This window comes from Camelus bactrianus, chromosome 7, assembly GCF_048773025.1.
Source record: "Camelus bactrianus isolate YW-2024 breed Bactrian camel chromosome 7, ASM4877302v1, whole genome shotgun sequence".
In the NCBI taxonomy this organism is placed as follows: Eukaryota; Metazoa; Chordata; class Mammalia; order Artiodactyla; family Camelidae; genus Camelus; species Camelus bactrianus.
Genome location: NC_133545.1, coordinates 90,481,766 through 90,625,944, shown reverse-complemented (window position 1 = coordinate 90,625,944; position 144,179 = coordinate 90,481,766). Strand labels below are relative to the sequence as shown.

Sequence of the window (144,179 nt, the reverse complement as noted above, 5' to 3'; positions counted from 1 at the left end):
TTTGGGGCAACGGGTGTGATCCCCGTAGGGGTCCTGCAGAGGCCTTGGGTGGAGGGCTGGACCAGGGAGGTAAAATATGAGCTGCGGGCCTTGAAGGGTTAGAGAAGTGTGCAGAGGCAGAACTGCTGCCTCCTTCAGGATGCCCCCATCGTTAAAACTATTTCTCTCCATCTCTGCTACTCTCCTCCAACCTCCAGATCCCTGCCTTCTCTCTGCTCCTCCTGTCCATGTCTCTCCCCCCACTTTTCCCCTTCTCCCCTCCTCCTCCCATCTTCTCCGTCCCTCGCTTCCCCACCTTCTCTCGCAGAACCCAGAGAGGATCGCTGGCCCTCCTGCGCATGCGCAGTTGGTGCCAGCTGGAACGAGGGTTGGAAGCTCCAGCTCAGAGCATGGGATCGGCCCCAAATTCTGCTCAGCTCTTTCGCCTGGTAGGACTTTTTCTCCTGCCCCGGCGCCACGGCCACAGCTGTCCAGGGCCAGGTGTGCACCTGCCGCCTCTCGCCCCAGCCGGGCTCCCCTGAGTCCGCGGCTGTAATCCCTTTCCCCTCTCCCGCCCGCGAGTCCTCTCCTCCCGGGCTGCCTCTCCTCGGCCGCCGGCCCGTCCCCGCCCCTGGGCGGGCTGTGTCCCGGGCGGGCGGGGTCTGCGGACACGGATGGGGGCGGGCGGCTGGGGCTGTGGCTGGCCTCCGAGCGGGGCTACTGCCCGCGTTCCCCCCGGCTTTCCCTGCCCCGCGACCCCGGGGCTGCCCTCGTCTCCCTTCCCCTCTCCCTGGGGGCCAGCTCAGTGTTGTGGGCGCTACTCCCCGGGCTGAGAGCCTCCGGCTGTGAACCCCAGCTTCTGCTGGTGGAGTCGGGAAAAGGGAGCGTCAGTCCTGAGGGAGTTTCCGTCTCCTCCCTCAGTGTTTCTGCCCCAGGTAAGTACCTTGAACACTTTCACGTGTTATGATGGCGGTGCTTGATGATGTCACTGTTTTTATAGTGATAGGGATTACAGTGTTGAAAGCAAGGCTTGGTTCAATTAAAAATGAGCTGAAGGCATGAGGCTGCGACATCCTCCATCTTTCCCTCTCCCAGGGTGAAACGTGTGACCATCGATCTTAAAAAGATAGTTACAGTCCCTAACTAGCCCAGCCCAGCTAGGGTGTGTTAACAGGAACAGCACCACCAGAGGCGTTGGAGGCTCAGGGACATTGCAGTCCTAAAGAGCTCCTGGCAAAATTTGGTTTGTTTTGGTTTTTTGGTTCTTCTTAAATTGTGGGGCAGACTAGTTGTATAGAGGGAATAATAATTGTCAAGAAATATTTATTCATTTAACGTCTTTATTGTGATATTGTTCACACACCATGAAGTCCACCCACTTAAATGCTACAATTCAGCAGCTTTAGCATATTCACAGTGGTGCAACCATTAATATTCCAGAACGTTTTCATCACTTCAGAAAGACCAGTGGAAATGATTGACCTATCCACCCCTTCCCAGTGCTGGTTCTAAAGAAGATTCTTGGTTGTTCCTGACCATAAATTATCTTGTTACCCATAAAAACTCTGGTAGGAAATCTAAACAGTATTGTATTGAATCAGTCTATCAAAGCAAGAAGAATTAATGTCTTTATGGCATAAATTTCTTCTACCCATGAATATATCTCGGACCCTATATTTTCATATTTCCAGAGCCTGGCCCATGGGAAGTCCTCATTAATTGTTGGGTTTGTGAATGATGAGATTCTATACATCGTTAGTTGCAAACTGAAGCCTTTCACAGAAGAGAAAATAAACTCAATGAAGCCAAGTGACTCTCTGATGGTCAGAAAGAGTGACAGCCAGTGCTGGAGTGATCCAGTGGACTTGGTGTTTGTAACCAGAATTCTCCAGCACATACAGCTAAGGGGATCAGAGTATTCTTTTATTTTTTCTAAATGGCGTTGCTTTTATTTTTACTTATTTTTTAAAATTATTTTTTATTGAAGTGTAGTCAATTTAGAATGTTAGTTTCAGATGTACAGCAGAGATTCAGTTATAAACATATGCATATGTATCTATATATCTTTTAGTTTGTTTTTAGTACAACTCATTACAAGAAATTGAATATAGTTCCCTGTGCTATATAGTAGGTCCTTGTCATTTATTTTATATTTATTAACGTGTATCTGTTAATCCCCCTTTTCCTGCCTGCTAACCACAGTTTGCTTTCTATGTCCATGAGTCTATTTCTAGCAGCACCGTTTTTGCTAGTAATATATGCTGGTTGGCTGCTTTCAGTTTCAGTAATTCCACCTTATCTGTGGGCATTTTCCTTCTGGTGGGCCTGTGTGTGGTTTGCTCACGTGATATAAGAGTTGTGTATTTGGGAGAACCCCAGGCCTCGTGTAGTGCTTGGTACAGAGTGCCCACTGAGCTGATGCTTGAACTGGGAAAAAAAACAAAGTAAATGTTGGAATTTCCACTATGGTTGAGACTTCCAGGTTTCTATAACCTGTTTATCCCACATTAATGTTGGCTGCACACATACTGGGTAATTTGGTGGAACTTCATGGTATGATGGTGTAGAGACGGGGCCTTGTATGCTTCTTCTCTTTCCGTTTTCTAAGACTCATTCTCCTGGGCCTTCCAGATCCTCCCCCAGAAGTGCCCAAGGCTGGCTTGGTGCTGCGCTGAGGCAATATTTGTTAATAAGGCCTTTTCCTCATCTCTTCTGGGCCTCCGTTTCCTTCTCTGCACAATGAAGACTTAGACTAGAAAAGTGCTTTTCAGTTTCTTTTAAGCCATGTTTCCTTTGAGAAACAGAAAATACAAATCTCTCCTCCCATTCAACATATAGATTTTGACACATCCAAAATGTGACATAGCTCTTTGTGGAAAATTGAAGTGATTGTGATTCCAGGTGGCACACAAAAGAGTCTTCAGAGATTTATTGCAGGGAGAGGGCAGGAAAGGGGCAGTATATCCCACTTTCTAGTGTGAGCACTGGAACAGGGGCTTGGGTTTAAATACGGTGTCCGACGTGGCCTCTCTCTCATCTTTTTTTTTTTTTTTTGCCTCTCTCTAATCTTGCACAATGTGATAAACCTCTCTCCCTCAGTTTCTTAATGCGTCAAGTTGGGGTGATAATAATTTAAGTGTTTTGTGAAACATTATACACATAAGAAATTTGTTTCTCAGTAGAAACAAATTCTGCGAGGTAATAAGGGATTTCTTTAAAAAAAAAAAAAATCTTGTCCACAGCACTCTGTCTTGTGTCTATTCTGAAGTTCCTTGAGGGTGAATGTTGGGTCTAAACTCCATCGTGGGACAGGTGGCCCATGGGTCTGTGTGCCGCAGATTGCCCCCTCCTCCTCAGTCCTCTTCCTTTCAGTCCAGGATGAAGTTCCCTAGTAGATTTACACAGAGATCTTGTGGAAATGGCTTTTCATTTTATTGTTTCACGAAGAAGGGCTGCCATCATGATCTCTGTAGTCAGGTTTTGGTGGCCTGAAGGCTATGCAATTACGTTTTTCTATTTAATATAAAGAAAAAAATTACAAGTACAAAATTAGTCCTACGGTGGTGGCAGGGGTTCTTGAAAGTGGGGACCATTAGCTTTGTTAGTTTCAGGTGCAGGGGCCTCTGGCCATGAGGACACATCATCGTGCTCCGAAGTTGGAGGGACCAGTGGGCTCAGTGGGAATGTTTACTGAGTGTATCTCATGGGCTGGGCATTGACCTATTTGTACTGTGTGTTCCTTATTTGAGAGAGTGAGCACGTTTAACCTCAATAGCCTCTTTAATAAATTAGACTTTTTAATTTTGAGATAATGTAGATTCTCATGTAGTTGTAAGAGATAATATGGAGAGGGCCTACGGACTTTTTGCCCAAATTTCTTTAAAGGTTCCATCTTGCAAAGTTGGGATACAATTCAGTAATGACTCTCTAACCCTTTGAGGTTTGTGTTATTGCCCTCATTTCTATTCATGATTAAACTGGGGTTAAGAGGAGAACACAGGCCTGCCCAGGTCACCCATGGTTAGTGTAGTGTCGGGTGAAACGTGGGCTTGGAATTTCCAGGCAGTACCAACATGATGCTCTGTGGCAGGGAGCAGCATTCACTTTGCTTGTTTATTCATTCATTCAACAAGCATATATTGAGTAAACTCTGTGGGTCAGATGTTATCATAGGTTTATCTGATTCTTCAGCACTATGGAGAATCCGGTAATGTTTCCTTCTTTTTTTAATCTGAGAAAATTAGCTCTGAGAGGTTATAAACCCCCCAAAGGAAATATAGCTGATAAATGAGGGATAGTAAATTTGTACATTTCCTTCTTTTTATGCAGGTGGTAACCTAGGCATTTTACATTTGTAAAGTTCCATAATCCAGATATATTCTTGTAAGGCAAGGATTTTTTTTTAATTGAAGTATACTCATGTTTACAACGTTGTGTCAATTGCAAGGTGTTTATTTTTTCTTGAATTTGGAATTCAAAAAATATTTTTTGAGGGGGGTAAATAGGTTAATTTATTTGTTTCATTTTTTTTAAAATGAGGTACTGAGGATTCAACCCAGGACCTCATACATGCTAAGCATGTGTTCTACCACTGAACTGTACTCTCCTCCCCAAAGCAAGTTTTCTTATCAAGTATTCTGCAGCTTAGGAGTTCAAATAAATTGGAGTTGAAATCCAGGTCTTTTGATCCTACTGTGTTTCTTTGCATTATATCCTGCTGAGGGGTGTGGAAGCAGTTCCTTTATTCATTCCTTTATTCAGCAGTTTTGAGCATTGACTTTGCATCAGGGCCTGGCTAGGTGCTTGGAAACAGAAAACAAGAAATGACCCTTTTCTGCAGAGGGCGGAAGCCTAGACCAAAGCTGCGTAATGTGATCCGAGCTGCGGTAGCCATGTGCAGACGCTGAGGACAAACTGTACCCACGGCTTTGCTTGGGCTTCCCCTGCCTTCTGACTGGTACACACCAGGTCACCGCAACCCAGTGAGGCCCGCAGCCCGCAGCACATTATGTACCTCGGTCTCCTCTTCCCTCTCGTCAGGGCCTGCAACATGAACATCCCTGACTACGTGCAGTGTGCTTAGGACCACCAGACTCTCCCCGTGGTGGTCCAACCCGTGGGGATCATCTCAGAGGAGAATTTCTTTTGCATCTATAAGCGAATCTCCTTGGTGAGGCAGATCATCCCTTGCGGCTCGCAGTGGGCACTCTGTATCCACTAGAGTCACCACTATGCGCCCGAGAATGGGTGGAGCGACTTCCAGACCCACCGCAAGGTCGTGGGCCTTGTCATCATTACCGACTGCCTCTTGGCCAAGACCTTAGAGAAGCTCCACGTGCAGAGGAGCTGTATGGCACCACGCTCTATGACTCTCGGCTCTTTGTCTTTGTGCTGCATGGGGAGGTGGCCGAGCAGCCGCGCACCGACGTGGCCTTCAATTTACGAGGACTGCAGGGTGGTGGAGAAGAGGATCGAGGACTTCACTGAGTCTCTCTTCATCATGCTCAAGTCCAAGTGGCTGGACTGTGCATCCGACAAGACTGGGGATAAGATCCTACTTCTCTACATCCTGTTTGAGAAGGAGGACTTTGTGGGATTGGACACAGAGAGCAGGAAATTCTACCTGGATGCCCGGACACCCTGGCTGTGTGAAGGGTTGCTTCCCTACATCCAGAAAGGGATCAGCAAGGAGGAGGGCTGTCTTGTAGCCAAGGCGTGAGGGAGGTGAAACCCGCCGGTTTTCAGACGTTTAAAAGTGAATCCGCATTTGTTTCAGAGAGATTCTTTTAGGGTTATTATGGACACTTACTCCCGCTTTTCAGCCAATTCCCCTGGTGTGACCCCTGCAGTTGCTGTCCAATAGAGTAGCCAAAGCCACTGATGCTAGGAGAGCTGGGGAGGAGGCTGCTCTGAGCTGAGATGTGCTGTAGGTCAAATGCACATCAGACGCTGAGACTTGTCTAGTAAAAAGAATGTAAACTATGTTGTTTCTTTCTTTATTGATTACATGTCAAAATGATAGTATTTTACATACTGTAGAATAAGTAAGATATGTTCTTAAAATCAGTTTCTAGGGTTTTTTTTGGGGGGGTTACATTTTTAAATGTGGCAACTGGGAAACTTTCTTTACATGGCTGTCATTTCATTCCTGTTGGACAGCATGTCCTGGGACATTCTCATTCCTTTGCTTATAGATGTCATGCTGAATCGTGACACGCAGAATGAGGTGCTGGTTGAGCTGGGAGTGGAGCCAGTATCTCCTGCCTCCCAGGTCCAGCACCTGCACGGCTCAGGCCCTCTCTCCCTGCCTGACAACCACCATGCCAATTTAGGACAACAGAAACACTGCCAGGGGCTTCCAAATGAGCTCCTTACGCAGGGAAAGGCATGTCACGGAGCATGGGGCACAGCAGGGAAAGATTCGTCCTCACTTTGTCCCTGTGATTAGGTCAACGGACCCACTTTGCCTTGGAAGTGCAGACGAGCTCTTCTGGGCTGCCTACCCCCCCACATTCTGCTCTGTTTCCCTGTGTATCTATCGAGATGTCCCTTGGGCAGAAGAAGGTGAGATGCCTTTGCCGAGAGGTGGTCCCCCTTTGCTGGGGAGAGTGTGGGAATCTGTGCCCCCCCGACCTACGGCCTCGGGCCTTGAGTCTGGAGAGGGCTCATGGCGGTCCCACAGGTGACGGTCGGAGGGCCTGGCACGTGCTGCCAGGCCTGAAGTGGAGGAGGTTTTCTGCGATTCTCTGTGAGTCTAAAATCAGATTCTACTTTCTGGTTGTTGGTAAGTTAGAGGAGAAGATGCCAGAGAATTGATAAAAAGAAAGTCCAGACCAGTCCTGTGAGTGATAGGCACAGGGGACCCGAGTCCCACCTGCTTGTGGTGCCTGGCGGGCTCTGGATGAATTTTCACTTCCTCCCCGGACATACCTCTATATCTTAAGGAAGGGGCGAGGCATGTCGTGGCCATGACCAGGACTTGTCCTCACAGGGCCCCGTGATCTACACTGCTTTCTCCCCTTCTGCTTCTTGTAGATGAGCTGGCAGATGTATTGGCCTGGGGAAAGCTGAGGACACAGATGCCAGCACCGTGCCACTCCCAGGCTGGCTCCATTCCCGTCACCTGTCACCTCCTGCTGAGTCCCCAGGAGTCAGTCAATGTCGGTACATCGGTGCAACGTAAGCAGGGACCAACATCTCCCCCTGGACAAAATGGTGAGTGAGCAGTGGAAGCCTGGAGCCCTGCCCCAGCCCCCGGACCAGTGCCTCTTCTTTTGTCACAGGAGGCACTGGTGACATGTTTGCTCAGCAACTGCTTGGCTCTGAGTCTGCAGACCCACCAGAGAATGCCAGCTTGTTTTTGCCTTTTGAAGTCTGTCCTTGGTATTTGGCGGAGTAGCTGGTTGTGTGCTTAGCCCATAGTGGTTGACACTGTCACCATTGTTTACCCAGAACCTTGTGTAAAAGGCATGGCTCCCGGCATCAAAATACAGCAGCGCATTAATCCTCCCTCCTGGTGGGTCTGTCTGTTTTGGTACCGTAAGGGCTCAGCCAGCATCTGAACGTCAGTGAGATAACGCGGCCTGTGAGCTCGGGTCAAGTAAGTTCTCCTCCAGTCACTTTTACTCCATTGTTGCTTTTACTATTACACAGTCATTACTTTTTTAAACAATGCTTTGGTGCAGGAACAGAGCCTAATTCTCTCCTGTTACTCTTGGTGGGAGTGAGTAAAATTGTCCAGCTTGAAATGCGACCACATTTTGTAGCTCAAAAGTTGTTTACACGCATCTAGGTGAAGTTTAGGTTTGGGGCGCTGACCACGTTGGGGTCCCCCGGCAGCGCCGCTCGCTTCAGGCCCCTGCCTTCCCTGGAACAATAGGTGAGGGTGGGTCTCACCGTCCCCTCGTCCCTGTCCTCACCAAACTCACGTAAATTCTTGTAATTGCTCTCAGTTATTTTTGTTCTCATGTGTTTCTAATTTTCACTGTTCCTCTTTTCCTTTTTCTATTTCCCTTTCTATCTTGTACCGCCCTGTGAGCATGTTGTTGCGTCTGAAAAGTGGACTGTGCACACCCTGCATTGGAAATAGCGAGATTGTCCTCCGTGCTGTCCCCATAGCATTAAAAATCAAAAACTTAATAGTTGCCTTGATCCATATATTATCCTAGTCATTTTTTTATTTTCTAGATTTTTGGAATTTTTGCTTTGTTAGCACATCACCCACTGGTGTTTGATACCTGTTAAAATCCTTGCTTTGAGGAACCAGTTTGGTCCTCCTTATGTTTGGTGACAAATGCGCCCTTATTAAATTTGTTTGATTGTTTTGAAGAAGTGAGATGTGAATTGATTTAGGCGGCTGCTGAGGGATTTTTTTCAAGGAGTATTTAAACTTGGAATGTCAAAATCTGCAGCATCTTCCTTGATTCTGGCTTTTAGACAAACGTGCTTGGCACGCGGCTCAGGGCTGTCGCTGTGTGACGTGCGTGACGGAGCTTCCTGGCCGGCGGTCACTGGTGAGAAAGTGGCAGTCTCGGGGGTGAGCAGCTGCAGGGGATGCTGTTGGAAGAAGCAGTCACCGGTTTTTTGTTTTTTGTTTTTTCATTCACCTTCCCGGTGCCATTTACTTAACTTTGCCTTCATAGAGAGGCAGGAGCGGGTCTAAACTCCATGCCACTCTTATTTTCCCTTTACGAGGCTGGTTTTTCTGAGTATCAGAACAACATGGCCTTCTCCTAAGTAGCTGGCTCACTTGGATCTGGTGGACACAGGGACCGCTAAAGGGGACTGTAGCTTCCTCTCTGCTCCAGCCAGTGGGCATTCAGAGCCGGGTCTGTGGTTTGCTCCAGCAGCCATGCAGTCCTCCCTGCACCAGCCTTTACTATTAACCCATGATGGCAGTAAATAGCTGACTCCGTGTCTGTTGCAGCTGACGTCCACCACTGACGGCCGTGTCGTTAGTTTGCGGTAGTGAGTCTCCAACACCCTATTCAGCTGTGAAGTGACCTTGCAATCTCACCCACACCCTGGTTCATCTCACCCGGGGGAAGGGTTTGGCCACCACCGTCATGCTGGCCATGAGACTTTGTTTCTCCTTTCATGCCCTGGTCCAATTGTGGACACTTCATCCTTCACTGACTTGGTCTCGCTTGAGACAGGCCAGACGTTCTGAAAGAGCCCATCACATTCTGGGGGGGAACAGATCACAAGAATCGCAAGTAGGAGTCTAGGTTCTCTGGGTTGGCAAATGCAGGCTGGGATCTGTGAAGGCTGGGCTGTGCCCTGAACACAGGCCTTTCCCGTGGCTCCCGAGAGCCCAGGGTTCGGAGTGAGAACAGCCTTGCCTGGGTTCCCCCATCCTCATCTGCTCACTGGCAGGTGTGTCTGCTAACTAGGAACTCCCCCAAACTTCGGGACCTTCAAAGTTCAGACCACAAGAGAACCTTGAGTCCCTTCTCCTGGGCCTCCTTTGTGAGAATCCAGTGCCTTCTGAGGTGACCAGAGGCAGGAGATGCCTCCCCCTCCAGGGAGCTCTCTTCGGAGGACTGTGATGCACTGCACCTTGCTGTCAGCTTGTGGGGTTCCATCCGTGGTCCTTGCAGAACCAGACTTGAGACTGGCTAAGCAATAGAAATGACAAGACTGATTCCAGGGCAGGGCCGGGGGGAGGAACAGGGGAAATTGAATGTGACCTCAAACACCTAGGTGGGTTCTGGGTCTGTTACTAAAATCTGGAGCCTGGGAGGTACCTGCCAGGAATCGAACTCTAGAGTAAATGGTGGACATGAGGCATTTTTAAGATTCCATTTGTCATCCAAGTTAGGACTTCAAAGAGGCACTCGGTTCTATGGCCCCGGGGCTCAAGTGAAGGAGCCGGACTAGAGATACACGTTGGGAGTCGTCATTCTTAGCTGGTGTTCACAGCCGTGCAGGTGGATGAGCTCATCTCGAGAGGTGCAGACTGAGGCTGAGGCGGGTCAGGGCTGTGCCTGTGTTGGAGGAAAGCCCAGACCATGCAGCTTTGGCGTGTCACTCAGTGGCATTTGGGATTTTCAGAGCAATGGCATTTATCCTTAAGGGTCTTGGGGGTGGGCAGGGCCACCCAGGAAGAAATCTGAATGGAGGGTTGTGGCCACGCGTGCGCGTCTGGGGATGATGCAGAGGCTGCATGTTCCAGGAGGGGAACCTCCTCGGAAGATGGAGTCGGAGTGAGGAGTGTTGAGAAGGTAGTCACACTCACCTGTGAGGGAGGGACAGAAGCCTAGGGAGTCTCCACCTAGCGGACTCTCTTTCCCACGAACAAAATGCCAGCAGTCAGAAGATTTGAGGTGAGAAGGAGCCAAAGTGGAGAATGGTGGTTGGACAGTTCTGGAATAGTCTCCCTGCAAAATAGAGTTTAAAAAACCCAGACTCTTAAGAACATTGATAGTGACGTTGGAGGAGATAGTTCTTTTTCTGGCCTCCTAAGGGTAAGACATGTATCCGGGGATACACAGAAGAATCGGGCATTCTGGTCCGGGGCTTGACCCTTACCAGTGGGAACAGGGCAAGTTTAAAGGGGGAGAAGGGCAGCAGAGGGAAACTAGCCAGGTCTCGTGTCAGGTAGCAGTCGGCCTCACTACTTGCGTGTTGCATTCACATCCGTGCCTCCCAGGTGGGCGGTGGCAGCCCACTTTTGCAGATTGGGAAGCCTTCTCAGAGGGGTTAAGGAATTGGTCCATTTCGCGGCTAGTAAATGCTGTAGCAGGATTCAAGCAGGGCCTTGTCAGACTTCAAGGGCATGTTCTCTCTACTAATTCCGGTACCTCCCTGTTGTACCTGGATTGGTGAATTGGGTCAGTATTGGAGCCTTTCACAAAAAGTACGATTTAAGTGCCTCAGGACTCTTTCCCAAAGCTCAGTGTTCTTTAATGGTTCAGAAGCACCGCAGTGCTTTTCGCCCCACAGAGGTAAGGTCTTACTCTTTTGACGATGACGTGGTTGCAAATGACGTACAGGTGCAAAACCAGACTTAGCAGCTTCTGAAGGGAAACTCTCCAGTTCTTCCTTGATAGGCTTTCTTCCACGGGATGTAACCTGCTGCAGCGTAGGTCTGAGCTTTCTGTATGGAGTGAGGGTTTGATATCCAAAGTTAGCAAATAAGGGTCAGATGGAGAAAATCGACGTTAACAATTTATTTTGGGGTTTCATTAGACAAGATGCACTATCGCTTAATGGCCCATATAACGTATGTAATTGAGTACAGAACATTGCATTCCTTACTTTCTAATGAGAGCTGTCTTGCATCATAAGGTTCTCTGCTTTGGAACTTCAGCTCAGCCAGTAGGGCACCTGTCAGTGTGTTGGTGTGATTGCATTTACACAGTGCATGTAATCTGGGCTTCCTCTGCCCCAAACACTCCAGTGCAGAATCATAGGCTGTAGCCATCACTTAGTTATACAAATACTTCTACAACTATATGATACAAAAAAAAAAAAAAAAACAAAGAGAGAGAGAGAGAGAGATTGCCTTTATCAAAGTTCCTTTGATTTTAACTGCAAACTGTTGTTGAGCAGCTCTGGTTTCCTTTGGATATGAATATGTACATTTCTTTGCATGTAACTTGGATTTTAGACTAGAACACCAACCTCTTGCTTTCCATGAGCCACAAAACTCATAGCCAAATGACATACGTATTAAACATTTTATTCTTTTCTTCTGAGACAGAATCCTTGAATCTGGGACTTGGGCTGTGATTTTGCTTTTTGCTCTTCCCACCCCTCTTATCGTCTCACTCCTTTTACCCACGTGGCCTCCAAGAGGTCATGGTCTCAGAGGAGCAGGTGGACAAACACCAGTTGGTCGCCAAGCAGTCCTGCTGTAGAGGGAGCCCAGCCAAGAGCTAAAGGACATCATCAGAGAGGGCTTCCTTGAAGAAATGTGCTCTACATTCAGTTATGAGGACAGAGTAAGAGTCAGCCAGGAGAAGGAATCAAGAGGGTGACTCAGGTTGCAGGAGCAGCCCGGGTAGAGGCCTGGAGGCTTGTGGGGTGGGGACTCGGGGAGAGTCCACTGTGTGGTCCAGGGTGGAGGGTGCCCCTGCTTGGGAGGACACTGGAGTGGGCCTAGGGATGGAGGGCTTTGGAGGAGCTTGGTTTTTTACTAGAACTGACACAGAAGAGGCAGTGAAGGGTGTCAGCAGAAAGTGACCCTCAGGAGAGGTACTCCTGGTTTTGCTTCTGATGTTCTACAGAAAGAAGTGGTCGGGGTGGGCGAGAGCAGCTCTGCCCGTCCCTTTGAGACCCACCCATTCATTCATTTATTCATAACACATGCAATTCTGAGTGTCCAGGGGAGAGAGGGTGGACTCACAGTAGTTAGCAAAATGTATTGCTTCTTGAGAGTTTAGCATTGTCAGAAGTTGTCTTAGCGTAGAATGTTCTAGGAACACAGCAGGGGCACCTAACCCAAAGTGTAGAGGTTCGAGGGAAGGAAGTCTCCCTTGACAAACAGTCAAAATGGGCTTGGAGGCAAGTGGGAAGTAGCAGCAGGTCAGGGGGCGCCTGAGGTCACTGGGGACCTGGGTACTGAGGTGAGGCTGGGCGAGCAGCGTCGGGGGTGGGGCTAGAACTCTACCAGGGAGCCTCTGAAGGGTTTGAAGTGGGGGTGATGTAATCAAATTTGTGCTTTGGGAAGGCTGTCCTGGCTCCGTGTGTGTGTGTGTGTGTGTGTGTGTGTGTGTGTGTGTTTGTGTGTGTGTGTGTGAAGCAGGGAAGAGGGGGAGAGTGCCACCAACTGGGAGGGTCATTAGAAGACCATTGACAGGCTGGGGGGCCACCAGTGGGAGAGGGGCGTCGGGGCTGCTTGGGGACGGCAGGGGCAGTGTGAATGCCGGATTTCCTCATGGGGAGAGCTTATTAACGGGGACCCCCTAGCGGCACCTTGTGGCTGGAAGAAAACAGATGCAACCAGGTGGACTTTTCTCTTCTTCCCTGCATTGTGTGATGATCTTAGCTCAGCCAACATTTGGAAGAGAAGAGCTAAGTTTCAGGGTAGCACAGGACATTGTTGAGCTCGTTCGAGTGAGATCTGATAGGATTTAGTCTTGTGTTGAGATCTGCATGTTCACTTAGCTAGAAACGTCCCGTCTTTTGGATTTCTGTAGGGGTATTTATTCTTGATAAAGATTGCTTTCTTGGTGAGAGGAAATTTAATACAGCTGCTGTGTTTCTCAAAAAAAATCTTATCTTTTAAGAAATTTAATATTCAAAAGAATAGCAAAATTTAAAAATGATAAAGTAAGGCTTTGGTGTAGTTTCTTTGGTTTCTGAGTTAATGTAGAGTTAGAGCCTTTGCATTACTTAAATAGCACATTCTTGTCAGTATTTAAAGAGCTGTTAGTGAACGCCCCAGGACCCACTTCTCAAAGCATCATTAAATCTTGCTCTGAAATAGTGAAGTCATAAAGGTCTTGTTGGCAGAAGCCAAATAGTTGGTTTATAATTTGCAGCATAGCACCCTTTATAAAATAATAATAGGTTCAAAATTAAGAAAGTGGAAAATAATTGATTTTTTTAAAGCTGAAACATAATCTTTCTTGTGTTAATGTTGCAACTGGAAATTTCGAAAAGAAAAATCCTACTGTAATATCATCTACGTGGAATACATATATGTCTATCACGTTTGCAATGTAACTGCGCAGTGGTTTTTGAAGTCAGGACCATTCCAGCTGAGTTACTGGCAGTGATGGTTGCTGGTTTTGAATGGAAGACCCTAAATTTGCCTTCTTAGCTTTATTCTTTTCTTTTCTGTTCTCTCTCTCTCTTTTTTTTTTTTTTTTTTGTAGTGAGAGGGCTCAGTAGTGCTTTGCCAGCATGATTTTGGGGCAATTTGGGGGCAGATATCGTGCACAAGCAGTGAGATATTTCCATGCATTTTACTTTCCGGACATCACCATGGAACATGTGGGGGTTTGTGCCTGCAGGCCGGGATGCTGCAGGACTCCCTGGTCCATCACCTTTATGTCTTGGAGCTGCTCCAGTCAGTGAATGACTTTCTGTGGCTTGGAGGTAAGGTGATCTGATGCAGATGATCAGATGTGTAACTAAGTACTGTTACTTGAAATAGAAAACCTATCAAAAATGGCTCTAAAATACAGGATGAGGGAGGAGAATTGGCTGAGCTGCTTGCATGGGGAATATTCTCAGGTTACTCCCTCATTGTGTCTCCTGTCACTCCCCCCCCCAGCCCTGCACGGCAGTCATCGTGAAGCAAGCATGCACTTTCTCAGAAACGCGCTGAATTTCTTTGTGCCTCTGTTTGTTGGCTTTTTTTTTTTTTTTGAAAGCACATCTTGCCCTTTGCTTAAATGCCATCCCTGCCTAGTCACCTCTTACACTCATTCGTCTGGAGCTCGTCCATACATAGCTGCTGAATGGATGAACAGAATGTAGTATCTCCATGTTGTGGAACATTATTCAGACGTAAAAGTGAATAAAAAAGAAAAAATAAATATAGGGGAATATGAAAAAGGCCACCTGCTCTGGGAAGTCCACACTGACTGCTCAACCCGCACTTTTCCCTTTGAAACCCAATCACTTATGCTCCTCTCTACTCTTTTTGATAGTACTTACCACCTTCTAATAAACTTTAACACTTTCAAAAAAAAAAAAAAGAGAGATGCTGATACCACTTCAACCTGGACGAGCCTTGATAACAGCACGTTAAGTGAAAGGAACCAGACACAAACGGCCACATATTGTTGAATTCAGTGATCTGAAATGCCCAGAATAGGCACATGCAGAGGCAGAGGGCAGGTGATGGTTGCAAGGGGTTGGGTGGAGGGGGGTTGGGGAGTGATTGCTAGTGGCAGGGGTGTTCTTCTAGGATGATGAAGTGTTCTGGAAATAGATGGTGGTGAGGGCTGCACAACCGTGAGTGTGCAGAAGACTGCTGAGCGCTGTCTCTGGGAGTGCCTGTGGTTGGGGGCTGCTTTATTTTGTTCTCATCCGTGAAGAGTCATCTTGTGCTGAGGCCATTCTACTCCTATGAGTGGTGAGGGTCAGAGACTTTGCAGAGTCATGTGTTATTTTCCCACATGCTGAGTGTAGGCAAAAAAGGTTTAAGCCTAAGAAAGTGCTCCATCTGCAGAAACGTCTTTTAGTTTTGCATGGTGTAAAATTCTTGAGAGCTTTTTAATCGTTGAGGACAGCCTGTGGGTGGGAAACAGCCCGTGAATCCTGGGTGAGTCCCGGAAGAGCTGCGCTTCCCTCCCTGACACGGGTGGGGATTTCAACCCCGTTCAGGCAGTGAAGGGCCCAGACCCGAGAGCGGAGTTGACAGTCGTGAATATTTACATGTATCCGCTGCTTCATCTTGGATATTAATTTCAAGCTGAGTCAGTATGTGGCGGCAGCCTCATCCTACGTCAGGAATCTATAGTATCTGCTCTTTGAGGTGAAGACCTGACAGACTTGATTATTTAACAGTCTCCCTTGAATTGATATGTCAGATTCCTTTGTCAATAATAGAACAGCAGAATTATAGACGTCCTTTATTGCCGATGTGACCTGGAGCAGGTTTAGTCTCTGTGCCTCAGTGGCCTTATCTTCGGTTGGGGAAGATGATAACAGTGCTTCCCTCAGAGGGTCTGGTGAGGGGGGAGTGAGAAGCACAAAGGGAGGACTTACACGTGATGCTCATGAATGACCGAATTTAGTGCTCCCAGCCTGGTGAGGCCTCAGGGGCAGAGATGGCAGAACAGACCATTCGTAGCCGGAGCTCGATCCGTGTTGGCAGCTGTTATGATCAGGATCACCCCTGTGGGTTATCAGGCAGTTTTAAGACTTGGTAATATGAATTCATGAATAATGTTAAAAGATTAGACAACTCAGATCCGGTTTACATAGTTCTCAAGATTTCCTGTGAGAAATGGATATTTTTTTCCCCATCTTAAATCTGAGTTGATTCTCTAAAAAAATTCTGCATTCCTCCACCTTTTTGAGTTAATTCTCCATTTCTTAAAAAAAAAGTTTTTAAATGGAGTTACTGGTGTCTGAACTGAGGGCCGCATGCATGCTGAGCACATACTCTCTCAAGTGAGGTATAATCTCCCCCCTGATTTTTTTTAAACTTTACTTTCTTTGTATGCAGAGGTTAGTGACCTCTAATTCTTTTTCTGGAGACTTGTCCATGAACCTGTAAATCTATAATTAGTGGACAAAATTTGATTTATTAAAAAAATCAATGGAACATTCTGCAATCCATTCAAAAGGAAATGCTCATTGACATAAAATGTTTCTCCTTTATGGTGATTTCTAATTTTTGGTCTGCCTTAACTTATTAAAAGTAATCCTCATCATCATTATGACCAAGCTTGCTCTGAATGGACACTTACCTAAGGCTAAAATGCTTTCCTCATGTTTTAATTCACAGCAGGTGTTTAAGGGTAGGTATCAGTGTCTCCATTTCTGCAGCTGAGGGGTTGAGAGACGGGGCAGCTTGTCCCAAATCTCACGCAGCTGGCGTTGGCAGGCTCAGGGCTGGAACCCAGGCTGCACAGGATGCATTCTCAATGGCTCCTCTGATCAGCCACAAGTTGAGTGGTTTCCCGAACTCCTGTGAGTCCATAAATGACCGATTTTAGCGATCTCAGCTTCATGAAGCCTTCAAAGGAGAGACACCAGTGAGAATGTTAGACAGAGTGGCATAAATTAAAATTGTACATTTTCACAAATGTTGCTTTCTCAGGCAATGAGTTAAAAACTTAATATTTTTTTTATTTTAGTGCTCTGTAAACACTAAAATCAAAACATTAAAAATGATTATACTGCAAAATTGGAGTGGACTTTGAAAGTCCAACCATTTCTAATGATGTTGCTTGTTTTTCTCTAGTGGTGCTTATTGACAGAAAAATTTACAAAGACTGAATTGTTTCTATGTAGTCTTAGTATGGAGGAAAGTTTTGTCAGTGAATATTGTAAGTAAAATCTTTAATCTTTTCTTTCCTGATGATGAATATGTAAGTTGTTTTCATGGCTTAAGTACATTTCCTCATTTGTGAAATTTGAGTGATGCCCTTTACCTTGTTTGACTGTGAGATGTGGACGCCTTGTATATGAAGCACCCAAGAGCTGCTTAGTAAAAATATGCTGTCACAAGGACAGATAGTTTAGAAGGATCAACTCTGAATACTAAAGAGGGTGGCTTGTTTCTGATGCATATTCAATATGCATATTTATGAATATATGAATATGGCTTAAAGTAACAAGGATTCAGGGTTTTGTGTGTGTGTGTGCAGTATGAAGTTTTAATGAAATCTTTATCATTCTAGTGAGACAGGGACTAGTTAAATCACCTTAAGCAGACGGCCTTGAATATTATTTACACAGAATGTGTGTTGTTACAACTCAGAATTCATGTTGCCGTGTAACCATCCACTCAGACATTTAAATTCGTAGGAATCTGACCAGAATCATTAAGTTTAGAAAAATCTACATTGATCATTTTCAGGGAATAAGCTTCTCTCTTTTGTGATTAAAGAAAATTTTGATTTATTTTTCTGCACTCTTAATAGGTTTTAAAATATCAAAACATTGATTTGACATGTCACTTTTATTAATAGAATAAATCTCATGCTGTTTTAATGTGCAAATAAATGTTTTTGAATTTCAATACACTTGTATGCTTTCCTGGCTCTTTGAGAAGTATTTTGCAAGATACCTAGATTAATTACTGTTGGAAAAATACAGACGTGACTTTTATGAATATAGGCCTAGTACAGATCTGATGGCTTTTGCTACAGTGCAAGACATGAGGCCTGGGAGAGCTTTGCTGCTGATTGCCAGGAGGACAGATCCCAGATCTCAGTCTCCCCTCCTGTAAAATGAAGTGGCTGGACTGGATTCTTTCCTCTACTAAGAAGTTTCCATGAGCCTGTGTCTTTTGTTTATATTCAGGAGTATTAGCAATGTCAGATTAAATACTGAATACACCTCCCTTCCCCGAAGCAAAGTGCAGTATGTGCTACATAAGATATAATTATCTGATTCTTCTTTCTGATCCAACAGGCAATTTTTGTGTTGCATCTTTCCCAGCAACCTGGAAGGTGTATTTAGCCATAGGTGGTGCTGTTGCACCTTCTAACAGTCTTAATATTCCTTTTGCAAAAGAAGGTTTAACAAATGTTATTTTGTTTTGATTCCGTTGCTTAGTGCTTCAGAATAGCACAATGTCCATTATGTGTGTCTACCTGGAAAAATTATTCTGCTTATGTCTTAGACTTATTCTGTCATCTCGCTGTGAACATTTCAGACTTGCTGTGCAAACAATGGCAAAATCGGTCTTTTCTTCCAGTGTTAGCAACCAGTGAGCCGGAATTTTATAAAGCAGCTAAGAGCGGCCTCTGGAGCACCTTAAAGCTGGAAAGTGTACTGAGTTCCCTGAGTATTGACCCAGCAGCTGTGTATCATTTGTTGGGAGGTGATTTTGTACATATAAGAAGGGGTGTAGTTTTTTGTCTTGGGTTTGCGTGCACGTGCTGCCACTGAGCCACGTGAGCCTGAGTTAGTTTGCTCTGAGTTTTTCCCTCGTCTGTGAGATGGGGACGCTCGTATCTGCTTTGCAGAATTGTGAGAATTAGAAATTATGTAAAGTGTTTAGCACAGTGGGAATGTCAAAGGGCTTATAAAGTTTAGCTCCTGTTTTGTATGAAGCCATCATTTTACAGTCTTTGGCAGTTACTAAGAAACAGGAAAATAAGAAAAGCTGGTTTTATGCTGAAAGATATTTGAGGAGGTTCCATAGTTCCTATACCCATAATTTAGCATCAGCAGGGTCAGGACAGTTACACAGTCGCCCTGAACCAATGTTAAGCCACAGAATTTTTTGTTACTTCATATATATTGGGGCTTAATGGGACCCAATACATATACACATGTTTTCTCCAGCAGCCAACTGAGAGATGACACAGAAGAACAGGCAGGCGATAAATGGCTCCTGTATTACTGATGAAGCCACGTTCTCCATGAACTTCAGGGCTGTGGGAAAATGCGTGTCATGATACTGTGCCCCAGAACTAGAGACTCATGCAGTCCCAGTTAGCTCTGGGCCACAGTGAGCCTTCCCTTAAGAGGATCTGCCCCATCATGCACAGGGCTGCCTGCCATGGAGCTGAGCATCCCGGGTGCTTCCCAATGGTGGCCAACACTGGAGGGAAAGGAAAGGTTTCATATGCCCTGCTTGTAGATCCGGACTCACACCTCAATCTGTTAGTGTGAGGAGGGCTAGCCGTTGTCTAGGGGTCAGGGGTGTGAAGGGAAAAACACTCTCCATGGACCAGATTGTGGAGGAGGCATCCCTTCCCTCAGTTTAAACAGGTGGTGGGATGCAACAGAAGGGTGCTCCCCAAGAGTTTATAAGAGGGGAAATAAGGATTTCCTTTGGGACTCAGACTAGCCATGAAACACAGAAGATGATTAGAAGGGAGATTTGTAAATCACTTTCTTATTAAATTCACATTTGTTGAGCACCAAAAATGTGCTACATTCTTTTCTGAGCGTTTTACAGAAATGAATCCTTCAATCTTCACAACAAGTGAGTAAGGAAGTTTTGATAGTTATCCCAGGTTTACAATGTGGAAATTGAGGCACGGAGAGAGTAAGTAAGTTGGCCAAAGTCACAGAGCTAGTAAGTGACAGAGCTGGTATTTAAACCCTGGCTGTCTGGTTTCCAGGCTCCCAGGGATGGGCTTTGGGTGTTTAGAGGTATCTGCATCCCTGGATCTCTGTACCTCTGTGCATCACTTAGCCCAGAAAGGACAGGGAAAGGAGAGTTACACAGGTGCTCATAGTCGTGTCTCAGCCACAGTCCACGGACAGTGCACTGTGATTGGCGTTAAATGTCTTCTGGGCAGCAGATCTTTTCGTATAACAGAAATTTAGTCCATTCAGTTAATCCAGAAACCCTTCCTGCTCTGCTTCTGTCCACTCTTGTCATGTGACTGCCTGCCTGTGATTGGGCTGTTGAGGAGAATCTGTACTCATGGTTGAACTCTGATATTTCAGTCTGGTTTGTAGTTTCACATCTCCTGTTACATTAATAAATTAAATTTCTGGTTTTCTTGCATCAGTCTCTCATGAGTTTGGTTAATGTGAAACCAGTCCATGGGAGCCCAGGGGTGCTGACGGTATAATTTCTGAGCACGTTGTGGCACTTCTACCTGTGCGGACCTGCGTGGAAGATTTCTGCACAGCAATGACCCAGGCACTCATCTATAAACGCTGGGCGTGCTTGCTGTTAGATAGTACATTATTCCCAAAACAGGGACCTGGCTGATCTGGTGGTCTGCTTTGTAATGAAGATATCTAAAGAATTTATCTTGTTCCCCTCTCCCCATGTCTCCCCTAAAGGTAAACTAAGCCTTTTTACTCATTGCGGATTCTACAATCTCTGCCTCATCCCATCTTTCACGAAGTTCCTCCTTACTAACACACAACTGTTTAAGACTATTTCCTTTGATTATACACAATAAATATGGGAGCATTTGAGAGGTTCTTGGAGTTGGCTCCCTAATCCCTCTCGCTTTCTTTCCTTTTTCCACAGTCTTGAGTAATTCATTCCATGTTGGTAAGACTTCTGCCAGCCAGAACCCACAGTTCCAGGTGAGAAGGATGCAGACTTTATCTCTCCTACCCGAGGGAGAGAGAGAAGAGAATTGAGGTCTGCTCCCCCGTGGTCCCTTTCTGCCCCAGGGCCACTCATGTTCACCTGCAGACTTCTGGCCTCTGCTCACAAGGCCTCTGTCCCAGGACTGACTGCAGCCTTTTCTTCCCTTGTCTATATTTCCTGTGCCTTTCAGAAGTTGGTCTCTTCTCTGCAATTCAACCCTGGCAGATGTGATGGTGGTCAGCGAGCTGGTGGGCAGTCATTTGGTGACTCCCAGGAGCCATGATGATTCTCCTGAGTCTCTCATTCGGGGTTACAAAACTGTCGAGCACCGGAGGAAGCCCATTCACGTGAGCTCAACACAACATCACATCACTTTCATTTTGTTTTTGAATTTTCAGTGGAGAAAGTATTAGTAGGAAACTGTTCCAGATTTTCGGCCGCCTGCTTTCCTCACCATTATTTCCTTGTTGGCTCTGGCGCTTGTTTAAAGAACCAGGTTTCTTCTCTGGTCATTTTTAGCAGCTGGGCTTGCCGAATCCTTGATCTGCATTTGAAGCAGAATGCTTCTTCGTGATGTCAAACTGATTTTCCTTGTCATGTCTTAATAATTTGTGTACACTCATCAATTGTTTCAAGTGAAATGCTCTTTTCCAATTTCGGTTAACTCACATTTGCTGAACTCCTGCTTTCATGCTGAGGGCAGTTTCTTCTTCCTGTAATAAAATTTAGCAATTTGCATTTACTATGGGAAGGTAACTGGCTGGAGGTGCTTTTTTTCTTACCAGTTTTAATAACAATTCACCCATTAAAATGTACGGCGGTTTTTACTCTATGCCCAGAATTGTTCATCCCAGTCAATCTTAGAAAATTTTCATCCCCCCAACAGGAAGCCCCTTACGCATATGCAGACATTCCCATCTTCCCCATCCTCCCACAGCCTCAGAAAGCCACTTTTCTCTCTCTGTGGATTTGCCTGTGCTGGAAATTTCATGTAAATCGAGTTACTTCATGTAAGTGGAAGCATCTATTGTGACTGACTTCTTTCACACTGAGTAACGTTTTCAATATTTGTCCAAGTTGTGGCCTGGGTCAGTACTCTATGCCTTGCTATTGCTGAATAATATTCCATTGTATGGCTGGGCCCCTCTGTTTACCCATTCATCACGTGATAGACATTTGTGTTGTTTCTGCTTTTTGGCTGTGATGAGTAATGGCGCCGTGAATATTCCTGTAGGAGTTTTTATATGAACATTTGTTTTCAGTTCTCTTACGTGTGTGCTCAGGAAGCAAAATTGCCTGGTCATTCAGAAACCAAATGTTCAACTCTCTAAGGACCTGCCAGGCGTTTTTCCAAAGTGGCCAGGCTGTGTTACATCCTCACCAGCAACGGCTGCGACCTCTGCATCTTCTGTGTCCTCATTAGTGCTTGTTACTATTTTTTTGATTATAACCTATTGTAGTGAGTGTGAAGCGGTTTCTCCTAGTGGTTTTGACTTGATTTCCCTTACAGCTAATGATATTGAACATCGTTTCTTTGTGCTTGTTGGCCATTTGTATATTTTCCTTGAAAAATACTTTTCAGATACTCTATTCATTTTTTAATTGAGTTGCCTTTTTATTGTTGAGTTGTAGGAGGTCCTTTTTTTTTTTTTTATAGATACAAATTCCTTATCAGATAAATGATTTGAAAAAATTTTCTCCTGTGTGTTGTTTTTTCACTTTCTGTATGGTGTCATTTGAAGCAAAGTTTTTAATTTTGATGAACTCCAATTTATCTCTGTTTTCTTTTTTCCTTGTGCTTTTGTGGTAATATTTAATATCTGAGGTATTTTATTTAACCTTTTATATATAAAATAACTTAATTATTAGGACCGTTCTAGGAGACGGGTGCTGTTTTTGTCCCCAGTCTATGGATAGGAGACTGAGATTCAGAAAATTTCACTGACTTATCAGTGTCAAAGCTACACAGTGCTGTTGGAATTCAGACCCTCATGTTTGTCCCAAGTATCTGTGATCCTCACCACCATGCTCCACTCCTTCCTGGAACCGTTAATGAAAAAGTCTTTACTTTTTTGATTTCTTGTTAGTTTTTTTTTTCTCATTGGGGCTTCATCTCCTCATTTCCTTAAAGAGATCAGTGTAGGTTTATTTTAGGTCTCTTGTAGGCAGAAGCATTGCTATCAGTTAACTTCTTTATTACTCACTCCCCAGTGATGGCTTTTGCTAATTGACCTAATCAAGTCATGCTTAAGTCTTTCCTTCTCATGACACTAACAACAGAGTCATGACTTACTGAATGCTCAAAGCAGAAAGTACTTGATTGATTTTATTTTGCTAACCAATCAAACCAATCAAATAAATACCCGGTGTTGAAACATACGGTAAGCCCTCCAGAATAGGGTCACTGTCTTCCTTGTGTTTCATTTGTTTGGTCACAGTGTCTGGATAGTGCCTTGCTGTCCAGCAGTTTTGTTAGGATACGGTGCTTGTGAATCATTCTAAGGACAGAATTTTGACAACAGACTGTTGTTCATTTCACGGGGGAAAAGTTAATATAGAAATACTGCTCAGATCTATTTTAAAATTAATTTTGGAAATTTGAGAAGAGTTCAAGAAACCATACAAAGATCTTTTTCACTAATTTTAGATCTATCTTAGACAAATTATGGTTACTTAGCAGAGTAACTTATCAAGTAGATTTGACAAGAGGAGTGTATAATTGATTATTTGTTTTAGTTGAAATATTCTACCTGGGATAAAATATTCAGTGCCCATAAATGAACAAATATGTTTGTATTTCTATGCAACATGGGAGTAGACTTCATATGTTTCTATATAATATATATGACTGTGTGTTTTATTCTGTCTGTCAGTGTTTTTATAGTTTTTCAGCAATGTTGTAACTTTGGAATTCTTCTAAGAAAATCACCTCAGATTCTAGTGCAGTTTGTACTGTGTATGCTGTCTTATGCATGGGATTCCACTGTCCCCTTAGTGAGGAATTTCCTCTTCTCTTGTGTTAGTATCAGAGTTAAAGGAACTGTGATTTCTAGGCCTTTGCTTTCCATGTGTTTGCACTTGGGTGTCAATCACAATTTTCCCTTTCTTGAGTTTTCATTGTTCAATTAGAATTTTTGAAAATAATTTGTTGCATCGGTCTCCCTAGTAACTTGATGTGTTTGTGCTTTTCAGTTTTCAATTAATGAAAAATGTAAATACACTCTTGTTTTTAAGTAGTCCTTTTTCACTAGATATTTGTTTACCTCTTTATAGTTAAAATATTTTTTTCCCAATGAGTGAATCGCTGTGTATATTTTAAAAGAAACTTTACTTTTTATTCTTTTTATTGTAACAGTTATATTCATTGTAGAGAATTTAGAAAATAAGGATAAACACAGTAATAACTTCACAATGGCCTCTAATCTCACCTGGAGATACAGTTGTAAGGATTGAAATTGAGAATTACAAGTCCTCTTAAATTGTTCTTCTTTTTCAAGTACGATTTGGTTACTGAGACCCTTGAATTCCCATATGAATTGTAGCAGCAGCTAGTCAGTTTCTGCAGAGAAGCCCGCTGGGATTGTGATCGAGACCACGTTGAATATACAGATCGCTTTGAGGAGCACTGCCATTCCAAGAGCTCTGTCTTCTGATCCAGGAATATGCGTGGTGTGTCTGTCCAGTTATTTAGGTCTTCTTTAATTTTTTTTTCAACAATGCTTTGAGTTTACAGAGTTTTATTTTACTTTTTGTTTTTTGCCTTTATACTGAGGACAAGTGTGCAAGGTACCAGAATCAGAAGTGTATTTGAGCCCCGCCACTTGCTGCCACAATGGTCACTGCGCACTTGCTTCACCCGCTCTACAATCTTGCACAGAATAGGACCTCAGTAACTCTCTCTCTCTCTTGAATGATTGTATGATTGTTGGATGATGCTTGAGAGTCCTTGTGATGATTTTATTTCCCCAGCCTTTCCCCACGTCTTTACTATGCCCTTTCTCTTCCTTTCCTCCAGCCTGGGTTTCAGTCTACCTGTGGCATTGATTTTTCTTGTCTGTAGACACTACCTTTCACTGGTTCACGATCATTTTACATGTGGGCTGTGGAAAATTGCTAGATGTCCAGAAAGAGCCAATCGATTGCATGCTAGTATTTTTAGAGTGTGTTGCTGTTTTATCGATTGAAATTAAATCAGGCTGACCCCCTGAGCCCTCCCGTGAGCTGTTTTCGCCTTCCTACAGGTGATTCTGCTCTGGTTGCTGAATGTGCCCTTTCCCCAGACTTGGTTTTGGAGTTAAGTCACCATCAGTGGAGCCCTCTCTTTAAAAGATGAAGAGAACATTTGCTCCTTCTCCCTGGTTGGGGACTTGGATGAGATGAGGTACCAGATAAAGAATGGAGCCCCACCTCATTCTAACACCCTCTCGTTCCATTCCTTTCTCCAGGGAAAAAGAGTACAATTCAACACTATAAACATTGATTGTGAGCTAATGAGATAGACAGGACAACCGATCATTTATTAAATATCCTTTCATGCCAGAAACAAATGTATTATACACACAAAAAGCACACAAAGCACGGTAGTAACGTGATTACACACGTGGGTCCGAGTTCGAGTCCTGCTCTGGAGTGACCAGTCCTGAGAGATGGAGAAATGTTAGGTCAGATTAGCTTCTCCCGGACTTGTTTGCTGTCCTGCAAAGACGGGCTTGCTAGGCGTCCCTCCCCCTTAGAGGTGCTGTGGGGTGTAAATGGCGCGTGGGCAGCCCGAGCACAGCTGCTCATTCCTCGTAAGGGCAGGATAGCATAGCTTTTGTGATTACGGCTTTAAGACCGTCCCGTGTAGACTCTTAGTGCTCCGAAGGGATGCCTTGTGGTTTGGAGATGGGATTCTCACTTCTGTAAATACCCAAGGATTGTGTTATTGGGCCGTGCTGATTTGAATCTATTCTTTAGAAAGTACATATTGTAGATATATTTTTCAAGCATGCATGCTTTTTTCTTTTATTATTTATAGTTCTACCCTCTCTCTTGGTGTGACTTTTCATGGAATCCAGGAAACAGTCCTAAGCCACCTGCCTCTTCACACTTCTCCGTGGTGGTTTTCTTCCCTGACTAGAAGAGGGTTCTGCATAGGAAATTTTCTTTGTTCCCCTTTTCTTGGAGTCACTCTGTCTGTCTGCCCATTTCTCACCTGTCCATCTGTCCATTTATCTACCCACTGAATCTTCTGACATGTTCCAAAAAGCATTTCAGGCAGCTTACAGAAGAACAGATACCAAATAAACAGGTGAGAAAATGGGGCCAAGTTCAGACAGTGAGGCTAGGAGGCAAGCCTGTGTGAGGGTTGCAGGCATGAGAGACACGCGTCTGCCTTGTGACTTATAAGATCGACAGCAACAGTGTGCCTGAGGCTCCCAGCAGACACAGGGAAACAGGGTTTGTGGGAGATGCTCACTGGCTGCAAAATAAATAAGTGGCTTAGGAGATGCCCAGCCTTTCCAGCTACTAAGGCTTAGGAGAATATTTTGAGTTTCTTCCAAAATCAGAATATTGCATCTTTTCTTTTTTCAGAGATCTATGTATAGTTTGTTACATTCTATACCTGGAAATTTCTCCAAAACTGCTTCCCACATGATTCCCATGGCTCGGGAATGGGGTGGTTCTGCTCATTGACGGGGGTTGGCCAGAAACAGAAAATGACAGCCTCAAAGGAACCTGGGATTTGTCAGTTATGTTTTGTCAGTACTGTAGAGTTCAAACTCTTTCACAGTATCTCTCCATCTGAGGCGGCAGCGTGCTCTCTTACCAGCATCAGGAGCTCAGGACCACAGGATGGTGCGGGCTGAATGCACTGCCGTCAAGACAGCTGTGCTAGTCACTGCATGTGTGGTTCTTTTACATACGGCATTTCATGTTCTTTACTAGAATGTTTCAACAAGGAGTTAATTAACTGAGTCAATTCACATTTAATAAATATGATGCTTTGTTGAAAAGACAGTTATAGGCAGAATATAAGCTGTGAAGACTTTAAAAACGGTTTCATTACTGAAATTTCTGTAGGGAAGATACACAGTTTATCTTATTTATTCCTCTCTTTTAAAGTAACAAAGAAACAAGACAGAAAAGGCAGAGGATGGTTTCTGTTCTTCCTCTCCACTTGCAGGTGCCCTCACCTCCAGTAGCATCCATCCAGACACCAGCACTGACACTGGCCGTGCTCAGAACTGCCTCAGACCTGAAGACACAACTGACAAATAGAAGGGGGCGACGCCCTGTTACAGCAGGTGCTCTCACTTTGTGGGTCCTTATGTAACTGCACCATGTTAATCAGGATCGCCCGTTCTACATTGTGTAGCGCTGCTGCGGTGTCTCCTAGTTACTTGTTTCTGTAAGTATTCATGTATTATTCCCCAATGCGTGGTACTACACGCCTAAAAATGATTTTTTCAGATGAAAAATAATTTGCATTTAATATAATAAGTCTGAAAAAAGGGGCAAAAGAGTCTATCCTGGTCCCACTACTCAGAGATAATAATTAACAATTTAACATTTATTTTCTGTTCTTTTCGTCAGTGTGTATCAGCTCTGTCATAAAAACCAGTGAGCACTCTGTCCCTGTTTACTGTGCGGAAATCTCCATTTTCCATTCGGCTTATTACATGTTTTTCTACAATATTCTATCTCCCCTGGCATGATTTTTAATGACCAGTGTAGCATTCTGTCTTAAGGAATGCATCGTCCATTTTACTTCGGACTTAAATAAACATTTAATTTCCAAGTATACTTAACTGAAATACTGAAAAGAGAACTGTGGTGGTACAGGAAGGCCCCTAACTCACTTCCCATTATTTCCTGAGAGTAAAAGCTGTGGAAAATTTGGTATATATATTTCATGACCTTTATGCCTATGAGATACATATATATACACATATGAGAAATCAATGTATAGGTGTGTGTATATATGCTTTATTTAAAAATGAGACCATACTATATGTTTTTCTGCAGCTCGCTTTATTCACTCAGGGGTATATCATAGACGTCCTCCCACTCCAGACTCACCCGGTCCTTTCAGATAGATTGGAGGGGTCTCCTGATGTGCGGGTGTCGTCTCTTGTCCACGGACACATTTGGTGGGAGAGTGCTGTGGACAAGGCCCTGGACCACGGTGAAACGCCGGCTCCCTCAGCGCCCGCAGCTCGCCTTGATTTACCGTAACATTGTCTTAATGGTGGACAGTTAAGTTTTCTCCACTTTCCACTGTCAGAAAGAATGTTTGACTTGCATCCTTCTTGTACAGACATTCCTGTGATCTTGTATGTATATTCCTTTAGTTAAGGCTTCTGGAAATTTAGTCCCTGGATGTGACACTTACATTCATCACAGACTCCTTTCAAGTGACTCTAGAAATTCCTTCTCCATTGGGGAATGAAAAAATGCACAATTACTTATGTAACCAATTCTCTATCGCTGGATATTATTTCACTTCAGTTTTTCTTCCCACCTTTGTAAACAGTGCTGTGTAAATGCCCTGATGGATACATCTGTTTGGACTGATTGTTTTTTTTTCTAAAGGAAACGATTCCTAGAAGTGGAGTTGAGTCAGTGTGTATGTACGTTTTTCAGAGTTTACATATCCATTGATATGTCATCCTCTGAAAAAGTCGCTCATGATTTGTTCTCCAACAGATGGACACTAACTAGAATATCTTAAAAATATTCGCCAATATGATAAGCAAAAGTGCTTTTTCATCGTTTTAGTTTGCATTTGATGACCAGTGAAATTTTGAGCTTTTTTCACTCATTAGCCTTTTGAATTTTTTAAAATGAATGATTCATTTTGTCCTTTGCAAACATTTAAGTGAGGGAGCTTCTTGTTGCTTTGTGACAGCTCTTTGTATGTTATGAAAATTTACTTCGTGACTTCATCAACATGTATCACAGAGCTTTTTCTTGTCATTTCTTTCCTTTCATTTTGTTCAGAAAGTTTTTTATTCTTGTTGTGGCTCAAAGTACTCTTAAGATAGTAAATGTCTTCCTTGTGGGTTTTATCTTTGACATTCTTAGAAATACTTCCTTATAATGGAATAAATCTCTTCTGTAAGTTTTTTTAATCTCTAAGGTGATGATTATAATAGTACTTGTTATAGTGAGGAGAAGTTGAGTTAATAAGAGCAAAGGGTTGTATTTGCTGTTATTAGTACTTTTTAATATTTACATCACTATGTGCAATTTATCTTGTGGTCATTATGACAGGAATAGAATTTATTCTTTCTAGGTGATTCTGATTGTCCCAGGACAATTATTGAATTCATACTTTTCTCTTTGATTTGAAATCCCATCTGTACAAAATAATTACATACACTAGAGTCTCTTTTTGAACTCATGGTTCCTTTCTGTCAATCTCCCTTCCTTACTCCAGCACCATATCTTACATATTGTAAAAATTTATTTAATCACTGGCAATCTGATTTTTTTTTTATTCTTTTCATCCATCCCAAATTTTCTTGTCTACTATTATGACTTTATTATTCCTGAAGGGTTCCAAAATATTTTGTTCAAGTTAAAAAAATCAGATTGGAATTTTCATGGGAGTTTTTAGTAAGTTTTGAATTATTCTTAGGAGAACTTACATCTTTACAAAACTGCTTTCCTCCATGCAATATGTTTATGTCTCTACATTCATACCTCTTACTTTAACACTCAGTATAGTCCTGAAGTTTCTCCATTTAGAACATGGGCATTATTTTTGAATTTATTCCAGTTTATTGTTTATGTTTTTGTTAATTTTGTGAGAATTTTTTGCTATTATATATTTAAATGCTTAAAACTGACATTTAGAAAGGAAGATTCTGTTTGTCAATACTCAATTTGTAACTTGTCATTTAAAATTGTAAGTATTAAGCACTTGTTCCAGAATCCTTTCTTTTCTGTTTTTAAAAATTTGTTTCCAAGATTTTCAAAATGGTCATAGCTAAGTAGTAGTATAGGTGGGGAGACAGATGGAGAGAGGTAGTGTGGCTCATGTACAGACTGTGAGCAGTTTCATGGCTGCCTTTAGGCTGGAGAAGCCGCAGAAGAGCCCAGGTTAGACCGGGGGTGGCTTTGTATGCACTTGAAAGCCAGCTCTCCTGCCTGTATGGTGAAGCCTAGTGGGCGTGGCAGGTAGATGATCAAGGTCTGATGGAGGTCATTGGCTGCACAGAACGCTGTGTCTGTGAGAACTGGCTAACATTACCATGGGAAATGCTTGGCGCCAGGAACACTGCAGGGGAGCTGGGGAGCCTGTGTGTTAAGGATTTTCCAGTCCTGGGAGTGGGAAGAGCAGACTCTGCATTCAGATCTGAGTTTGAATTCATCCTCTTTAGTTTACTGGTCCTCTGAATTTTGTCAAGTTATACATCCTCTTTGAACTCCTGTTTTCTTGTCTCTCAAAACAGGAGAATTACGGCCTGCTGCTAGAGTGTTTGATCAGTGTAAATGATTTGTGTCTATAAGATGCCACGTACAGCCACAATCTCAGTGAGAAATGGGTTGTCGCCTCTTCTTCTGCAACTCAGTGCTCGATAAGACATCGGGGGAAAGCCAGTCCCTAATTTGTTGTGATGCAATGAGGAAAAAAATTAACGTCTTGCCTTTCCCTAGCAGTATTCTTACTTCTTTGTTTCATTTACCTCTTTCCTCCTTTACTCTCCCCTTTCACCTCCTCCACCAAAAGAGACTGAGACTGAGAACACTAGATTCAAATTACTTTAAATGTTGGCTCATCCCCATGAAATTACAGTGACATTAAAAAAAATCTGTACACAACCCAGACGATTATATTTGATTTATACACACACACACACACACACACACACACACACACACACACACACACACACACACAATCAGGATGCCTCCCGTTTGCTGAAGGAGAAGGACCACTTTTTCTGAGTTTTCATTCACTGAGCTTGAGAGGAAAGTCTCTTAAGCAGAAATTCACCTGGCTTCGTGCATGGTTTTTTAAATTGGATTTCTGCTTTGTGTCCATAGAAATATTCTCCTATTAGAAGAGGGGAAGTGGAGACATAGATATTCTGCTGAGATATTGGTGTCATCGTATTTGAGTTGGAAAGGACTTATGACAGCATAGAGTTGTAAGTTTTTATGGGTGAGAATCCATGATAGTATAACTTGGACAAGAACCCGGGTCTTCTGTCTTCGTGTCCACGTGGATGAAGAGGAAACTGGGTTGGGGATGGCAGGGATCCTTCTTGCTTGAGTTCCAGGGTCTTGTTAGTTTTCATTGTTCAGCTGCCTTTAGTTTATGTCCATGTGGCCTCTCATGGGAAGGTCACTATGTCCTGATAGATTGAGTTTCTAATCAGCAAAAAGGTCTGGACCCACTAATGGTTCCCAGAGATTTTCTGCTGACCTGCTGACACTTTATATACATGAGACCTAAGAAATTCCTGGATATAAAATCCTTAATGTTATCGTTTGCCCTCGAGTTCCATAGGAATGGAGTGCTGTCTCAGGCTGTCTAAGGCTAGATCTGAACAAAGATAGGGTGATAGGCTGTGCAGATGGACTCTCCCCAGTCTAATGGGATTTCCACCATAGTGGAATTTTAGAATCAGGCAGATTAGTTCAAATCTTGCCTTTACCATTTATTAGCTTTGTGACCTTGAGGAAGAAACTTTACTTTTTGAGGGACCAATTTTCTTTATCTGTAAATAAGTTCAGTATTTATTTTAGGGTTTTTGTTTTAGAATTGAATGAATCAATTCCCTCATTTATTCCTAAAATACAGATCACATGGTTCTATGCTGGTGCCTTAGTAGTTGATTACTAAGGGACTCAGCAGTGAGAATGTGGGTGAGGACCCCTGGATAATAGAGCTTATATTCCAGGATATGCTTGTAAAAGACTGGATTGCAGTGGATTTTTAGTAAATGTCCACTCCATTCCTAATCCCCATTGATTGTGTATATATCTTTATACTAATATATGAACAATTTTTTATTGCAATTTAAGTCTCTGTAGTATTTAAAGTATGTAGCTATAACAAAAATACGTGAAATAAAATGATCTGACTTTTATTTTCTTTTCAATAAGCAAAACAAAATAAAATAGAAAAGAAAAGAAAAAGTTTTGAAGGAGTAGAAATAATTTTATTTCCGTGGAATCAACTCCCTATGTTAGGTTTTTCGGTTGTGTTCTTAAACAGCATATAAAATTGACAGGTTTTGTGTTCAGTGTTGATAGCTGGGTGAGTATAGTTTCTTTTTGTGGTTGTCTTTGATGAATTATTTGCACTAGATCATAAGTAATGTGCATGTTACATATTGGAAACGAGGAAACAGTGGAGACATACTACCTCCAATGCAGTCATTTTGTTACCGAGTCCAAACTCATTCTGCTCACCAAATGACAGGCCAATAAACCGGGAGATGAGGTGTTGGAGCAAGGAATAGTGACTTTATTTGCAAAGCTGGCAGATCCAGAAGATGGCAGACTGATGTCCTGGAGAATCATCTTCCACAAGTCAGAATTGAGTCTTCTTTTATACTAAAAAGGGGCGGGGTTTTGATTGGTTGTTGGAAACTTCTTGCTGTATGAATTGCTTGTCCTTTGAATCCGCTGTTCTTGCAGCTGTCCATGCGGATCAAATCATGTTGCCCCTGTGAAAACTCCAAAAAAAAAACAAAGGTTATTCTCTATTTTGCAACTTGCCATCTCTACATAAGTGCAGATGAATTAGCATCCTTCAAGATCACGGCCAGGAGAATAGGCTGTCCTGGATATTTCAGTCTAAAGGCAACTTTCTTTTACAAATGGTGCAGAGCTAGCAAGTCTGAGCCTAGAAAACAGGGCACAGGGTTAAAGCCAAAAGAACAGACCTAACATGGGGTCAAAATTGTTCTTTTCTATTACAATTCCCTTTTCTGCTTCATAGATAATTTTAGTAAGAAACATGAGCAATTTTGTATTTTTGCTTCTTAATAACCGATAAGTGGGCCAACTATATTTTTGTGAGCAGAGATGCTGTGCGGGCATAGGGGTCACAGCACACTCTTGTTGGGGGTGGCCGACCCTGAAACATGTCTGATGCCACGTGAGTGTTGGTGAGGGTCCCCCTAGCCAGCGGCACTCTTCAGGAAGTAGCATATGTGCTTTGAATTCTTGAGACCTCATTTTCGGCTGCAGGAAATTTTTTCAGATACTGCGATTGAAAAATCACTCCAGCTGGGGATAATTAGGGAAAAAAGGAAAAGGAAAAGGGTTTGGAGTAGAGTAGAAGAGAAGGACCTAAGATCACGGAGCCTGAGTGCTTGGCAGCGGGGCCTCGGGAGAGAGGGGAGCAGAGGTGGGGAGGGGCCTGACCCCGGAACAAGCTCCTGCATCTGTCCCCGTGCCCAAGCCACGTAGCTTCCAATGGGCCTGGGCCACCTCTCTGGGCTGGATGTCACCCTGTGCAGAACCTTGAAAATCGAATGTAAGGGGTGGGCAGCACTCACCTAGGGGGTCACTGTGGATTTTGGTCAAGTCAACAGTGCCTTTTCTGGTCATGTGCCTTCACTTGTCCTTTATCTCAGGATCTGAGGAGGAGGAGAAAGGAACTCAGGTAGAGATCCAGGAAGATATCCGACTGTGTTAAGAGAGGACAGACACAGTTACAAGGGGACCGAGGACACTTGCAGCAAAGTAAAATGACTTCACAACTATTGCTTCAGAGCTGCAGGTGTGAGAGAGCCTAAGCCTGTTTCAGAGTGCAGGGGACAGGCGGAAAGGAATGGCAAAATTTCCACTGAAAATTGAAATTTTGTTAAATAGCCTGCTACTGTTGCTGGTATCACTTGAATGAATGCAGGCATATTTCTGTGGGCATTTATAGGTTCACTCAACCCCACCAGCCTCTCTTGCCCCCATCGGGGATGGGATTTCTCAAGCACAGTGCACCTCCTGCTTCGGTGGGCCACGCTTCGGGTCCTCGCCTGGGGCCGGGCTGTTGCAAGGCACTGAGTCCCTGAGGCACGGAATGTGATACACGACAGGAACATCTCTGCTATCGACTGAGGGCCTCCTTTTCCCCCTGCAGTGTAAGAATTCCGGTGACTGAGTTAGAAGCATGCTTCCAAGCTGTCCGTGTCCTCGGCATCCAGAAGCGGAGCCTGGAAGCTTCCGAATTTCTCCAGAATGCAGTCTACTTTCACCTTTGGCAGGTGAGTGTATGTCCTTACACAAGTGGAGGAATTACTGCAGTTTTCCTGGAACTTACTCACCACTAGTCCATCTGATTTTTCTGTGCTAGGATTCAGTATGGCCTGCTAAAAAATCTGGAGTCAGATCTTGAAACCCTGATGAAGAGGATTATTTATTTTATTTCACTATATGATAATCTTTTACTTTCAAAATTCAGAATTTTTGGTTCTTTCAGGCATTTTTTGGGGGGTTGGCAAAACAAATTTGCTCTTACCGTCTTTGCGACCTGTTGCTTTGTGCCTCTCACCTGTCTTCTGTCACTTGTAAGGCAGTTCCATTTGTGACCCTGTCCGGGTTGTTCATGTTATACAACATAAAGTCTGTAAAAGTACAGTCCCTTTTACTCCGAAGACATTCCACAAATAACTCCTTAAATCTGGGTGTGGTTTTAAGAAGACAGAATCATTAGAACATGTAATTGCAGGTTGCTAGTGCAAAATCCCCAAATCAATAGTCTAGCTCAACATCTAAAATCTTTCTAATCTACCTTGGATTTGTATGGATAAGTGAAGCAATTTGCTAAGAATTGAACACCAGGGTTAGAATACAGGCTGGTGTAGCTCAGCAGGTACTCCTGAGCCAGCGCTGTGCCAGAGGGCGGGGCCGAGGGAGAGGGCGGGGCTTAGGGAAAGAGGAGGGCCAAGGAGGAGGGGGGTCCTGCCCTCCCTGAGCTGACAGTTTCATGGCAAACACCTTCACCATGTGAAGAACTTGGAGTTTCTTCTAAGAACACTAGGTTTGAAAAGAGTCATAAAAGAACGGGAGTGACAAAATCCAATTTGTCTCAAGTAGGGGAGAGCAGCTGGAAGGCCACGTGGGAGACTCGTGAGTCCAGGTGGGCAGTGTTGGTGGCTTCTACCTGAGCGGTGGTACAGTCAGTGGGACAGTCACCGGGAAAAAACGAACAGATTTTAGGCATGTTTAGATGGTAAAAAGGAAGCGATGAATGATGTCTGTGAAGGTAGGATGGAGTAAGGCCCAGGTTTCTGGGTGGATTAATGAGGTAAATGATGGTCCTGCTGTGCTCTGAGCAGGGAAAGCTGCAGAGGGAACTTTGGGGGAACCCTGATGAGTTCAGCTGTGGATAAAGTGAAAGGCTGTTAAATGTGTGGTCTGGGAGCTCAGGTGAGAGCCAGTAGCGAGTAGGGGGAGGGGAGAGAGACGTTCAAATCATTTTGTCTTGTGAGCATACAAATAATTATGAGTAATGATACACTTACGCCTCTATATTCTGGATTTAACACCCATTAACATTTTGTTATATTGACTGCAGAGGTTCCTAATATTTTTTAATAGAAATAAAATAAATAGAAACAAAATAGTGGAGTTAATAAACATCTTAGAGTTGATGTGTGTCCTTCTATGTATTTTGATACCTCATCTGTTTATAACCATAATCTAAAAAAAGTTAACTAGTTTAGCATAAGTGTTAAACAGAGGGACGTGACACACAGTTTTGGGGCTTGAAGCTGATCTTCTCGGGCAAATTATGTAGCCTCTCTGTACCTTTGTTCCATTTTCTGTGACTGCCCCCGGGCCCCTCATCACAGATGATTTCCTAGACTAGATGATGGGAGGGAGGCTGCTGAAGGGAGTAAGAAGTGGCAACTGCTAGGGACACTTAAGAGAGAGACAAAAAGAGATTGAAGTCAATAAACTCAGTACAAACAAATACTCTCAAAAGAGAAAGAATCCTGCAGTGTTTTGAGCCACTTAGCATAAGGGAAACAAAATCACGTGGACCCAAAACTCTTGAGCATGTGAGTATTGTGGGTGGGAATGTGTCATCAGAAAAGGGTTGAGAAAAGGTCTTTTGGTTTCCCTTGACGTTTCCATTAAGGATGGGGAGCAGAAGTGAAAACCCTCAGCTTCAGTGGAAGCTGCTGTTTTGTGTGAAACTGACCAAACTTTGGAGACCAGTCATCAGCGGTGCTGGCAAATGAAGAGATTTCGGGATTGGGTGGGGCACTTGCTGTGACTTCCAGGTGACCTACTGGCTGGGGGCTGTGAGGCGGGCAATAGGTTTGCAGGGAGACCCGGGCATAATCCCTGGCTCTGAGGCTGCTGCTCTGACTAGCAGACCTGGGCACAGGCAGACCTAATGGGGCAGCTCGGGATGTGGTCTGGGACACCTGCCGTGCTGAGGGGGAGAAGAGCGCTTCCCTGAGGGGGTGTCCCTGCGGAGAGTGGAAACGTCCTCCTGCAGGGGAGGAAGAGCCTCTGAGCAGGGTGCTGGTTGCACAGGCAAGACCACCCTGAGCACTGAGGGTTTGGGGAGCCGGAAGTCACACAGTGGCCCGAGCAGCCTTGTTCCTGAGAAACTAGAGGGAGAAGAGGCTGAAAAGTCAGGCTAGGGTCAGAGACTGTGGTGGGTTATGAGTGACAGTAAAGGACTGGTCAGGCAGGCACGAGAGAACCCTGTGGGTGTCCCAGCTGGAGCGTCACGCCAGAGGGTGGAGCTGAGTTATAGACTTTGCCACTTATTAGCTGTGTGACTTTGAGCAAGTTCACCCCACCTCTCTATATATACATTCATCTGTAAAATGACACAGTGACAAGCTCGTGTCATAAGAAGGCTTAGTTTAGCTCTGATCCTCTGTGTCCAGTCCTGTCAGTGCTGCCCTGCAAGTTTCTGCAGTGGCTGCTCTTACCCTGAGATGGGAGGGCATAGAGGGACTTTGTAGCGCCCGAGGGCAGGAAGGGGTTGCTTTAAAAACAGACACGTAGCCGCCTGCAGCTGCAGGCTTGCAGGCAGTTTGGTTGATGGTCCTGGAGAGGACTTTGGAGGCCTTAGCATCATCATAAGACTTGTTTTCCCTTGGGGGCCGGAATTGCCTATGCAGATTAATGTGGAAAATTTGGGCTTCTGGCAAAGCTGTTTTCAGAGATGGTAATATACATAACATATCGTAGAAAATATAATGCTTTCATTTAATCTGTGGGACTTTGCAGCTGTTGGGAACACCTCTGTTGGCCTGGTCTCCACGGAGGACACTAGGGGTCGGCAGAGCGTGCGGGAGGGCAGGTAGCCTGCAGTGCTGCTGCGGGGTGTTCTCCCGAGTAAAGCACTCTGCTGAGTTGACTCTTCTCTGAGTTTGGTTGCCAGATGAGCAGACAGCAAATTAATGAGTTCTGGTGGGATTGTATAATGACAGAAAGAAAGAGGGACCTGTAGTTTTTCTGGACTAGAACACGCTTTTGGTTCCTGATCCAGTGTGTTCCATTACAGAATTGATGAGTTGTGTCTATTCTGGGACTTGTCGACTGAAAAAAATGTGTAGCCTGAAAGTTTAGAGTTACACTTTATTAGGCGGGAGGACTCGAGGCGGGATGACAGCCTTCAAATCTGTCTGAGGGACTGCTCCCAAGAAGTAGGGGAGGAACTAGGATTATATGGCAGCTTTACAACAAAGACCAGGGAGTTGGAACAATAAAAGATTGCTTGTTATCTAAAGAAATCCAGGCATCTCAAGTTAAAGAATTTAGTGCCTTTGTATGTATCATTTGACCTCACTGGATTCATTCTTTAGACAAGCACCTAGCTATCTAGGGCAATTATCCTGTCTTCTTATTCTCAGTCTGTTCAGAGGGCAGCATTGTGAGTGGCTGTAGAGGCTGGGCTTCAGGTCTGTCCGCACTGGGGGGTGGCGGCAGCCTTGATGACTTGGTTTCAGCATTCTTTGTTTACTGACATGGTTGTAGTATTTTAATTCACATTGTAGTATTTTCATTCACAGACTGATTGTGGATAATCTGGAAAGTTGCAAAGGAAACGAGATGGAATTACTGCAGGTACCTTCTACTTTAATAAGCCGTGTGCAAACATAAACATGGAGGAAGCATACATTTGAATTTGGTGGTGTAGGGAAGGGTTTCTGCACATTACAGGAGAACGCAAGGCAGAATATCTCTTCTTTGTTGGCAGGGATGTGGGTCAACCTGTCATTTCTGTAGCGGTTTCTGAGAGCACTTTATGGTAATTAACAAACATTGACAAACGGTGGCACACTTTGCATTTAAGAGCTGACCTGTACAAACGTGTATTGGACAGGTGGATTTCATAGGCAAGTGGTGAGGTGGATTTGAGAGAGGTGTAGCCCAGGCCTGGGCTCAGATTCAGGTTTAAATCGCCATTTCCTCACCAAAGGACCTTGGACTAGAGTGTAACCTCCATTAAACTGTTGGTGAATCTGTGAAATATGCATTATAATATTCGTTTCTTCCTGGGTTTGTTGTAAGTTTTAAACAGTATTATAACACACATGAAACACTTAACAGGCACTTAGCAGTGTTCACTGTGTCCTACCGCCCCGCTTAGCGTGTGTTACAGCCGTAAAGGTAGCATGTGCCTGTTGAGGACGTACTGGCAGCCCCTTGAATAGGTTGTGAATTTGGTGATTTCCTTTAATCCTTGAAACTCTACGTGCCATGGGCAGTTATTTTCATGAACAGATGAGGAATCTTAGGGTAAAGAAGACGGTGTAATTTGCCCAAAGTCAGACCATAATTTTGGGTGCAGGGGCCTCTGTTCAGCATGGGCCCCTGGGCTTTCTGCCCTCTCCGTTCAGCACCAGAGCCAGACGTGGAGTCGCCTGTCTCCCAGCCCAGAATATCCGGCAGGCAGCAACACAAACCTGGACCTGTTCTGCTTAAGCAAAAACTCCGGAGGGGAGGCAGGTACTAAAGGGATAAATGTAAAAACAGACGACTGCAAACTGTTATCAGCTCAGAGAAGGAAAGGAACACGCCTCGCCGTGCAGAGCTGGGAGCTTTCCCTTCAGGGCTGCTCTGGGGGCGTTCATTTCAGCTAAACAATCTCCGCTCCTGCACCAAGGCATGAAGGCAGGGTGCATGTAACCAGGCTGACTGTGCTTCGTTGATCATATTCATTCCTAATCCAGTGTCAGCTGTCACGGGCACTTACCTAGTAAACAGATGTCGGCCATAATCATCACGCACTTTGCTTGGTAGTTTTATTGGCCCCACTTTTGAGATGAGGTAATTGAAGCTGGGGAGTTTGCTGCATGCCCGTGATTACCTTGGAAATACCCCTACTGGTCTTTCAACATAGACTGGTGTGGCTGTTACATCCCAGCCCTGTGAATGGCATCGTGTAGCTTCTACCAAGTGGCCCAAATGACTGACATTGATTTTCTTAATCCGTAGGAAATGGTATGTGACAATAAGAGAAAAGGTGGTAAGAAATTCTTTGGAAAACTAGAACAAAATCCAATACTTCCCCAGCTGGGGTAGCGTACCCAGTGTCACTCATCCCACTCACAGCCTGGCACCTCCTCCCTCCCGACTCCGTGTTCAGAAGCCACTCTGAGCCTTCGAAGAACATTTTGCCTCGTGACACTTTTGACTAAGACCTATGACCTCTCTGTCCCTGGTTTACTCTCTCTTCAAGGTCATTTAAATTTTATGCAGGCTCCTCAACTCCGATGTAAGAAAAGACTCTTTAAACTTCTTGATGAAGCTCCTTAATGAAGATCTTGTGAAGGAAACCTAGTCAAAACCTGGGAGGTATGCACACAGTGAGTGCATGCAACCTCAGCACTTTGTGAAGTTCAGAATCAGAGGGGTGGGAGACTCAGGAAAGGCTTTTTAAGGTAGAAAGGGGAAAGTGAAAAGATGCAGGCTGTGTGAGACTGAAACATCTCGGTCCCAGCCAGCAAGGCACCTGCGTTCAGGATGGTGTATGGGGAGTACAGAGTTCTCACAAAGAAAGAAGAGGTGGGATGGGAGGGAGAACAGTTAGGTTTTCACTGGGGAAGGAAAAAGTGGGCTGAACATTTCCTGGTTGGACAAGAGGAATGTGACATGATGTTCTTGTATTTTGGAGAGAAGGGTTTTGTGGGGACAGGCCTAGGGAGAACGCTCTGTGGCTGGGGAGTCAGCACAACAGAGAACCACAGAGAACCGGGCCGATGCCAGGGCTGCTTCTGTCCCTTAGCTGGGGCCTAAGAACTCCCTTCACAACCCAGTCCTGTTGATACAAGAAAACAGATGTGGGGCATGAGAAGGGCTGTGTCCCACGCATTAGTTGAGCCCCTGGGATTTGTCCCTCCAGATGTTGTTCTTTGGCTTCGTGTAAGAAATGATTCAAGAGCAAACAACTGTTGAGTAAAGGTAGATTTACTCAGAGAGGTACATTGAAAGGCAAGAGAATCGCCACGAGGTGTGGGGGTTGGTTGCTCAAATTAAAAGTAGGTACACACTCCACAGAGTGTAGGCTTTCTCCGAAGAGGGAGAGAGAGGGTTGACCGCGAGGCGGCGCTGTGTTGCTTGTTTTCTTGGGCTTGGTGGTTTCATATGCTAATAAGTAGAAGGACCAGCCTAAGGGTAAGGGGCTGGGATTCCCAGGGAGTTGGCCATTTCCCACCCTTTGACCTTTTGTGGCTAGCCTTGGGATTGCCATGGTGCCTGGGGGCGTGTTATTCACCATGTTACTATTACAATGGGTGTATAATGAAGCTCAAGCTCTGCTAGAAGTTAAAACTGTTCATCCTGAGCCTCAAGGCCTATTGGAGGTTGAATCCTTCACCATTTTGATGTTAATTGCTGTGGCCTTCCTTGAATGGCTGTGCTCTGCCCCCTTCCATCCTGTCTCACTGTGATGACACAGAGAGAGCAAAGGCAGGGCCCTGCCTGTGCTCCTGCATTTAACAGGGGGAGGGGTGGGGTGGGCTGAGGATGACTCTGAGTGGTGAGAAGTTTGTTTCAGATTTTTGCACGTGGGATATGGGGACCTTCCAGCAGCCACCGCGGATTTATCTCTCGGGCATTATCGCTTGTGTCACTCATCTTTTTCTATTTTTCTTAAAATATTTAATCTAAATTTAATATCAGGTTTTTTTAGGAAAGAAATTTCTCTTTTTATTTTCTTTGGATCTCTTTTGGGGGGGGTAGGTAATTAGGTATATTTATCTGTTAGTGGATGCCCTGGGGCTTGAATCCGGCACCCCGTGCACGCTAAGAACACGCTGAGCTCTCCCGCCCGCCCCATCATCTTTTTCTTTTTGCTTTAATGTTACAGAAACCACAGGCCAGCCAAGAAACAAGCACCACTCGGAGGGTTGGAGTACTCAGATTTATTATGCCGGCGGGCACAGAGGGGCTTCTGCTCCGAAGCTCTGAGCACCTCCAAGATGTGCACATGAGGTTTTATAGGTTTAATTACAAGTATGGGGCTATTAGCTAATAAGGCTTAAACAACAAAAAGCAAGGAATCAGTACACTGGAGCTTATCAATTTGGAACAGATCACGTTACTGACACTTGTTGAGATTGGATTTACGAGTTAGCTTGTTAGCCCAGTAAACTAACACTAAACTTCAGATTTAGCCCGGCAGAACTTAGATCACTAAAGCGACACTTATCACACTTAGATTTATGACTTAGCTCGTTAGCCCAGCTGAGCTTTTCCTTCACATCAGCTGCCAAGAATCTTACAGCTGAATTTCTAGTAGGACTTTAACACTTACCCTGGCTTAATGGCATCCATTTTTATGACTTTACCTCCCCCTGGTTTCATTTAATTATTGAATCTCAATTTTCTCTTCACTCTCACTTTGTCTATTTGTTGTTATGGTTTTTAAGCTGTGTTTAAAAAAATTGTTTAATTTCTCTTTTAGCAGGAGGCTGAAAGTAAATAAATATGTAAACATACATCACACTTTAATGCTTTTATACATTCTAAGCTGTTTAGTATTTACTTAAAAACCAAATTGCCTACTAAAGAGATAACATTTTTAAATTATTTTTTAATTTTTTTATAAAGGTATAGCTGATTTACAATATGATATAAGTTTCTGGTGTACAATAGATGCACAATTTTTAATGTTATGCTCCATTTATAGTTATTGTAAAATATTGGCTATATTCCCTGTGTTGTAAGTTACATCTCTGTAGCGTGTTTATGTTACATGGAGCAGTTTGTATAAGAAAGTTGGTTATCGCAGAGTCTGGGGCATGGCTGTGTCTGACCCAGGGTCACCGTCGCCCTGCCTGTCAGAGCCCAGGCTCTCACACCTCTCTGCAGGGGAGCGAGTGGAGGCAGCCTTCATCAGCGCTGGCACCACCCTCTGAGTGGCAGTGAAAGCAGTGACTGTCGGTGGACGTGCAAAGTGTTGTTCCAGGAGCTTTACTTGCACTTCTGCCTTTAATAATTAAAGCCCTCCTTTAAAGAATCCTTTTATGTTTTTAATGAATAATACATTTTATTTTGATATTGATAGACTTCAAACCTCCGGAAAATTTACAGGAGTAGTACAGTAAACGCTTAGATACAGTTCATCTAAAAGGGCACTATTTGTCCTTTTGTGTCTGGCTTATTTTAGCATAAAGTTTCAAGGTTCATCCATATTGTAGCCTGAATCAGTACTTTATTCTTTTGGTTTGATAATATCCTTTTTCTTTTTTTTCCTTATTGGTCTATTTAAAAGTATTTTGATTGAAGTCTAGTCAGTTTATAATGTTGTGTCAGTTTCTTGGGTACAGCACAACAATTCAGTTAAATAGGAACATACCTGTATTCATTTTCATATTCTTTTTAAACATAAGTTACTATAAGATATTAAATATATTCTCCTGTGCTATACAGAATAAACTTGCTGTTTATTCTATACATAGTCAGTATCTGCAAATCTTGAAATCCCAAATTATTCCTTCCCACACCCTCTCCCCTCTGGTAACCATAGTTTGGTTTCTATGTCTCTGTGTCTGTTTCGGTTCTGTATATAACTTTATCTTTTTGTTTCTTTCTTTTTTGTTTTTTGGTTTTTGGTTTTTTTTAGATTCCACATGTGAGCGATCTCATATGATATTTTTCTTTCTCTTTCTGGCTTACTTCAATTAGAATGACATTCTCCAGGTCCATTCATGTTGCTGCAAATGGCATTATTTTATTATATTTTTATGGGTGAATAGTAGTCTATTTTACAATTATACTAAAACCTCTTTATCCATTCATCTGTCAGTGGACATTTAGGTTGTTTCCATGTCTTGCTATTGTAAATAGTGCTGCTGTGAACATTGGGGTGTAGGTGTCTTTTTGAATTAGGGTTCCTTCTGGATATGTGCCTAGGAGTGGGATTGCTGGGTCATATGGGAGGTCAATTTTTTGTCTTTTGAGGAACCTCTAAACTGTTTTCCACAATGGCACCACCAAACTGCATTCCCACTACAGTGTAGGAGGGTTCCATATTCTCCACAGCCTCTCCAGCATTTATTGTTTGTGAACTTCTGAATGGTGGCTATTCTGACTAGTGAGAGGTGATACTTGATTGCAGTTTTGATTTGCATTTCTCTGATAATTATATTCAGCACTTTTTCATGTGCCTATTGGCCAATTGTATGTCTTCATTGGAGAAATGTTTCTTTAGGACTTCTGCCCATTTTTGAATTGAATTGTTTGTTTTTCTTTCTTATTACGTGTAAACCTGTTTACATATTCTGCGAATTAAGCCCTTGTCAGTCTCATTTATTGCAAATATTTTCTCCCATTCCATAGGTTTTCTTTTTGTTTTGCTTACTGTTTCCTTTGCTGTGAAAAAGCTTGTAAGTTTAATTATTTCCCACTTGTATATTTTTGCTTGTATTTCTATTGCTTGAGTAGACTGCTCTAGGAGAACATTGCTGAGATGTATGCCAGATGTTTTGCCTATGTTTTCTTCTAAGGGTTTTATACTATCTTGTCAACATGTTTAAGTCTTTAAGCCATTTTGAATTTATTTTTGTGTATGCTGTGAGGGAGTAGTCTAACTTCATTGATGTACATGCAGCTGTCCAGTTTTCCCTACACCATTTGCTGAAGAGGCTGTCTTTACTCCATTGTATGTTCTCACCTCCTTTGTCAAAGATTCAATGATCAAATGTTTGTGGGAATATTCTTGGTAATTTTGTTTATCCGTTCATTGATGGATGGATATTGTTTGTAACCTTTGGCTACTCTGAATGATACTGCCTTGAATGTTGATGTGCAAGTTTTTGTGAGAATATATTTTCATTCTGTTGGCTGTACAGTTGGCCCGCCATATCTGTAGTTTCCACTTCATGGATCCAGATGGCTGTAAAGGGACTCGAACTTCCTTGGATTATGTTATCCAGGGTGGGGTTTTCCTGAACCAACCCCCGAGGATACTGAGGGATAAATCTATATGTAGGAGTGGAATTGCTGAACCATATAACGCTAACCTTTTGAGGAAACACCATAATTCTCCAAAGAAGCTACACCATTGTCCCTTTCCACTGGCTGCATATGAGGTTTCTCTGCCTCCTGAACGACACTTATTATTGTCCATGTTTTGATTATAACCATCCTTGTGGGTGTAAAAAGAGATCTCATTTTCATTTTGATTTGGCTAGTGATGATGAGCATCTTTTCATATGATTATTGGCCATTTCTATATCTATTTAAATCCTTGGCAAATTTAAAAATTGGGTCTATTTTCTTGTATTGATCAGTTGTAAGCATTTGTTATATAACCTGGATACAACTCTCTTATTAGATACATGCTTTGCAAAATTTTTCTCCTATTCTGCAGATTGTCCTTTCACTTTAGATTTTTAAACATTAAAAAAAAAATTCTTTATAGGGGAGGTAATTAGATGTATTGATTTATTTTATTTTTTTTGTTAAGCACGCACTCAATCACTTGAGATACCCCCTACCACTGTCATTTCACTTTCTTGATGATGTCCTTTGTAAGAAAAAGGTTTAATTTAGGTGAAGTCCAGTTTATCTGCTTTTTTCTTCTATCACTTGTGCTCTTGGTATTGTATCTAGGAAACCAAAGCCTATCCTAGGACCTCAAAGATTTATACTGTGTCTTCTTTAAAAAAGTTTATACATTTAGTTTTTACGTTTCTGTCTGTGATCCATTTTGAATTAAATTTATTTGTTATATAAAATATGGGGGTCCAGATTCCAGATTCATTCTTTTCCCTGCAGATACCCAGGTGTCACTGCACCATTTGTTGAATAGACTATACTTTCAATGAAGTGTTGTTGGCACCCTTGTGGAAAACTGAATGTAAATGTAAGTTTTTTCCCCCTGGGTTTTTTTAGTCTCTCATAGATTTATTAATCCAAAATATGTCAGTACCATACTGACTTGAGTACTATAGATTTTAGTACCCTTTAAAGTGAGTCCTCCATCTTTGCTCTACTTTTTCAAGATTGTTTTGGCTGTCCTGGTCCCCTTGCACTTCCATATGAATTTTGGGATAAGTTTTTCAATTTTTGCAAAGAAGTCCGCTGGAATTTTGATAGGGATTCCACAGAATTTGTAGATCACTTTGGGGAGTCTTAACATTTTTAACAATATTGTCTACCATTCCATGAACATGAGATGTCTTCCATATATGTAGATCTTGTAAATTTTATTTCAGAGATACTTGAAAATATTCAATGTACAAATCTTGTAAATTTTTGTTAAATGTATCTCTCATTTAATTTTTAATGCTGTTGTAAATGGAAAGGCTGAGCTTCTTAAGGGTGGGACTATATATCAATTTATTTCTAGGATTCCCACACAGCAAATACTCTAGGTTTATATTTGCTACATAAATCTATCCACAACTCTTCTGACCCCCATGTTATAAGAAACCAAGACTCACGTTAAGCTACCTGAACACCTATCTGGAAGTGAGAAATGAGACCCTTGGTTGAGGCTTTGTGCAGTTGATACTGAGAGCTTATTCAGGATGGCTTTATCTTAATTTCTTTTAAACATACCTTTTGGTGTATTTAGTAAGATACATTAAGAACATGGCCTTTTGATGTGCAGAGGCGCTAAGACTATAATTTTCAAATAATTTCGAGTGAGAGTGTTGTTCTTTAAACCTAATTTGCATCAGTCTTTGAAGATTTATGTTTCAGGAGCTTTGACTAAAGAACACCTGTCTTTATTCAATAACGACAACTAAATGCTCAAGCAACATGTAAGAGTTTGAGCAAACTGCCCCCGTCCCGTAGTGCTGGTTGGCTGCAGCTGTAACTGGAGTCAGCACTTACCTCTCCCAGTACACTTGTGCTGATCTGCTCAAAGGGGTTCGTCCAACAGTTTGTCAGTCTGTTGGAGAAAGCCATAAAACATTGATTTAAGGTTGCTGGAATGCAATATATTCTTATTAATATTAAGTAAGCACATACTGAGTGCTTACTGTATGTTGGGAATTGTCCCTCAGCCTCACATGAATATTATTTCTCTTAAAACATCACATATTTCCTTGTTATTCACACTACAGACAAGGAGTCTGAGGATTAGGTCTTCTCTCTTTTGGGGGGAGCTCATTATCACTGATGGGAAGTTGTAAGGAAAAAGATATTGATTCATACTGAGAAAATATTTTTCTGAGAGTCAGCAATGAAGAGGGTGACCACTGAAGAGGGTGATCATTGTTCGATTGAGATGAGCCCCGGGTTGTACAGAGTCAGCATCCCTGTCCTGGACACGGCACGTGTAGGGCTGCGTGGTGTGTGAGGCGGTGAGGCCGCGCAGGGAACGCGGATGCCGGGCCGTTGGGCTGTGCTCAGGCCGGTGGGACTTTCTCCTAAGGGCAGTGGACCGTCATTGACAGATTTTAAGTAGGGGAGTGGGGTGCTCTCGTAGATCACTTTTGTCTTGTAGAATGCTTAGAAACACTTAGAAGTCTCGGCAGGAGGTGATGTGATGAGTCAGAGAAGGGTGGCTGCGAGGTGTAGCAGTATTCAGTTTTCAAGTGGTTTTCAGTCTCAGGTTTGTGGCTCAGTAGCCGTGTCACTTTGGATGATGCACTCAAGGAAGTGAAACAACTTATCTAATCAATTAAAGCAGTGATGTACCGACTTCCCAAGACTGCTGTGGAGATCCAGTGAGATTACGTGTGTGCAGTGTGCAGCGTGGTCCCCAACACAGTGTCAGTGCTGAGTGAGTGCCATTGAGTACCTGGTAGGACAGGTTTGGGTTGTGGGACTCCATGACTGAGGAAATCTGGGCCCTGAACGAGGGGTCCAGTCACATCTGTGAGTGATGGGCCTGAGCTGGGATAGGGAGGGAGACCTTGTCCCCCGACCAGGGGCCCTGGGCAAGACTGCTATTGGAGGAGAACCGTGAAGTCAGCTCTTTGCAGGTGGAGTTTGAGGTGCCCTTGAGACATCTAAGTGCAATGTCACGAGCTCAAAGAGGAGGTCTGGGCCAGGGCTGTGCATTTTCCTATAATCTCAATCCCTGAGGATGCTGAGGTTTGATCACTGAACGTGAAGACATACTTTACAGGACAAGTGAATAGTAGTATCATCTCTGTCATCAAAGCTCACGTCTCTTTATTCATCACTCACTTTGTTAATTGGGTACTTACAGAGCTCACTTTACCACCCTCACTTGGGTTCAGGCTCCACAGTAAAGAGCTGGTGAGCCTCCCTCTTTTCCAGAAGAAGACACATTTAGCTGGTAGCCTTCTGTACCTCACCAGACTTAGAATTTTTGTTTGTTGTATTTATTCTATTTTCTGTTGGCCATCTCCTGACAGGAGAGACGTTTTACCTCATGATCTTGTTTCAATTAGCTCTTACTGAGAATTGCTGATCTGATCCATAGTGTATGTATTATATTAATATTGTACAGTATTTATCATTTTTCTGTCTTTGTCCTTTAATTTTGTATGCCCCTTCAATGTTCTATCCTATTTGGGGCGTTATTTTTTTTAATTAAAAAATGTATGTTAGCAGTTAAGAAAACAAAAACAAAGAAAAATGTACATGATATCTAAATTTAGAAAATATCTAGTGTGTTTTCTGTCTCGGCAATGGAGTGTTCTAGAATCTCGTGAAAACCTTCATTACACAAGTTCCTTGAAATGCTGATTAAGAAATAAAACCTTCCTTCCTCATCTTTCAAGCAATGCAGCTAATTGTCAAGAAAGTGAGGGGAAATCCTCAGAAGCCAAGACAAAGCAGAAAGCAGGGATTCTGCGAGATAAGCGAGCCTTAGAAGCCCTGGGGTGCCTGTTGGCTCCTGTACTGAGTTTCAGTTGCCTTGACAGGAGGGTAGGAGCTGAGCCCGAGTCTTCTCACACTGGGAGTTGGATGACTGATCATATGTACGGCCAAGCCCATTCCGAGAAGCATGGTTTACTAAAGGGTTAACTATGAAAAAAAATTCCTCAAGGTAAGACAGTAAGGAAAGTCAATTTTTTTGGGAGAGGGGAAAAATAACAAATCCAAAGTAAGGATATAGTTTAAAGCTCTTCTGGCATGAGAGTAACCACAAACTCCTGGCAGAGAATCACAGCTACTCCTGGAATGAGAAGCTGTGGTTTGAATGAATCAGTGAGCAGCCATTCCGAAAAAGGCCTCCAGAGTCTTGAGGATCAAGATACTTGACTGCAAACACCTGTCTTCCAAGGTCTCTATCAAATAACCAGAAAGGTTTTAAAGGAAAGAAGCCATAATCATAGTTTTATTTCTTAACATTACTTTATGCTAGGAATTCAGAGGTGACTATGGAGTTGTCTCCTCTTTTATGGACCTTACCTTCTCTTTGGGGAGACAAACTGACATAGTTGGGGAGCTTGGTGGAGGGAGGTGATAGTCTGTTGCAATTAGCCAGGAGAGGAGATTAAGAAAGCAGTGAAGGGTGGGTGAACTTTTTAGCTAAGGACATTCTTGTTCTGCTGGCCCTTAATTGCAGGCTCAATGAGTAGTCACTGGAGGGAATAGATCTTACGGAGGATGGACTTAGCTCAGGCCTCTTTAGAATGGACAAGTGAACCTGGAGAAAGACAGTCAAATCTGTGCAGACATTAAAGTTCACTTGAACGTGCTCCATCCCTGAGCCAAAGATAGGACAAATATGCAGCACTTCTTAAGGACAGAGGAGTGGTTTTTAAGGTTCTCCAGGAATGAAGCCCAGGGAACCGAGATGGCCAGTTGTCAAACTGTGACTTTGCACTTAGGACGGTGTACCCACCAAGGGTATTGGCCTTTTATACATTTCCATTTCTCTTTAATACATGTCAGGTGATGAGGACGTGGGCACAAGTGTTTGACATCTTGTCGAGGCGACTTTGGGTACCTGCCTAGAAACGCGGGCACGGCTACAGCTGCGTCACACATGTTGCCGCCCATCCCACTCCCCGGCTCCGTGATCACGGCAGAGTGGTTCCTTGTTGACCTGTCCATCTCCTCTGTGACATCATAACCCATGAAAAGACCGGAGAGTATTAACTTGGCTTTGTTAAATTCAAAGGAACAGATCTAATATGGAGTCAGATTTGTTCTTTCCTATTTCAGTATTGCCATGGAGAAGACAGTTTGGGCAGCTTTTTATAGGGTCCTCGAGGCTTTCTCTCTCAGCCTCTGGGCACCTTTATTGAAAACCCTTCATAGCTGTCTGGAGTGCTGGAAAACCACTCCGACTGTTTTGCCCTGAAGATGTGTTCAGTTTATAACTCATCTCTACTCCTTGGAAAACAACTCAATAAAAACTCAGTTGGTTTTCCACCAGCCATGGGCAGGGGTGAGGGATACCTTGTTATTATTTCATAAAATAATAATAATAATAAAAATATTAATAATAATAATAATAATAATAATAACAATAAAAAAAGAAGTCTTAAAACAGCACTGGGCACATAGTTGAGAGTCAATAAATGCTTCCTGGCTTAAATCAAAAGTGATGACTCAGTGATTCCATGGCTGCTGTATTTGCTGAGCTAGTTACTCCTTTGCTCCATTACACATTTTTTTAACTGAAAAAGAAATACATGCAAATGGTTAAAAAAAATTCAAACAGCACAAAAATACACAAGTGAAAGAAGTTTTCCCTCATCCTCTGTTCTTCCAGCCCTCCCTGGAGATGCCACTGTTTACTATCCTTTGGATGCTTTTCCAGATATGCTATGCACATTCCCAAATATGTATGTAAATTCCTTTAAAGTTTTAGTTATTTTTAACTTAAAGGGATTTAAATCCTCAAGTGGCTTCTGCCTCGGTAATAGAAAAAAACAAACCTGACTCCATATTAGATCTGTTCCTTTGATTTAACCCTTTGCTCTGTCTCCTAGGCTTCATCTTGCTTGTAAAACAATGTTGCTTAGAGCCTGAAATATACAGGAGAACCTATTCTGAAGGCTCTGATCTTTAAGTATATTTAACACATTTTCATTCATAAAAAGATTAGAAATTGCAGAATAGAAAATAACGTTTGTTTTGTTAGAGGTTTACAGAGATTTGACCCAGGCAGATAGCTGCAAGAACAAATGATTCTAACAAGAAGGAATTCCTACACCAAGAAGATTGCAACAACCAAGCACGTAGGAAAAGAGCCTGAATTCTGACTTGGGGAGATGGTTTTCCAGGACATTAGTTTGCCATCTAGGTCTACAGAAACTTGCTATTCCATACCCCAACACCTGGTCTCCCAACTTATTGGCCTGTCCTGCACTGAAGAGAATGAATTTGGATTTGGTAGCACTCCTATATACCTAGCAAGCTGGGCACTGGAACTGAGTGTTATGGAAACAACAGGCCAGCCAAGGAACAATCACCACTCGGAGTGTTGGCGTACTCAGATTTATTATGCCGGCGGGCTCAGAGGGGCTTCTGCTCCGAATTTCTGAGCACCCACCTCCAAGACATACACATGAAGTTTTAAAGGGTTAATTACAAGTAAGGGTGTATTAGCCAATAAGGCTCAAGCAACAAAAAGCAAGGAATGAGCACACTGGTGCTTGTCAACTTGTAATAGACACTTGTTGAGCTTCGATTTACGGCTTAGCTTGTTAGCCCAGTAAACTGACACTAAACTTCAGATTTACGAGTTAGCCCAGCAGAATTTAGATCAGTAAACTGACACATCACACTTAGATTTGTGACTTAGCTTGTTAGCCCAGCTGGGCTTTTCCTTCACATGAGGACAGCTCTCCCACACCCAGGGAACTACTGTGAGCCCTTGATGGTTCCACTAGGGTGGAGTGTGGTTTACCCAGGACGGATGGGGACTATGCACCAACACTCAGGCAGTCTGCTCTGTCTGGGGCTCTGATCTTGAACCACCCCGCTCCCTGCCAGCCCAACACCTGGGACAGTGGAGCTAAGGCAAAGATCGTGCCTGCCTGTTTCCCAGCGTGTAAAAGGGGAATATGTACTCTTCCCAAGGTAGTTCTGAGCGACAACACCTGCGGGTGCTTGGTTCCCAGACCAACAGAAAACCCTGCTCCGCGTGGGGGCAACAGGTGTGATACCCGTAGGGGTTCTGCAGCAGCATCGGTTGGAGGGCTGGATCAGGGAGGTAAAACTTGAGCTGCGGGCCTTGAAGTGTTACAGAAGGGTACAGAGGCAGGACTGCCGCCTTCTTCAGGGTGCCACCAGAGGTAAAGCTTTTTCTCTCCATCCTCGCTAGGACCTTACCATTTCAGGATCCCTCCATTCTCTCTGCTATTCCTGTCCATCTGTCTCCCTCCACTTTTTCCCTCCTCTCCTCCCCCTCCCATCTTTTCCCTCCCTCACTGCCCCACCTTCTCTCGCAGAACCCAGAGCGGATTGCTGGCCCTCCTGCGCATGGGCGGTCGGTGTCAGCTGGACCGCGGGTTGGAAGCTCCAGCTCCGAGCCGGGGATTAGCCCCAAAGGCTTCTCAGCTCTGTCGACCGGCAGGCCTTTAGCTCCTGCCCGGGGCCGGTGCCTCTGGCCGTGGAAGTGCAATGTGGGGTCTCCCGGGAAAGGGGTCAGGTGGCTGCGGGAGGGCGGTCCGCGTGTCACAGACCACGAGGGCGCGAGTCAGCCTGTGTTCAGCTGAATTGCTCGGGCCAGACCCCTCTGCCCGCGCCACCTGCCCCAGTGCCACAGCTTCCCGGGGCCAGGTGTGCACCTGCCGCCTCTCACCCAGCCGGGCTCCCCTCAGTCCGCTGCTGGCGTCCCCTTCCCCTCTCTCGCCCGCGAGTCCTCTCCTCCCGGGCTTCCTCTCCTCGGCCACCGGCCCGTCCCCACAACTGGGCGGGCTGCGTCCCAGGCGGGCGGGGTCTGCGGACCCGGACGGGGCAGCTGGGGCTGGGGCTGGGGATGGCCTCCGAGCGGGGCTGCAGCCCGCGTTTCCACCCATTTCCCTGCCCCGCGACTCCGGGGCTGCCCTGGTCTTCCTTTCCCGCTCCCTGAGGAACAGCTCAGTGGCGTCTGCACTGCTCCCTGGGCTGAGAGCCTCCCGCTGTAAAGCCCAGCTACTGGTGGAGTCGGGAAAAGGGATCCTCAGTGCCAAGCGAGCTTCTGTCTCCTCCCTCAGTGTTTCTGCCCCAGGTAAGTACCTTGAACACTTTCAGGTGTTATGATGGCGGTGCTTGTTGGTGTCATGTGTTTTTATAGCGAGAGGGATTACAGTGTTGAAAGCAGGGCTTGGTTCAGTTAAAAATGAGCTGAAGGCATAAGGCTGTGTCATCCTCCTTCCTTCCCTCTCCCAGGGTGAAAAGTGTGACCATCGATTTTAAAAAGACAGTTACATTCCCTAACTAGCCCAGCCCAGCTTGGTGTGTTAACAGGAAGAGCACCACCAGAGGCGTTGGAGACCCAGGGACATTGCAGTCCTAAAGAGCTCCTGGCACAGTTTGGTTTGTTTTGGTTTTTTGTTTTTCTTAAATTGTGGGGCAGACTAAGTAGTATAGAGGGAAAAATAATTGTCAAGAAATATTTTTTCATATAACACCTTTATTGTGATATTGTTCACACACCATGAAGTCCACCCATTTAAATGGTACAATTCAGCAGCTTTTAGCATATTTACAGTTGTGCAACAATTATTATTCCAGAACGTTTTCATCACATCAGAAAGACCAGTGGAAATGAATGACCAATCCACCCCTCCCCAGTGGTGGTTCTAAAGAAGTTTCTTGGCTATTCTTGACCATAAATTAACTTGTTACATTCCATGAAAAATCTGGTAGGAATTCTAATCAGAATTGCAATGAATCTGTCTATCAAAATAGGAAGAATTAATGTCTTTATGGCATAAACTTCTTCTACTCATGAATATAACTGGGACCCTATATTTTCATCTCTCCAGAGCCTGGCCCATGGGAAGTCCTCACTAATTGTTGGGCTTGTGAATGATGAGATTCTATACATCATTAGTTGCAACTGTAGCCTTTCACAGAAGAGAAAATTAACCTCAGTGAAGCCAAGTGACTCTCTGATGGTCAGAAAGAGTGACAGCCAGTGCTGGAGTGATCCAGTGGACTTGGTGCTTGCAACTAAAAATATTCAGCAGCTACAGCTAAGGGGATTAGAGTGTTCTTTTATTTTTCCTTAATGGCGTTGCTTTTATTTTTACTTATTTTTTTAAATTAATTTTTTTGAAGTGTAGTCAATTTACAATGTTAGTTTCAGGTGTACAGCAGAGATTCAGATATGAACATATGCATATGTGTATAAATATGTTTTAGATTGTTTTTAGTACAACTCATTACAAGAAATTGAATATAGTTCCCTGTGCTATATAGTAGGTCCTTGTCATTTATTTTATATTTATTAACGTGTATCTGTTAATCCCCCCTTTCCTGCCTGCTAACCACAGTTGGCTTTCTATGTCCATGAGTCCATTTCTAGGAGCACCATATTTCTTAGTAATATATGCTGGTTGGCTGCTTTCAGTTTCAGTAATTCCATCTGTGGGTGCTTTTCTTCTGGTGGCCTTTATGTGGTTTGTACACGTGGTAATAGAGGTCTGTATTTGGGAGAACTCCAGGCCTCGTGTAGTCCCTGGTACAGAGTTCCCACTGAGTTGATGCTTGAACTGGGAAAAAAACATAGTAAATGTTGGAATTTCCAATACTGTTGAGACTTCCAGGTTTCTATAACCTGCTTAGCCCACCTTAATATTGGCTGCACCCTTACTTGGTAATTTGGTGGAATTCCATGGTATGGTGGTGTAGAGACAGGGCCTTTTATGCTTATTCTCTTTCCTTTTTCTAACACTCATTCTCCTGGGTCTCCCAGATCCTCCCCCAGCAGTGCCCAGGGCTGGCTTGGTGCTGCACTGAGGATATATTTATTAATAAGGACCTTTCCTCATCTCTTCTGAGCCTCCATTTTTTTCTCTGCACAATGAGGGCTTAGACTAGATATGTGCTTTTCAGTTTCTTTTAAAGCCATGTTTCCTTTGAGAAACAGAAAATGCAAATCACTCCTCCCATCCCAACCCTTTAGATTTTGATACAGCCTCCAAAGAGTGACATAGCACTTTGTGGAAAATTGATGTGATTCTGATTCCAGGTGGCACAGAAAAAACTCTTCAGAGATTTATTGCAGGGAGAGGGCAGGAAAGGTGCAGTATGTCACACTTTCTAGTGTGAGCACTGGAGCAGTGGCTTGGATTTAAATACGGTGTCTGACGTGGCCTCTCTCTAATCATGTACAATGTGATAAACTTCTCTACCTCAGTTTTTCTTGATGTGTCAAGTTGGCGTGATAATATTTTAGGGCTTTTGTGAAACATTATACACATAATCCATTTGTGTTTCGGTAGAAATAGACCTGCTAGGGATTCAGGGATTTGTTTAAAAAAAAAAAATCTTGTCCATAGCAATCTGTCGGTGTGTATTTTGAATTTCCTGGAGGGTGAGGGTTGAGTCTAAAGTCCATCGTGGGACAGGTGGCCCATAGTTTTCTGTGCGCCTGATTGCCCCCTCCTCCCCAGTCCTCTTCCTCAGTCCAGGATTAAGTTCCCTAGTAGATTTACACAGAGGTCTTGTGGAAATGGATTTTCATTTTATTGTTTCACCAAGAAGGGCTGCCATCATGATCTCTGTGGTCAGGTTTTGAAGGGCTGCCATCATGATGTCTAGTCAGGTGAAGGCTATGCAATTGGGAGTTTCTATTTAATAAAAAGAAAAAAATTACAAATAGAAAATTAGAACAAGGGTGATGACAGGAGCTCTTGGAAGTGGGCACCATTAGTTTTGTTAGCTTCAGGTGCAGTGGCCTCTTGCCACGAGGACCCATCCTCTTGCTCTGAAGTTGGAGGGACCAATGGGTTGAGTGGGAATGTTAACTGAGTGTATCTCATGTGCTGGGCATTGTCCTATTTGTGCTTTGTGTTCCTTATTTGAGACAGTGAGCTCATTTAACCTCAATAGCCTCTTTAAAAAATTAGACTTTTTATTTTGAGATATAATGTAGATTCCCATGTAGTTGCAAGAGATAATATGGAGAGGGCCTATGGACCCTTTGTATAGTTTTCCTTAATGGTTCCAACTTGAAAGTTTGGGGTACAATTCATTAATGACTCACTAACAATTTGAGGTTTGTTTTATTGCCCTAATTTTATTCACGATTAAACTGGGGCTTAGAGAATCACACAGGCCTGACCAGGTCACCCACATGGTTAGTGTAGAGACGGGTGGAACGTGGGCTTGGGATTTCCAGGCAGTACCATTATGATGGTCTGTGGCAGGGAGCAGCATTCACTTTGCTGGTTTATTCATTCATTCAACAAATATTATTGAGTAACCTCTGTGGGTCAGATGCTTTCATAGGGTTATCTGATTCTTCAGCAGTCCTGAGAATCAGGAAATGTTTATATTTTTTAATCTGAGAAAATTAGCTCTAAGAAGTTATAACCCCCCCAAAGGAAATATAGCTCATAAAGGAGCGATACTAAATTTTACAGTCACCCCTTTTTATGCAGGTGGTACCCTAGGCATTTTACATTTGCAAACTTCTGTAATCCAGATATTTTCATGTAAGACAAAGATTTTTTTTTTAATTGAAGTATAGTCAAGTTTACAATGTTGTGTCAATTGCAAGGTTTTTTTTTGAATTTTGAATTAAAAAATATTTTTTCAGGAGGGTAATTAGGTTTATTTATTTGTTTCATTTTTTAAAATGAGGTACTGGTGTTTGAACCCAGGACCTCATACATGCTAAGCACGTGCTCTACCACTGAACTGTACCCTTCTCCCCAAGGCAAGTTTTCTTATCCATTATTCTGAAGCTTAGGAGTTCAAATAAATTGGATAGAAAACCAGATCTTTTGATCCCACTGTAGTCCTTTTCTTTATATTCTGCTGAAGGAGGTTGGGGAAAGCACTTCCTTTGTTCACTTCCTTATTCAGCATTTTTCAGCAGTGACTTTGCATCAGGGCCTTGGTAGGTGCTTGGAAACAGAAAACAAGAAATGACCCTTCTCTGCAGGGCAGGAAGCCTAGACCAAAAGCTGGGTAATGTGATCCGAGCTACGGTAGCCATTTGAAGACTCTGAGGACAAACTGTACCTCCGGATTTACTTGAGCTTCCCTTGCCTTCTGGTTGGTACACACCAGGTCATCGCAACCCAGATGGACCTGCAGCCCACAGTACAGTATGTACCTCGATCTCCTCTCCCCTCTCGTCAGGGCCTGCAGCATGAGCATCCCTGACTACGTGCAGTGTGCTGAGGACCACCAGACTTTCCCCGTGGTGGTCGAACACGTGGGGATCATCTCAGAGGAGAATTTCTTTTGCATCTATAAGTGAATCACCTTGGTGAGTCAGATCAGTCCGTGCAGCTCCCAGTGGGCAAACTGTATCCACTACAGGCACCACTATGCGCCCAAGAATGGGTGGAGCGACTTCCAGACCCACCGCAAGGTCTTGGGCCTTGTCATCATTACTGAATGCCTCTCGGCCAAGGCTTCGAAAAGCTCCACGTGCAGAGGAGCTGTATGGCACCACGCTCTATGACTCTCAGCTCTTTGACTTTCTGCTGCATGGGGAGGTGGCCGAGCAGCCGCGCACCAAAGTGGCCTTCAATTTACGACGACTGCAGGGTGGTGGAGAAGAGGATCGACGACTTCACTGAGTCACTCTTCATCTTGCCCAAGTCCAAGTGGCTGGACGGTGCATCCGACAATTCTGGGGACAAGATCCTCCTTCTCTGCATCCCATTTGAGAAGGAGGACATCATGGGACTGGACACAGAAAGCAGGTAAGTTTACCTGGAGGCCAGTCCACCCTGGCTGTGTGCCGGGTTTCTTCCCTACATCCAGAAAGTGATCAGCAAGGAAGAGGACTCTCTTGTAGCCAAGGGTGGAGGGAGGTGCAGCCCGCCGCTTTACAGACATTTAAAAGTGAATCCGCCTTTGTTTCAGAGAGATCCTTTTAGGGTTATTGTGGACACTTACTGCAGCTTTTCAGCCAGGACCCTGGTGGGACCCCTGGAGTTGCTGACCAATAGAGTAGCCACAGCCACTGATGCTAGGAGAGCTGGGGAGGAGGCTGCTCTGAGCTGAGATTTGCTGTAGGTCAAATGAACATCAGACGCTGAGACTTGTCTAGTAAAAAGAATGTAAACTATCTTATCACTTCCTATATTGATTACATGTCAAAATGATAGTATTTTACATACAGTAGGTTAAGATTTGTTCTTAAAATCATTTTCTAGTATTTGTTTTTTGTTTGTTGGTTTGTTTCTTTGTTTACCGTTTTAAATGTGGCAACTGGGAAACTTTCTTTACATGGCTCTCATTTCATTTATGTTGGGCAGCCTGTCTTTAGATAGTCCCATCCCTTTGCTTGTAGATGAGATGCTGAATCCCGAGAGGCAGAACGAGGCGCTGGTTGAGCTGGGGCTGGAGCCGGTGTCTCCTGCCTCCCAGGCCCAGCACCTGTTCAGCTCAGGCCCTCTCTTCCTGCCCGACAGCCAGCATGCCATGTTAGGACATCAGAATCACTGCCAGGGACCTCCGAATGAACTCCTTATGCAGGGAAAGGCGTATCACGGAGTATGGGAAAGAGCAGGGAAATGTTCATCCTCACTTTGTCCCTGTGATTAAGTCAACGGCCCCACTTTGTCTCGGAATTACAGACGAGCTCTTCTGGGCTGCATAACCCCCCACCATCTGCTCTGTTTCCCCGTGTATCTATAGTGCTGTCCTTCGTGCAGAAGAGGGTGACATGCCTTTGCCGAGAGGTGGTCCCCCTTTGCTGGGGAGAGTGAGGGAAGCTGTGTGCCCACGGCCTACGGCCTCAGGCCTTGAGTCTGGAGAGTACTCATGGCGGTCTGACAGGTGACGGTCGGAGGACCTGGCACGGCTGCCGGGCCCACTGTGGAGGCGGTGCTCTGTGATTCTTGAAATTAACTAAGATCAGATTCTACTTTCTGGTTATTGGTAAGTTGGAGGAGAAGATGCCAGAGAATTGATAAAAAGAATGTCCAGACCAGCCCTGTGAGTGATAGGCACAGGGGACCCGAGTCCCCCACGTGTGTGAGGTGCCTAGCGGGCTCTGGATGAATTTTCTGTTCCTCCCGGACATAACTCTATGGCTTAAGGAAGGGGCAAGTCATGTCATGGCCTGTACTTGTCCTCACAGGGCCCTGTGATCTTCATGCCCGCACTCCCCTTCTGCTCCTTGGAGATGAGGTGTCAGGTTTAGGAGCCTGGGCACTGCTGAGGGCATAGCTGCCAGCACTGTGCTACACCGAGGCTGGCTCCGTTCACCTCACATGTCACCACCTGCTGAGCCCCCAGGCGTCAGTCAAGGTAGGTGCATAGGTGCAACATACGCAGAGACCACGTTCTCCCCCTGGACAGATTGATTGGTGAGCAGTGGAAGCCTAGAGCCCTACCCCAGGCCCAGGCCAGTGCCTCCTCTTTTGTCATAGGAGGCACTGGTGACATTTTTGCTCAGCAACTGCTTGGCTCTGACTCTGCAGAACCACCAGAGAATGCCAACTTGTTTTTGCCTTTTGAAGTCTGCCCTTGGGATTTGGCGGAGTAGCTGGATGTGTGCTTAGCCCATAGTGGTTGACACTGTCACCATTGTTTACCCAGAACCTCGTGTACCAGGCATGGCTCTCGGCATCAAAATACAGCAGCGCATTAATCCTCCCTCCTGGTGGGTCTGTCTGTTTTGCTACCATAAGGGCTCAGCCAGCATCTTAACGTCAGTGAGATAACGTGGCCAGTGAGCTCGGGTCAAGCACATTCTCCTCCAGTCACTTTTACTCAATTTTTTCTTTTACTATTCCACAGTCATTAATTTTTTAAACAATGCTTTGGTACAGGAACACCCTAATTCTCTCCTGCTACTCTTGGTGGAAGTGAGTAAAACTGTCCAGCCTGAAATGCGACCACAATTTGTAGCTGAAAATCTGCCTAGACGCATATAGGTGGAGTTTTGGTTAGGGGTGCTGACCACGTTGGGGTCCCCCGGCAGCACCGCTCCCCTCAGGCCCCTGCCTTCCCTGGAGCAGGAGGTGAGTGTGGGTCTCACCGTCCCAGCATCCCTGGCCTCACACACTCACATAAATTCTTGTACATGCTGTCAAAATCATTTTTGTTCTTGTGTGTTTCTAATTTTCTCTTGTTCCTCTTTTCCTTTTTCTTTATTCTTTTTCTCTTGTACTGCCCAGTGAGCATGTTGTTGCGTCTGAAAATGTGGGCTGTGCACACCCTGCATTGGAAATATCCAGATTGCCCTCCGTACAGTCTCCATCGCTTTAAAGAGCAAAAACTTAACAGTTGCCTTGATCCATGTATTATCCTAGTCATTTTTTATTTTCTAATTTTTTGGAATATTTGCTTTGTTAGCACATCACCCACTGGTGTTTGATACCTGTTAAAATCCTTGCTTTGAGGAACCTGTTTGGTCCTCCTTATATTTGGTGACAAATGCGCCCTTATTAAATTTGTTTGATTGTTTTGAAGAAGTGAGATGCGAATTGATTTAGGCGGCTGCTGAGGGATTCTTTTCATGGAGTATTTAAACTTGTCAAGTCAAAGTCTGCAGCATCTTGCTCGATTCCTGCTTTTACACAAACGTGCTCTTCACGCGGTTCCTGGCTGTCACAGTGTGACGTGCGTGATGGCACTTCCTGGCCAGCGGTCACTGGTGAGAAAGTGACAGGCTCGTGGGTGTGCAGCTGCAGGGGACGCTGTTGGAGGAAGCAGTCACCGTTTACTTATTTAATTTTTTTTTTTTTTGCATTCAACATCCCTGTGCCATTTACTTTACTTTGCCTTCATAAAGGGGCAGAAGTGGGTCTAAAATCCATGCCACTCTTGTGTTCCCTTTACGAGGCTGGTTTTTCTGAGTATCAGGAAAACATGGCCTTCTCCTAAGTAGCTGGCTCACCTGGATCTTTTTGACACAGCGACCGCTAAAGGGGACCGTAGCTTCCTCTCTTCTCCAGCCAGTGGGCATTCAGAGCCGGGTCTGTGCTTTGCCTCAGCAGCCGTGCAGGCCTCCCTGCCCCGGCCTTTACTTTTAACCCATGTTGGCATAAATAGCTGACTCCGTGTCTGTTGCAGCTGATGTCCACCACTGACGGCCGTGTAGTTAGTTTGCGGTAGGGAGTCTGCAACACCCCAGCCAACCTTGAAGGAAGATGTTTTGGCCGACCTAGGACCTTGGATTCTCACCCCCATCATGGTTCATCTCACTCGGTGGAAGGGTTTGGCCACCACCATCATGCTGAACATGAGGCCTTGTTTCTCCTTTCATGCTCTGGTCCAAATGTGGACACTTCATTTATCACTGAATTTGTATCGCTTGAGACAGGCCATAATATCTGAATGAGTCCATCACATTCTGGGTGGGGAACAGAACAGAAGTAAGTGTCACAATTAGATGGAGACTAGGCTGTCCGTGTTGGCTAATGCTGGCTGGGATCTGTGATGGCCGGGCTGTGCCCTGGACACAGGCCTTTCCCGTGGCTCCCGAGAGCCCAGGGGTTGGAGTGAGAACAGCCTTGCCTGGGTTCCTCCATCCTCATCTGCTCACTGGCAAGTGTGTCTGCTAATTAGGAGCTCCCCCAGACCTCGGGCCCTTCAAAGCTCAGACCACGGGAGAACCTTGAGTCCCTTCTCCTGGGCCTCCTTTGTGAGAATCCAGTGCCTTCTGAGGTGACCAGCGGCAGGAGATGCCTCCCCCTCCAGGGAGCACCCTACGGAGGACTGTTAGTCAGTGTACCATGCTGTGAACTTGGGGGGTTACGGCCATGGTCCCTGTAGAACCACATTTGAGATGGGCTTAGCGACGGAAATAATAGGACTGATTCCAGGGCAGGGATTAGGGGAGGGAACATTGGAAATTGAATGTGACCTCAAACACATAGTTGGGTGCTGGGGCTGTTACTAAAATGGGGAGTCTGGGAGGTACCTGCCAGGAATCGAATTCCAGAGTAAATGGTTAACATGAGGCATTTTTAAGATGCCATTTGTCATCCAAGTTAGGACTTCAAAGAGGCACTCGTGTCTATGAGATTGTGGCTCAGGTGAAGGAGCCGGACTATAGATACACGTTGGGAGTCGTCATTCTTAGCTGGTGTTCATAGCCTTGCATGTGAATTAGATCATCTCGAGAGCTGCAGACTGAGGCTGAGGGGGGGCAGGGCGCTGCCTTTGTTGGAGGAAAGCCCAGACCATGCAGCTTTGGTGTGTCAGTCAGCGGCATTTGCGATTTTCAGCCTAATGCCATTTATCTTTAAGGGGCCGGGGGGTGTGCAGGGCCAGCCAGGAAGAAATCTGAAGGGAGGGTCGTGGCCACGTGTGTGTCTTGGGAAGATGCAGAGTCTGCAGGGTCCTGGAGGGTAGACTTCTTAGAAGCTGGAGTTGGAGTGAGGAGTGGGCAGAAGGTAGTCACACTCACCTGTGAGGGAGGGGGGAGTCCTTGGGAGTCCCCACCCTACCGGACTCGCTTTCCCATGAACAGACGGCAATCATACAGAGTATCTGAAGTGAGAAAGGATGGGTGCTGGGAGGGGAGCCAACCTGGAGAATGGTGCTTGGAAAGTTCTGGAATAGTCTCCCTGGAAAATAGAGTTAAAAATACCCAGAATCTTAAGAACGTTGATAGTGACTGGGGAGGAAGCAGTTTTTCTGGCCTCCTAAGGGTAAGTCATGTATCCGGGGATACACAGAAAAATCGGGCATTCTGTTCCGTGGTCTTGATCCTTACCGGGGGAACAGTGCAAGTTTAAAGGGGGAGAAGGGCAGCGGAGGGAAGCTAGTCAGGCCCCGTGTCAGGTACCAGTCGGCAGCCCTACTTGCGTGTTGCGTTCACATCCATGCCTCCCAGGTGGGCGGTGGCAGCCCCCTTTTGCAGATCGGGAAGCCTTCTCAGAGGGTTAAGGAATTGGTCCATTTAGTGGCTAGTAAATGCTGCAGCAGAATTCAAGCAAGGCCTTGTCAGACTTCAAGGGCATGTTTTCTCTATTAAATCCGGTACCTCCCTGTTGAACCTGGAATGGTGAATTGGGTCAGTTTTGGAGCCTTTCAGAAAAAGTACGATTTAAGTGCCTCAGGACTGTTTCACAAAGCTCAGCGTTCTTTGATTTTTCTGAAGCACCTCAGTGCTTTTCGCCCCACAGTTGTTAGGTTTTCTCCATTCTCGATGACGTGGTTGCAAATAACGTACAGGTGCAAAACCAGACTTAGCAGCTTCTGAAGGGAAACTCTCCAGTTCTCCCTTGATCGGCTTTCTTCCACGGGATGTAACTGCTGCAGCGTAGGCCTGAGTTTTACTTATGGAGTGAGGGTTTAATATCCAAAGTTAGCATAAAATGGTCAGATGAAGAAAATCGACGTTGACAATTTATTTTTGGGTTTCATTAGACAAGATATACTATCAATTAATGACCCATATAGCAAATGAAATTGACTACAGAACATTGCATTTCTTACTTTCTATTTAGAGTTCTCTTACAGAATAAGGTTGCCTGCTTTGGAACATCATTTCCACCACCACGGCACCTATCAGTGTGTTGGTGTGATTGCATTTACGCAGTGAATGTAATCTGGTCTTCCTCAGCCCCAAACACTCCAGTGAAGAATCACGGGCTGTAGCCATCTCTTGGTCACGCAAATACTTCTAAAATTATATGATGCCAGAAAAGAAGGAAGAGAGAGAGAGAGATTGCCTTTATCAAAGTTCCTTTCAATTCTAACTGCAAACTGTTTTTGAGCAGCTCTGGTTTCCTTTGGATATGAATATATACATTTCTTTGCATGTAATCTGGGTTTTGGACTAGAACACCAAGTTCTTTCTGTCCACAAGCCACAAAAACAGTAGCCAAATTGCACACGTGTGAAATTGTTTATAATTTTTCCTGAGAAAGTATCTTTGAATTTGGGACTTGGGCTGTGATTTTTGCTTTTTGCTTCCCGCACCCCTCTTGTAATCTCTCTCTCCTTCCCACGTGGCCCCCAAGAGTTCGTGGTCTCAAAGGAGCGGGCAAACACCCAGTTGGTCACCATGTACTGCTGCTATAGATGAAGCCCAACCAAGACCTAAAGGACATTATCAGAGAGGACTTCCTGGAAGAAATGGACTCTATATTCATTTGTGAGGACAGAGTGTCAGCCAGGAGAAGTAGTCAAGAATGTGGCTCAGGTGGCAGGTGCAGCCCGGGCAGATGCCTGGAGGCTTTTGGCGTGGGGAAACGGGGACAGTGCCCTGTGTGGTCCAGGGTGGAAGGTGCCCCTGCTGGTGAGGACACTGGAGAGAGTCCGGGATGGAGGGCTTTGGAAGAGCTTGGGTTTTACTAGAACTGACACAGTAGTCAGTGAAGGGTGTCATCAGAAAGTGACCCTCAGGAAAGGTAATTCTTGTTTTTCTTCTGATATTCTACAGACACAAGGGTCGGGACGGGTGAGAGTAGGTATGTCTGTCCCTTTGAGACCCACCCCGTCATTCATTTATTCATAACACGTGCACTTCTGTGTGTCTAGGGGAGAGAGGGTGGACCCACATTAGTAAGCAAAATGTATTTGCTTCTTGTGAGCTTAGCATTGTCAGAAGTTGACTTAGCCTAGAATGTTCTAGGAATAGAGGAACAAATTGTGGTAGTTGGAAGGAGGGAAGGCTTCCTTGGGAAACAGTCAAAATGAGCCTGGAGACAAGTGGGGAGTAGGAGCAAGTCAGGGGGCCCCTGAGGTCACTGGGGACCTGTGTACTGAGGTGAGGCTGGGCAAGCAGTATCTGGGGTGGGGCTAGAATTCCACCAGGGAGCCTCTGAAGGGTTTGAAGTGGGGGTGATGTAATCAAATTTGTGATTTGGGAAGACTGCTGTGGCTCTGTGTGTGTGTGTGTGTGTAGCAGGGAAGAGGGGAAGGGTGCCACCAACAGGGGGGGTCATTAGAAGAACATTCACAGGCTGGGAGAGAGGCGTCGGGACTGCTTGGGGACGGCAGGGGCAGTGTGGATGCCGGATTTCCTTATGGGGAGGGCTTGTTAGCAGGGCGACCCTAGAGGCGACTTTTGGCTGGAAGTAAACAGATGGAGGCTGCCAGGTGGACTTTCCTCTTCTTTCCTTCCCTGCCTTGTGTGATGATCTTAGCTCAGCCAACTTTTGGAAAAGAAGAGCTAAGTTCCAGGGTAGCCCACGACTTTGTTGAGCTCGTTCGAGTGAGATCTGATAGGATTTAGGTTTGTGTTCTGATCTGCATGTTCACTTAGCTAGAAACATCCCGTCATTTCAATTTCTATAGGGGTTTTTATTCTTGATAAAGATTGCTTTCTTGGTGAGAGGAAATTTAATACAGCTGTTGGCTTTCTCAAAAAAATCATATCTTTTAAGAACTTTAATATTCAAAACAATAGGAATATATTAAAATGTTAAAGTAAGTCTTTGGTGCAGTTTCTTTGCTTTCTGAGCTAGTGTGGAGTTAGAGCCTTTGCATTACTTAAGAGCACATAATTGTCAGTATTTAAAAAGCTGTTAGTGAGCGCCCCAGGCCCCACCTCTCAAAACATCATTAAAGTTTGCTCTGAAATAGTGAGGTCATAAAGGTCTTATTTGCAGAAACCAAACAGTTGGTTTATAATATGCAGCATAGCTCCCTTTATAAAATAATAATAGGTTCAAAATTAAGAAAGTGGAGGATAATTGATTTTTTTAAAGCTGAAACATAAACTTTCTTGTGCTAATGTTGCAACTGGAAATTTTGAAAAGAAAAATCCTACTGTAATATCATCTACGTGGAATACATATATGACTTTCACGTTTGAAAAGTAACTGCGCGGTGGTTTTTGAAGTCAGGAGAATTCCAGCTCAGATACTGGCAGTGATGGTTGCTGGTTTTTAATGGAAGGGCCTAAATTTGCCTTCTTAGCATTTTTTTTTTTTTGGAGTGAAAAGTTTGAGTAGTGCTTTGCCAGCATGATTTTGGGGCAATTTGAGGGCAGATGTCGTGTACCAGCAATGAGATATTTCCATGCATTTTATTTTCCGGACATCACCAGGGCACATGTGGGGTTTGTGCCTGCAGGCTGGAATGCTGCTGGACTCCCTGATCCATCACCGTTATGTCCTGGAGCTGCTCCGGTCAGTGAATGATTTTCTGTGGCTTCTAGGTAATGTGGTCTGAGGCAGATGATCAGATGTGCAGTTAAAGTACTATTACTTGAAATAAGAGTAACCTAGAAACATGGCTCTAACAATACAGGGTGAGGGAGAATTGGCTGAGCTGCTTGCAGTGGGGAGTTTTCTCAGGTGACTCCCTCACCGTGATTCTTGCCAGTATCCGCCCCAGCCCTGCACGGTAGTCCTGCTGAAGCAAGCATGCTCTTTGCTCAGAAACGCACTGAATTTCCTTGTGCCTCTGTTTGTTGGCTTGTTTTTTGAAAGCACGTCTTGCCCTTTGCTTAAATGCCATCCATGATAGTCACTTCTTACACTCATTCTACTGGACTTCGTCCAAAAATAGCTGCTGAATGGAAGAACAGAATGTAGTAACTCCATGTTGTGGAACATTATTCACATGTAAGAGTGAATAAAAAAGAAAAAACAAATAAAGAGGAAAATGAAAAAGGCCACCTGTTCTGGGAACTCCTCCCTGACTGTTCAACCCGCACTTTTCCCTTTGAAACCCAATCACTTATGCTCCACCGTACTCTTTTTGATAGTACTTACTACCTTCTAATAAACTTTAACGGTTTCAAAAAAAAAAAAAAGAGAGAGAGAGATGCTGATACCACTTCAAAATGGACAAGCCTTGAAAACAGCATTTTAAGTGAAAGGAAGCAGACACAAACGGCCACATATTGTTGATTTCAGTGATCTGAAATGCCCAGAAAAGGCACATGCAGAGGCAGAGAGCAGGTGATGGTTGAAAGGGGCTGGGTGGAGGGGGATTAGGGAGTGACTGTTAGTGACAGGAGGTTTCTTCTGGGGTGATGAAGTGTTCAGGAAATAGATGGTGGTGAGGGCTGCACAACTGTGAGTGTGCAGAAGACTGCTGAGCTCTGTCTCTGGGAGTGCCTGTTGTTGGGGCGGCTTTATTTTGTTCTCATCGTGCAATGAGAAGTCTCATCTGCTGCTGTGGCCGTTCTACTCCCGTGAGTGGTGAGGGTCAGAGACTTTGTAGAGTCATGTTTCTTTTTTTTTTTTGCCCCTTGCTGAGTGTAGGCAAAAAAGGTTTAAGCCTGAGAAAGTGCTCCATCTGCAGAAATGTCTTTCAGTTTTGCATGGTGTAAAAATCTTGAGAGCTTTTTAATCGTTGAGGACAGCCTGTGGGGGGAAACAGCCCGTGAATCCTGGGTGAGTCCCGGAAGAGCTGCGAGTCCCTCCCTGACACGGGTGGGGATTTCACCCCCGTTCAGGCAGTGAAGGGCCCAGACCCGTGAGCGGAGTTGACAGTCGTGAATATTTACGTGAATCCGCTGCTTCACCTTGGATATTAATTTCAAGCTGAGTCAGTTTGTGGCGGCAGCCTCATCCTACATCAGGAATTTATAGTATCTGCTCTTTGAGGTGAAGACCTGACAGACTTGACTATTTAACAGTCTCCCTTGAATTGATATCTCAGATTACTTTGTCAAAAGCAAAACAGCAGAAATACAGACGTCCTTTAATGCCAATGTGACCTGGAAAGGGTTTAGTCTCTGTGCCTCAGTGGCCTTATCTGCAGGTGGGGATGATGATAACAGTGCTTCCCTCAGAGGGGCTGGTGAGGGGAGAGTTAGAAGCACACATGGAGGACTTACACGAGATGCTCATGAATGACCGAATTTAGTGCTCTCAGCCTGGTCAGGCCTCAGGAGCAGAGATGTCAGAACACAGCAGTCCTAGCGGAAGCTCGATCCGTGTTGGCAGGTGTTACGATCAGTATCACCTCTGTGGGTTATCAGGTAGTTTTAAGACTTGGTAATATGAATTCATGAATAATGTTAGAAGACTAGACATCTCAGATACTGTTTACATAGTTCTCAAGATTTCCTCTGAGAAATGGATGTTTTCTCCCCATCTTAAATCTGAGATGAGTCTCTAAAATATTCTGTATTCCTCCATCTTTTTGCTTTAATTCTCCATTTCTTAAAAAAGAAAGTTTTTAAATGGAGTTTATGGGGACTGAACTGAGGGCCTCATGCATGCTAAGCACATACTCTCCCAAATGAGGTATAATCTCCCAAATGATTTTTTTTTTATTTACTTTCTTAGTATTCAGAGGTTAGAGGCCTCTAATTCTTTTTCTGGAGACTTGTCCATGAACCTGTAAATCTATAATTAATGGACAAAACTTGGTTTATTAAAAACATCAATAGAACATTCTGCAATCCATCCAAAAGGAAATGCTGATTGAATTAAAATGTTTCTCCTTTAAGGTGATTTCTCCTTTTTGGTCTAGCTTAATTTATTAACAGCCATCCTCATCATCATAATGACCAAACTCGCTCTGAGTGGACACCTACCTAACACTAAAATGCTTTCCTCATGTTTTACTTCATAGCAGGTGTTTGAGGGTAGGTATCAGTGTCTCCTTTTTTGCAGCTGAGGGATTGAGAGATGGAGCAACTTGTCCTAAATCACACCCAGCTGGCCGTGGCTAGCTCGGTGCTGGAACCCAGGCTGCACAGGATGCATTCTTAATTGCTCCTCTAATCAGCCTCCCGTTGAGTGGTTACCCGAACTGCTGTGACTCCATAAATGGCCGATTTTAGTGATCTCAGCCTTATGAGGCCTTCAAAGGGGAGACACCAGTGAGAATGTGAGACAGAGTGTCATAAATTAAAATTTTACATTTTCACAAATGTTTAATTCTCAGGTAATTACTTAAAAAGTTAATTTTTTAAATTTAGTGGTCTGTTAGCACAAAAAACAAAACATTAAAAACAATTATAGTGCCAAAGAGAAGTGGGCTTTGAAAGTCCAACCACTGTTAATGATGTTACTTGTTTTTCTCTAGTGGCCCTTATTGACAGAAATACTTACAAAGACTGAATTGGTTTTATGTAGTCTTAATATGGAAGACAAGATTGTCAGTGAATATTATAAGTAAAATCTTTACTCTTTTCTTTCCTGATGGTGAATATGTAAGTTGTTTTCATGGCTTAAGTACATTTCCTTATTTGTGAAATTTGAGTAATATCGTTTAAATTGTCTGACTGTGAGAGTTAGACGCCTTGTATACAAAGAACCCAAGAGGTGCTTAATAAAAATGTGCTGTCAGAATGACAGATATTTTAGAAGGATCAACTCTGAATACTAAAGAGTGTCGCTTATTTCTGATGCATATTCAATATTTATAATATTTATATATATGATATATTTGAATATGGTTTAAAGTAACAAGGATTCTTTTTTTTTTTTTAGTGTAGTATGAAGTTTTAATGAAATCTGTATCATACTAGTGAGACAGGGACTAGTTAAATTGCCTTAATCAGACGACCTTGAATATTATTTACACAGAATATGTATTGTTACAACTCAGAATTCATGTTGCCGTGTAACCATCCACACAGACATTTAAATTCGTGGAATTCTGACCAGATTCATTAAGTTTAGTAAAATCCACATTGATCATTTTCAGGGAATAATCTTCTCTCTTTTGTGATTAAGCAAAATTTTGATTTTTTTTCCTGCACTCTTAACAGGTTTAAAATATCAAAACATTGATTTAACAAGTCACTTTTTTAATAGAATAAAGCTCATGCTGTTTTATTATGTAAATAAATGTTTTTGTATTTCATCAATCTTGTATGATATCCTGGCTCTTTGAGAATTATTTTGCAAGATACTTAGATAACCTACTGTTGGAAAAATACAAACGTGACTTTTATGAATATAGGCCTAGTACAGATCTGTTGGTTTATGCTACAGTGCAAGACATGAGGCCTGGGAGAGCTTTGCTGCCGATTGCAGGACAGAACCCATGTCTCAGTTTCCCCTCCTGTAAAATGAAGTGGCTGGACTGGATTCTTTCCTCTTCTAAGATGAGTTTCCATGAACCTATGTCTTTTGTTTATATTCAGGAGTATTAGCAATATCAGATTAAATACTGAATACCCTTCCCTTCCCCCGAAGCAAAGTGCAGTATGTGCTACATAAGCTTTTAGTTATCTGATTCTCTTTTCTGATCCTACAGGCAATTTTTGTGTTGCATCTTTCCCGGCAACCTGGAAGGTCATTTTAGCCATAGGTGGCGCTGTTGCAACTTCTAACAGTCTTAATATTCCTTTTGCAAAAGAAGGCTTAACAAATGTTATTTTGTTTTGATTCCGTTGCTTAGTGCTTCAGAATAGCACAATGTCCATTATGTCTGTCTACCTGGAAAAATTATTCTGCTTATGTCTTAGACTTATTCTGTCATCTCGCTGTGAACATTTCAGACTTGCTGTGCAAACAATGGCAAAATCGGTCTTTTCTTCCAGTGTTAGAAGTCAGTGAGCCGGGATTTTATAAAACAGCTAGAAGCGGCCTCTGGAGCACCTTAAAGCTGAAAAGTGTATTGAGTTCCCTGAGTATTGACTCCGCCGCTGTGTGTTAATTGGTGGTAGGAGGTTTGGTACATATACGAAGGGGTGTAGATTTTTGAGTTGGGTTTGCGTGCACGTGCTGCCACTGAGCCACGTGAGCCTGAGTCAGTTTGCTCTGAGTTTTTCCCTTGTCTGTGAGATGGGGACATTCATATCTGCTTTGTAGAATTGTGAGAATTAGAAATTATGTAAAGTGTTTACCACATTGGGTATGTCAAGAGGGCTCATAAACTTTAGCTGCTTTTTTGTGTGAAGCCATCATTTGAGAGTCTTTGGCAATTACTAAGAAACAGGAAAATAAGAAAAGCTGGTTTTATGCTGAAAGATTTTTGAGGAGGTTCCTTAGTTCCTATACCCATAATTAAGCATCAGCAGAGTCAGAACTGTTACACAGTCGCCCTGAACCAACGTTAAGCCACAGAATTCTTTGTTACTTCATATATTTTGGGGCTTAAAGGGATCCAATACTTATACACATGTTGTCTCCAGCAGCCAACTGAGAGATGACACAAAAGAGTAGGCAGGCGATAAATGTCTTATTTGTTACTGATGAAGCCACGTTCTCCATGAACTTCAGGGCTGTGGGAAAATGCGTGTCATGATACTGTGTCCCAGAATTAGAGACTCACCCTGTCCCATGTAGCTCTGTGACATAGCGAGCCTTCCCTTGAGAGGACCTGCCCGTTCATGCACAAAGCTGTCCTGTCATGAAGCCGAGCATCCCAAGTGCTTCCCAATGGTGATCAACACTGGAGGGAAAGGAAGGGTTTCAAATGCCCTGCTTGTCTCCCCGGACTCACACCTCACTCTGTTAGTGTGACGAGGGCTAGCTGTTGGCCAGGGGCCAGGGGTGTGAATGGAGAAGCACTCTCCATGGCCCAGAGGAGTGGTTAGGAGGCATTCCCTCCCTCGGTTTAAACAGGTGGTGGGATGGAAGAGAAGGGTCCTCCCCAAGAGTTTATAAAAGGAGAAATAAGGATTTTCTTTGGGACTTATACTAGCCAGGAAACACATAAGATGATTAGAAGGGAGACTTGTAAATCACTTTGATATTAAGTTGACATTTGTTGAACACCCAAAATGTGCTACATTCTTTTCTGAGAGTTTTACAGAAATGAATCCTTCAATCTTCTCAACAAGCGAGTAAGGAAGGTTTGATTGTTATCCCAGTTTTACAGTGTGGAAATTGAGGCACACAGAGGGTAAGTTGGCCAAAATCACAGAAATAGTAATTGGCAGAGCTGGTATCTAAACCCTGGCTTACTGGTTTGAGGCTCCCAGAGATGGGCTTTGGGTGTTTAGTGTTATCTGCATCCCTGAATCTTTGTACCTCTGTGCATATTTTAGCCCAGAAAGGACAGGGAAAAGAGAGTTACACAGATGCTCATAGTCATGTATTGGCCACTGTCCACAGAGAGTGAATCGTGATTGGCGTTATTTGTTTTCCAGGCAGTAGATCAGTTCTTATAACAGAAATTTAGTCCATTGAGTTAATCTAGAAACCCTTCCTGCTCTGTTTCTGTCCATGCTTGCCATGTGACTGCCTCCCCGTGATTAGGCCATTGAGAAAATGTACTCATGGTTGAACTCTGATATTTCAGTCTGGTTCATAGTTTCACGTCTTCTGTTACATTAATAAGTTAAGTTTCTGGTTTTCTTTCATCAGTGTGTCATGAGTTTGGTTAATGTGAAACAAGTCCATGGGAGCCCAGGGGTGATGACGGTATAATTTCTGAGCACGTTGTGGCAATTCTACCCTTGCAGACCTGGCAGGAGTATGTCCGCCTTCCTCACTGATTTCCCCCAACAGCAGGGTCCTCTCCCACCCCCGCATGTGAGGCTGGGAGCTCTCTGAGTAGGCCAGTCAGAGGCCAAGTCCACCAATCAGAAAATGATGAAGTACCTGGAAGTGGTTTTAATAGAAGAAAAGGGTTTCCAGATAGTACAATGGGCTGTTCGAGTCCGTTTGGTGAAAAGCTGTCCAGTGTCTGTGGTTGAGGTGCTTCTTTGCTGTTGAAAAGCCTGGATTAGATGAAGGGATTTTAAAAAGCAGAAAGGAGTGATTTCAGGTGGTACGTCCACACCGGTGAGAAGTGATGGATGACCACCTGTGTGAGGCATAGACAGGGTCTTACAAACTTCTTAAAATAACTTTAAAAGCTCTTCCATCTGAGTGCATTTCATATGGGGTCCAGTTCTTCACTGGTCACCCTGAGAGGGCAAATAATTGATGATGGCAGAAAGGACACGGAGGCATCAAAAAGGTCTCAGTCATTTTCCCTTTTTAAAGGATGTGGCAAAGTGTAATATATTTGAGCTGGTTTTTCACTGAACAATTTTTAGTGTTTTCTGGGACTCCCCAATGCCCCAAGGTTCCATGCAGCTGGGTGTCCCCTCAGAGCAGGTCTGTCAGAGCTTGCCCTGGGTTGACGTGGTGTCACGGGGAGCAGGACGGTCAGAGTCCCCGGATCTTCCGAGCTCCGTCTCCTCATCCTCAGTGCCGGGTTTCTCATCCGTGTCTACTTAGGGTTGTTGAGAATCACACGTGATGGTTCAGGTGTGATTTGTGATAGTCTCTGTGATTGGCATATAGTCAATATTTGAAAGAAACACTTTTTTTTTAGTATAATTGTAGCATATAGATTGCAGTGCTTTTTAGTCTGCTTTTTTTTATATAACTTTATTCTTATTTTTAAATATGCACTTATTTTTATTTATTTTTTGGAGGTACTGGGGACTGAATCCAGGACATTGTTCATGCTAAGCAGGTGCTCTACAACTGAGTAATACACACCCTCCTTGTCTGCACTTGAAAATAAATATTTCAATGCGCAAAATAGCTCTTAAACACCATCATGGGACCTAGTCACTGTATAGAGAGTTGAACACGTATGCTTTTTCAATAAGAATAAATGTTGTTGAGACATACATTTCTGAATCTGTTAATGTGCTTAAAAACGATCATAGGTAGTGATAAACACGAATCTTTGATCCAGTACTTCTTAGGGTCTGTTTTGCCATCAAGTGAAATTACATTCTACAGAGAAAGCTAATTGGATCTCTTTGATATTTGGATGGTTTAGCAGATGATCAAGGCTTTCAAAAGCTGACAGATTTGTATTTTAAACTAACTACAAAGTTATCTTCTAGAAGTTGGAATTCCTAAACTTGTGAAGTGCCCAGTAATCCAGGGGGTATGTGTCTGTGTCTGTGTGAACGTTTGTGTGTGTGATTTCAGGAATCTAGAAATAAGTTTCATATGGACTTCTGATACCTTTCTCCTACAGTTCAAGGTATAGGCATATATTTACACAAATAAATTGATATTCTTTTGTCATTTTGCATATTGGTGGGAATAAGAGTTTCTCATACTTGTTTCAGAAGGGTTGGGGAGCATGAGCTCAGAAAACGGGAGGAGAAAGAGGGAGGGAGGCACTTCACACTTTGTGCAGGATATGAGAAACAGTAGCTTTTTTTTCTCTTTTCTTCTAAAGCAAACTGGCACTGAATTGTAACCTACTATTACCCAGAATTGCTTTTCTGATCAGATACAAGTGCCTCAGATTTTTCAAGGCAACATGAATGATGAAATGTGTTTTAGCAGTTATCATTAAAAGTAGTTTTATTTTTCAAGTAAAAGGCTATAGCCTGTTCTTCCAGCGGTACATGAAGTCCTCATTGTTCTATGTACATGATCTATGTGCTTAGTTTCTTTGTTTTTTTTTTTTTTTTTTAAGTGCTTGTTTCATTGTGGTGTCAATGAATGTTTAAAATTTCTGGATTTTGATCTTTAGAACATGCTGATTTATCAGAGCTGTTAAAAACCTGATTGTTCTTTGGTCCTTGTTTGTTGGGGCACCCTATTGATTTCTGTTGTCTGTTAAAGCAGGAAATGCTTCCTCTAGCCTGCAGATCATAAAGTGAATGGTTTGCAGTGTGCCTTTAAAATTATTTGAATACATTGAGCATGTTTGTCCAGTGAATTCTGAATTAACTCATTCTGTTGACTTTGCTTTGGTTCTGTGGCTTTTGCACCTCTCCACAAGAATTTGAATTCTCTGTTGCATTTTGTATACGTGTTCTTAACAGGGGAAGAAATTTTGCATTTTTTACAGAGGTGGCTTTTCCTATCCCCTCTGAATGCCTTCTATAATTGATACAATAGTAACCTGTTATTGCAGTGCATAATTCTTTCATAAACTATTTTTTGGCATATTCAGAAACAATGACAAAGAATGATAATAAAAAATATGAAAACCTTCCTTCCTTTGAAGAATGGAAATCAGGTGGTCAGGTTCACGCATGCTTTGTGCCTGACACACTTACTCTCATGTCATTGTGTATCATGATTCGGAGATGGAGTTGCTCCAGGTTTATAGATTTTTGTTTTAACATTTGTGTTGAATTCTTTCTCCAGGCTGATGTTTCCTGTTGGTTTTGTGGAAAGAGTAGAAGGGAAACAAATCCTTTGTTTTGTTTTCAGGAGGCCTGAGTTGATGAGAAAAGGGTTGAGGGTGGGCTGAGGAAAAGAGTGACACTCCCTCTCCTCCCGGCTGAAATTGATAAACAAAGAAATCAATTAAGTGTATCGGTATTTGACCAATAGAAGTTAGAGAGCCCAAAATGGCTAGATATGCCCAATGGAAATTACTGAATTCACCTGCAGAATTATCTGCTTTACCAAGTAGAAGCAACTTAGAGCAATCAGAAAAATCAGTAATATGATGAGATATAAAAGGAATATTATACCTTTTATTTCTGAAACTTTTCTACGGTAAGTTGTGTAGAGCTAAAATTAAGTTTCAAGCACCAGGAGTTAAGGGTGTGGGTAGTTCTGTAGGATCGTTATTCACGGATGTACCTAGACCCTGCTAGAGTGGCTGAAGATGGCAGGAAAAGACCCAGAGGCAGGATTTGTCATCTTAGGGTGTCCTCCATAATGGTTCCATGTGGGAGCCCATGATTGGTTTAACAAATTGTAACACACTCCAGCCGCCTGTGAACTTTAAGAAGAAAAATATATGCTTAAAAACTGCTTTACAAGCAAGTGCCTGTACATCCTCACTCCAGTCTCCTTGCATTAAAAAGCAGAGACAATGCTTTGCTTGCATAGTTGAGGTTTTAGATAGCACTCTGCTGGTTGCAAAGCAAGGACCGAGGCCCTCAGGTATAAACGCTGAGCTTGTGTGCTGTTAGATAGTCTATGATCCACAGAACAAGGACCTGGCTGGTCTGGTGGTCTGCTTTGTAATTCACATGTCTAAAAATGTATCTTGTTCCCCTCACCCCATTACTTCCCTAAAGATACACTAATCCTTTGTACTCATTGTGTATTCTACAATCTCTGCTTCATACTGTCTTTCCCGAAGTTCCTATTACTATCACACAATTGTTAATGAATTTTTCCTTTGATTATACACAATAAATAAGGGTGCAATTGAGAGGCTTGTGGAGTTGGCTCCCTACTCCCTCTCGATTTATTGACTTTTTCCACAGAGACTTGAATAATCATTCCATGTCGGTAAGACTTCTGCCAGCCAACCCACAGTTCCAGGTGAGAAGGATGCAGGTTTACCACTCCTACCCGATGGAGAGAGAGGAGAGAATTGAGATATGCTCCCCCATGGTCGCTTCCTGTCCCACGGCCACTGCAGTTCACCTGCAGCCTTCTGGCCTCTGCTCAGAGGGCCTCTGTCCCAGGACTGACTGCAGCCTTTTCTTCCCTTGTCAACATTTCCTGTGCCTTTCAGAAGTTGGTCTCTTCTCTGCAATTCAACCCTGGCAGATGTGATGGTGGTCAGCGTGCTGGTGGGCAGTCCTTTGGGGACTCCCAGGAGACATGCTGATTCTCCTGATTCTCTCAATCGGGGTTACAGAACAGTCGAGCACCGAAGGAAGCCCATTCACGTGAGGTCAACAGAGCATTTTATCACTTTCATTTTATTTTTAAATTTTCAGTGGAGAAATTATTTGTAGCAAACTGTTCCAGATATTCGGCCGCCTGCTTTCCTCACCACCATTTCCTTGTTGGCTCTGGTGCTTGTTTTAAGAACCAGGTTTCTTCTCTGGTCATTTGTAGCAGCTGGGCTTGCTGAATCCTTGATCTGCATTTGAAGCAGAATGCTTCTTCCTGATGTGAAACTGATTTTCCTATTTCTGAATATTTCGTGTACACTCAGCAACTGTTTCAAGTGAAATGCTCTTGTCCAACTTTGGTTAACTCACATTTGCTGATCTCCTACTTTCATGCTGAGGGCAGTTTCTTCTTCCTCTAATAAAAGTTAGCAATTTGCATTTACTAGGGAAGGTACTGGCCCGAGTTGCTTTTTTTCTTACCAGTTTTAATACAATTCACCCATTTAAATATACAGTCGTTTTTACTCTTTGCCCAGAATTGTGCATCCCATTTAATCTTAGAATATTTTCATTCCCCCAACAGGAAGCCCCGTATGCATAAGCAGTCATTCCCATCTTCCCCATCCTCCCCCAGCCCCAAGGAGCCACTCTTCTCTCTCTGTGGATTTGCCTGTGCTGGACATTTCATTTAAATCGAGTCACTTCATGTAGGTGGAACCGTCTATTGTGACTGACTTATTTCACACTGAGTAACGTTATCAAAGTTTCTCCACGTTGTTGCCTGGGTCAGTACTCTATGCTTTGCTATTGCTGACTAATATTCCACTGTATGGCTGGGCCCCACTGTTTACCCATTCATCAGGTGATAGGCAATTGGGTTGTTTCTGCTTTTTGGCTGTGATGAGTAGTGTCGCCATGAATATTCCTGTAGGAGTTTTTATGTGGACATTTGTTTTCAGTTCTCTTACGTTTGTGCCCAGACAGCAGAGTTGCTGGGTCATTCAGAAACCAAATGTTCAACTCTCTGAGGACCTGCCAGGCTGTTTTCCAAAGTGGCCATGCTGTGTTACGTCCTCACCAGCAAGGGCTGCGCGCTCCGCTTCCTCTGTGTCCTTATTAGTGCTTGTTACTCTTTTTTTTTATTATAACCTATTGTTGTGAGTGTGAAGCGGTTTCTCCTAGTGGGTTTGACTTGATTTCCCTTACAGCTAATGATATTGAACATCGTTTCATTGTGCTTATTGGCCATTTGTATATTTTCCTTGAAAAATACCATTTCAGATCCTTTATTCACCTTTTAATTGAGTTGCCTTTTTATTGTTGAGTTGTAGGAGGTACTTGTTTTTTTTATAGATACAAATTCCTTATCAGATAAATGATTTGAAAAAAATTTCTTCTGTGTGTTGTTTTTTCACTTTCTGGATGGTGCCCTTTGAAGCAAAGTTTTAAATTTTGATGAACTCCAATTTATCTCTGTTTTCTTTGTTCCTTGTGCTTTTGGGGTATTATTTAAAATCTGAGGTATTTTATTTAAAATTTTATATATAAAATAACTTAATTCGTAGGACCGTTCTAGGAGATGGGTGCGGTTGTTGTCCCCAGTGTATGGATAGAAGACTGAGATGCAGAAAATTTCTCTGAAATATCAGTTTCACAGCTACCCAGTGCTGTGGGAGTTCAGGCACTCATGTTCGTCCCAAACATCTGTGATCCTCACCACCATGCTCCACTACTGCCTGGAATCGTTAATGAAAACGTCTTTCCTTTTTTGATTCCTTGTTTGTTTTCTCATTGGGGACCTCAACTCCTCATTTTCCTTTCGGATATCAGTATAGATTTATTTTAGGTCTCATGTAGGCAGAAGCATTTCTATCAGTTAACTTCTTTATTACTCACTCTCCAGTGATGATTGTTGCTAGTTGACCTAATCAAGTCATGCTTAAGTCTTTCCTTATCATGACACTAAAAACAGTCATGACTTACAGAATGCTAAAAGCAGAAAGTACTTGATTGATTTTATTTTGCTACCCAATCAAACCAATCAAATAAAAACCCGCTGTTGACACAGATTATAAGCCCTCCAGGTTAGGGTCACTGTCTTCCTTGTGTTTCATTTATTTGGTCACAGTGTCTGGATAGTGCCTTGCTGTTCAGCAGTTTTGTTAGGAAACGGTGCTCGTGAATCATTGTAAGGACAGAATTTTGACAACAGACTGTGTTGTTCATTTCACAAGGGAAAAGATAATATAGAAATACTGCTCAGATCTATTTGAAAATTAAGCTTGGAATTTTGAGAACAATTCAAGAAACCATACAAAGATTTTTCACTAATTTTAGATCTATCTTAAACACATTATGGTTACATAGCAGAGTAACTTATCAAGTAGATTTGTCAAGAGGAGTGTATTATTGATTTTTTGTTTTAGTTGAAATATTCTATCTGTGATAAAGTAATCAGTGCCTATAAATGAACAAATATGTTTGTATTTCTATGCAACATGGGAGCAGACTACATATGTTTCAATATAATATATATGACTGTGTGTTTTAATCTGTCTGTCAGTGTTTTTATAGTTTTTCAGCAATGTTGTAACATTAGAATTCTAAGAAATTCACTCCCGATACTACTGCAGTTTGTACTGTGTATCCTGTCTTATGTATGGGATTCCACTGTCCCCTAAGTGAGGAATTTCCTCTCCTATTGAGTTAGAAGCAGATTTAAAGGAACTGTGATTTCTAGGCCTTTGCTCTCCATGTGTTTGCACTTGGGTGTCAATCACAATTTTCCCTTTCTTGAGTTTTCATTGTTCAATTAGAATTTTTGAAAATAACTATTAATATGTTTCACTAGTCTCCCTAGAAACTTGATGTTTTTGTGCTTTTCAGTTTTCAATTTATGAAAATTATAAATGCACACTTGTTTTTAAGTAGTCCTTTTTCACTAGATATTTGTTTACCTCTTTATAGTTAAAATAATTTTTTTCCTAATGAATGAATCACTGTGCATGTTTTACAAGATATCTTACTTTTTATTTTTCTTATTCTAACAGGTATATTCATTGTACAGAATTTTGAAAATAAGGATAAACCCAGTAATAACTTAAAAATGGCCTCTAATCTCACCTGGAGATACAGTTGTAAGGTTTGAAATTGAGAATTACAAGTCCTCTCATGTTTTTCTTCTTTTTCAAGTACGTTTTGGTTACTGAGTCCCTCAAATTCCCATATGAATAGTAGCAGCAGCTAGTCAGTTACTGCAGAGGAGCCCGCTGGGATTGTGATCGAGACCACGTTGAGTATACAGATCGCTCTGGGGAGCACTGCCATCCCAAGAGCGCTGTCATCTGATCCAGGAATGTGCGTGGTGTGTCTGTCCAGGTATTTAGGTCTTCTTTAATTTTTTTCAACCATGCGTAGAGTTTACATAGTATTATTTTACCTTATTTTTTTGCCTTTATACTGAGTACAATTGTTCAAGGTACTAGGATCAGAATTGTATTATAGCCCCGCCACTTGCTGCCACCATGGACGCTGCACTCTTGCTTTGCCCTGTGTAAAATCTTGCACAAAATAGGACCTAAGTAACTCTCTCTTGAATGAATGATTATATGATTGCTGGATGATGCTGGAGAGTCCTTGTGATGATGTCTTTTTCCCAGACTTTCCCCTCTTCTTAACTATGCCTTTTCTCTTCCTTTCCTCCAACCTGGGTTTCAGCCTGCCTGTGGCATTGATTTTCCCTGAGTGTGGACTCTTCCTTTCACTAGTTCACGATAATGTTTCATGCGGGCTATGAAAACTTGCTAGATGTCAAGAAATAGCAAATTCACTGCATGCTAGTATTTTTAGTCTGTGGTATTATATTATCCATTGAAATTAAATCAGGCTGACCCCCTGAGCCCTCCCCTGATCTCTTTTCTCCTTCCTACGGGTGATACTTCTCTGGTTGCTGTCTGTGCCCTTCCCCCAGACTTGGTTTTGGAGTTGAGTAAGTCACCATCAGTGGAGCTCTCTCTTTAAAGATGAAGAGAACATTTGCTCCTTCTTCCTGGTTGGGGACTGGATGAGATGTGGTAACAGATAAAGAATGGAGCCCCATCTCATTCTGACCCTCGCTCTTTCCGTTCCTTTCTCCAGGGGAAAAGAGTACAATTCAAAAATATAAAGATTGTGAGCTAATGAGATAGACAAGACAACCGAACATTTGTTAAATATCCTTTCATGCCGGACACAAATGTATTATACACACAAAAAGCACACAAATCACGGTAGTACTGCGGTTACAAACGTGGGTCCGAGTTCGAGTCCTGCTCTGGAGTGACCAGTCCTGTGAGATGGAGAACTGGTAGGTCGGCTTAGCCTCTCCTGGACTTGTTTTCTGTCCTGCAGAGATGGGGCTCGCTAGGCGTCCCTCTCCCGTAGAGGTGCTGTGGGGTGTAAATGGCACGCGTGGGCAGCCCGAGCACAGCTGCTCATTCCTCGTAAGGGCAGGATAGCATCGCTTTTGCGGTGACAACTTTATGACCGTCCCGTGTAGACTCTTAGTGCTCCGAAGGGATGCCTTGTGGTTTGGAGATGGGATTCTCACTTCTGTAAATACCCAAGGATTGTGTTATTGGGCCGTGCTGATTTGAATCTATTCTTTAGAAAGTACATATTGTAGATATATTTTTCAAGCATGCATGCTTTTTTCTTTTATTATTTATAGTTCTACCCTCTCATCTCTTGGTGTGACTTTTCATGGAATCCAGGAAACAGTCCTAAGCCACCTGCCTCTTCACACTTCTCCGTGGTGGTTTTCTTCCCTGACTAGAAGAGGGTTCTGCATAGGAAATTTTCTTTGTTCCCCTTTTCTTGGAGTCACTCTGTCTCCCCAACTCTCACCTGTCCATCTGTCCATTTCTCTACCCACTGATTCTTCTGACATGTTCCAAAAAGCATTTCAGGCAGCTTACAGAAGAACAGATACCAAATAAACAGGTGAGGAAATGGGGCCAAGTTCAGACAGTGAGGCTAGGAGGCGAGCCTGTGTGGAAGATGCAGGCGTGAGACACACGCCTTAGCCCTGTGACTTATAAGATCGACAACAACAGTGTGCCTGAGGCTCCCAGCAGACACAGGGAAACAGGGTTTGTGGGAGATGCTCACTGGCTGTGAAATAAATAAGTGGCTTAGGAGATGCCCAGCCTTTCCAGCTACTAAGGCTTAGGAGAATATTTTGAGTTTCTTCCAAAATCAGAGTATTGCATCTTTTCTTTTTTCAGAGATCTATGTATAGTTTTTTACATTCTATACCTGGAAATTTCTCCAAAACTGCTTCCCACGTGAGTCCCATGGCTCGGGAATGGGGTGGTTCTGCTCATTGACGGGGGTTGGCCAGAAACAGAAAATGACAGCCTCAAAGGAGCCTGGGATTTGTCAGTTATGTTTTGTCAGTGCTGTAGATTTCAGAAAACGCTTTCACCGTTTCTCTCCATCTGAGGTGGCAGCGTGCTCTCTTAGCAGCATCAGGAGCTCAGGGCCGCGGGATGGTGGGGGCTGACTGCACTGCTATCAAGACAGCTGTGCCAGTCACTGCAGGCGTGGTGATTTTACATAGTGCATTTCATGTTCTTTAATAGGTTTCAACAGGTAGTTAATTAACTGAGTTAATTAACATTTAAAAAATATGATGCTTTGTTGAAAAGACAGTTATAGGCAGAATATAAGTTGTGAACACTTTAAAAACGGTTTCATTACTGAAATTTTAGTAGGGAAGATTTAGTTTATCTTATTTACACCTCTCTTCAAAAGTAACAAAGAAACAAGACAGAAAAAGCAGAGGATGATTTCTGTTCTTCCTCTCGGCTTGCAGGTGCCCTCACCTCCAGTGGCATCCATCCAGACACCAGCACTGACACTGGCCGTGCTCAGAACTGCCTCAGCCCTGAAGACACAACTGACAAATAGAAGGGGGCCACGCCCTGTGACAGCAGGTGCTCTCACTTTGTGGGTCCTTATGTAACTGCGCAGTGTTATTCAGGATCGCCCGTTCTACACTGTGTGACGCTGCTGCCGTGTCTCCTAGTTATTTCTGTAAGTACTCGTGTATTTTTTTCAATGTGTGGTACTAGACATCTAAAAATGCTTTTTTCAGATGAAAAATAATGTGTATTTAATATAATAAGTCTTAAAAAAAGGGACAAAAGGGTCTATCCTGGTCCCACTACTCAGAGATAATAATTAACACTTTAACATCTATTTTCTGTTCTTTTCATCAGTGTGTATTACGTCTGTCATAAAAACGAGCGAGCACTCTGTGCCTGTTTACTTTGTGGAGACCTCCATTTTTCATTCGGCTTATTACACTTTTTTCTACAGTATTCTCTCTCCCCTGGCATGATTTTTAATGACCAGTATAGCATTCTGTCTTGTGGAGGCAACGTCCATTTTACTTCGGACTTAAATAACCTTTTAAATTCCAAGTATATTTAACTGAAATACTGAAAAGAGAACTGTGGTGGTACCGAAAGGCCCTTACATCCCTTCCCCTTTTTTTCCTGAGAGTAAAAACTGCTGACAATGTGGTGTATATATTTCATGACCTTTATGCCTGTCATATATATATACACATACATACATACATGTATATGAGAAATCTATGTATATGTGTGTGTATATATGCTTTATTGAAAAATAAGGCCATACTATATGTTTTGTGCAGCTCGGTTTATTCACTGAGGTGTATATCATAGACGTCCTCCCACTCCAGACTCACCCGGTCCTTTCAGATAGAGTAGAGGGGTCTCCTGATGTGCAGTAGATTTGGTCTCTTGTGTAAGGAAACCTTTGGTGGGAGAGTACTGTGGACAAGGCCTTGGACCATGCCAAAACGCCTGCCCCTTAGTGCCCACAGCTCGCCTTCATTTACCGCATCATTGTCTTGATGGTGGATACTTAAGTTTTCTCCATTTTCCACTGTCAGAAAGGGTGTTTGACTGGCGTCCTTCTTGTACAAACATTCCTGTGATCTTGTATGAGTATTCCTTTAGTTAAGGTTTCTGGAAATTTAGTCCCTGGATGTGACAATTACATACATCACAGGCTCCTTTCAAGTGACTCTAGAAATTCCTTCTCCTGCGGGGAATGAAAAGATGTAGAATAACTTATGTAACCAATTCTCTATCGCTGGATATGATTTCACTTCAGCTTTTCTTCCCACCATTGTAAACAGTGCTGTGTAAATGCTCTGATGAGTACATCTTTTTGAACTGATTTTTTTTCTAAGCGAAACTATTCCTAAAATGGAGTTCAGTCTGTGTGTACACACATTTTTCAGAGTTTACATATCCATTGACACGTCATCCTCCAAAAAGATCGCTCAGTTTGTTCTCTCAAAGATGGACACTACCTAGAATATTTTTTAAAAACATTTGCCAATATGATGAGCAAAATTGCTTTTTCATTGTTTTAGTTTGCACTTGATGACCAGTGAGGTATTGAGCATTTTTCACTCATTAGCCATCTGACTTTTAAAAGGTGAATGATCCCTTTTGTCTTTTGCACACATTTAAGTGAGGGAACTTCTTGTTGCTTTGTGACAGCTCTTTGTATGTTATGAACATTAACCCCTTGTCTTCATTAACATGTATCACAGAGCTTTTTCTTGTCATTTCTTGCCTTTCATTTTGTTCAGTAGGTTTATTTTTGTTGTGGCCGAAAATAATCTTAAGACAGTAAATGTCTTCTTTTTGGGTTTTATCCTTGATAGTATTCTTAGAAATATTTTCTTTTAATGGTATATATCTCCTCTGTAGGATTTTTTAATCTCTAAGATGGAGATGATAATACTACTTTTTATAGTGAGGAGAAGTTGAATTACTATAAGCAAAGATTTGTATTTGCTGTTATTAGTACTTTCTAATATTTACATCACTATCTGTAATTTTTCTTGTGGTCATTATGACTGGAATAGAATTTGTTTTTTCCAGGTGATTCTCTGATTGTCCCAAGACAATTATTGAATTCATACTTTGCTCTTTGATTTGAAATCCCAACTGTACAAAATATTTATGTACACTAGAGTCTCTTTTTGAGCTCATGGTTTATTTCTGTCAGTCTTACTTTCTTACTCCAGTGCTATATCTTACATATTGTAAAAATTTATTTAATATCTGACAGTGCGATTTTTTTTATTCTTTTTTCCATCCCCAATTTTCTTGTCTAGTATTATGAGTTTATTATTCCTGAAGAGTTCCAAAATATTTTGTTCAAGTTAAAAAAAAACAGATAAGAGCTGTCATGGGAATTTTTAGTAAGTTTTGAATTATTCTTAGGAGAACGTTCATCTTTACAAAACTGCTTTCCTCCATACAATATGTTGATGTCTCTGCATTCACACTTCTTACTTTACCCCTCAGTACAGTCCTGTGTTTCTCCATGTACAACATGGGCATTGTTTTTGAGTTTATTCCAGATTATTGTTGAAGTTTTTGTTAATTTTGTAAGTGAGAATTTTTTGCTATTATATTTTTTAACTGTTAAAACTGACACCTAGGAAGGCAGATTCAATTTGTAAATACTCACTTTGTAACTTGTCATTTAAAATTGTAAGTATTAAGTACTTGTTACAGAATAGTTTCTTTTCTGTTTTTAAAAATTTGTTTCCAAGATTCTCAAAATGGTCATAGCTAAGTAGTATAGGTGGGGAGACAGATGGAGAGAGGTAGTGTGGCTCATGTACAAACTGTGAGCACTTTCATGGCTGCCTTTATGCTGGAAAAGCCGCTGAAGAGCCCAGGTAAGAACAGGGGTGGCTTTGTACGCACTTGAAAGCCAGCTTTCCTGCCTGTATGGAGAAGCCTGGTGAGTGAGGCAGATATATGATCAAGGTCGAGTGGAGGTTATTGGCTGCACAGAGCACTGTGTCTGTGAGAACAGGATACCATCGCCATGGGAAATGCTTGGTGCCAGGAACAATGCAGGGAGCTGGGAAGCCTGTCTGTTAAGGATTTTCCAGCCCTGGGAGTGGGAAGATCAGACTCTCCATTCAGATCTGAGTTTGAATTCATCCTCTTTAGTTTACTGGTCCTCTGACTTTTCTCAAGTTATACATCCTCTTTGAACTCCTGTTTTCTTGTCTCTCAAAACAGGAGAATTACGGCCTGCTGCTAGAGTGTTTGATCAGGGTAAATAATTTGTGTCTATAAGATGCCATGTACAGTCACAATCTCAGTGAGAAATGGGCTGTCGCCTCTTCTTCTGCAACTCAGTGCTTGATGAGACATGGGGGAAAGCCAGTCCCTAATTTGTGTGTGATGCAAGTAGGAACAAAATTAAAGTCTTGCCTTTCCCTAGTAGTATTCTTACTCCTTTGCTTCATTTACTTCTTTCCTCCTTTCCTTTCCCCTTTCCCCTCCTCCATCAAAAGATCCTGGGACTCTCTCAGAACACTAGATTCAAGTTACTTTAAAGGTTGGCTCATCCTCATGAAATGACAGTAACATAAAAAAAATCTGTACACATCCCAGAATGCATTGTATTTGATTTACACACACACACGCGTGCACAAAAACACACACACAATCAGGCTACCTCCCACTTGCAGAGGGTGAAGGAACACTTTTTCTGAGTTTTCATTCACTGAGCGTGAGAACAAAGTCTCTTACGCAGACTTTCACCAGCCTTCGTGCATGGTGTTTTTAATTGGATTTCTGCTTTTTGGCCATAGATATAGTATCCTAATAGAAGAGAGAAAGTGAAGACATAGACATTCTGCTGAGATATTGGTGTCATCATATTTGAGTTGGAAAGGGCTTAAGACAGCATAGAGTCATAACTTTTTATGGGTGAGAATCCATGATGGTGTAACTTGGACAAGAACCTGGGTCTTCTGCCATCTTGTCCATGTGGGTGAAAAGGCAACTGGGTGGGGGATGGCAGGGATCTTTCTTGCTTGAGTTCCATGGTCTTGCTAGTTTTCATTGCTCAGCTGCCTTTAGTTTATGTCCATGAGGCCTCTCATGGGAAGGTCACTCTGTCCTGATAGATTGTTTCTTATCAGCAAAAAGCTCTGGACCCACTCATATTTCCCAGAGTTTTCTGCTGACCTGCTGACACTTTATATAAATGAGACCAAGAAACTACTGAATATAAAATCCTTATTGTTATCGTTTGCCCTCGAGTTCCATAGGAATGGGGTGCTGTCTCAGGCTGTCTAATGCTAGATCTGAACAAAGATAGGGTGATAGGCTGTGCTGCTGGACCTCCACAGTCGAAGGGGATTTCCACCTTAGTTTTTAGAATCAGGCAGATGAGTTCAAATATTGCCTTTACCAGTAATTATCTTTGTGACTTGGGGGAGAAACTGTACTTTTTTGTGTCCAATTTTTTTGTTTGTAAATAAGTTCAGTATTTATTTTAAGGTTTCAGTTTTAGAATTGAATGAGCTAATTCCCTCATTTATACCTAAAATAGTGATCGCGTGGTTCTATGCTGGTGCTTTGGAGGTTGATTACTATGGGACTCGGCAGTGAGAATGGGGGTGGTGGACCCCTGGATAATAGAGCTTATATTCCAGGATATGCTTGTAAAAGACTGGATGTGCAGTGGATTTTTAGTAAATATCCACTCCTTTCCTACTCTGCTTTGATTGTGTATATATCTTTATACTAATATATGAACAATTTTTATTGCAATTTAAATATCTTTGTAGTATTTACAATATGTAGCTATAAAAAATATGTGAAATAAAATGATTTGACTTTTATTTTCTTTTCAATAAGCAAAACAAAATAAAATAGAAAAGAACAGAGTTTTGAAGGAGTAGAAATAATTTTATTTCCATGGAATCAATTCCAAATAATAGGTTTTTTGGTCGTGTTCTTAAACAGCATATAAAATTGATTGGTTGTGACATACTGGAAATGAGGAAACAGTGGAGACATACTACCTCTAATGCAGTCATTTATTTACCAAGTCCAAACTCGTTCTGCTTGCTGCATGACAGGCCAATAAATCAGGAGATGAGCTTTTGGAGTAAGGAGTAGTGACTTTATTTGAAAAGCTGGCAGACTCAGAAGATGGCATACTGATATCCAGGAGAACTCTCTTCCCCAAGTCAGAATTCAGTCTCCTTTTATACTAAAAAGTGGTGGGGGTGTGGTTGGTTGTTGCAAACTTCTTGCTGTACGAATTGATTTCCTTGGAATCCTTTGTTCTTGCAGGTGTCCATGTGGGTCAAATCATGGCGCCCCTGTAAAACCTCAAAAAAAACAAAGTTTATTTTTATTTTGCAACTTGCCATCTCTACATAAGTGTAGAAGAGCTAACATCCTTAAAGATCAGAGCCCGCAGAATAGGCCCTCCTGGATATTTCAGGCTAAAGGCAACTTTCTTTTACAAAAGGTGCAGAGATAACAAGTCTTAGCCTAGAAAACAGGGTACAGGTTTAAAGCCAAATGAACACATCTAACATGGAGTCAAATTTGTTCTTTTCTATTACAATTTCTTTTTCCACCTCATAGATAATTTTAGTAAGAAACATGAGCAATTTTTTTACTTTTGCTTCTTAATAACGGATAAGTGGCCCAACTACAGTTTTGTAAACAGGGATGCTGTGCGGGCATAGGGGTCACAGCAAACTCTTGTTGTGGGTGGTCGACCCTGCAACATGTCTGATGCCCTGTGAGTGTTGGTGAGGGTCCCCCTAACCAGGGGCTCTCTTCAGGAACCACCATGTGGGTATTGACCTCTGGAGACTTCTTTTTCAGCTGTAGGAAATTTTTTTAGATGCTGTGATAAAAAATCACTACAGCTGGGGATAATCAGGGAATAAAGGAAGGGGAAAAGGGCTTGGAGTAGTGTAGAAGAGGACAGAAGATCAGGGAGCCTGGGGGCTTGGGGGCAGGGCCACGGGAGAGAGAGTAGCAGAGGTGGGGAGGGGCCCGGCTCCAGAACCAGCTCCTGCACCTTTCCCTGCACCCAAGCCTCACAGCTTTTAATTGGGCCCAAGACTCTTTCCTGTCTGGATGTCACCCTGGGCAGAACGTTGAGAATCGAAGGTAAGGGGTGGGCAGCACTCACCTAGGGGGTCACTGAGGACTTTGGTCAAGTCCACAGTGCCTTTTCTAGTCATGTGTCTTCACTTGTTCTTTATCTCAGGATCTGAGAAGCAGGAGCAGGGAAATCAGGGAGAGATCCAGGAAGACATTTGACTCTGTTAAGAGACGACAGTCACAGCGACACGGGGAGCGAGGACACTTGCAGCAAAGTAAAATGACTTCACAAATATTGCATCAGAGCTGCAGGTGTGAGAGAGCCTAAGCCTGTCTCAGAGTGCAGGGGACAAGAGGAAAGGAATGGTAAAATTAACACTGACAATTGAAATTTTGTTAAATAGCCTGCTAATATTAATTGTATCAAATGAATGTATGCAGGTGTATTTCTATGATCATTTATAGGTACACACAACCCCACCAGCCCCTCTTTCTCCCATCGGGGATGGGCTTTCTCAAGCACAGTGCCCCTCCTGGTTGAGTGGGCCACGCTGCGGGTCCTCGCCTGGGGCCAGGCTGCTGCAGGGCACTGAGTCCCCGAGGCACGGCCTGGGAGACATGACAGGAACATCTCTGCTCATAACTGAGAGCCTCCGTTTCCCCCTGCAGTGTAAGAATGCCGGTGACTCAGTTAGAAGCATGCATCCAACCCGTCCTTCCGTGTCATCACTATCTAGAATCGGTGCCTGAATCTTCTGAATTTCTCCAGAATGTGGTTTAAAATCACCTTCGACAATTGAGTGTGTGTCCTCTTACAAGTGGAGGAATTGCTGCCGTTTCCCTGGAAATTACTCACCACTAGTCCATCTGATTTTTCTGTGCTAGGATTCAGTATGGCCTGCTAAAAATTCTGCAGTCAGATCTTGAAACACTGATGAAGAGGATTATTTATTTTATTTCTTTATATGATAGTGTTTTACTTTCAAAATTCAGAGTTTTCGGTTCTTTCAAAAATTTTTTGGGGGTTTGGAGAATCAACGTTTCTCTTACCATCTTTGTGATTTGTTGCTATATGCCTCTCACCTGTCTTCTGTCACTTGTGAGGCAGTTCCATTTGTGACCCTGTCCGGTTTGTTCATGTTATAAAATATAAAGTCTGTAAAAGTACAGTCCCTTTTACTCCGAAGACATTCCACAAGTACTACTTAAATCTGGGTGTGGTTTTTAGAAGACAGAATCATTAGAACATGTACTTGCAGGTTGCTAGTGCAAAATCCCCAAATCAATAGTCTAGCTCAACATCTAAAATCTTTCTAATCTACCTTGGATTTGTATGGATAAGTGAAGCAGTTTGCTAAGAAATCAAGACCAGGTTTAGAATACAGGCTGGTGTAGCTCAGCAGGTCCTCCCATGCTGATGCTCTGCCAGAGGGTGGGGCCAAGGGGAGAGGGCGTGTCCTGCCCTTCCTGAGCTGACAGTTTGACGGCAAAGACCTTCACCAGGTGAAGAACTGGGAGTTTCTTCTAAGAAGAGTGGGTTTGAAAAGAGTCCTAAAAGCGCGGGAGTGACACAATCCCATTTGTCTCAAGTAGGGGAGAGCGGCTTTAGGGCCACTTGGGAGACTCGTGAGTCCAGGAGTGCAGTGTTGGTGGCTTCCACTTGAGCGGTGAGACGGTTAGTGTGTTAAAGCGAACAGATTGAAGACATGTTTCGATGGTAAAAAGGAAAGGATGAATGCTGTCTGTGAAGTTAGAATGGAGTAAGGCCCAGGTTTCTGGGTGGATTAATGAGGTAAATGATAGTCCTGCTGTGCTGTGATGAGGGAAACCTGCAGAGGGAATTCTGGGGAAAATCTGATGAGTTCAGCTGTGGGTAAATGAAAGGCTGTTAGATGTGTGGACTGGGAGCTCTGGTGAGATCCAGTAGTGAGTAGGGGGAGGGGAGAGAGTCTTTCAAATCATTCTGTCTTGTGAACATACAAATAAGGATGAGCAATGACACACTTAACACCTCTATATTTTGGATTTAAAACCCAGTAACATTTTGCATTATTGACTGCAGAGGTTCTTAATTTTTTAAGAGAAATAAAATAAATAGAAACAAAATAGTGGAGTTAATCAACATCTTAGATTTGATGTGTGTCCTTGTGTATATTTTGATACCTCATCTGTTTATAACTATAATCTACAAAAAGTTAACTTGCTTAGCATAAGAGTTAAACAGAGGGACGTGACACACACTGTTAGGGGTTGAAGCTGATCACCTTGGGCAAATTATGTCGCCTCTCTGTGCCTTAGTTGTATCTTCTGTGACTGCCCCTGGGCCCCTCATCACAGCTGATTTCCTAGACTTGATGTTGGGAGGGAGGCTGCTGAAGGGAGTAAGAAGTGGCAACTGCTAGGGATACTGAAGAGTGAGACAAAAGCAGATTAAAGCCTATAAACTTAGTACAAATACCCTCAAAAGAGAAAGAAACCTGCAGTGTTTTGAGCCACAGCGTAAGGAAAACAAAATCACGTGGACCCAATTCTCTTGAACATTTGAGTATTGTGGGTGGGAGGTTGTCATCAAAAAATTGTCGAGAAAAGGCCTTTTGGTTTCCCTTGACGTTTCCAGTAAGGGTGAGTTGCATAAGCAAAACCCCCCCCCGGTTCACAGTGGAAGGTGCCTTTTTGTGCAAAACTGACCAAAGGTTGGAAACCAGTCTTCAGCGGTGCTGGTAAATGAAGAGACTTCTGGATTGGGTGGGGCACTTGCTGTGACTTCCAGGTGACCTGTTGGCTGGGGACTGTTAGGCGGGCAGTAGGTTTGCAGGGAGACCCGGGCATAATCCCTTGCTCTGAGGCTTCTGGTCTGACTGGCAAACCTGGGCACCCACAGTCCTAATGGGGCAGCTCGTGATGTGGCCTGGGACACCTGCTGTGCTGAGGGCGAGAAGAGGGTTTCCCTGAGGGGGTGTCCCTACAGAGAGTGGAAACGTCCTCCTGCAGGGGAGGAAGAGCCTCTGAGCAGGGTGCTGGATGCACAGGCAAGACCACCCTGAGCACGGAGGGTTTGGGAAGCCGGAAGTCATACAGTGGCACGAGCAGCCTTGTTCCTGAGAGACTGGAGGTAAAAGATGCTGAAAAGGCAGGCTAGGTTCAGACCCTGTGGTGGGTTATGAGTGACAGGAAAGGACTGGTCAGGCAGGCACGAGAGAACCCTGTGGGCATCCCAGCTGGGGCGTCACGCCGGAGGGAGGAGCAGAGTTATAGACTTTGCCACTTATTAGCTGTGTGACTTTGAGCAAGATCACCCCAGTTCTCTCTATATATATCTTCATCTGTAAAGTGACACAGTGACAAGCTAGTGTCATCAGAAGGCTTAGTTTAGCTCTGATCCTCTGTGTCCAGTCCTGTCAGTGCTGCCCTGTGAGGTTCTGCAGCGGCTGCTCTTACCCTGAGATGGGAGGGCGTAGAGGGACATTGTAGCACCCGAGGGCAGGATGGGTTTGCTTTAAAAGCAGACATGTTGCCGCCTGCAGCTGCAGACCTGCAGGCAGTTTGATTGATGGTCGTGGAGAGAACTTTGGAGGCCTTAGCATCGTCTTAAAACTTGTATTCACTTAGGGACCGGATTTGCCTTTGCTGATTAATGTTGAAGATTTGGGCTTCTGGCAAAGCTGTTTTCAGAGATGGGTATATACGTAACATATCGTATAAAATAAAATGATTTTCTTAACGTGTGGGACTTTACAGTTGTTGGGAACAGCTCTGTTGCTCTGGTCTCCACGGAGGACACTAGGGGTCAGCAGAGCGTGCGGGAGGGCAGGCAACCCACAGTGCTTTTGCCGGCTGTTCTCCCCAGTAGGGCAGTCTGCTGAGTTGACTCTTCTCTGAGTTTGGTTACCAGATGAGCAGACAGCAAAGTAATGAGTTCTGGTGGGACTGTATAATGACAGGAAGAAAGAGGAACCAGTAGTTTTTCAGGACTGGAACACGCTTTTGGTTACTGATCCAGTGTATTCCATTACAAAAGTGATGAGTTGTGTCTATTCTGGGAGTTGATTGAAATAAACGTTCAGCCTAAAATTAAGAGTTGTGTTTCATTTGGCGGGAGGACTCAAGCCGGGATGACAGCCTCTCAGATCACTCTGAGGAACTGCTCCCAAGAGGTATGGGAAGAGCTAGGATATACAGGAGCTTTACAACAAAGACCAGGTAGTTGGAACAATAAAAGATTGCTTGTTATCTAAAGAAAGCCAGGTATCTCAAGTTCAAGTATTTAGTGGTTTTCTATGTATGGGAGGAAGCAAACATTTGGACTCACTGAATTCATACTTTAACAAGCACCTAGCTATATAGGGCAAGTATCCTGTCCTTTCTTATTCTGAGTCTGCTCAGAGGGCACCAATATGAGTGGCTGAGAGGCTGGGCTGCAGGCCTGTACTCGCTGGGGTGTGGCAGTGTCTGCTGATGGCTTGGCTTCAGGATTCTTTGTTTACTGACATGGTTGCAGTATTTTCTTTCACATTGTAGTACTTTCATTCACAGTGCTCCCCCTTGGTCCTAAATTCGACCAATATTTTGAGAGACGTTTCATGACCAATTTTGTCCCAGGGTGCTAGGATGGCTCATTCCTAGTTCAGGTGAAGTATCTTCTGAGCTGCCATTCAAGGTGTTAGTTTTTTATCAGACCCTGTTGATACTAAAAGTTCTCTGGATCGCCTGTCTTACTAGTCTATTATGATCCAGGAATTGTTTACCCTTCGTTGCTCATTACCATAACTAGAATCACACTATTACAATTATTTTACACAGAGTTATAAATTTTATCTATTCCTTCAAGATGTTTAGCCATCATCAATTTTGTAGGCCTAGTTACACTTGGGAAATGTAACAGACAACAATTTTATTATATAGATAGAATATAATTAATTCAGCTAGTAACGTTTATAAAGTCATGAGTAAGAATTTAATAGTCGAGAAGTTATATTTTTGGGTTAAAATTTTCCTTGTGTTCCTGATTGAGTTTGAGTGATCTTATGCGAAATTTCATATTTATGGTCAGGGTCAGAGCAGGTATTAATTGGCCAGGTGAGGTCTCCCACCTTGTAAGATCAATAGTGGCCTAAACAGAACTATAATTTCTTTTTAGAATAACGTTTCTGAGGGCTATCTAGTTAGAGCCTTGGAGTAGGGAAACCCACCAAGGTAACACAGAAGTACTAGACATAGGTAATTTACCATAAACTTAGCAGCTGGAGTAGTTCATAATCAAAGGTAGGAGAAATTATCAAAGTAATTGGCATACAGGCCTGGTTCTGTGTCTTGGGTCTGCAGTCTTCTTCAGATGTTGACTTCTTCTCATCCTGACCTGGTAGATTCTTCTCCATTTGGGCATTGTTTTAAGGTGAGCAGTGCTCTATAGGCCAGTGCCTGCAGGGGCTGTTTCTGATAGGAAATGAATCTGAAAGTCCATTTCCTTCAGCTTTGGTGTGTATGGTCTTGTTAAGAGTACCTGATAAAGGGTCCTTCCATTCAGGTTGGAGACAGTTCTTTAAGTCATGCCTGTACCAGTATGTATATTCCCCTGGCTTCTGGTCATGGGGCATTGGATCTTTACCAAGGATAGATTACTGAGCCTCAGAAACAAACCTAGAGTGTTCTTTTCATAATTCAATTAAACTTTACAGCAATGTGACATAACAGCAAGGAATGATCTGGGAAATGTCTAAGTAAATATAGACCTCAATCAACAAAACTAGAAATTAATATCCACTAAAATATAATCTTTTTTCTCTCTAAAGTTACCCTCAGTTTTCTCAAATATAGTCAAATCAAGATTAATTTATTTACAAGCTAAGTCTGATTATTTGATTATATAGGCTTTTTTTAAATTGGCTGTGTTGGAACTTTTAATAAGGACTCTCAGGGTAGAATGTTAATAAGGTTTTCTTAGGCCCAGAATGCCTCGTCAAGGGCTTGTCATGGATTTCTGCCTTACAGATTTAGGTAAATTCTTTTCTCTTTAAAATCCTTAAAATACTTTGAGATTGCTATATCTGTTAGGAGATGATCTTCCTCATTTGTCTGATAGAGCCACTGGGGACCTTAGAGTTTTTAGTCTCTTAAGGGATCAGATAGAGAGAAAAGATAACTGTTCCAAGTCTGCGTACATAAGTATAATTTATCAAATTTCTGTGAAACATAACTAGCTTGAGGAGAAGAGTTTCTTTATGTCTGGGAAACAGGTTAAAAGCCAGTAGTATTTCAGACAAAATCAAAAATTATAACCATATTCACCAGTTTACTCAGTCCCATGTAACTAATTCTTTTACTCAGAGTATCCATTAGACCTTTAAAATTACTTACCCAGTTTAGTTCAGTGCTATAATTTGAAATTCATTTGAAATCAATAAATCTCCTTGAAGAGAAAGCAATTTGCAAAATCATCAGAAGGAAACAATTAACTGTATATAAATGACAAGTGATTTAAAAGCATGGTTAAACAACGTTACACTATAATCGATAAAGAAAGCTGGTCACTATAACTAGAATTATGACTGGTAACATTTCAGATATACCAGAATTTTAGGGAATCCATATAATTTCTAGAATATCTATATTAATAATATTTTCTCATACAATATAACCTAGGAAGATCTATTATTCATTTGACAATACCATGTTATTTAACATGCCAAATGAAACTTACTACTTTAAAATCTCTCTTTGGGATGTTTCAGGGGCCCTCTGTAGCATCCCAAACTTAACTGGAGATTAAAAGAACTTTAATTAGAAATTGATATTTGGGGAGCTTTTTAAAAGTTTTCAGAACACTTGGTCAGATAAACATATAGATCACTGTAAAGTAGTTCTTTTTCATTAACAAGAAAATACGTTAAAGGTAAAAGCAGAACAGGTCAGTTATGTGGTATAAGAAGCTTTACAATTTGTTATTGAAAGTGGATTAACATTTTTAGAAAATTTTGTCATCTTAACAGAGAGAAAACCAAATCTAGTCTTGTACCAGATTACTTCTAAGATTCATTTACTTTGCCCAAGTTGATTCTAAACTTAGACAATTCCGACAACGTACAAAACCCTTTCCTCAGGGTTCCTCTTCCACAAGCGTTCCACAGCTTACTATACTCACATTAGTGTGTCCTTTATTTTCTCTTCCATTCAGAAGTAACCAGCTTCAGAAGAAAGTCACTATTTTTTATTAACAAAATATAATTACATTCATATATCTTCCTTTACACATTTATCTTACTTTCCTAGGATACTGAGATTATACCCTTAATAATAGAGATTATTTCAGGGTAGCACCAACCATTTATTAATATTTCTAAACACCTTTACTTTCTCTGTAAGGGTAAGTTAAATGTTAAATAATTCATATTACAATCTTATTTTATCTGAAAGTGTCATAGCTATTTAATAAACTCCTATCATTTAACTCAATTTAGCACAACTCTAGAATTTAAAGATACCAAATATTTAGAGAGTATCTTAACCATACATTTTAAAAATATATTTTAAAAATTTACCCAAAGCTCTCATCTCATTTGCATTTAATTTACTTAAAATTTTACTACACCACATTACTATTTTTTTCTTGACAATTCTGCAACAGATATAACAGGATCTTATTTGACTTTCATTAAAACTAGGTACAGTAAAGGTATTGTACTTAATATTGATGACTTTAAAGATGTCTATATTAATTAGAACATACTTAAACTAAACAATACCAAGTGTAATCTTAATATTGAATATTTTCCAGTTCACGTAACGCTGAAAGTCAATTTGGTCAGTTTTTATTTTAAAAATACTTAATTTGTAAGCTCTTATTTTTTTTTACGTCAAATAAGCAGAGATCTTTGACTTTGATTTTTTTTTTCAGCTGTAGAAATATCTCACATCTATAATGTGTACGCAGGCTTATAAACAGACAAAAGCTAGAGATCTCATAGGTTCACTTTAAAACTTACTTATAAGATAGGTATAATAATAGTTGGAGTAAGCTGAATTTGCTTGCTCAAATCACTAAGGCTTACTATTTATGAAACCGACATTTAAGATTTCTTGACAAATGCTGAAGGACACGTCAGAGTTATGAGTTCTAAAATGCCAAAAATTTCTTGGCCTTAAGTATTATCTCGTTGAGCTAATTAGGCTCATTCTAGGTCACTGTTTGCTGTATTTATATTTCTGATCTGCAAGACAAAGACAGACGCTTCCAGTTCCCCAGAGAACTGCTCTGTCACGCAGATCCAATTGTATCTCCTTAATTGGCTTTTTTTTGTATCAGTGAGAAGAGCTGTAAACAAAGAATTCCATGTTTTAAAACTTTAAGATTTACTTTAGCATGTCTTCCAAAGCTTGCATAAGGTATTTAGTGAGGTCTCTTTTCCTTGGGTTATAAGTTAAACCCAGGGTAAACCTCTTACTTTATTGTCTATTAGCCACTGAATATTAGTTTTTAATTTTACGTTATATTGGAAGGCTCACGAAACTCTATTGGTTTCCTTTACTTTGTTCAATTAATATTTTCTAAGGGACAGATATGTGCCCAGCCTTATAATACCAAGAAGGGGAAGCGTTTTTCCATTGAAATATATCTATCCCACAATATAATTAAGCAAATGTTTTATATAAAGCCCATTTAATATACCAATTTTACAAACTTTATCTCAATTTTATTAAATCTCTTACCTTTAATTTTTATATTTATTAGGTTTAATCAGTAATTCCTATTTCTAGAAGGAGTGTCAGAAGCTTTTTTTTGTGTGTGTGTGCATTGTATCTAATTATATAGAAAAGTCTCTGGGATTCCCAAGTTTCAGCCAAAGAACTTAGGCCCTTCTCAATTTTCAATTTGATTAATAGGTCTGTTGTCCCAATCATTGATCAAGTATTTCAGTATATAAATATGTATTTTTTTAGCTCTATAAATACATATATTTTAAACTGTGCTAAAGCGGACTTGTTTGAACTTTAATGTTGGGGGGGAGTAGGTGATCTCTTTGGCCCTTTTTTTTTTACTTTACATAGTGTAGTATCAAAACCTTGTATCTAAATCCAAAAATGTCCATTTTATTTATCTCATTCAAAATAACCATATAAAAATATTTATCCATTTGGGATAAGCCCCTTATCTTTATCTTTTTTGACATTTTTACAATCCTTTTTCCAGTTATTCAGCCTAATTAACATTAATTATTCTAAGTATTTATTAGCATCCCTAAAACCATTGATCGGAAAGGAAAAACACAAATGTAGGTTTTCAAACCAGTTTTTTTTTTTTTTTAACTAATTTCTTAGGTTAACCATTAGATATATTTTTCTACCTTTAAACTTGATTTTAATAGGTACCAATAAAACGGCTGTTTATAATGAGAGCTCTTTCAACTTTCACCAATTTAAAAGTTTTCCCAAATTAAAGGATCCATCATATGGCCATCAATTTATATATATATATATAAAGTGATTTTAAACCAATAAGATGAAGAGGCTTTTCCACATGACAGTGGGGGTGTTGCTTAAATAAAATTCAAAAGTTTACTTTCCAAAAGCTAAAAGCCTTTGTGGTCCAGGCTGATGGAACAACGGTTAAGATGGCAAAATATCTGAAAATTGGTACAATCAAAGGATTTTTGAGAATCCCAATTTATTTGCGTGGCCACAATATGTACACAATACTTGTACCTTTTGTATGACAGAGTCCAAGGTGTCGTTTAAAAAAAAAGAAACACATATATACATACATACACACACATAAAACACCCAGAGAAAGATAAAACATTTACATTTCAAGGACACAGGAAGAGAAATCCAAGTTCCCCCTAAATGGGATTTTGTTCTTATAAGTTCAGAATTCCAAAAAATATTTTATCAGGCCTGGTTAGTTACTTTCAGGGTGAGTTATTTTTTCTAATTCCTAATGAATGTTGTGAGTTTTCTACGTATATAAACCTGGCTAGTGTATTAGTTGGAGGCTGGCAATCTGTCATTTCTTTTTCTTTTCTGTTCTGTGTTTTTTTTTTTTTAATTTTTTTTTGAAAGTTCTATTTCCCATTGTAAGGTCGGGTTCCCAGAATAAAATTGCTGGTAAGATTTCCCACAGGGACAACACTATGGCATGAAGTCTTTGCCTCTACCATTCCTGTAATTTTCTCCATCACCCAAGAAAGCTGTTACCAGCCAGGAGGAGGGTCCCATTTTTGGAGTTGAAAGGTTCCTCATAAGAGTTTTACTTCTATTCCGAAAAATTCAATGGAGGTAACCAAATCGAGGACAACATTAGACCAGCCTCTTACCTAACCACTTAGTCCTGAACCCAGTGTCTTACAACTGGGACCCACTCAGGACGTTTTCACTGGGTGAGTATTTTCCTGGTATGTTTCCACCAGCCCCACTTCAGACGTCTCCTCAAGGTGGGTGTTTCCTGTTATCTTTCAACCAGGCCCCACCCAGTATGTCTCCACTGGGTGGGTTATTCCCCCCCAGTATCTTTCAACTGGAGGGCCAGGTACCTGGATACACCACAAAATAAAACTCAGGATCATCAACCAATTTGGGAGATCCGAGAACCAGGAGAGACTCACCCAAATTCATCTGGATTCCCCAAGGAGGCAGATGGGCACAAAGTGCCAATGCTGGTACCAAGGCTCCGGTAACTCTGAGAGTTCAGCTGGAGAGAAGTCTGCTCTGGGTCCCTTCCTGGTGTCCAAAACTTTTGACTGAAATACATGTGCAGCCTAAAAGTTAAGAGTTATGTTTTATTTGGCGGGAGGACTCGAGCCGGGATGACAGACTCTCAGATCGCTCGGAGGGACTGTTCCCAAGTGGTTGAGGAGGAGCTAGGATATATAGGAGCTTTACAACAAAGACAAGGTTGTTGGAACAATAAAAGATTGCTTGTTATCTAAAGAAAGCCAGGTATCTCAAATTCAAGAATTTAGTGCTTTTCCATGTATGGGAGGAAGCAAACATTTTGACTCACTGAATTCATTCTTTAGACAAGCACCTAGCTATCTAGGGCAAGTATCCTGTCCTTTCTTATTCTGAGTCTGCTCAGAGGGCACCGTTGTGAGTGGCTGTAGTGGCTGGGCTGCAGGCCTGTCTTCACTGGGGTGTGTTGGCAGCCACTGATGATTTGGTTTCAGCATTCTTTGTTTACTTACATGGTTGCAGTATTTTCATTCACACTGTAGTATTTTCGGTCACAGAATGATTATGGATAATCTGCAAACTTGGAAAGCAACCGAGATGGAATTACTTCAGGTACCTTCTAATTTAATAAGCCGTGTGCAAACATAAACATGGAGGAAGCATACAAAAGGATTTGGTGGTGTAGGGAAGGTGTTCTGCACATTACAGGAGAAGGCAGAATTCCTTTTCTTTGTGGGCAGGGACGTAAGCCCACCTTTCTTTTCTGTAGTGGTTCCTGAGAACAGTATATGGTAATTAATGAACATTGAGAAACTTTGGCAAACATTGCATTCAAGAGCTGGCCGGCTGCAAACTTGTGTATTGGACAGGTGGATTTCATAGGCAAGTGGTCAGGTGGATGGGAGAGAGATGGATCCCAGGCCTGGGCCCAGATTCAGGTTTAAATCGCCATTTCCTCACCATGGGGCCTTGGACTAGAATGTAACCTCTCCTAACCTGTTGGTGAATCTGTGAAATGGGCATGATAATATTGGTTTCTACCTGGGATTGTTGTAAGTTGTAAAGAGTATTATAGCACACATGAAGCACTTAACACACTGGCACTTAGCAGTGTTCACTGTGTGTGGACGTCCCGCTTCGCGTGTGTCAGAGTCGTAAAGGCAGCATTTGTCTGTTGAGGATGCACTGGTAGCCCCTTGAATAGGTTGTGAATTTGGTTATTTCCTTTTGGTAAATCTGTGTGCCATGGGCAGTTATTTTCATGGACAGATGAGGAATCTCAGGGTAAAGAAGACTGTGTAATTTGCCCAAAGTCAGACCATAATTTTGGGTGCAGGGGCCTCAGTTCAGCATAGGCCCCTGGGCCTTCTGCCCTCTCCTTTCAGCACCTGAGCCAGATGTGTGCTCGGCTGTCTCCCAGCCCAGAATATCCAGCAGGGAGGAAGACATACCTGGCCCTGTGCTGCTTGAGCAAAACTCCGGGGTGGAGGCAGTTACAAAATGGATAAACATAAAAACAGATGACTGCAAACTGTGATCAGCTCTGAGAAGGAAAGGAACAGACCTCGCCGTGCAGCGCTGGGAGCTTACCCGTCGGGGCTGCTCTGGGGGCATTCATCTCAGCTAAACAAGCTCTGCTGCTGCACAAAGGCAGGAAGGCAGGGCACGTTTGACCAGGTAGACTGGGCCTCGTTAGTCATACTCATTCCCCATTAAGCGGCAGCTGTCATGGGCACTTACCTAGTAAACAGATGTTGGCCATAATCATCACGCACTTTGCTTGGTAGTTTTATTGGCCCCAACTTTGAGATGAGGTCATTGAAGCTGGGGAGTTTGCTGCATGCCCGTGATTACCGTGAAAATACCCCCACTGGTCTTTCAACCTAGACTGGCGTGGCTGTCATGCCCCAGCCCTGTGAATGGCATCGTGTAGCTTCTCCCAAGTGGCCCAAATGACTGATATTGATTTTCTTAATTCGTAGGAAATGGTATGTGACAGTAGGAGAAAAAGGTAGTAAGAAATTGTTTGGAAAACTAGAAAAAAATTCAATTCTTCCCCAGCTGGGGGAGCGTAAGCTCTGTCACACACTCCACTCACTGCCTGTCACCTCCTCCCTGCCGACTCCGTGTTCAGAAGCCACTCTGAGCCTTTGAAGAACATTTTGCCTCATGACACTGTTGACTAGGACCTGCGACCTCTCTGTCCCTGGTTAACAGTCTATTCAAAGCCATTTAAATTTTATGCAGGCTCCTCCGCTCAGATGTAAGAATAGCCTCTTTAAACTTCTTGATGCAGCGCCTTAATGTTGATCTTGTGAAGGAAACCTAGTCAAAACCTGGGATGTATGCACATAGTGACCGTAAAGTCAGCACTTTGTGAAGTTCAGAATCAGATGGGTGGGAGACTCAGGAAAGGCTTTTTAAGGTAGAAAGGGGAAAGTGAAAGGACGCAGGCTGTGTAAGACTGAAACATCTCGGTCCCAGCCAGCAAGGCACCTGCGTTCAGGATGGTGGGTGGAGAGTGCAGAGTTGTCACAAAGAAAGAAGTGGTGGGATGGGAGGGAGGACAGTTAGGTACTTTACTGGGGAGGGAAATAGTGGGCTGAACATTTCCTGGTTGAACAAGAGGACTGTGACATGATGTGCTTGTATTTTGGAGAGAAGGGTTTTGTGGGGACAGGCCTAGGGAGAACGCTCTGTGGCTGGGGAGTCAGCACAACAAAGAAACATAGAGAACCGGGCAGACCCCAGGGCCCCTGCTGGGGGAGAGGCTGCCCACCAATTCGAGCCCTTGGGGCTGCTTCTGTCCCTTAGCCGGGGCCTTAGAGCTCCCTTCACAACCCAGTCCTGTTGATACTAGAAAAAATAAGTGGGGCATGAGAAGGGCTGTGTCCCAGGCTTTGGTTGAGCCCCTTGGGTGTGCCCTGCCAGATGTGGGTACTTGGCTTCATGCAGGAAAGTATTCAAGGGCAAGCCACTGTTGAGTAAAGGTAGATTTATTCAGAGAGATTTGTTGAAAGGCAAGAGATATTCCACGATGTGTGGGGGTTTGATGCTCAGATTAAAAGTAGGTACACACTCCACAGAGTGTGGGCCTTCTCTGAAACGGGAGAGAGAGGTGTGACCCCTAGGCAGTGCTGTGTTGCTTGTATTCATGGGCTTGGTGGTTTCATATGCTAATAAGTAGAAGGACCAGCCTAAGGGCAAGGGGCTGGAATTCACAGGGAGTTGGCCATTTCCCACCCTTTGACCATTTTTGTCTAGCCTTGGGACTGCCATGGTGCCTGGGGGCTTGTTATTCACCATGTTACTATTACAACGGGTGTGTAATGAAGCTCAAGATCTGCTAGAACTTAAATCTCTTCATCCTGAGCCTCAAGGTCTATTGGGGGTTGAATCCTTCACCATTTTGATGTTAATTGCTTTGGCCTTCCTTGAATGGCTGTGCTCTGCCCCCTTCCATCCTGTCTCACTGTGATGACACAGAGAGAACAAAGGCCCGGCCCTGGCTGTGCTCCTGCATTTAACAGGGGGAGGGGTGGTGTAGGCTGAGGATGACTCTGGGTGGTGTGAAAGATGTTTCAGATTTTCCCACGTGGGACATGGGGACCTGCCAGCTGCACCGCAGATTTATCTCACGGGCATTATCGCTTGTGTCACTCATTTGTTTCTATTTTTCTTTTTTTTTTTTAAGTATTTAATCTAAATTTAATATCAGGGTTTTTTAGGAAACAAATTTCTCTTTTTATTTTCTTTGGGGCTCTTTTTGGGGGGGTAGGTAATTAGGTGTATTTATCTGTTAGTGGAGGCCCTGGGGCTTGAACCCAGACCCTGTGTATGCTATACACACGCTCTAACACTGAGCTCTACCACCCGCCCCTTCATCTTTTTCTTTTTGCTTTAGCTGCCAAAAATCTTACAGCTGAATTTCTAGTCGGCCTTTAACACTTACCCTGACTTCATGGCATCCATTTTTATGACTTTACCTCCCCCTGGTTTCATTTAATTATTGAATCTCCATTTTCTTTTCACTCTCACTTTTGTCTTTTTGTTGTTATTGTTGTTAAGCTGTGTTTAAAAAATTGTTTAAATTCTCTTTTAGCAGGAGGCTGAAAGTAAATAAATATGTAAATAAACATCACACTTAAATGCTTTTATACATTCTAAGCTGTTTAGTAGTTACTTAAAAACTGGACTGATATTAAAGTTATAATATTTTTACATTATTTTTTAATTTTTTCAAAAGGTATAGCTGATTTACAATATATGTTTCAGGTGTACAATAGTTGCTCCATTTATAGTTATTGTAAAACATTGACTGTATTGCCTATGTTGTAAGATACATCCCTCTAGCGTGTTTATGTTACATGTAGCAGCTTGTATAAGAAAGTTGGGTAACACAGAGTCTGGGGCATTGCTGTGTCTGACTCAGGTTCCAGGTCACCCTGCCTGTCAGACCCCAGGCCCTCACAACTTTCTGCAGGGCAGCGAGTGGAGGCAGCTCTCATCAGCGCTGGTACCAACCTCTGAGTGGCAGTGACAGCAGTGACTGTCTGTGGACGTGCAAAGTGTTGTTCCAGGAGATTTACATGCATTTCTTCATTTATTATTTAAAGCCCTCCTGTGAGGGATCGTTTTAGATTTTTAATGAATAATACACTTTATTTTTAATTTAATAGACTTCAAACTTCCGGAAAATTTACAGGAGTAGTACAATGAACACTTAGATACACTTCACCTAAAAGGGCAGTATTTGTCCTTTTGTGTCTGGCTTACTTCAGCATACTTTTTTAAGGTTCATCCATGTTGTAGCCTGAAACAGTAATTTATTCTTTTGGTTTAATAATATCTTTTTTCTTTTTCTATTTTTGGTTTTGGTCTATTTAAAAATAGTTTCATTGAAGTCTAGTCAGTTTATAATGTTGCATCAGTTTCTTGTTTACAGCACAACACTTCAGTTATATAGGAATATACATGTATTCATTTTCATATTCTTTTTCAACATAAGTTACTATAAGATATTAAACATATTTCCCTGTACTATACAGTATAAACTTGCTGTTTATTCTATACATAATCAGTATCTGCAAACCTTGAACTCACAAGTTATCCCTTCCCACACCGTCTCCACTCTGGTAACCATAGTTTGGTTTCTATGTCTCTGTGTCTGTTTCTGCTCTGTAGATAAGTTTCTCTTTCTTTTTTTTTTTAAGATTCCACATATGAGCGATCTCATATGGTATTTTTCTTTCTCTTTCTGGCTTACTTCTCTTAGAATGACATTCTCCAGGTCCATTCATGTTACTGCAAATGGCATTATTTTATTATTTTTTTATGCCTACGTAGTAGTCTATGGTATAAATATACTGCAACCTCTTTATCCAGTCATCTGTCAGTGGACATTTAGGTTGTTTCCATGTCTTGGCTATTGTAAATAGTGCTGCTGTGAATATTTGGGGGAAGGTGTCTTTTTGAATTAGGGTTACTTCTGGATATATGCCCAGGAGTGGGATTGCTGGGTCATAGGGGAAGTAAATTTTTTGTCTTTTGGTGAATCTCCATACAGTTTTCCACAATGGCTCCACCAAACTTCATTCCTAGCACAGTGTAGGAGGGTTCCATTTTCTCCACAGCCTCTCCAGCATTTATTGTTTGTGAACTTCTGAATGATGGCTATTCTGACTGGTGTGAGGTGATACTTGATTGTAGTTTTGATTTGCATTTCTCTGATAATGATATTGAACATTTTTTCATGTGCCTATTGGCCATTTGTATGTTTTCATTGGAGAAAAGTTTCTTTAGCACTTCTGCCCATTTTTGGATTGAATTGTTTATTTTTCTTTCTTATGAAGTGTAAAAGCTGTTTATATATTCTGGGAATTAACCCCTTGACAGTCTCATTGAATGTAAATATTTTCTCCCATTCCATAGGCTGTCTTTTTGTTTTGCTTACTGTTTCCTTTGCTGTGAAAAAGCTTGAAAGTTTAATTAGACCCCACTTGTATATTTTTGCTTGTATTTCTATTGCTTGAGTAGACTGCTCTAGGAGAACATTGCTGAGATGCATGTCAGATGTTTTGCCTACGTTTTCTTCTAAGAGGTTTGTAGTGTCTTGTCTACATGTTTAAGTCTTTAAGCCATTTTGAATTTATTTTTGTGTGTGCTGTGAGGGAGTAGTCTAACTTCATTGATTTACATGCAGCTGTCCAGTTTTCCCTACACCATTTTCTGAAGAGGCTGTCTTTACTCCATTGTATTTTCTCACCTCCTTTGTCAAAGATTCAATGACCAAAAGTTTTTGGGACTATTCTTGATAATTTTTTTACCCATTCATTGATGGATGGACATTGTTTGTAACTTTTGGCTACTCTGAATGATACTGCTATGAATATTGATGTGCAAATTTTTGTGAGAATATGTTTTCATTCTGTTGGCTGTACAGTTGGCCCTCCATATCTGTAGTTTCCACTTCATGGATCCAGATGGCTGGTTGTAAAGGGACTCGAACATCCTTGGATTATGGAATCCAGGGTGGTGGGTTCCTGAAACCAATCCCCCGAGGATACTGAGGGATGACCCTATATGTAGGAGTAGAATTGCTGAGCCATATGATAACACTAAACTTTTGAGGAAACACCAGACTTTTCCAAAGAAGCTGCACCATTGCCCATTTCCAATGGCTGCATATTGAGGGTTCCCATTCCTCTGCCTCCTGACCGACAATTGTTATTGTCCGTGTTTTGATTATAACCATCCTAGTGGGTGTAAAATGAGATCTCATTTTGATTTTGATTTGACTAGTGATGCTGAGCATCTTTTCATATGCTTATTGGCCATTTGTGTATCTATTTAATTCCTTGGTAAATTTAAAAATTGGGTCGATTTTCTTTGTATTGGTCAGTTGTAAACATTTTTTTTATATCCTGGATACTAGTCTCTTATTAGATATATGCTTTGCAAATTTTTTCTACTATTCTGCAGATTGTCATTCCACTTGACTTTTTTTAAATATTAAGACAATTCCTTTATAGGGGAGGTAATTAGATTTATTCATTTATTTTATTTATTTATTTATTTTTTGCCAAGCATGCACTCTATCACTTGAGCTACCCACTTCCCCTTTCATTTCATTTTCTTGATGATGTCTTTTGTAACAAGTGGTTTTAATTTTGATGAAGTCCAGTTTATCTGGTTTTTTTTTTATCACTTCTGCTCTTGGTATTGTATCTAGGAAACCATAACCTATCCTAGGACCACAAAGATTTATACTATGTCTTCTTTTAGAAAGTTTATAGGTTTAGATTTTACGTTTCTGTCTGTGATCCATTTTCAATTAATTTTTATTTGTTATATACAATAGGGGGTTTCAGATTCTAAATTCATTCTTTTGCCTGCAGATACCCAGCCATCCCTGCACCATTCATTGAATAGACTATTCTTTCAATGCAGTGTTGTTGGCACACTTGTTGAAAACTGATTGTAAATATAAGTTTCCCCCCTGGAATTTTTACTGTGTCTCATAGATTTATGTACCCAAACTTATGACAGTACCATAATGACTTCAGTACTATAGATTTGTAGTAACATTTAAAGTGAGTCCTCCCACTTTGCTCTGCTTCTTCAAGATAGCTTTGGCTGTCCTGGGCCCCTTGCACTTCCATATGAATTTTGGGATCAGTTTTTCAATTTTTGCAAAGAAGTCAGCTGGAATTTTGATAGCGATTCCACTGAATTTGTAGATCACTTTGGGGAGTCTTAACGTTTTTAACAATATTGTCTACTATTCCATGAACATGGGATGTCTTCCGTATATGTAGATCTTCTAAAATTTTTTCAGTGATACTTCAAATTGTTCAATGTACAAATCTTGTAAATTTTTGTTAAATGTATCTCCCATTTTATTTTTAATGCTGTTGTAAATGGAAAGGCTGAGCTTCTTAAGGGTGGGACTATATATCAATTTGTTTATTTCTAGGATTCCTACACATCAAATACACTAGGTTTATATTTGCTTCATAAATCTATCCACAACTCTTCCCTCCCCTGTGTTTTAAAAAACCAAGACCCAGGTTAAACTACCTGAACACCTATGTGGAAGTGAGAAATGAGACCCTTGGGTGGGGCTTTGTGCAGATGATACTGAGAACTTATTTAGGATGGCTTCATCTTAATTTCTTTTAAACAATCCTTTCAGTGTATATAGTCAGATACATTAAGAACATGCCCTTTTGATGTACAGAGGAGCTAAGACTATCATTTTCAAATAATTTCTAGTGAGAATGTTGTACTTGAAACCTAATTTGTATCTATCTTTGAAGATTTATGTTTCAGGAGCTTTGACTAAAGAACACCTGTCTTTATTCAATAACGACAACTAAATGCTCAAACAACATGTAAGAGTTTGAGCTGTAACTGGAGGCAGCGCTTACCTCTCCCAATACACTTGTGCTGATCTGCTCAAAAGGGTTCGTCCAACTGTTTGTCAGTAGTCTGTTGGACAAAGCCATAAATCATTGATTTAAGGTTGCTGGAATGCAACATATTCTTATTAATACTAAGTAAGCCCATATTGAGTGCTTACTGTATGTTGGGAATTGTCCCTCAGACTCACATGAGTTTTATTTCTCTGAAAACCTTACATATTTCCTTGTTATTCCCACTTTACAGATAAGGAGACTGAGGATTAAGTCTTCTCTCTTTTTGGGGGAGCTCATTATCAATGACTGGAAGTTGTAAGGAAAAAGATATTGATTCATCCTGAGAAAATATTTTTCTGAGAGTCAGCATTTTAGAGGGTGACCACTGAAGAGGGTGATCATTGTTAGAGTGAGACGAGCCCCGTGTTGTACGGAGTCAGCATCCCAGTCCTGGACACGGCACTGTGCTGCGTGGTGGGTGAGGCGGCGTGGCCGCGCAGGGAACGAGGATGCCGGGCCGTTGGGCTGTGCTCAGGCCTGGTGAGGCTTTCTCTGAAGAGCAGTGGACCATCATTGACAGATTTTAATTAGGGGAGTGGGGTGCTCTCGTAGATCAGTTTTGTGTTTGTAGAATGCTTGCAAACATTCAGTAGGCTCGGCAGAAAGTGATGTGACGAATCAGAGTAGGGTGGCTGCGAGGTGTAGCAGTGTTCAATTTTCAAGTGGTTTTCAGTCCCATGTTTGTGGCTCAGTAGACGTGTCACTTTGGATGACGCACTCAAGGAAGTGAAACAATTTATTTAATCAATTGAAGCAGTGATGTACCCAATTCCCAGGACTGTTGTGGAGATCCAGTGAGATAACATTCACACAGTGTGCAGCGTGGTCCCCAGCCCAAAGTCAGTGCTGAGGGAGTGCCTGTGAATACCTGGTAGGTCAGGTGTCAGTGGTGGGTCTCGGTGACTGAGGAAATCTGAGCCCTGAAGGAGGGGTCCAGTCACATCTGTGAGTGATGGGCCTGAGCTGGGAGGGGCAGAGAGACCTTCCCTCCCAACCAGGGGCCCTGGGCAGGACGGCTATGGGAGGAGCACCGTGAAGTCAGCTCTTTTCAGGTGGAGTTGGAGTTGCTCTTGAGACATCTAAGTGCAGTGTCACGAGCTCACAGAGGAGGTCTGGGCCCGGGCTGTGCATTTTCCTATAATCTCAATCCCTGAGGACGCCGAGGTATTGATCGCTGAACGTGAAGTATTCTTTACAGGACAAGTGAATAGTAGTATCATTTCTGTCATCAAAGCTCACGTCTCTTTATTCATAACCCACTTTGTTAATTGGATACTTACAGGGCGGTTCTTCACCGCCCTCCCCTAGGCTCAGGCTCCACAGTAAAGAGCTGGTGAGCCTCCCTCTTTTCCAGAAGTAGACACATTTAGCTGGTAGCCTTCTATACCTCGCCAGACTTAGAATTTTAATTTGTTGTTTTAATTCTATTATCTGTTGGTCATCTCCTGACAGGAGAGACGTTTTACCTCATGGTCATGTTTCAATTAGCTGTTACTGAGAATTGCTGATCTGATCCATAGTGTATGTATTATATTAACTTTGTAGAGTACTTATCATTTTTCTTTCTTTGCCCTTAAATTTTGTTTGCCCCTTCAAGTTTCTATCCTATTTCCGGCCTTATTTTTTTTAATTAAAAAATGTGTGTTAGTAGTTAAGAAAACAAAAGCAAAGAAACAATGCACATGATACCTAAGTTTAGAAAATATCTATTGTGTTTTCTGTCTCGGCAAATGAGTGTTCTAGAAACTCGTGAAAACGTTCATTACACAAGTTCCTTAAAATGCTGATTAAGAAATAAATCCTTCCTTCCTCATCTTTCAAGCTGCACAGCTAATTTTCAAGAAAGTGAGGGGAAATCCTCAGAATCCAAGTCATATCAGAAAGCAGGGATTCTGGGAGATACGTGAGACTTAGAATCCCTGGGGTGCCGGTTGGCTCCTGAACTGAGTGTTAGTTGCCCTGGCAGGAGGGCGGGAGGTGAGCCCCGGGCCTCTCACACTGGGAGTTGGATGGCTCATCCTATGTAAGGCCAAGCACATCCTGAGAATCCTGTTTAATGAAGGGTGAATTAGAAAGAAAGAAAAATATCATTCCTCAAGGCAAGAAATTAAGGAAAGTCAATTTTTGGGGATGCAGGGAAAAATAACAAATCCAAAGTAAGGATTTAGTTTAAAGCTGTTCTGGCATGAGAGTGACCACATTCTCCTGGCAGAAAATCACAGCTCCTCCCGGAATGAGAAGTTGTGTTTTGAATGAAACAGTGAACAGCCATTCCTAAAAAGGCCTCCTGAGTCTTCTGGATCAAGATACTAGACCCAAACAGCTCTCTTCCAAGGTCTCATTTAAATAACCAGAAAGGTTTTAAAGGAAAGAAGCCATAATCATAGTTCTATTTATTGACATTAGTATATGCTAGGAATTCAGAGGTGACTATGGAGTTGTCTCCTCTTTTATGGACCTTACTTTCTGTTTGACATAGTTGGGGAGCTGGGTGGAGGGAGGTTTTAGTCTGTTGCAATTAGCTAGGAAAGGAAATTAAGAAAGCAGTGAAGGGTGGGTGAACTTTTTAGCTGAGGACAGTCCTGTTCATTTGGCTTTTAATTGCAGGCTCGATGAGTTTTCACTGGAGGGAATTGATCTTACAGAAAATGGACTTAACTCAGGCCTCTTCAGAATGGACAAATGAACCTGGAGAAAGACAGTCAAATCTGTGCAGACATTGAAGTTCACGTGAACGTGCTGTATCCCTGAGCCAAAGATAGGACAAGTAGGCAGCACTTCTTGAGGACAGAGGGGTGGTTTTTAAGGTTCTCCAAGAATGAATCCCAGGGAACCGGGATGGCCAGTTGTCAAACTGTGACTTTGCTTTTTGGACGGTGTGATCACCAAAGGTATTTTCCGTTTATTAGTTTTCATTTCTCTTAAATACATCTCAGGTGATGAGGACGTGGGCACAAGCATTGGACGCCATGTCGAGGAGACTTTGGATACCTGCCTAGAAGCGCGGGCACAGCTGCGGCTGCGTCATACATCTTGCCGCCCACCCCGTTGCCCGGCTCCGTGATCACGGCAGTGTGGTTCCTTGATGACCTGTCCATCTCCTTTGTGACATTGTAACCCACCAAAAACCGGAGGGTATTAGCTTGGCTTTGTTCTTTTCCATCCTTCTCTTTGAATGGACTGATAGTGGACCCAGTTATGTTAGCAGATGTTTTACAAGTAGGGCTCTCAGTACAAACCTTGTAATCCCCGCTGTGTGATCTAGAGAAGAAAGTTACATTCTTTCCAAATTGTTTTGATGCACTTATGTGGGAAAATGGTGTACGTTTGAATATGTATTTCCTCTCTGAATCATCATGGCTAGAGATGAATGTGGGCAGACATGGAATGTGTTTTCTGTATTTGAACTGTATGGTCCCCTAAATTCTCCCCAGCTTTTTAAAGTCATCACTGGAGTGTTACCTCCAGAGTGTCCCAAAGCATCCACCACTGCCTGTTCTTCAGACACTGTGAGTTTCCAAGTTGGAGAAGGCTGCTAGCTGGTGAGGCATTCTCTGGCACATCTCTGGCTGGCTGATGTGGGCTTAGCACCCAAGACTTGGCAGACAGTAACTAACCACGATCACTTCCATTTCTGGGACACTCATGAAGGATTTTATACGTATGCTAGTGGCATACGTTATTTCAATTAGTTTTCCCAACAATCATAATTAGATTTTTTCACCTCTATTAATAAGTAAACTGTCAAAGCGAGTGACGTGCAGACTTTGGACTGGAACACGGGTCTTTCTGATCCCAGTCTCTGTTCCCTCCCCGACCTATCCTCCCAGATGGCCAGGAGACTCTTCCTCAGTCTTGAGTTTCCTGCTGATATTACCACTCTCTTTGTTTCTAGGAGAGGAAAAGAAGTCTAAACTTACTTTCCAGTTGAAAATGGAATGGAGAGTTAACGTTGGAAGCCGGGAGAGTCTGTCCTGTGATGAAGCGGCCTCCTAGCCACTTCCACTGGGACGTCACGTCACTGTCTGGGCCCCTTGCTCAGCCTGTGCACAGGTGACAGCGCAGATGTGCCGAGCAGTCCTCCCGGACAGGGCAGTGGGTTGGAAAGAAGTTTGGGGATTTGGTTTCATTTCATAGGTTTCTGAGGGCCTTGGCCTGGCACTTCGAGTGGGACCATTCCCTGTCCCACATACTCATGCTCTGGGCCCGTGCAGGCCTGATGTGGCCTCAGCCTGAGGCTCAGGGCCCGTGGTGAAGTGGAGAATTTTAGTCCAGGGTCTGTGGAGGCTCTGACAATTCTGGGTCGTGGGACATTGTCCAGGATGATAATAATTCTTCCCCGAGTTTCAGATTTCCTTGCCTGTGAGACGGGGTAGTAATAGTTTCTGAGATGATTGTAATGATTCAGTAAGGGGCGCAGCGTGTGCTGGCAGGTAGCTGGTGCTTAAGGAGCAGAAGTCGCAGTCACTCTGTCAGCCTCTCACTGTGTGCTCTGTGCTTTGAGAAGATGTGTATTTGGTGAAAGTCCTGCCCAAATACTAGGGTCTAGATGAAACGTTGTTCCTTTACTTTCCCTTTCTTTTGCTCCTTCCTTTCTCTGCGTCTCATGTGTAGGGAGCAGATTCCTCTGTTTCAGGGAATACAGGCCTTTCTAGGAAAAGGACAGGATGAACGTGGATAGGTGGGGCCGGAGGGGGTCTGGAGCATCTGCACAGCGCTGCTTCCCTGCATTTCTGCATCCGGTCCCATCAGTGCACGAAGTCAGCCTTCCTCTTCCTTCCTGTGTCATCAGGTCTCTGTTTTATGGGAAAACATTTTTTACGTGTCTTTTTTCACTTACATGTTTCGTTCAGATGCTTGTTGCTTTTTTCCCTGTGCTTCAGCGTTCCTAGGAGAGAATTCAGCAGTGCAGCATCCTCTCCGAGCTCTATGAGTTGATCGGCTTCCACTGCAAGTCTGTCTTCTTCAAGTGGGTGGCCCCCGTGCAGCGCGTGGCCCCCGGCATCCCGGAGCCTGGCGGGAAGGCCTGCTACCGACTCCTTCTGCAGACGCTTCCTGGCTACAGTCTGTCACTGATTCTGCAGGACTTCAACAAAGGTTTTGGGACTAAAACATTGCTTCAGTCCGATTAACCATGCCTTGTTTGGGCCCTGCTCTCCTGTCTCAACAGGGTGAATTGTGATTCATGTAGAGCAGGACACAGCAGACTTTTTTCTGTCAAGGGCTTGGGAGTCAATATTTCAGGATCTGCAAACCTCCTGATCTCTGGTGCAGCTGCTCAGCTCTGCTGTTCAGACGCCAGAGCAGCCGGAGAGTCCACACACCCACAGAGCTTTATTCACAGCAGTGGCTGGGGCTGGATTGGGTGTATGAACTGCAGTTTGTCCCCACAGCCTCCTCACTATTGACGCCTGTAACTGAGCGTGCATTTGCGACAATGGGTGAACCTACACTGACACGTCATCATCACCAAGAGCCCATACTTGACACTAGGATTTACACTTGGTGGTGTGCACTCTGTGGGTTTGGACAGATGTACAATGACACGTTTCTACCATCACAGCATCATACAGAGTAGTCTGTCTTAGTGACCCTAAAAATGCTCCTTGCTGCACCTCATTCATTACTCCTTCCCCTCTAGCCTCTGACAGTAACTGATCTTTTAGTCTCTGTGGTTTTGCCTTTCCCAGAACACCATACAGTTGGAATCAGACAGTTGCAGAATCTTCCCAGATTGGCTTCTTTCACTTAGTAATATGCATTTAAGGTTCCTCCATGTCTTTCCATGCCTTGATAGCTCATTTTATTTTAACACCATAAATAGTCCATTTTCTGCCTGGACCACAGTTTATTTATCCATTCACCTACTGAAGAACAGCTTAGTTGTTTCTGAGTTCTGGTGATTATGAATAAAGCTGCTATTAACATCTGTATGCAGATTTGTGTGTGGACGTAATTTTCCATTTTGTTCAGTAAACACCAAGGAGCACAGTTGCCAGATCATATGGTAGGAGTACGTTTAGTTTTGTAAAAAATTGCCAGACCGTCTTCCAAAGTATCTGGGCCATTTTTCATTCCCACCAGCAATGCAAGAAAATTCCTGACGCTCCACATCCTCACCAGCATTTGGTGCTGTCAGTGTTCTGAGTTTTGGCAGTTCTGACTGGTGTGCAGTGATAACTCACTGTTTCAGTCTGCAGCCCCTTGATGACAGATGCTGTGGAGCATGTTTCCATAGATTTCTTTGGCATCTAGTTTCCATGTTGAGGTGTGTGTTGAGGCATTTTGCTCATTTTTTAAGCAGGTTATTCATTCTTCTTGTTGAGTTTAAAGAGATTTTGGTGTATTCTGGATATCAGCCCTTTATCAATGTGTCCCTGCCCTTCACCTGCAGCACCGGAGTTGTCCTTTGGGTCTCAGTGGAGTGTCAGCTCTTCAAAGAGGTTCCCTGTCTTCCCTCACCTAAATACTGTCCTTGAACTTTTCACTTTCATTGACTCACTTTGTTCTTTTTAAATAGCATTTCCCATAATTTGTAAGTACATTAAAAAAAAAGGCAATGATTGAACACTGCCTCCCCCACCAGGCTGTGTGCCCTGTGAGAGCAGAGACCCTGTCCCCACTCACCATGTCCCATGACAGCACATGTCACATGTCCATGTAAATGTGTGTAACGTGGGGCCAAACCTGATGAGCAGCTATGACGACATGTGTTGGCTACCATTCATTGAATAGAGTTTGTTTCTTGATCTTAATTTTAAATCACATGAATGAAACATGTTTCTTTTGAAAAATAAAACAACAAAGCACACCTCCATGTGATTGGTACTTTCTACTTAGCCTTCTGACCCAGGAGGGGACGTTCACCATCATTTTGTGGAGGAGGTTGGGGAGGTAAAGTAGGAGAGTGAGATCAAATAAAGTAAAAATGATAACAATCAGCTGGCTTTATTTTCACTAAGACAAATGTTACTTTAAACCATACCTCAGCTGTTGTTCTGTTGTTTTAAACACTTCTCATAGAATTAAATGGAAGCCCACTAAACCCTGAAAGGGAAATTATGTGCTCAGGTCCTGAAAAGTGTTTATGTCTATTTCTTGAAATGCACATTTTCCCTGCTGGTTACAGAATGTCATGGCGGGAACACAGCCGTGAGCTGTGTGTGTCTGCCAGCTTCACGGGCTGCTCACTGTCATTTTCATTTTCTTGTGTTGCAGTGTATGAAGGTTTTCCATCAGACTGTTTGCTCAGCCCCTTCCTGAATGAGGGATTGAATTTTCCACAGGAAATCTTATGGAAGAGAGTGACAAGGCACATGGGTTTCCCAAAAAGCAATAGTTGTTGTAATAAACTCTCACATTGGTGAACTTTTTGAATACAAGCGAGTTGAAAATTTTATCACTAGGTCATATGCCACAAATCTGTCTTAAGAATAAAAAGATTCAGATTTTATAGAAGAAGCAGATTGAATCAAGTATAAATTACAATTTGTACACTAGTTGGTGTTAGAACATGTACTCACTCTTACCATAATTGCCTGTGGTAGGAACTGGATCATTATTTATTTATTTAAAAAAAATCCTCAAGGTTCTACTTGCCTCATTCTTGATGCGGCAGTGCTGAGGTTAGTTAAGTTGGGACATTTAGAATTCTTGGCTAGGTTTTCAGGACATTGATTTCAGCCTCTTTATCTTTTTTAGAATCTCTTCTTTGTGTCGGTCTTTGGTCTTTTGACAATGTGGAAATACTGCACAGATCAGTCTTTCCCTTTTTCCTGTCTTTATGGGAAAAGATTTCTGTAAGACACACTACTAGGACATTAAGCATTTTGTGTGGGGTAAGTTTGGTCGGCTCAAAGGATTTCAATTAATACGTATTAATACTTGCTATTCAGCTAATGATAAGAAAATTATAAAATAACTTAATTATACATCAATAAATATAGTACAATAAGCCCATCACCCAGATTAAGGAATTCACAAACATTTCCATATTTCCTTTGTTCTTTTACTTGTCCTTTGTTGAAGTATTTGACAGCAAATTCAAGAAAACATGTCATTTTACCCTATGTACTCAAGTAGGCATGTCTGAAAAATGAGGGCCATTTCTTTGATCAGGTTTTTCCATTTGACTTATGTGCTCGTTAAGTACCAGCTGTATCAGGCATCTCACTAGGCATTAGGAATCCTTGGGGCAATGAGACAGTCCTGGCTCCCAAGGAAGTTAAGGGCTGATGGAAGAAACCAACACAGGAGCTTAGGTGCCTCACCTAAGGTCCCTGCGGGATGACACCAATTGGAAAAAATTTGTGCACAATACAGTGGGATTCACAGAAGGGACTGGTCAGACTAGTAGGGCAGGCCGTGAGAGAGGCGGTCAGCAGGGCTACAAGAGGAGGAATCATTTGATCAGAATCTGAAATCTTTTCTGCCAACCTTCCTACCAAGCCCCTAGGGCCCATCACACACAACCCTGTGCTGTAACTGTTTTTGATTCCTGTTACCACGTCTCCTTCAGGAAGGATTTTAAGGTGGAAAATATTTAAAATCAGTAATTGTTGCCAGAAGGGACATAGAACAAAGAACATGGAAACAACACAAATGTCCATCAGCACATGACTGGATAAAGACAAGGTGATACATATCTACAATGGAATACTACTCAGCCATAACACATGCAATTTGCAGCAACATGGATGGACCTGAAGACTGTCATTCTAAGTGAAGTGGGGTGAAAAGAGAAAGAAAAATGCCATAAGACTTCATTTATGAGGAATCTAAAATTAATAGCAATAATAATAAGACCACAAATGAACTAATTGTTATTTTGATTTCTTGAATATGCTTAAGCACATATGACTGTCCTTTGTGATTGGATTACCATATTCTGTTTATTATTCTTTTGTAGTTGGCTTTATTCCTCTGGTAACTATGTAAGTTTAAAAATCTGAAACTCTAATCTGTTCTTAGAAACAATAATTAGTACATATATGTAACTAAAAAAATGCAGTATACTCTATACATGTATTTACATGCAATGTGTATGTGGAGTTGAACTGTAATAATTATACCTAATAATACTGAAAAAGGAAAAAAATAAATTTATTTTAAAAAATCACCCCTCTTTAGATATTAAAACGTTCATTTCTGAGATTCTGTGAAAGACGGCATGGAAGTAGGTTTTTAAGGTTTTCTCCTTGCTCCTCGGTGAGCAGCCTGGGCTGCACAGCTTGGCCGCCACAGGCGCCCAGGACTTGCCGGCTTGCTCCTCAATTGTTGGGAGGAAGATTAGCTGCTTCAGGAATATTTATGCTCTTAGAAGTTGCTGAAAACCCCACAGAGCTTCTGTTTACATGGAGTGTATCTGTCAATATACCCCATTTTAGAAATTTGAACAGAAAATTTAAACCCAAGAACTGACAAGCACACGCTGCCCCAGCACGTGGTCAAAGCAGTGCTGTCACGGTGGCGTGTGTTGGTTCTAGAAAAAATGCACCATACACTCAAGAATGAGGGTGAACCCACAGATCTCATCTCAGCAATGCTATGAAGAGGTGGGACCCAAAGCCCCTAAAACAGTGCTGAAGTCCCCAGATGTCCCAGAACACACAGAGCCATGGGACCAAGAATCCAGTGTCTCATGGATCATCAGCCGTGGAGACCGCGTCCTGGGTCAGGAGAAGCAAAAGTAGGGATACCAGGCACACAGTCCTATTACAGCAAAGCTTTAAAGGTGTTGAATTGACTAAAAGAGTGGCAAAGATTTGCATTTAGAATACTACATTTCCTCTCCTGGAGACGTTAGAATGATAACACTGATTAACAGAGGATGATTGTAATGGATTAACTATGATACTGATGACATGAGCTGCTCACACTAACCCTGCACTCAATGTAGACTAAGCCTTTTATGCACACACTTCATTAGGTCTCCACATCCCTGCAAGGTGGCATTAAGCACTCATACAACCATGAAATCAGTGACTATAAAACAGTCACAAGGCTTTCTCTGCAGCATGAGGTAGCAAAACCAGCAAGGATTTTCAATGACAAAATCCAAAATCATATATATTTGGGAAAGAAAGCAAACAAAACACAGAAGGACAATAAAACAAAAGAGCAGATGGAATGGAAACTTTTATTGAAGAAAGCAATGATTGATTCGATTACAACAGGTAATGTCCCTGGTATAATTGAACCATCAATCCAAATTTTTGGAATAGTGAGTTGTGAAATTACTGTCTCATTTAATATTGGAATTCCTAGTTGGACCAATTTGATATACATCACTGGTGTGATGTTATCTATTTAGGTAAATAACAATATTCATATTTTTTAAGGTAACAGGAATCATAACACAGGACTCCAGATTTAGAGAGAGAATTCAAACAACTACTATCATACTCCATCCAGTAAGGACAAGTGTCCCTGCGTCACCAAAACAATGAGAATTTGCACACAGAAAACACATTTCTCCAGTTGTGACAAATACAAGACCGTGAACCATGAATTACGAGAAGAAGCAACTGTTTAAATGCCATGGGCAAAATTTTTTATCATCTTGAAAACATCACTGATGCACTAAGTAAGAAAAAAAATTGTTTTACTAGCAAATCTAACTGACACAGGGGATTTTCCAAGTGAGAAGGTAATTCCAAAAATTGCAGTAAAATGAGTTAAGATGATCTGTGCAGTGACGGAGCTGATATTAGACTGACCAGCATCACGATTTCCGGTTTTACACTTGCTCTCTTCTTGTCACCTCTGACACAAGAATGCATCATATGATTTTTTTCTTTAGGGAAAAAAGATAAATAAAAACTAACTAGAAGATGTGGTATGGAAAGCAGTAATGAAGTTGTCTAACCTAATAATGCAGCCAGTGTAATGTAGCACTTATTCGGGCACTAGAATTTTTTAAATCATGATTTATTTTATATCCTATTTCTATCCTAAAGGAGGCACTTAAAGTTTTCTACTTTATTCAACATATCTTGTGGGGGTTGTGATATACACTGGTATGGCAGTTTTCAGAGATTCAAAATCGCCTCTGTGGTTGTGGTCAGGAAAGGCAAGGCTCCCTCAGAGCTGAGACGGAGAAGGAATCCCCGGAGTCAGCCCCCGGGCAGCTTCCGAACCGCATCTGCTTGCACTTGGCACAGGACACCATCAGCAAGTGTAACTCTGACAAGGAGATTTCCCCGGGGACCTGGGAGGTGCTCTAACATTCTGAAGCCACTTGTTTCCCATTTAGGTAAGGCTTGGAAAAACAGTTTATTAGAAGTGACTCCCTTTGTATGTGCCTTTTGTCCTGAGAGGTCACTAATTAGCAAAAATATAAAATACCCCATAATATAAGAATTTAGGTACCCCATTTTTCCATCTACCTGTCTATTTGTTTATCATATTTATACTTAGGTTACACTTTCCATGATGTTCAATTCCGGGCACCAAAAAAGAAAGGTTGCAAAATATTTCTTATAAAAAGCGGGAATGGGTCTAAGGTTTAAAAACCACTACTGCTAACAATAAAAGCCAGATAATATTTTTAACCTCAATTGCATCAGACCTTCCCGAATTCCTCCCTTAAGTTCACTGTTAAAACAATAATGGAATCTCTGTCCTTCCAAGACTCGGGCCTGATCGCCACCCATCCAGATATCTTTCTGTGGGTCCCTACTTGTCCTCGAGGCCCCCAAACACAACTTACGGGTTGAAATTTCTTCAGTGTTCCTACTGTAGGGGAAACCTGGAAGTCCCAGGCACTGTCCAGGAGTCACACCTACCTGCAAAAATCAAAGTCATGTGACTGAAATGGGACAACCCAGGTTGTGTGGTAGGGCTGAAAGCTTACCAAAAACAGGTTTGGGGGCCTTACCCAAGCCCTCCAGCTCCTAACATGAAGAAGTACAGGGAGGCCAAATTAACCACGAGACTGTGTGGCTTAATTACCCCATGAATAAAGGATTTGTGCCAGTGCCACCTTTAGACAGGGAACCCCAGAACCCAGACTTGGAAGCACCCTGTCCCCTACCCTCTGAACAAATATTCTCTCAAGACACATAGTGAGAGATGGGAGCCCCGGTGAGCTCTGGAATAAGATGCGACCTGAAAGACTGCTGGTAACAAATGGTGTGCAGCTCGGACAACCCTCAGGACCACCAGCCATTCTGGTACCACTGATGCCCACACTTCCATCCACAACAGTTTCTTCAGGACACTTATGCACATATAACCATCACACAAAAATGATTGCTTAGACATATTTTAAGAGAAATAACATTATGAGAATGCCAAATTCATGACATGTCAGAGTCAAGACCCCAGAGTATTTACTGGATGAGATCTCACGTGTGCCCCGCAGTGAGCTTTAAACCCTTAGGACACAGTCATGGAACAGTAGGCATTTTCTTTCTTTCCTCCAAGTTGGCTTTACTGGAGAACTCCGTAGACACAGGAAGACTCTGTTTCCCACCTCTACTACTTACACAAAGGGCTCATCACGTGGTGAGGGATCAGCGCTTGTGCGACCGGCTCCAATGTGAGCACTCCAGTGCCCAGCTCCTCCAGGAGCAGAGCTCCCCCCAAAGGAGCAGAGACCCCCCCAGGAGCAGAGCACCCCCCACGGGCACTGCAGTGCCTGCAAGAATCAGGAGTCTGATGAGTGAGCCTGGGGCGGGCAAGTCAGGAAGCAAGCACCGCTCCCTCAAGCTCTGCAGGTGATCTCTGTGTCATCTTGAATAAATACAGTCAGCATTAAGATGTTTGACAAGAGGGTAAAAGGTAAGGCCTCTCCAAATCTCCTCGCATTCCTTTAGTTGGAGACCTGGTAGAACACATGGCGACAAGAGAAGCTGGCTTTTCATGCCCACGTTGGCCTCAGGGCTACAGGGGAGGCCACGGTGCTGCCTCCGCCCCACTTCCTGCCTTCGTCCTGCAGACCTCACAGGGGCCGCTGACTCGTTTCTCTGACTTTCTCTTCTTGGTTGTGCTACACTTCCAGCTTTTAAAAGCTCACAAAATCCTCACTGGAAAATCTTTAACAATGAACCCAAGTCAAATGAAATCAACCAAAGAGACACACTGCCTTCTTCATTACTTTATATTTTAGGATGAAATTCTTGAAGACGACTCCCTGAACTGAAGGGGTAGATGGAGGAGAAAAGAAAACAAGACAAGCATTTTTGGGCCCATAAAAAATGAGAGGTAACCAGATGGTGTCTAGTCTTCATTGCAACTCTCTGCCTGCCCCAATTTCACATGCCCCTCCCAACTGAACCCATCAGAACTCGACTGAAGGAGACGGCTGTGCAAATTTATTGGAAACCAAATAAATCACTATGGAAACAGTCTCCCAAACCCAGTGAGAACACTGTAAGCTGACCAGTGCCAGGATCTGAATACGTGCAGATCAAAATTCCGACCCCCTCCCTGGTAGGTGTACTTACAGTGGGGGTTGTCGCCGTGCAGTTTGTCTGCATCCAACATATAAAAATGAAAGGGACTCCAGTTTTCAACATCACAGTCCCTCTGAAACAACTGGTGGTCAATTAGCGTTTGTCTCCAGCAAAACTCGATTTTCTCCCCTGCACGTGGAGGTGAACACACAGAAGAGACTGATGATCCCCGCTGCGAGTGTAGCTAAGTGTGTCTAAGCAAGCTGGCTCCATCAGCATCCTGATGAGCAGGGGAGTGTGTGAGCCGCGGGGCTCTGCAGACTAATGGCCAGGCAAGGAGGGCGCTTTCTTACATTGGGGAGAAAAAGGCTGGAGCAGCACTCGCTGGAAATAAATTCTAATTAAACCTTCAGGTGCGGTTCCTGCAGCAGAACCCACGCCAATAGATGAGGCTCCCTCCGTGCTGTCCAGTCATGTGAACCAGGCTCATTAATATACATGTGTGTTTGGTTTAGCAAGTGAATCATGTCTGTTTTCTGGAAATTACATGAGGGTGGAAAACCTTCCAAACATGTTCATTTATTTGCTGTGGACTTTGTTTAATCCTCTTAAGAGCATTTAGAATGACAAACTTCTTAAATTAGCATGTTTGCCTGAGTGACCTTTCCAGGCACATGGGCCGAAACCTAGGACAGCCCAGAAGCAAATTCAAAACCGTTCCAGCTGCACAGCACTGCAGAATGTGTCCAGTTTGAGAATAAGGATTTTTTCTCCACACACTTTTCCTCCTCTGCCCAAATTAATCAGCCTCTGCTGCTCTTGTGTAATGAGTATTGTATGACTCATCTTCTCTGCCTGTAAAATGGAAATGGGAAATACTTCTGCCCAATAAAATGACATAGAACTAAGCCCCAAAATTATATATATTTAAAAAAAACAGGGCTTTACGCTGTCCAGGGATATGAATCATTTATTTAATATATCAATTGTTACTAGAATAATCTTTTTAAAATGTAACCCCTCCTCAGAAAACTTCAACTACTATTCGATAAAAATATCACAGAAAATTTCTGAAAAGAATTTAAAGGAAAATCATTTTTAACTGAATCATGTTCTAGGCACACTGAATAAATTCTTTTTAGAGAACTACTTGTTTTTAATAAATGACCTATAAAAATACACCCAGCATTAACCAGTAAATCTTCATTCCTTATTTTAAAATTCTTAAGGCATGCTATATTTCTTAAATCAAATGAGGAGATATTTGCAAGCCAATGGACAACGGAATTACCTAAGAAGACATTATAAAGCAGCAAGAGCAACTAGCACTTTGCCAAGCATTCTGCCTAAGAGTCACTCGTACCATCTTATTTTGACCTGACTGCTTAGAGGTGAGCTCCATCAGCCCATTTAACACATGAAGAAACTGAGGCTTTGTGTGGTCATGTTTCCAGTACTTGGTGGAGCCAGGATCCAAACCCGGATCTTTGTCTATAGAGCCTGTGCCTTTACCAGATCACACTAAATTTCTCACTCTTCAAATGCACTCAGTCCCCGAGGTAACACACCTTCCTTGCATTTCTAGGAGTTTTAGGAATTACTGAATTACAAGGACTAATCAGACATTTGTGTGAGCTAATTTTATATTTTCTGATTTTCCTGAATCAGTTCAGGCTGAATTCATTCTACTTACGAGAAGTCCTGAGGCAGAGGAGAGAGGGGAATATAAGCCAGACATAAACAATTTCAAGAGATCCACTTCATCAAGGAAGCAAAGTATTAAGTAAGCCATTCTGCAACATGCTTGTCAATAAACCTTGGTGTCTCTCTCTCAGCCTGAAGGAGGGTAAGCCCTCCAGCCCATCTGCCTTCCAGCCACATACCCTGGATGACCTTGGTTCCCTCACCGGTGACACATGTGTTCTCCTGGGACTCTTTGTAGAGATTAAATGATAAAACTGTATGCAAAGGGGCTACTTCATTGCCAGACAGTAGGCACTAAACAAATAATAAAATTATTTTGTTTCATGAAAATGGGAGGCAAGTCTCCCAATTAAACATTCCTGATAGAATCCCAACAAGCACTTTAATTTGTCTACAAGAAATTGTAAAATAGCATTTCTTTTTTGAAGGCCGTATCCATTCTCCCTACTTTTTACAAATCCTGGCTTTTATCCTGAAAATCTATTCCCAGAACGTGGCATCCATCTCCCATATTTAAATCCTTTAAGTTTGAAATTATGATGAAGCTTGGGCACATAAAGATTCACACCATAATTCACAGAATAAACAAAGACCACAGGAACAGGGCCACCACCAGACCCCACAGGAACAGGGCCACCTCCAGAACCCATGTGCTCAGGACAGGCTCCAAACTTCACAAAATCAGAAGCATACTGTTTGAAGAGAAAGAAAATTGAATGTGATCAAGGAGGCTGACATAGAGCACTGGCCGGCTCACGAGACGACCCCGTCGCCCCCTCGTCTGACCTAAGTCATCGAACACAGTTATCCGTTGATCTCTAACTAAAACTAGAACACGGGTAGGGTTGGAAAGTAACATTTTTTCCTACAATATATACATATTGTCAACTAAAAATTGGCACTTGTCATCTGCCTCTGATTTGGTTAAGTCATGAGCCACTGCAGCTGCTGACTTTCAACACCCTCTGAAAGTAGTTAAGTGTGGAGATCAGGAATGGGGCGCTCTGTGCTCTGGGAAAATGGGCAGAAGAGTCTTCAGATAGTTAGACATTTTCAGGAAATTTTATGCGCCCAAATTCTTACATCCCCTCCTATCTAGAAAAGCGCTAAAATCATTAACAGAGACACCTGCTTCTTGACTAGCAGCAGCCTCTGCCTAAACTTGTATTGGACCGCACGTCCCCCTTCACTGAAATCTTATATAATTCTGAGCTCCCCCTCCTCTTCAGAGCAGTTCCTCCGAGCTCTCTGAGATGCTGTCACCTGGGCTCTGGTCCTTATTTTGCCCCAGATAAACTTTAACCAACAACTCTCACGTTTTGTGGTTTATCGACAGTACCACAAAAATTAAGCTTACATACTTGAACTCAGAGTAAACATTCAGTATCAAATATTTCTTGACTTAAATTCCTATTTAAATGTAAATAATTATTCCATTTCTTAAATATAACATCTTTAAATATAAATTAACAGACATTTGTGAATCTTTGAAAAATATAGTCTAGAAAAAAATTTTAGCAATTAAAAAAGCTATTGTGTGGAGCTTTAGAATTTCAAAAGTGGAAGAGAATAGTATTGTAACTCAAGTTCTTGTTTTAAATGCAGAGATCCTGAGGCCTCAAAAGACATATCAATTTGCCTGATTTTATACACTGTCCTTTAACAGAAAACCTTGAACTAAGTTCCTGGTCTTTGAGAAACCAAGACTTGCTCTGCTGGTGCAGGGCTGAAATTTATGAAAATGGGTCGTGAGAAAGAACCAGAATGCGGGGGCCTGGGCGAGGCAGCGGAGCAAAGGAGGGTCTCACCTTGTCGTGGGTGAGAAATAGTCTCCCGCAGTGCTGGTGTGATGGGCATCCCTCAAGTGCCTGAAAACTACTATTTAGCACACCTGCCACCGAAACGCACACAAGCTGTTTAACTAGAAGGCTGACCAGGAGGCTTTCTCAGTGACACAACAAGCTATTTTCAAGTTAACTCTACAACTACAGGAAGAGAAAGAATAGAAAGCTGGTATTAATTATTAAAAATTTACACCAAGAACCATGGAAATTCCAGGAGAAATATAAAGACGTTGGAAGTTTCATTATGCTAACTTACTGCCAATTCATTTGTCTTAAAAGCTGTGCTATAAAATATATTGCCCTTTGTTGTTCCAAATCACATTTGAAAGAAATAATGTTTCTTAAGGGTGTTTCTGGAAATTTCTTCTATTTCCTAACACCAAATCTCAGACCCTTAAAGAAATGGGGGGTTGGCATTTCGTCCACTGTTCTCTAGGCAATTTGTTTTTCCTTCAAAGAACAAGGGGGGAATCACACAGAAAAGCATTTGAGCATCAGGCTGCTTACATTTCCTCCGGGAGTCTTGGAAAATAAGGTGGAAATGAACAGTAGGACAGAAACATGGCGGGAGAGTCACTGGCTAGAAGGTGAGAACAAATGTGTTCTCCAACGTGCTCTGGTAGCCACTAGTTTAAATGAACTGAGCAATTGTTCGAGCATACACGCACTTCTACGGGAAAATCTCAACCGTTACCAAACGATCAGTGCAGCCCGAAGCAATGGACGGACTGCGGAGGCCCCCGGCGTCTCATCGTGTTGTCTTACACCATGTGCAGGATGAGCAGTGCCTCCCCGCCCCCTCCCTCCCCTCCCCTCGATGGAGATGGCTGGTCCTGAGCTGAGCTTACCTCATAGCAAGCTGTCTCTCAGCCCTCTGTCTAAAGCAAGATAAAAGCAGGAAAGCTACCTGGGACTTTACAGAACCAACCCAAAAGGGAACTGAAGCACCTTTCTTCCCTCCTTTCTGCTGCCTGGAATGTGGGCCTGATTTTTGACCCTCAGGCAGACACTTTGGGCCATCAAGTTGACGGGCTGAAAATAAGAGGCATCTGGTTCTCTGACCCTGGGACCTTCATGCAAACCAGCCCTGTGGTACCGATTGCTTGACTTCTTTATGTAAGAGGGAAATACAAGTTTAGCATGTGTAAGCTACCGCTGTTATCTGGGGAAGTAGGTGTTGTACATTGCCACGGTAAGTCCTAATAATAAAGTTAAAGATTCACCAAAAACTATTTACCAAATAGTTAATAAATGATAAAGAGTTCCTGATTTTTGTTTTAATGCTATGAAATGTAAATCAAGTTTCAGCATATGCTAGTAAAACAAGACACTGTGGAGAAAAAGCAAAACAGAGATTATAGAACAGAGACACAAAGCCTCCTCTTCTCCAAGGCACAGGAGGACAGCCGTGACTCTACGTGCCAAGGTTGGAGTCTCATGGGCTCCCTGTTTTCCTTGCCTTGGGTTGTCTTTTCTTTCCAGCCTTGGGAAAAATGGATGACTGCTGGTCAAATCATTTCAGGAGCAGCTTCCATCGTGTAGAACCCCTGTCTCTTCCTTTCCTCTGCTTCCTGGAATGTTCTGACACAATTAATCAGTCCAGCCTTCTAAATTGAGCAAATGGAGCTCAATCAATCTGCTTTTAGACAGAGTTAGGAAACAGACATTAAAAAGCATAACTAGGAAATCTTATCTTCCAGAGGTCATTGCACAGATGAAATAGGAGAATATCTGTGAATCACTCTGTAAACACTAAGTACAATACAAACAATATTAGTACTGATTCTATGTCACATTCTTCAAAAAACGAAAACAGAATAGTTTTCTACCAGAAGGAGAAGGTGCTTTACAATTTTCTGTCACTTTAATTCTTCAAAAGTTTCTATAAAATTGATGTCTTTAAAAAAATCAATGCACATTAGGGACTAAATTTAATTCCTTCATCTTCCCCTGTTTAACAGATATCAAGAATGATACCATTTCTAGACATTTTATCTAGGAAAGCCTTTGGTATACATGAGGCACAGAGCATGACAAATTGTCAGTATCACTCAGGATAGGAAACCCATGTTTGATACCCGAACTTGAAGACATGAAGAAGATGCCTGGCATGTCCCACTGACCTTTCAAGCTGTTATTTTTGAAACACTTGTTTCTTCTTGGTCCAGAACAGACCCGCATTTGTTGATGTGAGACTCTTTAAGTGAAAAGGTAAACCCATCATTACACTTTAGAGACTGAAGCCTTACCCTCCTCATCCATGTGGACATAGCATCCTTACTGATTCCTAACATGAAAAATGACCACCAATGACATCTCAGGATGCTCCAATGCAGAGGTTCTCTGCTGCAGTGAAGAGGAAAGAGCCGTGTGCTTCAAGATGTACTTACTGTCTGTAGCTCACTTGGCAAGACACGGCAACTTGTCTAAGCTAAAGCTTAAAAGTGGAAAATAGAGACAACATCCATGGCAAAGGGCATTCGGAGGCTAATTCCTGGGCCCCACTTCATCGCTTCTCAAGAGCCGTGGGCAATACCTTGAGAAAGGCAGCAATACGTTACCCAACTCATCAAAAAGCTGTGCCTCCTACTAATTGACAGTAAAGCAAGTGTCATCTGGCTCAACAGATCTCCCTGTGTCTCTACAGTGGTCGTCTACTTTTTCTTTATTTTGTCGGTTGGGGGACACTCCTTTTTTGAAAATCCTCCTCCCTGCAGTAGAAGTTCTTATTTTCCCAACCAGAATGCAGGCTTGAAGGGGGGCAACAGAGCTGAGAACACATAAATCAGTATTTATTCCCTGATATATTTTTTACACATGGACTAAAAATCATTGGGTCAGTTGGACATCAATATCATATCTAATTTACACTATTGTCAACTTTCATTTTACTACCAGCTCCTGAAACAGTCACGTGGTCACTAGGTTTTTTTTCCTTCCCTTGACCCATGGGTTCGATGATTTCTAACCAGACACAATAGCTTTTTGAAAAGAAGTCTGTTTCACCTTTTGCTTTTAAACTAAACTTGTGTGCTTGACCCTGATTTCATTCTAACATTCACAAAAATCTATCCAAGGACAACCACATTTAACATCATCTCTAGATGTCTTGAATACAATGGTGAGTGATTCTTCCAGATCATTAAACTATATATGCACATTATGCTGTGGTCCTATTCAATTTGTGGTGTTTACAGGAATCGTTACCTCTTTGGATACTTTATTACACATTTAGCATTTCTTTATCCAATTCAGTTACATTAATATATAAGATTTCAAAAGATCTGCTTTCTCAAAATGATGATGTTTAACATCTATAGTCTGTTTTAAATCAAGTAATTCAATAAGGTTGTCAAGGACAGCAGTGAAGGTTGTGTGTGGTGATTGCTGCTTCAGAGTCTCCAGTCCTGTCCCTTGATCTTACAGGTGTTTACGCATCCTTGTCAATGTCATCACATCAGTCTATTAGGAGCTGAAATTAAACTACCTGGATGCTAATTTTTTTTAAAAAACAATATACTCAATTTCCCCTTCTAATACTTTATTGTTTCTCATACTGAGGCTCACCAGTTTTCCTAATATATATATTTGGTGGGGAGGGGGGGCACAGCTCTGAATGCCTGCAGACAGCACCAACTCTATAAGATTAACCAGAGGTGGCCGTGGATGTTCTGTGACTTCAGCCACTGAGCACGAGCACCTGCTGTCTTTCCAACTGTTCTGCCTCCATTATTGACAGCTCTGAAGGTCACTGCCTCTTGTAAAATTCTACAATATTACAGTTCATATATTTTTAAAAGTTATAAATTTGTGAAAGTCGTCTGCTGTTTGTGTAAAAAGAGGGGTACTTCCTTTTGCTCATTTCAGGCTAAACTAAGTCCAGAAGGACACACACACACACACGCACACACACACACACACACAGAGAGAGACACACGCAGTTCTGAGTGCCCCCAAGGAAAAGTTTGAAAGGCTTCGGGACAGTGGTGGCACTCAAACCTTTGGAATTTTGAGCTCTATGAAAGCATCACTTATTCAGAAATTAAGCATTATAATTCTAGACGAAGAGAATCAGAATCACCCACAAGATACTTACCAGAATTTTTTTAACGAATGTATCTTCCCTAAAATCCAATGATAATTCAAATATCCATGGAAAGAAAGTAGATCAGTAATATCAAGCAATAATTTCTACACTATTGCTGATTAGACTTCAGCCTCAACCAAAGAACATAGAAATAAGATACCTGGAGATAAAGAGATGGAAATGAGGTATTAAAAAGCAAGAATATAAAAGAAGTAGCGGCCTTACGGAAACCTGCTCATTTTCTTTGAAATAATTTCTTGGTTACAGGAACTCACACGTGAGGATCTGGAAATGCATCAAGAGGAAATCTAGCAGGGAAAAGAAGCAGAAGCAGAAGCAGGTCTCAGTTTTCTCCGAGGCTGATCCTAAATGAAAAAACTTTCCTTGGCTTCCAGAATAGACAACCTGCATGGTTCCCTTAGCAGAAGAGTGAGGAGGAGAGAAAACCGAATGTGTTTGCAAATCATCCTTCACCAACCCTGTTGGAACACAGAATTTTGGTGTTAGGGGCACTGCCCGACCTATAAATATAAGAGAAGGAACAAGCTCTAATAAGGTTTTTGAGCGAAAAATGCTTTTAGCTTTAAACCTACTCTAGAAATCATGCTGAGAAATCATGGTAAGTGCTTGAGGTGTAGCCTTGCTGTTTACGTTACATAAAGGAATGCGTCCCCACATGTACCATTTTGGGAACGGAATATGTGTTGCAGCCTCCTTCACTTAGGTTTTTGGAAACCCAGAGTTTCTGGCCACGGGGAAATAGGCTAGTTACATATCAAAGGGGAGGCAAAAACTCCAGCGCGCTTTTCCATTGCAAACCGATTTTACTACAGACCGGCTTTAAGAATCATGCTGAGAAAAGAGAGTAAGTGTTTCTACATGTCACTCTACCTTTTATGACGGATGTAAAAAGCCTCTCCACGTGATCACTTCTGACATCTCAATCTGTGTGGAAGCTGTTGTAAAACTAGATTTTTGGGTACACAGAGCTTCTGTCTTAGAGCATCTACACTAATTATATATGTAAAGGGAGGCACAATCTCCAAAACGGTTATCCAGAGGAAACGGCTTTAACTTAGAAACCGGCATCAGGAAACATTCTGAGAAATCAGAGAATGTGTCTCTAGAAGTCACCTTGTACTTTATGCTGGATGACATAATGCCTATATACATGCAAAATTTTTAGGTCTGTATGCGTATGGAAGCCGCGTTTCCACTGGCTTGTTGGGAAACCAGAGATTTTGGGAGGGGAAACTACACTGATTTCATATATATGGCAATGTATTAGGAACAAATCGGTTTTCCAGTGCAAAAAACTTTTCTTGGAAACCGGCTTTGAGAAACAAACAGAGAAAACAGAGTAAGTGTTTCTGTATTACTTAACTTAAATACTGGATGATAGAATGGCTCAACACATGGTGAATTCCCACAACAGTATGTGTGTTGGAGAAGTCCTTCACATAAATCCTTGGAAAAACAGAGTTACTGGTCTAGAGAAAATACATTAATTACATATCCCAGGGCAAGCACTACTGCAAAAACATTTTAAAGAGCAAACAAGATTTACATGAAAACCGACCGTTGAATCCTTACAAAGAAATGAGAAGGTGTTATTAAAACACACGCTACCTAATAACTGGATAAAAGAACGTCCCACCACATGATGAAATATGAAAGAAAGTCGCTCCACATGCTCAAATCTTAGAGATAAGTGTGTGTGAAAGCTGTCCTTCAACTAGCTTGTTGGGAACACAAAGTTTCTTTTCAGTTGCAAACTCCACTCCATAAATATATATGGGGAGGTACTTGTTCCAAATCGGTATTACAGTGAAAACAGCAGGAACTTCAAACCGGCACCAGGAAACAGACTGAGAAAACAGAGAAAAAGTGTCTCATGCAACCCGTTCCCTTGGTGCTAGATGAACGAACGTCTCTCCACTTGCTCAGTTCTGAGAGAAAATTGTGTGTGAAAGTCATCCTTCACCTAGCTTGTTGGGAACACAAAGTTTCTTTTCAGTTGCAAACTCCATTCCATAAATATATATGGGGAGGTACAAGCTCCAACTCGGTTTTACAGTGAAAACTGCAGGAACTTCAAAACGGCACTAGGAAACAGACTGAGAAAGCAGAGAAAAAGTGTCTCCTGCAACCCGTTCCCTTGGTGCTAGATGAACGAACGTCTCTCCACATGCTCATTTCTGAGAGAATAGTGTGTGTGAAAGCCGTACTTCAATTAGCTTCTTGGGAATACAAAGTTTCTTTTCAGTTGCAAACTCCACTCCATAAATATATATGGGGAGGTACAAGCTCTAACTCGGTTTTACAGTGAAAACTGCAGGAACTTCAAACCAGCACTAGGAAACAAACTGAGAAAAAAGACTAAAGTTTCTCCTGCAACACGTTCCCTTGGTGCTAGATGAACGAACGTCTCTCCACATGCTCAGTTCTGAGAGATAAGTGTGTGTGAAAGCCGCCCTTCACCTAGCTTGTTGGGAACACAAAGTTTCTTTCCAGTTGCAAACTCCACTCCATACATATATATGGCTAGGTACTAGCTCCAACTCGGTTTTACAGTGAAAACTGCAAGAACTTCAAACCGGCACTAGGAAACAGACTGAGAAAGCAGAGAAAAAGTGTCTCCTGCAAACCGTTCCCTTGGTGCTAGATGAACGAAACTCTCTCCACATGCTCAGTTCTGAGAGATAAGTGTGTGTGAAAGCCGTCCTTCACCTAGCTTGTTGGGAACACAAAGTTTCTTTTCAGTTGCAAACTCCACTCCATACATATATACGGGTAGGTACAAGCTCCAACTCGGTTTTACAGTGAAAACTGAAGGAACTACAAACTGGCACTAGGAAACAGACTGAGAAAGCAGAGAAAAAGTGTCTCCTGCAACCCGTTCCCTTGGTGCTAGATGAACGAACGTGTCTCCACTTGCTCAGTTCTGAGAGATAAGTGTGTGTGAAAGCCGTCCTTCACCGAGGTTGTTGGGAACACAAAGTTTCTTTTCAGTTGCAAACTTCATTCCATACAAATATATGGGGAGCTACTAGCTCCAACTCGGTTTTACAGTGAAAACTGCAGGAACTTCAAACCGGCACTAGGAAACAGACTGAGAAAGCAGAGAAAAAGTGTCTCCTGCAACCCGTTCCTTTGGTGCTAAATGAACGAACGTCTCTCCACTTGCTCAGTTCTGAGTGATAAGTGTGTGTGAAAGCCGTCCTTCACCTAGCTTGTTGGGAACACAAAGTTTCTTTTCAGTTGCAAACTCCATTCCAAACATATATATGGGGTGGTACTAGCTCCAACTCGGTTTTACAGTGAAAACTGCAGGAACTTCAAACCGGCACCAGGAAACAGACTGAGAAAAAAGACTAAATTTTTTCCTGCAACCCGTTCCCTTGGTGCTAGATGAACGAACGTCTCTCCACTTGCTCAGTACTGAGAGATAAGTGTGTGTGAAAGCCGTCCTTCAACTAGGTTGTTGGGAACACAAAGTTTCTTTTCAGTTGCAAACTCCATTCCATACATATATATGGGTAGGTACAAGCTCCAACTCTGTTTTACAGTGAAAACTGCAGGAACTTCAAACCGGCACTAGGAAACAGACTGAGAAAGCAAAGAAAAAGTGTCTCCTGCAACCCGTTGCCTTGGTGCTAGATGAACGAACGTCTATCCACTTGCTCAGTTCTGAGAGATAAGTGTGTGTGAAAGCCGTCTTTCAAGTAGCTTGTTGGGAACACAAAGATTCTATTCTGTTGCAAACTCCACTCCTTACATATATATGGGGAGGTACTAGCTCCAACTCCGATTTACAGTGAAAACTGCAGGAAATTCATACCGGCACTAGGAAACAGACTGAGACACCAGAGTAAAAGTTTCTTCTGCAACACGTTCCCTTGTTGCTAGATGAACGAACGTCTCTCCACATGCTCAGTTATGAGAGATAAGTGTGTGTGAAAGCCGTCTTTAACCTAGCTTGTTGGGAACACAAAGTTTCTTATCAGTTGCAAACTACACTCCATAAATATATATGGGGAGGTAGTTGTTCCAACTCGGTTTTACAGTGAAAACTGCAGGAACTTCAAACCGGCACCAGGAAACAGACTGAGAAAAAACACTAAATTTTCTCCTGCAACCCGTTCCCTTGGTGCTAGATGAACGAACGTCTCTCCACTTCCTCAGTTCTGAGAGTTAAGTGTGTGTGAAAGCCGTCCTTCACCTAGCTTGTTGGGAACACACAGTTTCTTTCAGTTGCAAACTCCATACCATATATATGTATGGGGAGGTACAATCCCCAACTCGGTTTGACAGTGAAAACTGCAGGAACTTCAAACCGGCACTAGGAAACAGACTGAGAAAGCAGAGAAAATGTGTCTCCTGCAACCCGTTCCCTTGGTGCTAGATGAACGAACGTCTCTCCACTTGCTCAGTTCTGAGAGATAAGTGTGTGTGAAAGCCGTCCTTCACCTAGCTTGCTGGGAACACAAAGTTTCTTTTCAGTTGCAAACACCATTCCATACATATATATGGGGAGGTACAAGCTCCAACTCGGTTTTACAGTGAAAACTGCAGGAACTTCAAACCGGCACTAGGAAACAAACTGAGAAAGCAGAGAGAAGTGTCTCCTGCAACCCGTTCCCTTGGTGCTAGATGAACGAACGTCTCTCCACATGCCCATTTCTTAGATAATAGTGTGTGTGAAAGCCGTCCTTCAATTAGCTTCTTTAAACAAAAGTTTCTTTTCAGTTGCAAACTCCACTCCATAAATATATATGGGGAGGTACTTGTTCCAACACGGGTTTACAGTGACAACTGCAGGAACTTCAAACCGGCACCAGGAAATAGACTGAGAAAAAAGACTAAAGTTTCTCCTGCAACCCGTTCCCTTGGTGCTAGATGAACGAATGTCTCTCCACATGCTCAGTTCTGAGAGATAAATGTGTGTGAAAGCCGCCCTTCACCTAGCTTGTTGGGAACACAAAGTTTCTTTTCAGTTGCAAATTCCATTCCATACATATATATGGGGAGGTACAAGCTCCAACTCGGTTTTACAGTGAAAACTACAGGAACTTCTAACCGGCACTAGGAAACAGACAGAGAAAGCAGAGAAAAATTGTCTAATGCAAACCGTTCCTTTTGTGCTAGATGAACGAACTTATCTCAACATGCTCAGTTCTGAGATATAAGTGTGTGTGAAAGCCGTCTTTCACCTAGCTTGTTGGGAACACAAAGATTCATTTCAGTTGCAAACTCCACTCCATACATATATATGGCTAGGTACTAGCTCCAACTCGGTTTTACACTGAAAACTGCAGGAACTTCAAACCGGCACTAGGAAACAGACTGAGAAAGCAGAGAAAAAGTGTCTCCTGCAACCCGTTCCCTTGGTGCTATATGAACGAACGTCTCTCCACTTGCTCAGTTCTGAGAGATAAGTGTGTGTGAAAGCCGTCCTTCCCCTAGCTTGTTGGGAACACAAAGTTTCTTTTCAGTTGCAAACTCCATTCCATACATATATATGGGGAGGTACTAGCTCCAACTCGGTTTTACAGTGAAAACTGCAGGAATTTCAAACCGGCACTAGGAAAAAGACTGAGAAAGCAGAGAAAAAGTGTCTCCTGCAACCCGTTCCCTTGGTGCTAGATGAACGAACGTCTCTCCACATGCTCATTTCTGAGAGAATATTGTGTGTGAAAGCCGTCCTTCACCTAGCTTGTTGGGAACACAAAGTTTCTTTTCAGTTGCAAACTCCATTCCATTCATATATATGGGGAGGTACAAGCTCTAACTCGGTTTTACAGTGAAAACTGCAGGAACTTCAAACCGGCACTAGGAAACAGACTGAGAAAGGAGAGAAAAAGTGTCTCCTGCAACCCGTTCCCTTGGTGCTAGATGAACGAACGTCTCTCCACTTGCTCAGTTCTGAGAGATAAGTGTGTGTGAAAGCCGTCCTTCACCTAGCTTGTTGGGAACACAAAGTTTCTTTTCAGTTGCAAACTCCATTCTATACATATATATGGGGAGGTACAAGCTCTAACCCGGTTTTACAGTGAAAACTGCAGGAACTTCAAACCGGCACTAGGAAACAGACTGAGAAAGGAGAGAAAAAGTGTCTCCTGCAAAACTTTCCTTGTGTCCTAGATGAACGAAAGTATCTCCACATGCTCAGTTCTGAGATATAAGTGTGTGTGAAAGCCGCCTTTCACCTAGCTTGTTGGGAACACAAAGTTTCTTTTCAGTTGCAAACTCCATTCCATACATATATATGGGGAGGTACTAGCTCCAACTCGGTTTTACAGTGAAAACTGCAGGAATTTCAAACCGGCACTAGGAAAAAGACTGAGAAAGCAGAGAAAAAGTGTCTCCTGCAACCCGTTCCCTTGGTGCTAGATGAACGAACGTCTCTACACATGCTCATTTCTGAGAGAATAGTGTGTGTGAAAGCCGTCCTTCAATTAGCTTCTTTGGAACACAAAGTTTCTTTTCAGTTGCAAACTCCACTCCATAAATATATATGGGGAGGTACTTGTTCCAACACGGGTTTATAGTGACAACTGCAGGAACTTCATACCGGCACCAGGAAATAGACTGAGAAAAAAGACTAAAGTTTCTCCTTCAACCCGTTCCCTTGGTGCTAGATGAACGAATGTCTCTCCACATGCTCAGTTCTGAGAGATAAATGTGTGTGAAAGCCGCCCTTCACCTAGCTTGTTGGGAACACAAAGTTTCTTTTCAGTTGCAAATTCCATTCCATACATATATATGGGGAGGTTCAAGCTCCAACTCGGTTTTACAGTGAAAACTGCAGGAACTTCATACCGGCACTAGGAAACAGACAGAGAAAGCAGAGAAAAATTGTCTAATGCAAACCGTTCCTTTTGTGCTAGATGAACGAACTTATCTCAACATGCTCAGTTCTGAGATATAAGTGTGTGTGAAAGCCGTCTTTCACCTAGCTTGTTGGGAACACAAAGTTTCTTTTCAGTTTCAAACTCCATTCCATACATATATACGGGGAGGTACTAGCTCCAACTCGGTTTTTCAGTGAAAACTGCAGGAACTTCAATCCGGCATTAGGAAACAGACTGAGAAAGCAGAGAAAAAGTGTCTCCTGCAACCCGTTCCCTTGGTGCTAGATGAACGAACGTCTCTACACTTGCTCAGTTCTGAGAGATAAGTGTGTGTGAAATCCATTCTTCACCTAGCTTGTTGGGAAAACAAAGTTTCTTTTCAGTTGCAAACTCCATTCCATACATATATATGGGGAGGTTCTAGCTCCAACTCGGTTTTACAGTGAAAACTGCAGGAACTACAATCCGGCACTAGGAAACAGACTGAGAAAGCAGAGAAAAAGTTTCTCCTGCAACCCGTTCCCTTGGTGCTAGATGAACGAACGTCTCTCCACTTGCTCAGTTCTGAGAGATAAGTGTGTGTGAAAGCCGTCCTTCAACTAGCTTGTTGGGAACACAAAGTTTCTTTTCAGTTGCAAACCCCATTCCATACATATATATGGGGAGGTACTAGCTCCAACTCGGTTTTACAGTGAAAACTGCAGGAACTTCAAACCGGCACTAGGAAACAGACTGAGAAAGCAGAGAAAAAGTGTCTCCTGCAACCCGTTCCCTTGGAGCTAGATGAACGAACGTCTCTCCACTTGCTCATTTCTGAGAGATAAGTGTGTGTGAAAGCCGTCCTTCACCTAGCTTGTTGGGAACACAAAGTTTCTTTTCAGTTGCAAATTCCATTCCATACATTTATATGGGGAGGTTCAAGTTCCAACTCGGTTTTACAGTGAAAACTGCAGGAACTTCAAACCGGCACTAGGAAACAGACTGAGAATGCAGAGAAAAAGTGTCTAATGCAAACCGTTCCTTTTGTGCTAGATGAACGAACGTATCTCCACATGCTCAGTTCTGAGATATAATTGTGTGTGAAAGCCGTCCTTCACCTAGCTTGTTGGGAACACAAAGTTTCTTTTCAGTTGCAAACCCCACTCCATACATATATATGGCTAGGTACTAGCTCCAACTCGGTTTTACAGTGAAAACTGCAGGAACTTCATACCGGCACTGGGAAACAGACTGAGAAAGGAGAGAAAAAGTGTCTCCTGCAAACCGTTCCCTTGGTGCTAGATGAACGAAAGTCTCTCCACATGCTAAGTTCTGAGATATAAGTGTGTGTGAAAGCCGTCCTTCACCTAGCTTTTTGGGAACACAAAGTTTCTTTTCAGTTGCAAATTCCACTCCGTACATATATATGGGTAGCTACTAGCTCCAACTCGGTTTTACAGTGAAAACTGAAGGAACTACAAACTGGCACTAGGAAACAGACTGAGAAAGCAGAGAAAATGTGTCTCCTGCAACCCGTTCCCTTGGTGCTAGATGAACGAACGTCTCTCTACTTGCTCAGTTCTGAGAGATAAGTGTGTGTGAAATCCATCCTTCACCTAGCCTGTTGGAAACACAAAGTTTCTTTTCAGTTGCAAACTCCATTCCATACATATATATGGGGAGGTACTAGCTCCAACTCGGTTTTACAGTGAAAACTGCAGGAACTTCAAACCGGCACCAGGAAACAGACTGAGAAAAAAGACTAAATTTCTCCTGCAACCCGTTCCCTTGGTTCTAGATGAACGAACGTCTCTCCACATGCTCAGTTCTGAGAGATAAGTGTGTGTGAAAGCCGCCTTCACCTAGCTTGTTGGGAACACAAAGTTTCTTTTCAGTTGCAAACTCCATTCCATACATATATATGGGGAGGTACAAGCTCCAACTCGTTTTTACAGTGAAAACTGCAGGAACTTCATACCGGCACTAGGAAACAGACTGAGAAAGCAGAGAAAAAGTGTCTCCTGCAAACCTTTCCTTTTGTCCTAGATGAACGAACGTATCTCCACATTCTCAGTTCTGAGAGATAAGTGTGTGTGAAAGCCGTCCTTCACCTAGCTTGTTGGGAACACAAAGTTTCTTTTCAGTTGCAAACTCCATTCCATACATATATACGGGGAGCTACTAGCTCCAACTCGGTTTTTCAGTGAAAACTACAGGAACTTCAAACCGGCACTAGGAAACAGACTGAGAAAGCAGAGAAAAAGTGTCTCCTGCAACCCGTTCCCTTGGTGCTAGATGAACGAACGTCTCTTCACTTGCTCAGTTCTGAGAGATAAGTGTGTGTGAAATCCATCCTTCACATAGCTTGTTGGGAAAACAAAGTTTCTTTTCAGTTGCAAACTCCATTCCATACATATATATGGGGAGGTACTAGCTCCAACTCGATTTTACAGTGAAAACTGCAGGAACTTCAAACCGGCACTAGGAAACAGACTGAGAAAGCAGAGAAAAAGTGTCTCCTGCAACCCGTTCCCTTGGTGCTAGATGAACGAACGTCTCTCCACTTGCCTAGTTCTGAGAGATAAGTGTGTGTGAAAGCCGTCCTTCACCTAACTTGTTGGGAACACAAAGTTTCTTTTCAGTTGCAAACTCCATTCCATACATATATATGGGGAGGTACTAGCTCCAACTCGGTATTACAGTGAAAACTGCAGGAACTTCAAACCGGCACCAGGAAACAGACTGAGAAAAAAGACTAAATTTTCTTCTGCAACCCGTTCCTTCGGTGCTAGATGAACGAACGTCTCTCCACATGCTCAGTTCTGAGAGATAAGTGTGTGTGAAAGCCGCCTTCAGCTAGCTTGTTGGGAACACAAAGTTTCTTTTCAGTTGCAAATTCCATTCCATACATTTATATGTGGAGGTACAAGCTCCAACTCGGTTTTACAGTGAAAACTGCAGGAACTTCAAACCGGCACTAGGAAACAGAGTGAGAAAGCAGAGAAAAAGTGTCTCCTGCAAACCGTTCCCTTGGTGCTAGATGAACGAAAGTCTCTCCACATGCTCAGTTCTGAGATATAAGTGTGTGTGAAATCCATACTTCACCTAGCCTGTTTGGAACACAAAGTTTCTTTTCAGTTGCAAACACCATTCCATACATATATATGGGGAGGTACTAGCTCCAACTCGGTTTTACAGTGAAAACTGCAGGAACTTCAAACCGGCACTAGGAAACAGACTGAGAAAGCAGAGAAAAAGTGTCTCCTGCAACCCGTTCCCTTGGTGCTAGATGAACGAACGTCTCTCCACTTGCTCAGTTCTGAGAGATAAGTGTGTGTGAAAGCCGTTCTTCACCTAGCTTGTTGGGAACACAAAGTTTCTTATCAGTTGCAAACTACACTCCATAAATATATATGGGGAGGTACTAGCTCAAACTCGGTTTTACAGTGAAAACTGCAGGAACTTCAAACCGGCACCAGGAAACACACGGGGAATAAAGAGTAAATTTTCCCATGCAACCCGTTCCCTTGGTGCTAGATGAACGAACGTCTCTCCACATGCTCAGTTCTGAGAGATAAGTGTGTGTGAAAGCCGCCTTCACCTAGCTTGTTGGGAACACAAAGTTTCTTTTCAGTTGCAAACTCCATTCCATACATATATATGGGATGGTACAATCTCCAACTCGTTTTTACAGTGAAAACTGCAGGAACTTCAAACCGGCACTAGGAAACAGACTGAGAAAGAAGAGAAAAAGTGTCTCCTGCAAACCTTTCCTTTTGTCCTAGATGAACGAACGTATCTCCACATGCTCAATTCTGAGATATAAATGTGTGTGAAAGCCGCCCTTCACCTAGCTTGTTGGGAACACAAAGTTTCTTTTCAGTTGCAAATTCCATTCCATACATTTATATGTGGAGGTACAAGCTCCAACTCGGTTTTACAGTGAAAACTGCAGGAACTTCAAACAGGCACTAGGAAACAGACTGAGAAAGCAGAGAAAAAGTGTCTCCTGCAACCCGTTCCCTTGGTGCTAGATGAACGAACGTCTCTACACTTGCTCAGTTCTGAGAGATAAGTGTGTGTGAAATCCATTCTTCACCTAGCTTGTTGGGAAAACAAAGTTTCTTTTCAGTTGCAAACTCCATTCCATACATATATATGGGGAGGTTCTAGCTCAAACTCGGTTTTACAGTGAAAACTGCAGGAACTACAATCCGGCACTAGGAAACAGATTGAGAAAGCAGAGAAAAAGTTTCTCCTGCAACCCGTTCCCTTGGTGCTAGATGAACGAACGTCTCTCCACTTGCTCAGTTCTGAGAGATAAGTGTGTGTGAAAGCCGTCCTTCACCTAGCTTGTTGGGAACACAAAGTTTCTTTTCAGTTGCAAACCCCATTCCATACATATATATGGGGAGGTACTAGCTCCAACTCGGTTTTACAGTGAAAACTGCAGGAACTTCAAACCGGCACTAGGAAACAGACTGAGAAAGCAGAGAAAAAGTGTCTCCTGCAACCCGTTCCCTTGGAGCTAGATGAACGAACGTCTCTCCACTTGCTCATTTCTGAGAGATAAGTGTGTGTGAAAGCGGTCCTTCACATAACTTGTTGGGAAAACAAAGTTTCTTTTCAGTTGCAAACTCCATTCCATACATATATATGGGGAGCTACTAGCTCCAAATCGGTTTTACAGTGAAAACTGCAGGAACTTCAAACCGTCACTAGGAAACAGACTGAGAAAAAGACTAAAGTTTCTCCTGCAAACCGTTCCCTTGGTGCTAGATGAACGAACGTCTCTCCACATGCTCAGTTCTGAGAGATAAGTGTGTGTGAAAGCCGTCCTTCACCTAGCTTGTTGGGAACACAAAGTTTCTTTTCAGTTGCAAATTCCATTCCATACATTTATATGGGGAGGTTCAAGTTCCAACTCGGTTTTACAGTGAAAACTGCAGGAACTTCAAACCGGCACTAGGAAACAGACTGAGAAAGCAGAGAAAAAGTGTCTAATGCAAACCGTTCCTTTTGTGCTAGATGAACGAACGTATCTCCACATGCTCAGTTCTGAGATATAATTGTGTGTGAAAGCCGTCCTTCACCTAGCTTGTTGGGAACACAAAGTTTCTTTTCAGTTGCAAACCCCACTCCATACATATATATGGCTAGGTACTAGCTCCAACTCGGTTTTACAGTGAAAACTGCAGGAACTTCATACCGGCACTGGGAAACAGACTGAGAAAGGAGAGAAAAAGTGTCTCCTGCAAACCGTTCCCTTGGTGCTAGATGAACGAAAGTCTCTCCACATGCTAAGTTCTGAGATATAAGTGTGTGTGAAAGCCGTCCTTCACCTAGCTTTTTGGGAACACAAAGTTTCTTTTCAGTTGCAAATTCCACTCCGTACATATATATGGGTAGCTACCAGCTCCAACTCGGTTTTACAGTGAAAACTGAAGGAACTACAAACTGGCACTAGGAAACAGACTGAGAAAGCAGAGAAAATGTGTCTCCTGCAACCCGTTCCCTTGGTGCTAGATGAACGAACGTCTCTCCACTTGCTCAGTTCTGAGAGATAAGTGTGTGTGAAATCCATCCTTCACATAGCTTGTTGGGAAAACAAAGTTTCTTTTCAGTTGCAAACTCCATTCCATACATATATATGGGGAGGTTCTAGCTCAAACTCGGTTTTACAGTGAAAACTGCAGGAACTACAATCCGGCACTAGGAAACAGATTGAGAAAGCAGAGAAAAAGTTTCTCCTGCAACCCGTTCCCTTGGTGCTAGATGAACGAACGTCTCTCCACTTGCTCAGTTCTGAGAGATAAGTGTGTGTGAAAGCCGTCCTTCACCTAGCTTGTTGGGAACACAAAGTTTCTTTTCAGTTGCAAACCCCATTCCATACATATATATGGGGAGGTACTAGCTCCAACTCGGTTTTACAGTGAAAACTGCAGGAACTTCAAACCGGCACTAGGAAACAGACTGAGAAAGCAGAGAAAAAGTGTCTCCTGCAACCCGTTCCCTTGGAGCTAGATGAACGAACGTCTCTCCACTTGCTCATTTCTGAGAGATAAGTGTGTGTGAAAGCGGTCCTTCACATAACTTGTTGGGAAAACAAAGTTTCTTTTCAGTTGCAAACTCCATTCCATACATATATATGGGGAGCTACTAGCTCCAAATCGGTTTTACAGTGAAAACTGCAGGAACTTCAAACCGGCACTAGGAAACAGACTGAGAAAAAGACTAAAGTTTCTCCTGCAAACCGTTCCCTTGGTGCTAGATGAACGAACGTCTCTCCACATGCTCAGTTCTGAGAGATAAGTGTGTGTGAAAGCCGTCCTTCACCTAGCTTGTTGGGAACACAAAGTTTCTTTTCAGTTGCAAATTCCATTCCATACATTTATATGGGGAGGTTCAAGTTCCAACTCGGTTTTACAGTGAAAACTGCAGGAACTTCAAACCGGCACTAGGAAACAGACTGAGAAAGCAGAGAAAAAGTGTCTAATGCAAACCGTTCCTTTTGTGCTAGATGAACGAACGTATCTCCACATGCTCAGTTCTGAGATATAATTGTGTGTGAAAGCCGTCCTTCACCTAGCTTGTTGGGAACACAAAGTTTCTTTTCAGTTGCAAACCCCACTCCATACATATATATGGCTAGGTACTAGCTCCAACTCGGTTTTACAGTGAAAACTGCAGGAACTTCATACCGGCACTGGGAAACAGACTGAGAAAGGAGAGAAAAAGTGTCTCCTGCAAACCGTTCCCTTGGTGCTAGATGAACGAAAGTCTCTCCACATGCTAAGTTCTGAGATATAAGTGTGTGTGAAAGCCGTCCTTCACCTAGCTTTTTGGGAACACAAAGTTTCTTTTCAGTTGCAAATTCCACTCCGTACATATATATGGGTAGCTACTAGCTCCAACTCGGTTTTACAGTGAAAACTGAAGGAACTACAAACTGGCACTAGGAAACAGACTGAGAAAGCAGAGAAAATGTGTCTCCTGCAACCCGTTCCCTTGGTGCTAGATGAACGAACGTCTCTCCACTTGCTCAGTTCTGAGAGATAAGTGTGTGTGAAATCCATCCTTCACCTAGCCTGTTGGGAACACAAAGTTTCTTTTCAGTTGCAAACTCCATTCCATACATATATATGGGGAGGTACTAGCTCCAACTCGGTTTTACAGTGAAAACTGCAGGAACTTCAAACCGGCACCAGGAAACAGACTGAGAAAAAAGACTAAATTTTCTCCTGCAACCCGTTCCCTTGGTTCTAGATGAACGAACGTCTCTCCACATGCTCAGTTCTGAGAGATAAGTGTGTGTGAAAGCCGCCTTCACCTAGCTTGTTGGGAACACAAAGTTTCTTTTCAGTTGCAAACTCCATTCCCTACATATATATGGGGAGGTACAAGCTCCAACTCGTTTTTACAGTGAAAACTGCAGGAACTTCATACCGGCACTAGGAAACAGACTGAGAAAGCAGAGAAAAAGTGTCTCCTGCAAACCTTTCCTTTTGTCCTAGATGAACGAACGTATCTCCACATTCTCAGTTCTGAGAGATAAGTGTGTGTGAAAGCCGTCCTTCACCTAGCTTGTTGGGAACACAAAGTTTCTTTTCAGTTGCAAACTCCATTCCATACATATATACGGGGAGCTACTAGCTCCAATTCGGTTTTTCAGTGAAAACTACAGGAACTTCAAACCGGCACTAGGAAACAGACTGAGAAAGCAGAGAAAAAGTGTCTCCTGCAACCCGTTCCCTTGGTGCTAGATGAACGAACGTCTCTTCACTTGCTCAGTTCTGAGAGATAAGTGTGTGTGAAATCCATCCTTCACATAGCTTGTTGGGAAAACAAAGTTTCTTTTCAGTTGCAAACTCCATTCCATACATATATATGGGGAGGTACTAGCTCCAACTCGATTTTACAGTGAAAACTGCAGGAACTTCAAACCGGCACTAGGAAACAGACTGAGAAAGCAGAGAAAAAGTGTCTCCTGCAACCCGTTCCCTTGGTGCTAGATGAACGAACGTCTCTCCACTTGCTCAGTTCTGAGAGATAAGTGTGTGTGAAAGCCGTCCTTCACCTAACTTGTTGGGAACACAAAGTTTCTTTTCAGTTGCAAACTCCATTCCATACATATATATGGGGAGGTACTAGCTCCAACTCGGTATTACAGTGAAAACTGCAAGAACTTCAAACCGGCACCAGGAAACAGACTGAGAAAAAAGACTAAATTTTCTTCTGCAACCCGTTCCTTTGGTGCTAGATGAACGGACGTCACTCCACATGCTCAGTTCTGAGAGATAAGTGTGTGTGAAAGCCGCCATCACCTAGCTTGTTGGGAACACAAAGTTTCTTTTCAGTTGCAAATTCCATTCCATACATTTATATGTGGAGGTACAAGCTCCAACTCGGTTTTACAGTGAAAACTGCAGGAACTTCAAACAGGCACTAGGAAACAGACTGAGAAAGCAGAGAAAAAGTGTCTAATGCAAACTGTTCCTTTTGTGCTAGATGAACGAAAGTATCTCCACATGCTCAGTTCTGAGATATAAGTGTGTGTGAAAGCCGTCCTTCACCTAGCTTGTTGGGAACACAAAGTTTCTTTTCAGTTGCAAACTCCACTCCATATATATATATGGCTAGGTACTAGCTCCAACTCGGTTTTACAGTGAAAACTGCAGGAACTTCAAACCGGCACTAGGAAACAGAGTGAGAAAGCAGAGAAAAAGTGTCTCCTGCAAACCGTTCCCTTGGTGATAGATGAACGAAAGTCTCTCCACATGCTCAGTTCTGAGATATAAGTGTGTGTGAAATCCATACTTCACCTAGCCTGTTTGGAACACAAAGTTTCTTTTCAGTTGCAAACACCATTCCATACATATATATGGGTAGGTACTAGCTCCAAATCGGTTTTACAGTGAAAACTGCAGGAACTTCAAACCGGCACTAGGAAACAGACAGAGAAAGCAGAGAAAAAGTGTCTCCTGCAACCCGTTCCCTTGGTGCTAGATGAACGAACGTCTCTCCACTTGCTCAGTTCTGAGAGATAAGTGTGTGTGAAAGCCGTTCTTCACCTAGCTTGTTGGGAACACAAAGTTTCTTATCAGTTGCAAACTACACTCCATAAATATATATGGGGAGGTACTAGCTCAAACTCGGTTTTACAGTGAAAACTGCAGGAACTTCAAACCGGCACCAGGAAACACACGGGGAATAAAGAGTAAATTTTCTCATGCAACCCGTTCCCTTGGTGCTAGATGAACGAACGTCTCTCCACATGCTCAGTTCTGAGAGATAAGTGTGTGTGAAAGCCGCCTTCACCTAGCTTGTTGGGAACACAAAGTTTCTTTTCAGTTGCAAACTCCATTCCATACATATATATGGGATGGTACAATCTCCAACTCGTTTTTACAGTGAAAACTGCAGGAACTTCAAACCGGCACTAGGAAACAGACTGAGAAAGAAGAGAAAAAGTGTCTCCTGCAAACCTTTCCTTTTGTCCTAGATGAACGAACGTATCTCCACATGCTCAATTCTGAGATATAAATGTGTGTGAAAGCCGTCCTTCACCTAGCTTGTTGGGAACACAAAGTTTCTTTTCAGTTGCAAATTCCTCACCATACATATATATGGCTAGGTACTAGCTCCAACTCGGTTTTACAGTGAAAACTGCAGGAACTTCAAACCTGCACTAGGAAACAAACTGAGAAAGCAGAGAAAAAGTATCTCCTGCAACCCGTTCCTTTTGGTCTAGATGAACGAACGTCTCTCC

The 144,179-nt window shown here is 42.7% G+C and overlaps 1 long non-coding RNA gene across 7 annotated transcripts; it reads left to right on the top strand.

Annotated features, from left to right (window-relative positions):
- Positions 1-56,621: 56,621 nt before the first annotated feature.
- LOC141578215 (uncharacterized) lies at positions 56,622-111,719 on the top strand. Of its 7 annotated transcripts, none has more exons than XR_012508344.1 (7): positions 56,622-56,805; positions 78,624-78,809; positions 79,569-79,776; positions 80,696-80,755; positions 81,286-81,506; positions 109,153-109,312; positions 109,482-109,598. It is a non-coding gene; the product is annotated as an uncharacterized LOC141578215 (long non-coding RNA). The 7 variants fall into 7 exon arrangements; XR_012508338.1 differs by lacking the exons at positions 109,153-109,312; positions 109,482-109,598 and adding exons at positions 110,441-110,598; positions 111,429-111,719 and having other exon boundaries at positions 56,623-56,805; XR_012508340.1 differs by lacking the exons at positions 80,696-80,755; positions 109,153-109,312; positions 109,482-109,598 and adding exons at positions 110,441-110,598; positions 111,429-111,719 and having other exon boundaries at positions 56,623-56,805.
- Positions 111,720-144,179: the final 32,460 nt, after the last annotated feature.